General features: G+C 38.6%; 3 protein-coding genes across 8 annotated transcripts; all 3 read right to left on the bottom strand.

Annotated features, from left to right (window-relative positions):
- Positions 1 to 40,067: 40,067 nt before the first annotated feature.
- On the bottom strand, positions 40,068 to 65,940 carry LOC134499789 (phospholipid scramblase 1-like). Of its 2 annotated transcripts, XM_063306626.1 has the most exons (10): positions 65,747 to 65,940; positions 64,620 to 64,672; positions 61,253 to 61,285; positions 57,239 to 57,343; positions 54,739 to 54,827; positions 53,390 to 53,432; positions 52,040 to 52,266; positions 50,211 to 50,372; positions 46,210 to 46,371; positions 40,068 to 40,686 (listed from the first exon to the last, which is right to left on the bottom strand). In XM_063306626.1, the coding sequence occupies exons 3-10, from the start codon at positions 61,263 to 61,265 to the stop codon at positions 40,528 to 40,530; spliced, it is 960 nt and encodes a 319-aa protein (XP_063162696.1). In that variant the 5' UTR covers positions 61,266 to 61,285; positions 64,620 to 64,672; positions 65,747 to 65,940; the 3' UTR covers positions 40,068 to 40,527. The 2 variants fall into 2 exon arrangements, with proteins under 2 accessions (XP_063162696.1, XP_063162697.1); XM_063306627.1 differs by lacking the exon at positions 54,739 to 54,827 and having other exon boundaries at positions 65,747 to 65,938.
- Positions 65,941 to 68,306: 2,366 nt separating this feature from the next.
- LOC134499788 (phospholipid scramblase 1-like) lies at positions 68,307 to 78,561 on the bottom strand. 5 transcript variants are annotated; one of them, XM_063306623.1, is made up of 9 exons: positions 78,528 to 78,561; positions 77,167 to 77,259; positions 77,053 to 77,136; positions 75,333 to 75,463; positions 74,401 to 74,443; positions 71,709 to 71,935; positions 70,714 to 70,875; positions 69,371 to 69,532; positions 68,307 to 68,919 (listed from the first exon to the last, which is right to left on the bottom strand). In XM_063306623.1, exons 1-9 carry the CDS (start codon positions 78,532 to 78,534, stop codon positions 68,869 to 68,871), a joined length of 960 nt encoding a protein of 319 aa, XP_063162693.1. In that variant the 5' UTR covers positions 78,535 to 78,561; the 3' UTR covers positions 68,307 to 68,868. The 5 variants fall into 5 exon arrangements, with proteins under 5 accessions (XP_063162693.1, XP_063162694.1, XP_063162692.1 ...); XM_063306624.1 differs by having other exon boundaries at positions 77,182 to 77,259; XM_063306622.1 differs by having other exon boundaries at positions 77,053 to 77,181; positions 77,212 to 77,259; positions 78,528 to 78,549.
- A 21,970-nt stretch (positions 78,562 to 100,531) lies between these two features.
- PLSCR1 (phospholipid scramblase 1) lies at positions 100,532 to 116,983 on the bottom strand. The gene is made up of 8 exons (XM_063306629.1): positions 116,892 to 116,983; positions 114,491 to 114,607; positions 108,114 to 108,256; positions 106,291 to 106,333; positions 104,133 to 104,353; positions 102,223 to 102,384; positions 101,548 to 101,706; positions 100,532 to 100,990 (listed from the first exon to the last, which is right to left on the bottom strand). Exons 1-8 carry the CDS (start codon positions 116,902 to 116,904, stop codon positions 100,931 to 100,933), a joined length of 918 nt encoding a protein of 305 aa, XP_063162699.1. The 5' UTR covers positions 116,905 to 116,983; the 3' UTR covers positions 100,532 to 100,930.
- Positions 116,984 to 120,381: the final 3,398 nt, after the last annotated feature.

Raw genomic sequence — 120,381 nt, 5'->3', positions numbered from 1 at the left:
ACTGTTATATAGTGCAGAAGATTCAGAAAAAATGTTCAGCACAGAGCTACTGTAATTCTAAATATATAAAGCATTCAGAATTCTAGTACTTAGCCAGTTTATCACTTAAGTAATACTTTACTTAACTACTCCTCCTCCCCAAAAAATACCCCCAAACACAACAAACTGTTTACTTTATTTGGTCTAATATAAAGCCCATTTACAGTATGTATGGATTTACATATTTTAAAGAACATTGGGTTATACTTATGAATCACATGCTAAAATTAGGCATCGATTAGTTAAAGGAGAATGTTTTAACATTGCTAGCCATCTCAAGGAGAGGAATTTGTTTCTCTCTGTCAGTGTGTTTGAACTGAACCCTCAGCTTCTTTCACAATAGTCCATACTGGCTGAAGCTGTTGGAAACTGGAATTCAGCAATATCTGGAGGGTCAAGGATGCCAAATCCTCACTGGTACAAAACATAAGCTAAAATGTGGCTAATTTCACAAAACATGAGAGCAAAGTGCTAAAAGTATGCACTTTCTTGAACTCTAATTTTAGCATGTAATTCGTAAGTATAACCCAATGTTCTTTAAAATATGTAAATCCATACATACTGTAAATGGGCTTTATATTAGTCCAAAGACCAAATAAAGTAAACAGTTTGTTGAAAACCTACAGAAACAGTAAGATTGAACAGGGTTGACAAAGAACATTCTATATCAGCTTTTTCCAACCTGCTGCCCTTCTGTTATGTTGGATTCTAAGTCCCACAATCCTATCTGGAGATGGTAGGAACTGTAGCACAATGAAGGCTAGAAGCTACCAAGGCTAAAAAGGCTGTCCAAATGATTACACTCAGCAGTCAGCATGTCCAGAACATTTTTCCCCAATCAACAAATAGAGGGATGGATTACTCCCATGAGTTTATGTTTACACATCCAGCTCAACTACTTATGCAGTAATTAAGAAAGACCACGTTTTCCATAATGAAAATCAAGTGCTGGCTGTTCTGTATGAGCAAGGGAAATGCCTTCCTGTTAGAAATTAACATTCTTCTGAGAAGAATTTCAAGGTCTCCATCAGATTTATATTGTTTAATCTATGACCATGTATAGAACTTTTTTCCTTTTACCTCCTGAAATGCAGCCCTATAACCCATTTTAAAGATTTCTGTTCAGTCATTGTCTTTTCAATAATTCACTAAGGTTATTTTATTTTCCAAACATGTGGGATTAAATAGAAACTTATTGGATACTTTGAAAGCACATGTTATAGGATGGTATTGCATGCTTTCTTTCTAGAACTTTTTTAAAGGATTATTTTTATACTTAATGCAAGTTGGTTATAAATTATTACATCAACTTCAAGACCCTCTTTGGGCCAAAAGGGGACTTTAAAAAAAAATAACAACAGGCAATAAGACCTCTGCATCCTTTACCTATCTGGTAATTCTTTTCCAAAGTAAAGATTTTTATTTATTTTTATTTATTTATTTATCAAATTTATCACCGCCCATCTCCCCCACAAGGAAGGACTCTGGGCAGTTCACAATAAAAACACTTAACCATAATATAATATAAATAATATACAATAATATAAATAACAGCAAGACACAAATATGTTAAAATATAATAAAATCCAGATAGCTAAGGTATTCTCTCTGTCCAGAAGCAAAATAGGGCAATTCTATGGGGCTAACCATCCCCAAGAGGAACTATTCTCTTTCCCACCCAAGGCATGCTGACAAAGCCAGGTTTTTAATTTTTTTCAGAAGTCCAGGAGCAAGGGGACCTGCCTCAACTCCAGGGGGGGAGAACATTCCAAAGGGCAGGCGCTATTGCAGAGAAGGCACGCTTCTGCGACCCCACTAGATAGAATGTTTTAACAGATAGGATCTGTAGTATGCCCCCTCTGCATGCCCGGGTGGGATGGGTTGATGTAATGGGGATGAGACGATCCCTCAAGTAGCCTGGTCCCATGCCATGTAGGGCTTTAAAGGTCATAATAAACACCTTGAATTGAACCCGGAAGCAAACTGGCACCCAGTGGAGCTCACGCAGTAAAGGTGTTACACATGCCGCCCCTGGGGCACCTAAAATTACCCGCGCAGCTGCATTCTGGACCAGCTGTAGCTTCCAGATACTCTTCAAGGGTAGCCCCATGTAGAGCACATTACAGTAGTCTATATGGGAGATAACCAGTATGAGTGACTGTTTGAAGGGCCTCTCGCTCCAGGAAGGGGCGTAACTGGCTCACAACATGAAGTTGCACAAAGACCCTCCTGGCCATGACTGCCACCTGCTCTTCGAGCAGGAGCCGTGAGTCCAGGAGGACCCCCAAGTTACACACCGGATCTGTCTGGGGCAGCACAACCCCATCCAGAACTAAAGATGACAAATTCCCGGAAGCTGAGGTGCCATTAATCCACAGCCACTCCATCTTACCAGGGTTCAGCTGAAGCTTGTTGTTCCCCATCCAGGCCCGCACAGCCCCCGGACACTCGGAGCGAGTGGTCACGGCATCACTTACTTCACCTGGGATGGAGATGTATAATTGAGTATCATCTGCATATTGATGATGCCTCATCCCATGGTGACGGATGATTTCACCCAGTGGTTTCATGTAAATGTTAAAAAGGAGCAGAGAGAGAACCAAATCCTGCAGAACCCCACAAAGTAGGGGCCGCGGGTTGGATCTCTCGCTCCCTATTAACACAAACTGAGACTGATCCTGGAGGAAGGAGGCAAACCAGCGCAGAACCATGCCATCCGCCCCCAACTGAGTCAGTCCAGAAGGATACCATGGTTGATGGTATCAAAAGCCGCTGAGAGGTCAAGAAGAACGAGAATGGAGGAAGTGCAGATCCCACAGATCATCCGTATGTGCGACCAATGTTGTTTCCGTCCGATAACTGGGTCTGAAACCTGACTGAAAGGGGTCTAGATAATCCTCTGGAGCTGCAACACCACCACTTTCTCAACCACCTTCCCCAAAAAGGGGAGGTGGGAGACTGGGTGAAAATTGTCCAGAATGATAGGGCTTATAAATGTTATAAAGATTTATAAATGTTAGCATCATGTGACCCCACTTTTCATGCATTCTTGGTTTTCACAGGAGGAAATGCATGCCTGTAATAAAAGTGGGTATCAGGTTGAGGGCAACATGACTCCAAATACCAATTGCAGAGAAACAGGGGGTGGGGAAGGGACTCGCCTCCATCTCCTGCTTGTAAGTACCCCAGAGGAATCTCAGTGGCCTCTGAGAGAACCGAAACGCTGGGCTAAGATGGACTTTGACCTGATCCAGCAAAACTGTACTTGTGTTCTAAGGAGTGAAACATTTTTAGCTATATTAAATATGTGGATAGCTGACATTGCAATAGTTTTACATCGAAATTAAAGGCTTTAAAAGAAAATATTTTCTGAAACATACTGTGATAAACAACTTGCCCATTTGAATAGCAGTTACTGGCACACAATGTAAACTGCAAGTTAAATGTATTAATATAATATTTAAATGTCTTCGGTTTTTTAGTGGCTAGCCAGTTCACAAAGAGTAAAGGGATTTATACATTTCCCATTCCTCCCCCTCCCCCCTGGCCACTATACCAAATGACATGTCATCCAGGCACTGAGGTTACACACAAGCAAGCTATTTTGGAAGGAAGGAACATTTTTGTGAGCTGGGCTTAAACAAATCTGAATGAGACAGGCATGTACACAGCACAGCAATTTGTCCAATATGTACAGTGGATTTTCAATTGCAAGGGGTATGGATTTAAATCTGAAAGAGCTGTTATTCTGGGGTGGTTTCCATAACACAATGCATTTATACTGGATAATCAGGATAAAATAACTACTTCTACAGATTTTATTCAATCTGGGGACAATAAAAGATAATGTTATGAGTGTAGAGTTTGAGCCTGTATTATATGGTACAATAGGGATGATTATCAATGTTAAATGCACTTCAACACTAATCCCAATTCTCTCAGCATGCAACCCATGATTCAAAAATTAATCTAAAGTTAAGTAGTTTGTTTTTTCTGCTACTTCTTATCCCAGCCTTTCTGGAAACTTTTTGAAATCCAATTGTTGAAAAATGGATTAATACAATGCATGGATGCCCTTGGGACAAAAGCTACAACATTTGAAAAATGTAGTGGCAAGACTGAGCTAAAACATCTGCACTAACTGCCATCAGTTACAGAACCAGATTCAAGGTATTGATAATAGTGTACACAATCCTAAACAATTTGAGCCAGTTAACCACTTCTTTGCTGCTGCTAATAAAACTGCATGACCATGTCTGTCAGCCCTTCAAGGTGGTCCAGACAGGAAATAATACAGTACTAATACTATATTTATTGTAAGGTTACAGTAACAGAATCTTGCAAATCTGAAAGCACTTCCCCCTCCCTTGCCTTTACTTTCCAAAGAACTAGGGAGGGTCCCTTCTGAGATGCTTTCTCTACCCACATTCCTGCTGTGGGCTAAGAAATCTCTTATCTGACTGTTGCCCTGGATGAAGCTCTTCCTCTGTCTCCCAAAGTTATTCTCAAAGCCCACTACAATGTCCATGAAATCACCAGAAGTCAAGCTTGATCTGAAGAGCCTTAACTTTTAATCTTAAAAATGTATCTGACCCTCCGAGGTCCTGCTCTACTGGCCACAGTTTGGCCAATACAATGAGCGTACCTTCTCCATGGTGACATCCGCTCTGTGGAATAATCCTGGCCATGTCCATGAGACTTGGGCCTACTTTACCTTCACCTCCTGCATACCTTTGCTCGCCCCTCTGCCAGTTCCAAACAATTGCCCAGCTCTTCTATACAGTAATATGCTGTTTATAAAATAAATTTAAAAATCTGCAATAATAAATATATGGTTTATTGCAGATATAGCTTTTAATACTGGCCCACATCCCATACACATACCAGGACTGGTATAAGAGTTCTTTGTGCTGGATCTGGGTAACTGAAAGAAAAAATACCCAAGGTTGTTGGCATTGACCAGTTACTAGTAGGAAAAACTGTGTGGCCAGCCTTTGAGATAAATAGCCGAGCTCAGAAGGTGCAATGTGTCTTCGTCAAAGGAGACAGACCTTTCCCCTCTCAGGCATGCAAATGCAATGGTGTGGAGTTAAAGAAAAATAAATAACCTCCAGTTCTCTGAACTGAACACTGCAATTACTTAGACACTGGCAATTTAGAGTCCACATAATATGCCTGTACATCCTCCCTCTAATTGAACTGAATAAATCCATATGTGCAGGAGGCAAGCATGTGTTTTCATAACCCTTTGTGCTTTCAAAACCCACATTCATAAAATCACAAAAATAACACAGAAATGAAACATCATGTTATACAGAGTCAGACCTGATTCATTCATCAAGCCATTGTCAACCATGAGAGACAGACAAACCTCCACTCTTAACAAGTTTTTTGTGCATTTTTTGGCTGAGTGGCAACACTGTCCCCATGTCAAATATGTAGAAATAAATATGAAGCCTGACATTTCAGTATTATTTACAGCACATTAAAATATTGGGCAGGGAGGACAGATTCAATCCAAACTTACATATCACAGTTTCACAACAAACACAAGAGCTGTGAGGCCAAGAAGAAAAAAACTGTCTCTCGTAACCACAGCAACAAGACTCATTGCAAATGAACAGTCCAAGTTCTTGAATTTATGGCACTGCAAATTCCTTCAGTATTGCAAAGAGTAAACCAGTTAGAAAGAGAAGACAACCAGTGATTTTATCAGTATGATCTCAAAAATGCCACTGGGCCAGAAACGCCTCCATAGATTGGCCCATTTTTCTGCTCCAAATTTTCTCCAATAAATCCACCTAAAGCAGAGGCAGGAGCTGGGAGCACTACCACACCCCACTAACCTCCTTAGTCGTCTTTTCTTTGACTTTAAAATATAAACAAGAAAATTATATGCATCAAAGCAAAATGTAGACTTTAGAATCAACCTTATTTGCAAAAAATGCCAGTTGAGCATACTGTGCATATGCCCTCTTAGAATATGAAAATGGTACATGCCTACAAACACACAAACCAATATATTTTTTCTAATCAGCTGAAACTATCTTTCAAGATTTATAGTTAATTCAGAGCTTGTGATAAATATGAAGGCAGACATTTATTTTAATGAGGTTTCAACCAACTCTTGTTTTATATCATTGAACTAAACAATGAGGTGAAATGTTGGTGTCTAGGTAATAAAAAGCAATCATTTCCCATTTACTATATTGTCTCATTCCACTGCATATAGCTGTATTCCCAAAGTGTGTCTATATATACATTTCATTGTTGTTCAGTCACTCTGCATTGCAGGAAATACTAAGCAACTGGCTTCAGTTATACAAAGTGAGGAAAGTTTAGAGAAAGTTTCTTGCCCTTAAACACCCTTTTTACAAGGCCAGCTGTTTAAACAGCAAGCGGCAAATATGAGACCCAGAGAACATTTTAAATCACTCTTTAGCACCCAATTTGTTGACTTTTTGAGCAGGCAGGGCTACTGCTTTTCCATAAGACTTGACCCCCTTTGCCTCTCATCTCCTCCACTTTACCCCAATAAAATATATATTAACAAAACCAAACTAATTTCTGATACCCTAAACTCCTAGAACTGGTATGACCACTTTATAGAAGAGAATACAAATCTATCATCAACCAGCTTTTAAATTCCACAGAATATTGTTAAACCAAGAAATTGACATTTACAAATAATGACGAAACAAACATAGCGATATGCTTGAATATAGTTATGGCTTTATTATTAACCACACATTTCACACGCCTGAAGTGAATTCATTTATTGCTCTGTTTCTGAATAGTTTCAAGACCAATTATTTTTAAGAAACAGTAGAGGAAAAAACTCTCACAAAACAAAGTTTTCCATATTAATTGTTGCACTCTACACATCCCTTTTTTTATCAAAGTTACAAAGTAATTGCTTCATGCTACACATCTCTTCTTAATGAAAGGCACATTTATTGTATATCTTAATGAGAGAAACATGTGCTATACAAGCTCATTTATTTTGACTCTGAGGATGAGAGGAAGGGATAAAAAAGCATCCAGCAGAATAATTTGTTTTGACAAAAACCTGTACTATAATTATTATGCAAGGACTTGAGAATTTCAAGGGAAGAAATGGCAAACTGAGGACAGTTCTGCTAAAAGTGGAGATGATGACTGTGGTGTATTGAAGATCCGGTGAGTGAATTGGTTCTTCACGATTCCTCTCTGAACAAGGACAGGACGTGGGATTGCCCACAAGTGCTTCAGATGGTTGCTTCTCATGAGGAGACCGCAAATAGTGGTCTCTGGTGGGTTTAGAGCTCTGAGATATGAGGGAACGCCATCTTAGCCCAAACCACAGTTGGCCCCTTCAAAAAGGACACTGGGCTTGCATACTTCCTTTTCGAACCACTTTTGGAAATTGCTTATTAACTGCTTTTCAGCTATTAGGAACCTTTGGAATTACACTTTTTATAGCACCGTGTGAGTTTCCTTCAATCCGTAATAAAAGAAGTTTTAAATACAAGTTTAAGTACTTTAAAAAAATTCTCTTTTGGGGGTAAACAGCAAAAGGGTGATTAGAACATTGATTTTAGAAAGTTACAAATGGACTAAGGGTCCATATAGATTTGCAATAAGATTTTGGAATTAATTATAACAATCCTTCCTGTGGGAAAATGCTGTTGTTTTGATTCTTAAAAAAAAGAAGATAGGATGGGACTCTGAAGGTTGGACACTAGAGGGAACCAGAAAGAACTAAAGATTACAGTTAAAGGAGAACATTTAAATTTGACTTACTACTACAGAATGGAGCTAAATGCTTTAACATTGGATGTATTGAAAGATATTTGTTAACAAATAGAAGTTAATTTTAAGAGTGACTGCCTCTATAGATAGACTGTGTTTAAAAGATGTTATGGAACAGGAACAAGTTTTGCCAGACAACACTGAGACTGATCTGAAAATGGATTTAAAAATGACAGCTTACAAGAATGATATGGAAAAAGATGCTACATAGGATATACAAATGAAACTGGCTGATATCTTAATAATTAAAAGGGATATACAAATAACAAACCGAAAGAGTGATCTGGATAACTTCCTATATTGGATTTACAAAAGAGACTAAAGAATTTTGTGAGAATGGAATTTTGTGAGAAGAAAAAATGAAAAGAAATCAAGTTCTACGACATTGTTTGAATGGGCTAAAGATTAAAATTGTTAGAAGTAAAAGGAAGGAATATAAAGTTGGTTTATTAGATCAAGGTTAAAACAGATTTGTTGTTATTTCTGGTAACCCTTAATGGACTTTTGCTGATCAGGACTGAGGGATGAAATTTTAAGGATTTTTTTATAGATAAGAGATGAGATATGGGAAGAAAAGATCATTTGTTGAATTTTAACAGAAGTGATAAGTTACTAAAATTGTTTATACTTATTGTGATGAAGGGGGAAGTCATTTCTTTATATATTTCTTTTCTTTTTCTTTACTATATTATTTTTCTTTATTTTCTATTTTTCTTTCTATTTTTTTTTCTTTTCTGCACTTTCTATGTTTTCTTTTTCTTTTCTTTTTCTAGTTTGTATTAGTTTTTGTCTTTTTAATTGTAATGTTTAATAAAATTACTATTTAAAAAAATCACTTGAGCAGCCAATAAATTTGGGATATGCTCCAAAGTGCATGTGTCCTCTATAAATTCTACTCCAGGCAGTGAATTTTAGCAAAGGTAGCATTCATAATATTTAAATCTCAGTTACAAGTACAGCAACAATTTAACAGCCATTATTATTTATCCTTATTCAATAGTTAGTCTTATGGGTAAAAGGAGGAATGGCATGAAAGAGCCATTGTTCTATCCATGATCTCTTTAGCTTTTCCCAGTCAAAGCAGAAGTGGCAGTCCTCGCGCCCCCCCCACTTTTTTTTTTTTTCTTCTTTTCCATTCCCCCACTACACAAGCTGGCTTGGGAATTCTGGGAGTTGAAGTCCACACATCTTCAAGTTGCCAAGGTTGAGGAACACTGCACTAGACCAGTTGTGAAGGACTGATGAAGCTGAAGGCCTGAAAGATTTAGTCTCTTGAGGCATTGGTGGACAATTGCTACCCTGGGGCTACATGCCCCTCCCCTTTTTGTGGCTCTAGACTCTTCTCCAAAGTCTAGTCATGCATTGATGAAAATCAACAGAAATGATTTTCGTTGCTTCCCATCATTCTCAGATAGGAAACCCATAAAAACAATAGTGTCACACAAAATTGGTAGGGGACAATAAAAATAGAAGACACCAAAACTCTTTCAAAACTGGGAAAAATGAAAATTCCTATCTTACAATCCTTAACCTAATTGTGCCCATTTTGCATCACTCATATCCTTGCTGTGCCCCAAATCTTAAGTGCCACAAAAGAAGTCTGCCTCTTCTTCAGGGGAGCTGCAGGACTGCCAGTGAAACACCATTTAAACTTTACTTCCTTTACTATACTGATCACTGTTTCCAACCATTTGGGCATAGTAAGGACTTGTACTATGGTGAAGTCTTTCTGTGGCTGGAGGTTGATATGATTCTGCCCAGCAGAACATTCAGTTGTGATCTGCAAACACATCATCCCCCAGGCATGTTTTTAAACCCTGCCCAATGAATGCCCCATGCATTTTAGGAAAGCCGTATGTATGTCTTTACTGGTTGGACTTAATCCAGTCTTGAGGACACCCTCTCCGTTTCTATTTTTTCCTCTCCATATCTAAGATATGCAAGGGGCTTTCTTTATCCTCTTTCCTGCTGCCTCTCATAATTCCTGCATATTTTACTTCATTCCTGGCAACTGTCCATCTCCTTTTTCCTTGTCTGTTCCAGTCCAGACAGAGCCACTGTTACACACTGCCTCATTGTAGTTTCCCATCTTTCCATTCCCAGACAGTTTATGTTAACATTTTATGGCCTTCAAAAACCAACCAACCAACCAACCAAAAAACACCCTGATATCTTGGTTCTGCTTTCCCTGTCCACTATCTAGGAGAAAGAAACTTAACTTGTCCTTTTGGAATTCCTATTATTTTGGGAACATGTGTTACATTATATCAGAACCAACAATGACCTGACAGTCAATCAATCAGATCTTTATCATTGAACAATCCAAAAGAAAAACACTGGTAGAAAAATACATGTCAGTGAGGTCTAGATAAGCTCAAGGCCCAAATTGCTCAACATGAACCCCATTCCTCACTGAACAAGCCCAACAAGCCACAGCATGAAATTTGGCCACACAAAGTATAACATCTATAGCTATGTCAACCAATTAAAAAAGAAACAAAATAGATCTACTTGGTCTATTAGACAAAAAAGGAGTAGGATATCTCAACAAAATGAGCTATGCAATTGAATATGAATCAGAATATTAACTTCCTCTGAGCCACAAAGGCAGAGTTAGTCTCCCTTTCCAGTATTATGAAATATACCCTCCTCAGACTCCTGATGGTAAAATGTTAAGGTGATCCATCATGGTCTTACATTGCCTCAAAGTGGTTATTTGAGTAAGATATCTGGCTGGTTGGAAAAAAATTAAAAACATGCCAAAATAGTATCTTCATGCCAGGCTGCAACCCCAGGATAAAACACACTGTCACATTCTTAGAGTCAAAGCAGCGTGATCTTTCAGTGGTGACAGTCCTGTAGTATCCCAATTGAAATAGGGATATCCCTCAATGCAAGTCATCAATATCTATGGGATTTATGGTCAAGAATTTGTGCCCACTACAGCCTTCAATCTTACGGTAGTTTCCTCCTCCCCACAAGTGCCGTATATGAAATAAAATAAACAACTTATTTATAATTTAGTCAATTATATTCCTTGTGACAAAAAAATTAAAGCACTCTTTTCAATAGCTGTTTGCTATTTTAAAAATGTACATTAAGACTCTGTGTTTCTTGCATTCTTACGATACTCAGAGGAAGAGTGATAGACATTGTGATTGAATTTCAAGGCTAAATACATGTAAGAGTGTGAAAAAAATAATAAATGGTCTAACTCAAGATCCAGGCAAAAAATATGTGGCAAACAATATGCGTATTGTAAACCCATTATTCCATGTGAATGAAATGTCTTAAGTGCTTTTCTTTGAACAGGTTTACTGCATGTTTTTATTCTTCTGCTTTACACATTGGGGATTGAATTTCTTATTGCTTTCCAGCTCTTCAGAACAAGCACTTTATAAGATCCAAGGAACAGAATATGAGCAAGACTGGGAGACAAATTCATCCCATTTTGAGAAAACTGGCTGGGGGAACAGGAGAATATAAAAATAACAGTTACAAAGTCCAATAAATTATTTCCCCCAACCCTACTCTGCAGACCAAGTCTGTTACCAAATGACATGATGCCAAGAAAGCAACATTTCCTTTTTTGCCTAAAAAAAAAGAGAAGGGATTTCTCCCTTAGCCTGGAAGTTGGATTTCTGTTTTGCCACTTACGTTCTGAAATTGGAATCATCAGAGTGAAAATCAGCTCTTCATCCCAGCCATAAAAGTGCATTTGACAAGTTACAATTTCCCCCCATGTTTAAATCACTCTCATATGGAACAATGTATGAGAATCCAAACACACCCCCACAGCTATTCCATTTTAGACTCTGGACTAAATGCCTCCCAGGACCTCCCCTTTTCAAGAACAATGGCTTCTGCTTCACTTAATTTTGATTCTGAGCTACCCTTTTACTGTTTGAGCCTTTAGACATCTACTACAAAGCCTTTCCCTGATAGAACACAGTTAAAATCTGAGGTTCCTGAAATACACTTTATGGGATAAAAGAACATAACATTTGTACATCTCCATTCATTTTTTTTTTATTTGTTCCCAGACACAAAGAGAATTCCATACATTAAATATTTAAGTGAACCACAAATTTTCAGAACACATTTTCCTCTGATAGGGAGGGTGTGAGTTGCAGTTCAATACACTGGAAAGGTGCTTTAATCTATGATCTCTTTTTAATGACCTCCACCTTTATCCTAAATATATGTGTTTAGAAACCAGAATCCTCAACAAGAAACATTTCTGTTTTAAATCTTGTCTAGGTGAGCATTTGCCAGTTATTTAGGTTCTACTTAAATGTGGAAGCAAGAAGAAAGGGAAAAAATGGGAATGATGAAGCTCTGGGCAATCATTATAAAGGAAGAGAATGACCAAAGAAGACTTTTGTCTCCTGAATGGAAAGAGGGGAAATGCTCTGAAACTGCTTCTTTGACAAAACCAAAAATTAAACTAGACACAAAGGGGCTAAACCAGCATCTTTCGAAATCAACTTTTGCAAGACCTGGGATCCCCTTCCTTCCCTCCTTTCAAGGGGGCATCAGCAGCTCATCCATCCATCCATCCATCCATCCATCCACTGCTGTTATTTTAAGTTAGATTTAGTTTAATCTTGCTCAAACACATGCAAGCATTTCTCAGAAAAGTACCAAAGTTCCATTAAAGGTAGAATCTACATCCCAGGACCACCTCCTAGAAATTAACGCTTCTCTTAGAAGAAGTCTGATAAAAGAAAGTACGCGGAAGAGGGCAGGGGCACTCTCGCCTCTCGTAGGCATGGCTTGCATGTAACTGCAATCAGGGGAGGCCTGGCACGCATTAAGCCTAGAATTGGGGAAGCCACCAGAGCGAGGTTAGTTACCTGCAGGAACGGCCGACTGATAGGATTCGGGCTCAGCGAGTCGGACCGCAAGGAAGAGCTGGATGAGTAAACCCAGGACGCGGGCGAAGGCGAGGGGTCCAGCGGTCCTCATCGCCATGTTCAGCATTCCGGTAAGTCAGCCAATAAACTCAGCGGCTGCGTCGCCTCCTTTTACTTCGCCCGTTCGCGCAAAGGGGATCCTTTCGCGAGGGTTCGCCTGCTTTCCCTTTTAATGCCAAGCACGGGGGGCTGCCATCCACACTCCCGAAAGGAATGGTCTCGGGGAAAAAGTTTTCCTGCGGGAGAGGAGGTGGGACTTGAGAAATCCACTATTTCATTTGGAAAGAATCGGGGAAGGAGGACCCTTCCGATAGATTCGGTCAAATGCACGGATGGAGCGGCCGCCGCCACCTCTTGCTCCTCTCTCCGGCCCTCCGTTTTGGGCAGTAGGCAAAGGGCACGCGTGAAGATCGCTGGAGCTTTTATACGCCAGGCGGGAGTGGGCGGGGAGGGGCAGCAGGGAGACCTGAGCGAAGCGAAACCGGAGCTTCTGGAGAAGAAGCTGCAGGATCCAACCACTGGCTCGCGGCGAAGTCGGGCGGGGAGCGTATCTTCCTCCTTGCATCCAGTCTCCTCTCCCCAACTCCCCCCGATTTATTTATTTAGTTATTTGCACTTCACGGAGCCGGTGCGAAGAGAACATCTGGCGTCTTCAAATGAGCATGTGTGAAATATTTGCACATGCTCAGTAGAGACGTGACGCCGTCGCCCAAACTCTAAATGCTCCCTTGATGAACGTCGACCTGCTTGCCGCTTTCCAGAAAAAGCAGCTCTTTTCACTCCCGTGCAATTGCGGCGGAGGGAAGAAGTAGGGCACGACCCAGGGTGGTTGGGGACTCTGGTTTGGTAGCAGTGGGTGGGATGGTATAAAGCATTTTTCTGTTTTTGTTTGTTTTTAGCAGTCTGGTTGTCACTTTGATACAAAAGAGGTACAATATTGCAGAATGACAGCGATTCTCAACCTGAACAACTTTAAGATGTGTGGACTTGTACTCCCAGAATTTCCCAGGCAGCATGGGGAAGTCCATACATGGTAAAGTTGCTGAGATTGAAAAACACTGATCTATGAGATTGGTTTATCCACAAGACCAGATTGCCTTCCCTGGACTAACCATTTCTCCAGGGCAGAAAGGCATGATGTCATCTTCTACTTGCTCCCAACCCAGCAGGAAAGCAACTGTTATGAGTCAAAAATAATATTTTCCACAACACAAGTGTCCAGTTTGCCTGCTGTCTTCATTACATTTCATGCAAATCCCTCTACTCCACTTTTGTGCACTGTGGCAGGAAGACCCCATCCACTTCCCTTACTGGCGAGCTAGGGCCATTCATCCTGAGTTCCTGGACTGGTGAAAGGCTGGAGCTTTTTTAAACAAACAAGTCACCAATGGAACAGTGAAAGGCTGCTTAGACTTTCCTTCAGTTCTCTGAGGCATGGTGAAATAATGAATTCCTCCCCCCCCCCTTTTTTTTTTCTTTGAAAACCAGGTAAAATTGATAAGAGTTGTGCCAATTCCCATTCTGGCCTGAATGGTAGGAAGAATGGTAAAAAGGTGAAAGGTCCCCTGTGCAAGCACCAAGTCATGTCTGACCCTTTGTGGGGATGATGCTTTTGCGACGTTTTCTTGGCAGACTATAGTGGGGTGGTTTGCCATTGCCTTCCCCAGTCGTCACTTTGCCCAGCAAGCTGGGTGCTCATTTTACCAACCTCGGAAGGATGGAAGGCTGAGTTGACCTGAGCCGGCTACCTGAGAGTCCAGCTTCCACTGGGATCAAACTCTGGTTGTGGGGAGAGTTTTGGTTGCAATACTGCTGCCTACCACTCTGCACCACACGAGGTGATGTTATTTTTACTCATCCTCCAGTAGCCACATCAGATGGGAATGTATCAAGTATGGAGGATGGAGGAGGTCAACAGAAGAAAATGGGAACCATAGATCCTCAAAGGCCCACCCATGGAAAAGAAGTGAGTAGTGCTTCATTTCTGGTGTGGGCGGAAGGAGTAAAGAAGCAGGGGACTCCACCATGTGAGACAGAACACCAGACCCAGAAGGGGTTGCAGTCTCTAAAAGATTACTTAAGTAAATGGCTTCATTCAGTTTACTCACAGGACTCCGCACTTTATGGCTGCAGTGCAGAATAGCCACTTGTCTTTCTTCCTGAGTTTCTTCCAAAAGGATGGCATCAAAATGGATGGTATCATGACAGCTTTGTGGGTTCACAAAACATAGTCCAACTCACAAACACAAAACACTTTTTGCTGCTTCCTTGTTTGTTTGCTTTCTTCCTTTATTAGCACAGCAAGCACATTTAAGCACTTTGTTTGATTTCTAGGCTTGGAAAATAACTCAGGCGCTGACATTCCTCTCTGGGGTTTCCTGATAATCCACAGGGAAAGGCAATAAACAGGCCTGATTTATGCAAATCAAGCCACGTGCTTGAAAGTTAACTCTCTCTCTACTGGATATGAAAGAAGGAAGGAAGCTATAGCTATAAATACATTCATATGTTGCTATTTCTACTCTATATATCTTACTTAAGAGTCAAGTAAGGGGTAATTACACTGTCTGCCCTTCTTCTTCTCTCAGGTGGGTATTTTCTCATGCTGGCTGAACAAACATAATCTCTCCCCTTTGCCTTCAGCCTCCTATATACCCATCTGCAATGCACTATTCTTCACTTCAGGAGGCTTACCCGAGCTTTCCTGGAATGAGCCACAAGTCTTCAACAACTCACACTCTCAATTTTGGTTTGTCAGTTTTAACCTCCTCCTCCTCCTTGTTCCCAGAAGCCTTTCCTTTAGGCCTTGGCATTCTTCCCCTTCTTGAAAGCAGCTCCCCTTTCCTATGGGAAAATACATTTTCTGTTCTACTCTCAGGTACTACTCTGTTGTCAAGTAAAAAGAACAATGTGTTTGCCTGGGCATCTGTGTCATAGAATAGCAGAGAGCTACTGTATGAGTGACTCCATTCTGTCACAACTGAAATAAATAATGTACTGGAAAGAGATGGAAGAAATGGGACCTTCAAACAAAAGGGAAACAATGCAGAAGTTTTTTCATCCCACTTCTCAGTTACTTCCCATTGTATTACATCATCATATCCCCCCTCCCCAATTTTCCATCTTTTTTCCCCTTAGCTGTCAGTGCTTTAACTGTCAATGCCTAACATTCTGTGTTGTTTAACCCCAGGCATTTTCGACTATTTTCTGTAGCACCACAATTCAAAGGCATCATTTTTCCTTTGTTCAGCCTTTCTGATAATCCAGCTTTCACAATCATATGTTGAAACTGGGAAAACCATTCCCTTGACTATATATACCTTTGTTGTCAGTGTGGTATCTCTGCATCTCCATATTTTGTTTAAATCACCTATCAATGTCTTCTTACCAAGGAGTAGGTGTTTAGTTATTTCAGGGCTACAGTTATCATCTCTATGAATTTCTGAGCCTAGGAGATAAAGTCTTTTACCACAGGTAGCCCTACTTAATGACCATTCATTCAGCGACCGTTCAAAGTTATGAGTCATCCCTGAAGTTACAGATGTTGCAGCACCCCCGTTTGTACTTTCACGGCACCACGGCAGCCACTTGCGCACCCTCCTGCCCCCTGGCCTGGCTGTGCTCATGTGGTGCCACAGCAGCCACTTACCCGCCCACCAGCCTGCTTGCCCATTGACTTTGCTTGTCGGAAGCTGGCAAGAAATCACAAGGAGGTCCTTGCTTAAAGTCCTGTGGTAATTGTTTAATGATGGCAATGGGAACTGCCATGACTGCTGTCACTAAATGATGTGGTCACGTGACATCATGCTTTATGACCACATCACTTAGCGACAGAAATTCTGGTCATAATTACCATCATTAAGTAAGAACAATCTGTACCACAGCTTCTTCTCTGCCTATTTTCATTGGGTTGGCATTGCCAGTTTTTGAACTATCTTCTTTGATCTTAAGCAAGAGATACTTCTCACTGCCACACATCAATGTAGCATTTATTTATTTATTTATTTGACATGCATGTGACTCTGGGCAATGTACACAGTTAAAATACAAGTAAAATCATAGTCTTCTACCATTAAAAACAATTACAAGTACAGTTTAAAATACAATACAGTAATAAAGTGACAGAGGAGAGTGCAGTCTAACTATATATGCTATAACCATTTAATTGGCTCCATAGTTTCTTGGGATGCCCAAGCCAATGGCACATCCAAGTTTTGAGAGCCTTCCAGTAGGACAGCAGGATTGTGGCCAATCTCACTCCGGTGGAATGATGTTCCAGAGGACAGGTGCCACCTCTGAAAAGGCTCGTTTTCTGGATCCTACCAAATAAAGCTCCTTGGCCACAGGGACCTGCAATGTGCCCCTTCTGCCAGACCTGATGGGATGGATAGCTGTAATTGGGGAGAGGCAGTCCCTCAAAAGCATCACCAACATATGCTCGTTATCGCCTTTAAACCCCAACATGGCACAGGGCCAGGTTATTTGTGAGACTGTCTCTCCCTGGGAGAGCCTAGCCTGTCCCACTAGGTCAGATAAAATGGATGCATTCCAGGGCCCCTCTCTTAAATACTGTCATCTGATGGGACCTAGGAGACATGCCTCCTCTATAGTTGTTCCTACCCTTTGGAATGGTGTCCAACCTGATATTCAAGGGGTCCCTTTTCTTTTAGCCTTCTGGAAGGCCATGAAGATCTAGTTCTTCCATTGGTGCTGGGCTACAATGCGGGTTGAACCAGGAGGTGCGTTAATCTGGTAGGAAGGGTGGTTTTATCTTTATGCTTGTTTTTACTGGTTGCCGCCCAGCAATTTTAATTCTATATCAGGTAGTCCAGTATTGCTCATTATATTTTCTAGGCATAAATACATTAATTAATTAAATTAATCATGTGACAATATATAGCCTTGGAGCACTCCTTTCCCTCTTTTGTATTGTTTAATTGTTCTTTATTCTGTTCTATTGGTTCCTGGTCTGGTATATCCATTTTTTAAGGGCTATTCACAATTTACTATGGCCTACATAGCCAAAGCCTTTTTATATTCAATAAAACAAATGTATTTTTGGAACATCCATGCCTTTTCTATCATCCATTGTATATGAGCAATGTGATCTTAGCTGCAATGGTTCAGTAATTTGGGCATTCTTTAGTCTTCCCATTTTTGGTAAAGGATTATAAATTGATACTTCAGTTTATCAAATAGCCATTGGCATGATTTCCATACCTGTTTACAAACCATAAGTAGCATTTTAATTGCATCATACTTTATGATTTTGAACAGTTCGGCTCATATTTCATCAACTCAATTCATCTTTCTTGTTAGTAATACATTCTAAGGGCCATTTAACTTCACTTTCCAAATGTCTGGCTCTAGTTCAGTGATCACACCTCCCTATGTGTCATCGATGTCCATTGGCTGAATAATTTTCCAAAAGCAAAACAGAAAGGGACCAAATTTGGTGTTGTGTTAACAAAAGAAAGATCTAGTTAAAAAATGCACTGGATCCAGCTGGGTACTACAAAGAAAAATATCTGTCCTAACAGCCAGGAACCATGCTGAGACAAGGAATAGGTCTCTAGTGTTTATTACTGCTACAATAGACAGAAAATCCTAACAAACTGAAGAAGCATGGGAAAAACCCAGACAGATAAACCCCAAAAGTTAAGGCAGGTCTGATCTGTATCTCTTTGAGTGGCTGCTTAACTCCTCAGTACTACGCATGCATTTTCCCCCCTGGATAGGGGCCCCCTCCTGCTCACCATCAGTACTCATGACATCATCATTGAAAATGTGCTGAATCCATCCCTATGGGAGATGCAGTTGGACACGCTCAAACTCCTCCATTCTGCATCTCCTACCTTCCTCCCACCTAGTTATATAACTCAAAGTAGGGAGTTTGCTATTTGTGTATACAAACACACACACACACACACACACACAACCTGCATGCTTTCCCTACCTTGTTGGGGTGGTATCCAAGCATTCACTTGGGCATCCTTTTGTTAATCATTATTGCTATTCCATTTCCACTATGCTTTTCCTTTCTGCAGTTTCAGTTCTGATGCTTCTCTGATGTGAAATGACCCATTTCAGTCAATTTTAATTTGCTGGTTCCCAGAATATCAACGTTGAGCCTTGACATTTCTGTGCCAGCATCATCAAGCTTTCTGTTTCTGACATTCTATGTATTGTGGTATCCTTTTTTTTTTTTTTTTGGATAGAGGGAGTGATAGGAAAATTAAATTACAGAACTCCCATGCTGAGTGTCATTTAGCAAGATGAATTGCAACATGATTTTCTCCCATTCTCTGCCTACAGGTGAATGTTGCTAATGAGGGTCAGGATACAGAAAAGGAATCAAACATGTACTGTCATCATGGAAGTGAATACTACAATATACATTTCAAAGCTCCTCCATTATAAATTGAGGTGTGAAAATATTTTAAATGCTCTCTCACCTGCCCCAAATTTAGTAATATTCACTTAAATAATGCCAGTATGTAAAACTGCTCTTCTATAAAATTCGCAATTCCAGAGAGGTTTTTTATATACTTTTTCCCTTAGTATAATTGCAGTAATAGCCCATAAGCATTCATTGTATCCATGAGATAAATGTTAATGTAATCATTCCTGATGTGGAAAGGCTACCAAAAAGCAGCTTATTTCACAATTTATTTTATTTTATTTTATTTTCATCCCACCTTTATTATTTTTATAAATAACTCAAGGCAGCGAACATACCTAATACCCTTCTTCTTCCTGTTTTCCCCACAACCCAAATATTGATCAAGTATAAAAATGTTTTTGTATGAAAATCCAGCACAAACTAAGATAATGTCAAAGTTTTTCCCCTATATTATAGGCTTTAAATTTAAATACAAATAGTTGTATTTAGTTTCTATTTGCATTTCATGTGACATGAACATAGTATAAATGAGTTTGAGCTTATGGAGTTTATTCTCATATAGATACTAAATTTAAGTGATTTCAGAATGAAGTTTTCTACTCCCCCAACAAGCACTGATGCCATAATATGTGGTGCCCAATTTCCATCTGCTGGAGGGCCACTCTGGGCATATGCCTGGCTGGCTGGACTCTGAAAGTACAGCTTTTGTCCCCCTGGTTTTTGGGGCAGAGCATTCAAGCTGTTACTGTTTCTTTTCTTCATTTTTTTTTAAAATGGAAAAGCTTACTTCCTTTTTCCTTCCATAACATCTTTCCAATGTGACACTTTGTACCTCAAAGGCACTATGGATAAATTAAATACCTTGATGACTCCCAGCATGAGGATCTGCAGTGGGGATCAAGGAGGTCATGGCGACAGCCACAACCATGTGACTGAGATCCCATCTCTTTTATGTGATGCACATTAAAAGGGGCAGCACTTCAATTGCGCCTCTGTGGCCCCCACTTTGACCTATCTGATCCTTCCTGTGGACAGCCCTGGGAGTGGGAGTCTTTCCCTTTTATTCCTATACCAATGAATTGGATGAGTGTGGAAAAAATAGGAAGGTAATGATCTTAAGTTAACCTTATCATCACTGTGTATTCTTTTTCAGGCTTAGTGATCACTCAAATCATTTGCATGCAAAATCCCCTTGATTGAGACAGCTACTGCTAGACAAAATATGGAGGAACAGCTGAACTAGAAGCAACAATTGTCTAACAAATTATAAGGAACTTTCACATTCAGAGGGGCACTGGAGAAATCAATGCCTGCAAAACTGTAGGCAATTTTCAGCAAAACTGTACAATACTAGTTGACATGCATGTACAAGATCCTGTACATAGATATGCATAATGCATTTTTATTTTGCTATTACACATCTAAATCCTCAATACTGAAGTCCATGTAAAAGTTGATAGGTGGGGATCTATTAATGACTGTTCTTTAGCACAATTCTAATTTCTACATGGTGCCAATTACAAGTTTAAAAGTTGCATTGCTGTCAGCTTTCACTTAGGGGATGGTGCATGCCAAGGTACGCATGAAGTAGAAAAGATTAGTTAATAAAATAAAATAAACCCAGGCCTATCTGAAATAGTGAAGCATTCCAGATCAGTTTTGCTCTTCTGGAAGAAAATTTAAAATGGCCTAAGTATTTTGTTCCAATCTTGAAACTCAGATTTGGGAAAATAGCCTGTTTTGAGTCTGAATCTGCCTATATTGGAATTCTTTCTTATGTTCTGAGTACTCAGAAAGACAGTTCCCAAAGCAGCCAAGTTTCTCTTCCTCTCCCAGCCCAGATCAGAACAAAACATCCTGTTTCATTCCTACCTTGAATTAAAACTCTTTAGCAAAACCCTTCAAGTTGAAACATTGTATATGTCCTTGTATACTATTTATCTTAGCACAGAAAAGAGAAGCAATTTTGTATAGCCATCATGAAACAGACTAGAAGGGATTGAGATCAGTTTTCTCATAAAAGGAACTTAAAAATTTATTAAAAAGCTGACAAGTTGCCAAGGAAAGGAAGGGATGGATTTTTTAAGGAAAGGAATAATAGAGATGCTTTGCAACTCTCTCATACACAAATGTGCAGGAAAAAAGAATGGTAATTCCCGCTTGTCCAAATTTACAGACTTGATCACAAAACATAGGTAGTGTTTCTAACACCTTCTCCCACATTTTCTTTCCTCCCTCCCTCCCTTCCATCCTTCATTTATTTTGCAATTTGTGAGATGGGCAGCCATATACATTGATTATAAATAAAGAATGTTCTAGAGGGAACTCAAGCAGTTAAAATGCAAACGCCTTCCTTGAGTATGCTTTATTTGAATAAGTGATTATGAAGCTAATTTTGGTTATGCATCTTAAACATTCTTATCTTAAACACACTTATTCAGAAGTAAGTCCTACAGAACTGAATATGCCCAACTCCCCAGGAAGTATGCTTAGATTTGCAGCACCAGAATAATGAATGGCTAAGTCAGCTCTACTGTTATCTGAACCTATGATTCTGAGGAAGTGTAGGGCTTCTATAATAGAGATCTAGACCACCAAAGTAGCCTACAGGAAACTAGCAGTTTAAGATTAATCCTGGATGATTAAGTGTTGTACAACTGTGTACTGTGCAGTTCAAATATAACAATTCCAAGCATATTCCCTATGCACTTCCATTGGAGAAAAAAATCCTAGTGAAAAATCTGTTTCTATATAGATTTTATTGCTTGCAAATTTCAAGAACTTCCTCTTGTTGGATTGAAGTAAGCATTGCCACATGAAACAAAGTCTTCCTTCTTAAGTTATGTTCCCTTAAGGAAGTTTACAAAGATGATTTTTCCATTCCATCATACCCCTTGTAGCCACTGGAGGATTGATGAATGCTCTTGAATGATGGGGAAAAGGATGCATACGGGGGCCACTGGGGAAGCTATTACACCAAATCAAGTTTCAATCCATTCAATTTTCTCCTGTTTCTATCTCTCAGTAGAGCTTGTTTTCATTAGCCATGTCCATCTCTCTTACCACGGATGAGCAAAATGCAGTATCTTCCTTCCTTTTAGAAAACAGCTTTTGTGCATTGCCCAGTTTCACTGTGGGAAATGGTAAGGTAAAGTGAGACAACATACTCCTTGTCTTTGCTACTGACTTATAAGAGGAGAGAGCAAGAAGTATAGATATAAAGAAAGTTTGTTGGAGTGTAGGCACTGGAAAATAGAAAACCTAGGAGAAGTCCTGAGAATGTATTATCGAGAGTCCCCTTAACTCTGGCAATACCACTGTGTGCACCGTCCAGAATTCTATGTTATTATACTTACTGATAATAAAATAAAAATTGGGCAGGGAAATCCCCATTTGATTAAATAAGAAAATATACTGGAGGCAAAAGAAGTTTATTTGCTTCTGGAGGCATGGAAAACTAATTCAAAATTAAACTATTTTAAGTGAGAAATGACTCATTCTAAATGCAAAACATCTGTCTCAAGTGCAAAATGGGACTGTTTTCCAAAGTGTTTTGGGTTTCCAACACTTCTAAAATGAGTGGACCAGGCTACTTCACATCAGAAACAGCTGTTTCTTACTTGACATGATTCAAACTACAAATAATCTTAATTTGACATGTGCACATCCAAATTTGCTGCTATCGTTTCTGCAGGTTCTGATATAGCATTTTTTGAATCCTTTGCCAATACTTTTTGTTTAACACTATATATGACACAGTGATCCAGTGCCTGTGTGATTCATAGGTCTACTTCAAGATTCTCTAAAAAAAATTTGAATTTTGATAGAGGAAGATTTATATGAGAGGTAAGACCTATGTCACAAATTAAGATGAGAGATTATGCCTGTAGGTATGTAGTATGTAGTTTTTTTGGCAGCAATGTGAAAGTGATTTGTCATTACCTTCTTCAAATAAGTTTTTTTTCCCCAGCTGCTCAATCTAACCTATACCCTGGAATTTCATCATAATCTCCACTTCAAGTATTAGATAGGCGTGACCCTGCTTAGCCTTTGGAATTGGCCAAGGTCATTCTGGATTCTGTCACTAAGCTGTGCAGCAAAAAATAGGACTTTTCCAACTGTTGATGATGTAAAAGCTGCTGGGAATTATCATTTAGGACATACTTAAAGGAGTTACTCACATCTGAACTCATTTGTTCACTTGTACTTACAAGTGTAACCTTAAAATTAGAAGAGATAAGCAACACCCTTGCAGTGAACTGGCAATCAAACTCTTTCCATCACATTTGCTGGCAGTCATTTCCTATCCATGTTCTCTCATCCCAGATATGGAATCTACATCTGTGCAAGGGACAGTTGCATGCCCTGCATCAAGAAACAAGTCAGATTGTGGAGTCCTCTCTGAGCCTTGTTGTTTTCCTGCAGACGTTTCATTGCCAGACTAGGCAACATCTTCAGTGCGAACAGGGAGAGGGCCTTGCTCTCTGTTTATATACAGTGGCTTGCCCAGCTTGTGTTGTTGGGGGTATTGTTCTCTCCATGGGAGTTCTTTGATTGGGCTGTTGCTTGCTGCTTGGTTGATTGACTGAGTTAATAGTTCCTTGATTAGGATTTATTGTGCTGTTTGATTGTTCATCTGGTGTTCATTCTAGTGTTGATTTTTGCATATCTGGGTGTTGATTGCTGGCAAGAGAGTGTATTGGTCTTTTGGCTTTTCTATTGTCTCTTTTGAATGGTATGTAAATGTTATTTACCTCTATGTGTCTGTTGATGGCTGCTTTGTCTGAGTGCCAGGCTTCCAGGAATTCTCTGGCATTTTTGGATTTGGCTTGCTTTAGGATGCTCACAGTTTCCCAGTTGAAACTATGGTTGAGTCTGTCCATGTGGCATGGGATTAAGGCGTTCTCATCATGTCCTCTGATTGCTAGTTGGTGTTCGTGCATGTTCTCTGCTAGTCTTCTGCCTGTCTGTCCTACATAGTGGCTGCTACAGTCCTTGCACTGTATGTTGTAAATAACTCCTGTTTTTTCTTCTTGGGCTATTGGGTCTTTTGGATTACTTAATATGTTTTGAAGAGTTTTAGTTGGTTTATGTGCTAGGGTGATGCCATGCAGTTTTAACAGTCTGTTGGTAGTTTCTGAGATGTTTCTGATGTATGGCAGTGTTATCCTTTTCATAGCTTCTTTTGGTTGGGTTGTAGTGGGTTGGGTAAGTAAAGGTAAAGGTTTCCCTTGACGTAAAGTCCAGTCGAATCCGACTCTAGGGGGCGGTGCTCATCTCCGTTTCAAAGCCTTGGAGCCGGCGTTGTCATAGACACTTCCGGGTCATGTGGCCAGCATGACTCACGGAACGCCGTTACCTTCCCACCGAAGCGGTACCAATTAATCTACTCACATTTGCATGTTTTCGAACTGCTTGGTGTGCAGAAGCTGGGACGAGCAACGGGAGCTCACCCCGCCGCGCGGTTTCGAACCGCCGACCTTCCGATCGACGGCTCAGCGGTTTAACCCGCAGCGCCACCGCGTCCCTTCCAGTGGGTTGGGTGCTGAGGCACTTTTTGATGAAGTTGAGTGGGTATCCATTTTGATGGAAGATGCTGTACAGATGACCTGTTTCCTTTTTCTGGTGTTCTGGGTTGCTGCAGTGCATAAGCACTCATCTGAATAATGTTCTTACACAGCTTCTCTTGTGGGAGGTTGGATTCGCTTTGATTGGTACAAGTCAGATTCCCCTCAGCTCCTGCCCTTCTCTAGAAAAAAAAGTTTTTTCTATGCAAGAAATAGACAGAGATCTCTAGGACAGGATGGAACTGAAGTAGGGCAAAAGGCTCAGAAGAGGAACTGGGGGAGAATCAGTATAGAAGTAATATCTGGCCAAGAGGTTTATTTCTCCTTTAGAGGAATAGGAACAAATAAACTAAAAACTGTGCTAAGTTCTAATTTATTTTGTTTTTTCTGTGTTTAAAGGTTAATTCTTGAGAATGATTGTCTATATAGACACTAAGTCCTTGTATGTTTCATACATATTGCCCCCTCTTTCCATCAGAATTGCTTTTATTATATTAGTGGATCAATGCCATTTTGTGATCTACCCAGCATCTTATATCGAGTCCATGATCCGAGGACATGGGCGGGGACAAATTGAATAATAAATAAATAAATAAATAAAATATCTATTACAAAGTTCTTCTGTGCAAGATTCTTATAAGGCATTGTTTGTGACTATAGTAGCATCATACTTCTATTTTCTCAACTATTGATTTTGTAACAATTTAAATTTACAAATGAAATTTTACATTTTTAAAAATTACTTTTTTAAAAAGTCATGTTTTTTTAAAGTTCTAATTTGCGATCCTGGTCTAACACCCCAAAGGGGGATTGTTTTCTGTCAGCCCCACTAGGTGGACCAGACCAGGAAATCAAATCTACAGGAAGGCTAAAGGTACTTTTATTTAGATCAGCTATAATAACACAGTCTTAAAGTAAGACTGTGCTGTACCTCCTTTCCCTTTTTATACCCGTGAATCAGGAAGACTTCTGCCTGAGCTGCTTCTGAATGTTATCTTGTTTTTTTTAACTTAGCCTCCTTTGCCTATGTAACGGCTCCTGCATTTCTGTTAAGGTCGTCTTATATATGCCGTACACCTATCCTTATCACATACTGTAGCGCAACACCACAAGTGTCAAGAAGTGGTGCAACAGGTTCCCCCTACCCCACTGCTGGCTATTAGGAGACACCTTGTGATCCTTTTTAAAATTCATCAGACATGGCTAGCCAGACCTTACTATATACTGTAGGGTTTGAACCTTATACCAACAAATTTTCACTTTCTTTTTTTTCTCTCTCTTTCTTTATTCTCTATTAGTTTGTGTTTGTTTTTATGTTCTCTTTAAAACTTTTAATAAAATTTATATTAAAAAAATATTGTACCAACAACTGAATTCATAGACCTTTGTATTTTGGATGACTATATACAGTGCATTAGCTGTACAGGTCATGGTGCTCAGTTGTTGCAGGTTCTATCGTGTGTGTGTGTGTATTCCATTCAATTGCGTCTGATTCTTGGAGACTGCCTGGACAAGTCCCTGCACCTTCAATCTTTTACTATTTAGTCTCAGCCTTGCCACTACAACCTATTTTATCCCTATATTTAATGTATCTAAAACAGTGCTATCAGGCTATTACTCAGAAGAGAGAGATCACCCTTATATAATTTCTACATGTTAAAAATCATTTGATGAATGGGTCTCAGTGAAATGCTTTGCAGAAGTATAATCATTTCCCATCACTACAGTTAGAAAGGCTCCTTTCCTCCCATTTCTCCTTAAGTACAGGTATAAAATTTACAAAGGTAGGCAGAATGGGGAAGAGTAAAAATCTCTTGGGGGCTGTCAGTTCACAAATGATTGAAGACATTTATTAAAACAGTAAAATAAGAGATACAAAGAGGAAGCCAGTTGGAGATTTGGAGAGTAGACCGTAAAAATAATAATTCCTTCTAACACTTGAAAACACGTTAGCACAATGTGGGCAGCTGAAGCATTAAAATAAGCAGACTCAGGATGGTGACTCAGATAACTCGGGTGCACATATTTAAACACATCTGATCTGTATCTCCTGGGGTTCTAAAGAACCTCTCTTATGTGCTTTTTCGTACCAGAATGTGGGAAAGTGTTAAAGTGAGATGACTTTGAAAATTGCTGGCCAATTTCTTACATCAGTGGGTTTCCTGCTTGCCATTTGGACATTCAGTGTGTGGCATTTATGTTATCGTGTGGATAACAGCTATCTTAGGCAAAGGAGCCATAGTTTTAAAAGGGCTAAATCTTAAGGAAGTTGCCCAAACAAAAGCACATAATATAAGGGACAAGGTAATCTATATGCTGATAGCCTCAGCCTTATAATTGTTCTTCTTAGCTTGAGTGGCAAAATTTTAAGGGATAAATTTTTACTTCACTTAAATAGGAATCTCCATACCAGGGGTGGGGGAGACAGTCTTATTATTTGTATCACCCTCTCTTTCTCACACACACAGGCTTCCATTAATCCACAAAAGAAAATAATCTTAATAATTAAATTATCAGAATATGAACTGGATCAATAATTTTCAATTCATGCCTAGGGTTTCCAAGCAATTCATCAAGGAGTGATCAATAAGACTAGTAATCATGGTGATGCTTCATAGAGAAAAAGAAATATTGTACAGCAAATTTGGAAAACTTATGACTATCCAGGTATAACTGTACTAGTTTGCTAATTTGTTAACTAAGCCACAATTTGTTGTACTGTATTCACAGAACACTAAGACATAAATCATGGTTTCAGATCTTAATGGTTGGATTAATGAAATACACAAAGCCCAATGAAGCAAATCACCTTTATTGTTTTAGTGTGTTTTGTGAACCCAACAATTCTTTCCATTTAAGTATTGCCAAAAATTAAAGATATTCTTCCACAGTTGGCTCTGATTTTGTATTCTGGATCTTTAACCATTAGTGCAGTAATTCTGAGGTAATACTTATATTACTATCATAATGTACAGTTTAAGGAGAGGGAGCAAAACCACAATATTGAAGTCATTCAAACAGCAGCTGTGTGAAACTCAACGTTCTGGGTGAATACTCATGTTTAATTAGTAGGAATATGAAGAGGAAAAACATAGAACTGCAGGAAAGCATGTCTCATGAAGTTACACTACATCATTTTAGTCCTATGAAAATTATTTGAACAGATGGAGAATCTGGCATATCTGGGAGAAGTCAACAGGATTGTGGTGTCTGCAGTGAATCATTCTTTATGCATCTCTACCGGTGGCTTTTATGAAATGAAAGAAATCATTCTTTTCCTTCTTTGATCCATCCCAAGTTTTCTGCATTTAGTCCTCTTCGTTTACACAATACCATGCATGAGTCCAATGGAGCTTATCCCCAGCAAAGATATGCAGTGATATGTGGCCTTAATGTTCTACAGTTGATTTAATAAACTTTGATGTCGTTTAGTCACATCAAAAATCTACAGTTAAGGAAAAACTGGTTCTAATTGTAGGTTGGGGCAGGCATTGGAGTAGGGAGAAAAATAGCTGGGGAGATGGAAAAGATATATTTTTCATTAAATAAATATGCAAGAGGCTGGATATTTATTTGAATGACTTTTTAAACATATCGTGCTTGTTATCTCAGTTAACAAAACTTCGTTCTGGGGAAACCAAAACTAATGTTCAGATATTTTAAAGGCATAAATTAATTTCTCACATGCAAAAACTCACACTGAACAGTATATAAGTTTCAGCTGAAATTCTAAATTAGAATTCATTGGGATGTGGATTGCAAACTATTATAATAAAAATGTATCATTCTTAATCAGGCAACTAAAAATGCAATCTGATTAGTAGTCAAATTAAAACCAAATGGTCAGAATATTTTCTGTTTCTCCTAGACTCATGGGGACAGGGGGAGAACCTTCTCAGACATTATTCAGAAATATTTAATGATGGTAATTTAAACTTTTTCTCAAATGCCCTGGTAACAAAGTATTAAACGTGTTTGGTACTCATGATTTTCCCCCACCCACTCCAAACTCAAGACTAAAAATCCAAAGGCATATCAGAAAGGACTAGATTTAAGAGGGGAAATAGAGTTTAGTAAAATAAGAGTTTTGTAGAGGGTCCTCAAATGTTAATTAATTATTCTGCCCTTGAAATGTTCAGTCTCAGACATTCCAATCTGAGTTTGTAAATTCCAATGGGACAAAAAGAAGAAATCCAGATGTATGGTAGCCATAGGCATATATGTGCAGTTTAGGAAACTCTAATTACACAGTGTGGAACCTTTAATAAACTTGGGCGTTAAGTATTGAGATTACAGCCTCCATAAGAAATGAAGTGCTAAACTGCTCATTTTAAAAGTCAATTATAAGCTACTAACATAATTGTATCCTCGCATTCTAGAAATAGATTCATGTTTGTTATGTTCTTCTGATTCTAAACTTCAATTAATCTCTTCACTGATGCTTGGGAATGTTGTTATAAAAATTGTGATTTATTGGTGGGATGTCTAATAAAATATAGAGAGTGCATTCAGAATGTTTTATAGTCCACTGCTGACATTAAATTATTATGTTTCTTGCAGAGATTTAATCCCTCAGCACATGATATAATTTAGGAGTTAAGTTGAATTTCACTATTTAGCTATAAACTGAAGCAGAAGGATTATTGTTTTTTTTTTTCCATTTAATATTTGATTGTGTATATTGGCAGCACAGAGCTTCTCCCAAAACCACTTTTAGAAACAGTTGTCTTGCAATCTGATTAGTAGCCAAATTAAGACCAAACTGCTTTAGTTTAAGGACTCTACCAGCAAAGATGACTGCTTTAAAAAAAAATACCTTAACTCATAGAATCCCAATTATAATTGGTGCTCAAGGATCAAAAGTTGAATGATATTCATTAGCAATCATATTAAGGATGCAACCAACTGAAATGGCATAAACATGGCTTCTAAAATTTAATGGGCAGATATTTTTCTCCACCATTTTCTAGAACTAATGTCATACAATCTGAGACTGAGAGAAGGCAGCATGATTTTTCCCCTGGTTTTAAAAATTCATCTTAAACAGTTGAGACTCTTCTCTTGACTAAAACGCACCATATCCAGTAGGGTCTCTAAATTCCAGTGAACTTGATCTATATTCTGATGAGAGAAAAAATAGCATCCAAATTTATGATGGGGGCAGGTATACGTCTTTCTGTGTTGTAGGAACCTTGTTCTTATTCCATTGTTAAATTTTTTTGGGGGGTGGGGGGAGAAACAACATCCACTGGGAATTTAGAAAGTTTCAAAATTGTTGGAACTGCATGGCAAGCACTCTTAGGTGTTATAGCCATAGCAAGAAAGCAACAGAAAACAATAGAGTAGTCTCTCTGGGTTTTGTTTTGTTTTTGCTTTTTTTCCTTATTAAATCAACTTTGATATGTTTATTATCCTGCCAAGAAGAAAAGAAACCCTTCAGTCTGGAATGACGTTTAAAAAAATGCAAATATATAGCAGTCTGTTTCTTGTTTAGCACTGGGGTGTAGATAGCATATTTCTGCTGTTTTGCAAAACCATACTGGGGCCATTTCAGTGTTCCTGACAGGAATGCCAAGGGTTAACCAAAATGCCATGTTGGATAGTCCACACACGCTTTGACTTGGCTGACACTTTAGGAAACATCTTAATGTTAGAGATTTCTGCTCAGTTACGTATCCCTTAACTATTTTTTCTTTACTAATGAAAGTAAAAGCCATTGCAAAACAGGAATAGTTAATCCAAATTAGATTCCCTCTCTTGAACATTCCAGGGAGCATATAACTTTCTCCTATTCCACAGTGCTGACAATGTCATGGTTCATGTTTATAATTACCCTAAATAAGAAAACATTTGCAAGGATATATTTAATTTAATTTCTTTAAAAAAATTAAAAGTATTAGTGAGGTTTTCATTCAGCACAGCCAAATGACATTTTGAAAAATAAATGTAAAAATTAATTTTTCAAAATGTCATTTGGCTGTGCTGAAAAAAAAATCCTAACTTCATCTGGCAAATTACAGTTCGCTTAAATGTCCAAGGGCCTACAGGAGTCATTAGCATCTTCTTGTTATTGGAATTCAGTATAGACTGATGTTTGCAATAGCACAACTAATTATGGTCTTCCTCACAGTACTTACTCTGTGTTCAAGACAGACTACCTGAATAGTTCAAGATAAAGCTGCAGTTCATGATTCACTAACCTCTAAAAGGTCAGTTGGACTTAGTTTAGGAGGTTGTATGAAACCAGCCCCTGTGGTTTATATACCCTGACTACAATTTAATAAAGCCTGTTGAATGAATTCAGCAAAAAGTTTGTTTTCTTTCTTTCTCTTTCTTTTCAATAAACTAACATGGCTTTTCATAATGTGTAAATCCAGTCAGGATATCTGGAAAAGTTGTAACAAAATGGTATGTCAGAGGTATTTACAGAGGTTTTACCTAACTGGCTCAGTTCACACATTGCAATAAGCCATGATATAGTTTGGTTTTGGGCTTAGCATAATATATAAACAAGGTCGGTGTTATTCTGGAACATCTAGCTAATAAAAGTGCATCAAGGTGTGTAGGAAATGCTCCATTGAAAGACTCCAAACAAAAATAAATGTTTTGTTGCTATTTTAATAGGAGAGCACACTTTTAAGGGCACGTTGAGAGGGTTTTAGCCTATCAAAATCAATGTTTTAATAATTGCAGCCAATTTACAGTCAAAATGTCAGTCTTGGGAACTTGAAGAATTATTTTTAAACAAACATTGTGCTCTGTCACTGTCACGTAGGCTATTCAAACATTTTATCCCACGTTGGCTATTTTCCTTTCAGCCAGTTTGGGTTGTGTGTTTGGAGTAGACCCAGACTGAGATTACTTCATAGTTCAGAAGGAAAAATTGCTTTTTATAAATCTGTGATTTTCAGCCAGGCTTCCAGAGGCCTTGGAGGGGATTCATTTATTTCCCCTCCTCCACACAATCGGACATATGACATCTGAACTAGAATAGCCTCTTTCATACCACCAAATTAATGTCTCATTTAGAAGCTTGTGCTGGTGGTAGCCAGGGACAGATGGAAATTTCAGTTATAAATCAGTTAGCTTCCTCATTTGAAAAATAATAATAATAATAACCCAGAAAAACAGCTATTATAAATTATTCAATGCACTATTATGAGATTAGTCAGTCATTACTAAAGGAGTATAAAATGCTTGCCTTAATTTGGAAATGAAACATACAGCAAAAGATACTTTCCCAATTCTTTAAGAAAAACAGATAGCTCTAAGTTGTTGTTTTTTCAATTTTCCAGTATAGCCTACAACCTATACTGGATTTCTTTGTGTTCTCTTTTCAAAAGCTGTCCACGTCTACTCTTGCTTGGCTTTTTAACATCTCCCAGGTGTTGCCATATAGCTGGACAACATTTGGAAAAGATAATGGATAGCATTCAGATTCACCATGGCACACCTTAGTAGATATAATGGAATAGCTATTTTCACTTTCACTTGATATGTAAGAATAGCAAGCAAGCAACTGTCATAAGATTAAAACTTATCACAATTGATTTAGGAAGAAACTATGGTAAACTTCCAGGGCTCTGTTTCATGGCTGAAAACAAAACATTAAAATGGACAAAACCAGGCAGGGATTTTGCTGCCTGAAAAAAGAAAAAATATGGTACTCTCCAAGTCAACTGGTCCAACAGTTGCATGACAAACAGGAAGTAGAAAAAGCTATTTCAGAGGGTCAAAGTATAGGCTGTGGAGCTGTTGATTTTGTCCCCTCTATCTCAGCTATTATTTGCCATCTGAGACAGCCTCCTCTGTCTTTCCACTGGTTGGGATGGTCTGGGTTTTGTTAAACAACAGAGTTCAAGCAGCTTACAAAATATAGCAACACCCTTCTCTGTTCTACCTTTCAATTAAGAGTGTCACCATACCTTTTTCCACTATAACTTGCATGTTATTCCAATGTGTCCCTGGAATTTGCATAATACGTTTTATTAATATATACAACTAAGGTATGAATTTGTATACTACGTTTTTTGTACCTCTTCCAATCTTTGGGACTGCAATCCTCCAACCTGCTTTACCTAGGAATAAAGGTGAGATATAACTGCAGACCTTTCCCAGTTCTGAGGAGCCACGCACACATCAGCCTGAAGATAACTCACTAAGTGGTCTTGAAGGACACATTCTCATGACACAGCCAGTCTTTCATCTCCACCCCACAGCCTAGACTGCCTAGATCCTGTGATAACTGTGCAATTAGTTAGGTCATGGGCAGCAGGATAACTGAAATTGACTAGTTGTTAGCACCTATTCTCTTACTTCATTGAAAAGGGAAAAGTGACTAAAGATGACAAACAGAGGGGGGAAAGCAACAAAATCCCAGGACAACATTCCTCATCACTCTTTGAACACTGCAATGAAGATATGTGGGACTGTCGCATTTTAAGATAAAGGTACACTTGCAAAATAGTGATGAATACTTAATAGTGACGAATATTTCCTCTTCTTCCCAAAATGAAAAATGCAACTCTGTTTTTTCTCTCCTTTACTTTGTTAGAAGGTTGGGGACAAGTGGTTGGAAGGGTATGAGAGGAACTTGGGGAATGAAGTGCTGATAGAAAAGGAAGGTCTGGGAGAAAAAAGACTATGCTGGAAGATAAAGCACGTACCTGCACCTCTCAACTCTCCCCAACACACCTCCAATCACACCCACAAAGGGTCAGCTGGTATAGCTTCCAAGATGGTGAAGCATAGCAGATTTTATACACATTGAGGCTGTAGCTGGATGGTTTGGGCAAAAGGAGTGATGCCTTTATTTTTATATAGGTACAACTAATGATGAGAGCCAGTTTGGTGTAGTGATTAAGGCATCAGGCCATAAACTGGGAGACTGTGAGTTCTAGTCCTGCCTTAGGCACAAAGCCAGCTGGGTGACGTTGGGCCAGTCACTCTGTCTCAGCCCTAGGAATGAGGTAATGGCAAACCACTTCTGAAATCTTGCCAAGAAAACTGCAGGGAAAACTGCAGTTGCCAGGAGTCAATGCTGACTCAAAGGCACGCACACACGCATACACACACAACTAATGACATCTTAAGTCTGTTTCACTCATTCAGTGGAGATGACATAAAGGCAATCTCATAGGGAAAAGAGTAGAATTCTTACTGTCAGTGAATATTTCAGCTGAATTTATGTGCAAGTAGGGAGACAGATTTCAGCAGGATATAAACCTAATAATTAATCCCCCTGAACTCAGGAAAACTTACTTTTGCATGAACTTATACAAGGTGGTGCTGTAAAACTCATAAATTGATCAGAAGGTTATTTTGTGCTGAATGGAAGTTCCCCCAGCCTAACTCTCTTCACTCTATTTTTGAAAATTAGAACAGTTTGCTCACGTATATTGTTTCCAGCCACAATTACTAAGATTGGTAATTCATCAAGTAATTATTTTATTAGTGTTTTTTCACACCATGTAGCCAGATTCCATATGCCAGAGTCCAGACATTATATGGCCAAATATCAATCTCATTCAAAGCAATGGAAGAGTCTCTGAGAATTGTATTTTTCTCCAAAAGCACAATATTTTTACCCAGATGTTATAGGCTGTACTTAGATTGCCAGTCTAACAAGGGTCCTGAAGATCACAGCAGCCAATAAGAAGGTGAGAGGGACAGATCCTAGGTTTAGGCCCAGCCTAAACATCCTTTAATGAATCTTTCCAGAGCCTTGGAAGCTCCTGCCTTTGTCATTCCTGATTGGTCAAGACACTCAATGTACACTGTCCTTTATATTGACACTGGTTTGTGATTGATCAGTTCTGTTGGTTCCACTGCCTGGTCCAGCCTGACAAAATCTTAGCTCTACCTTTACTGCTTGGTTAAGTAAAGGAAGAGTCTAAGACTTTCTTTTGGTCTCTATTGCTCCAGTTATCACTTCCAGTCCCAATGCTAGGGTCTGATAAGTAGCTGTTTAGGACAATGGCTCCTAAATTTTTGTAATTGCAGAGTCCCTTTAGCTAAATAACAAATACCTGAGTTGTTTAACTAAGGCTTACAAGTTTTGATTTCTTACCTGAGGCCTGAACCAATGTCCTCCATGTTTGTTCCTTAAATACAAAAAAATAATCAGTACAAAATTATCAATAGCATCCCTAAGCAGTGTGGTACAAATGTGATAACTATTTCATATGTAACAATGACAATTTATGGACAAATGGAGGAAAAAAGTGGTCCATTTTATTCTGCTTTGCTCCAGTTCCAAGCACCACTTTTTAAGAAGGATTCAGAAAAAATTGGAATAGATTCAGCAAAGGGCAGTGTCATGTTCACCATTGCGGTGTTTATGCATCGTAACGGTTTACTTGCCAAGGTGTTGATACGTGTACTGGCTGGGACGGTGCTGCTGAGTGCCTTGTACTCAAGACGTGCTGGACTGTGCCAGGGAGGAATGTGTTTGGGCTATCTCTTAAATGTCAAGGTCTTTTTACCCGTTGATCAGCAGAGCTCGTTAGGAGCACCTGGGAATGTGGGACTGTACTGTATGCGAGGGAGGGGGTGGGCTGGTGTTTGAAACGATGATATTTAGTTTGAGTTTAGGCGCGCTTTTCTCATTCTCAGCTTTTTACCTGTTTGCACTCTCTTCTAAATAAACCCAGAACCTGAATTGTGATTTTGAGTCTGAGAGTTTTATTTGGATAAAGGCAATCATCACAGGCAGTAAAAGTGATCAGGGGACTAGAAACTAATACCTGGGATAAGAGGGTAAAGGAGATGGGTTTATTTAGCCCTAAGAAAGACAGATGAGGATGATGTGATAGCAGTGAAAGAATGCCACTCAGAAGAAGATTGTGACCTATTCTCTCTCATTTCAGAATGCAGGACATGAAATAATCAATTTAAATTACAGACAATAGATTCTGATTGAATGTTAAACATAACTTCCTAACACAAAGAGCACAGTAACAGTAGAACCAATTATCCAGAGATGTGATAGGCTCCCCTTCATTGAATTTGTTCAAGCACGGTCTCAACAGGTACCTGGGGTGTTTTAATTTGCATTCCTGCATTGAGCAAGGTGTTGGCCTAGGAACCTAAGGTACCCCTTCCAGCTCTGTGGTTCTATGGGAGGTATGTTTTGTAGTAAGGATGGATTTACAAAATAGATCTATTAAGAAAAAATACATTTACAATCCTTTCTTACACAGAAGAAGCCCCATTAAATGCAAAATCATGTTTTTACAATTTGAGCATATATTGGTATTCCCATCTACTCTGTGGGTGAATATTTGTAAGGAATGATCCTATTCCGAATTCTGGTATTTTTATATTCCAAAATCTTTTTCTGCATGCAATTTTAACTATTTTCAAACAACTCTGAATCACAAATAGGAACACATTTATTTCAATTGCTGTTTATTTTAATTACTGTTTAAAACTTTAAACAAGTTTCTGGTTTTTTTTTCATTTCTTTCTGCACATATTAGCTCACAGCTGTCCTTGTTTCCCTAAGTTTGTTCAGTGGAAAAGACACACACAGCACAGTAACTCCTTGTCTACCCTGAACAGCTAGTTACTATTTCTTTCTTCACCTTGGCCAGAAGCAGTAGAGAAATAAAACTGAAGTTTCTAAAACCATGTATGCTGATGCTTTAAGCTGGAAAAGTTATTATTTGGTCAGTTCAAAAAATTACCTCCGAACAACACTGTGTGTGCGTATTTATATGTGTGGAACTGAGAGCTTATTTATTTATGTTAAGGGGTTTCTCTCTCTCTCTTTATGATCCCAATGACCAGTTTTATGCATGGCTGGTGAGAAGTTGAATGGAATTTCTTCCTTTTAGTTTTCTTAAATTTTTCATTGGAGAAAGAAAACTAATGCAACAATAATAGTATAATAAAAAAATACATATTACTGAATAAAATGAATTAAAATTTAAGGGAAAAACAAAGAAAAATATCTATATACTGTTAATGTAAAACTAGCTCAGCTCTTTAACATATTATAGAATTTCTTCAAGACAGGTTTGTATGGACCTGCAGTCTGATATAACCCATACATTATAATGCAAAAAATGGGTCCCCATAGAGCAAATTCATACATTAGCTTCAGTTAAATCCCCAAAGAAGTCATTTCAAGGGAACTCCTAGGAAATGTTTCAGATTGGAAGCAAAGATCAGACAGCCATCTGTCATGGATGCTTTAATCAGAGTTCCTGCCAGGAGCAGGAGATTCGACCCAATGACATAAATTGCTGCTCCTAATTATGATTCTGTTAACCATGAATAAGTTGCATAGAGATGGATGCTCTTCACTGTGTAACAACAATTAAGAAATTCTAAAACAATCTGAAAATGAGGCTTTTTTGCATGGGGGAAAATGGAAAACTGGGGAGAGATTTTGGCAAAGTATTATCTGATATTTTATTTGTACAGACATATGCATTCTTTCTAGGAGACCATAGAATAGTTCTTTTTATTGTATCCATCCAGAAATATACCTAGAATATTAAATAACCTATGTAATTCTGAGACTGAGGAAATGGGACTGGTTATTCTTGGAACTCCAAGAAAACCAGAATGTTCATAAAACTGTAACAGCACTGCCCCCTGCTGACCACATGGTGAATAGAACTTTAAAGCAATATTTGAATGTTTCTCAATAATAAGAAGTAGGATAATAATATTGTGCAGGGCTTCTTCTATGTAATCTATTCCATATCACATGAATTTACAAGAATCCAATTTGTATGACTCCTATGCTTTAGATATAACATGGGAATTCTTTCAGAGAAATCTGAGAAAAATAAACACAGAAATCTACAGAGGAAAGAATTCTAGAGACATTTAAGTATTATTATAACATAGGTACCACTTTGGTGGGAAAATAACAGGGACATGAAAGGAGTCCCCTCAGGTGTCCCCTGGGCAACAGTGATATCACCAGCAAATCCTATCAATACAGAAGCACCTTGGTAGGTGCTTCTGACATGATTGATAAATAAATAAATAAATTAGATAACATAGACTTCCTCAGATGACTAGTACCATCATGTTGCTGAAGAAGTGGCTGCTCCATTTCATGAAAGTTCTGGTACAATAAATCTGTGTCTGAGATCACATACTCCTGTAAGCTATGATTTCCTAATCATGGTCTGTTGAATGATGCAATTGGGTGGGAGAATATATCAGAATAAATTTATTTATATATATACACACACACACACACACACACACAGTGTGTATATGCGTATGTGTGTGTGTGTAATTCACAAATTAATAAATTAAGAATAAAATGAGTGGGTTCATACTGGATATTAGTCCAAAGCCCAAAGAAACTGCTGTATGGTTTAAAAGAAAGGTCATTAACCTTTCTCCTTCAGGGCAGGATGTCTCATGCCCTCGCTCATTCACCATGTCATCTGTCCAATGCTCTTGAAACAATCTTCTGACCTCTTTCTCCATAAACAGGACTGCAGGGCAGTGCTCCACAGGCACAATAAGAGTGGGAAATTAATTGCATTTTTCTGCTCTTATTGCCACAATGTCCTCCTTGATACAGGTTCATATATGTAGCCAGTCAGATTGGCTCCTGGTCTTTTTCCAGCATTGCTCCAGGTATCTCTTCTTCAGAAAATCAACCCCCGCCCCCAATCTGCATACAGGGAGAAGGCACTGAGGAACATATGGAAGGGCAGGCTGTGTGGGTGCATTGCAAGTGCCTTTGCTCCTTCCTTCCTTCCCTTTTCAGACCTTCAAGATGGTTCAGCTGTCCATAAAGCAGCATTGCTTGCACATCTGTCTTTGGAGGGGAAAATCAAGTTGAAGTCCTTGGAACTCTGGAGCCACCTGGTGATGAGCAAACAGAAGCCAAAAGCAAAGGAGGCAAAAGGAAAGGAGGCAGCAGCTGGAAAAACTGGGGGTTGGGGTGGGTGAGCAGCATCCCCATTTCCTCAGATTTGGAGTGAGATAAACACTCTTCTACCCAAGAAGAGAGAAGGTGTTCTGTCTTCCAGAGCAAAACACTGAAAACTCGTGAGGATGCCACCTACTGGCTCTTGAAGGAAAGGTAAAGACTTTGAGGATAAAGGAAATTAGATAAAAGACAGGCTGAACTCCATAAGAAAATATATAATATAGTATAATATTATACTATAATATAGTATAATAGCAACAGGAACATATAGAGACTAGAACGAAAGATCTATCGAGTTTAGTGTCAAAGAAATATAGTGGTTAGCCACAAAGAAATAGATTGTAGATATGTAGAATAGATTAATATAGATGAAATGCGACTTTAAACATAGAGTATAGATATACAGGCTACAGATGATATATAAGGCAAGTTTAACACTACAAACATGGATTTAGAAATACTGCAGGATATTAAGGACTACTAGATAAGAACAGTAGGAATAAGGCATAGATATAAATAATAATATGCTAGCAGTAATATATTTTTTTGTAATACCTGAAGAAATTCACAATTCATAATTCCCTTTTGTAAAATAAAAAAAATTCCTCCAGTCCCAGATTCCAGTGTTTTTGTGTCTGTAGAGTCTTGGTTAATCTGATGCACCGTGATTTCAAAAGATCTTGAAATAGAGCAATTTAATACCGGGCAGTCATCACCTGCTCATTCCATTTCTCCTTGGTAGTTTCTTGATTAGGGTATTGTTTTCTGCTTGTCTGTCTGGTGTTTATCCATGCTCATCTGGGTGTTGGCTGCTGGAGAGAATGTGTTCTGGTCTTTTTTGTTTCTTTCTCAGCTTTTTGTTTTCTCTTTGGAATGGTGTGTAAATATGGTTTATTTCTGTGTTCCTATTGATGACTGATTTGTCTGAATGCCAAGCTTCCAGGAATTCCCTAGCATTTTTAGATTTGGCTTGGTCTAGGATGCTCAGAGTTTCCCAGTTGAGCCTGTGGTTGAGTCTGTCCATGTGTTGCGAGATTAAGGAGTTCTCATCATGTCTTCTGACTGCTAGCTGGGGTTCGTGGATGTGCTCTGCTAGTCTTCTGCCTGTATGTTATAGATGACTCCTGTTTTTTTTTTCCCCCTTGGGCTACTGGGTCTTTTGGTTTACTTAAGATTTTTGGAGGGCTTTAAAAAAATTACTGAACATAAATCTGACTCAAGCAATTAAGATGATCTATTCTTGCTCTCAACAGAGACTTGCACATCATTAATATGGTTGAAGGCTCAGGAAAAAGATTATTCTATGAGCATAGATATTGGATGGGATTGCTAGTAGGAGGGCACAGTAAAGTCACATCTCAGTAGATTACTACTTCTATAGGAAGAAAGTTTGTTAATGATTAAGTAAATAAGTGACTTAAAGGGGAAAAATAGACATTGAATTTGTCTATTAATTGTATGAATATTGAGATGCCCAATGTGGTTCATTTTATTACCATAACACAGAATAGTTACAATAATTACAGAAAATAAAAAATGGAAGACATATAGAAGAAAATTCTTAATATATAACAGCAGAAAAAAAGCCAAATGTAGTATACCTATCTGCTAATGAGAATGGGTGCTTTAAAAATTAGCAGAATTTATATATTATACATCTCTGTTATTATATATGGATAGAAACACTCTTTTCAATATGGATATATATATATATATATATATAGAGAGAGAGAGAGAGAATATTTGACAATATTTTGAGATAGTTATATGGAGCATTACTACATAAATGGTATACTAGTTAAAGATATAATGGTAAATATACAAATAAGGAACTTTATAAATCAATAAAATTCCTCCTGCAAGGTTAATTCAGTGTGAGGTGTGTTACTCTAAATGTCCTGATTATCTGTGGTGTCTATGAGCACCATGTATTCCATGAGCACCATGTATCCCATGAGCACCATGTATCCCATGAGCACCATGAAACCCACGAGCACCATGTACTCCAGTACGAGTGTTTCTTCTGTTCCTGTTTCCAGCTCGTTCAAAAAACATGAAATCCTAAAATGTAAAATAATGGGAAACACATCAACTATAAAAACTTCAGACTAAAATCCAAACATTATTTTATTCACATTTTAGAACTGCTACCCCAAACGTAGCATCCAAAGTAACCTTCAAACTCCTGAATGTACAAGAAGACTGTTGGGGTATCTGAAAACATCTCCAACTTTTGGTCAAAGCAGAAAATGGTAAGCTTCCTCCCGCCCCCCAAATACCAAATCCATTTATATTTACACAGAAACCCGACATCATCCTTGGAAAGAGGCAAAAGGCTATTGCTGTGCACACCAGTGCTCTCTCCTTGCTAGTTCTCTATTAAGCATTGGGTAGAGTTATGAATTCATTAATTCTGGGATAACATGGAACCTGCAAAGTGCAGCCATGAGATCCTGGAAAAAGACATAGCTGCTTTAAAGAGTTGAAGTCAGGTGATACGGTGTCCTTTCATGGTATGAAGCACCTTTTGGGAACTGAATTAAAAATATTTCACTATCCTTATTATTATAGTTGCCCAGCATACCCTGCAATAGAGCAGTCACACTTTCTATTAGTAGTGGTTCCACTTTAAAAAATGTATCAGCCCCAGAGAGCTACAGGGGACACGGTAGATATTCTGAGATATTACCAGAGTGGAGAAGAAACAACATTCTGGCCTTTTATTATTCTGGGATAAAGGGACTGGTGAGAATTTACACATTCAAGTGTAATCCCAGGGTATTCTGGCGGCAGTCTTAAAATATGTCAGCAGTATATTAAGGATAATTCCAACCATTAATTTTTCTGTTCTAGTAGTCCTTGATGCGCAATAGGAATAAATGAAATGAGAAGGAGGACTCGTGGACTTGACTTGCTCTCTACAAGAGCACTACATCCAACCGTGATGGGGCCAACAATAAGATCTTGATTTGCCATCTTGAATTTATATTTCATATTTTGTATTTTTACATTTACAGTTATATTTGTATGTATTTATATTGTATTTATACTGTGTTGTTTTAGTGACATGTTATTTTTATCTTTTGTAAACCGCCCAGAGTCCCACACGAGATGGACGGTGGAGAAATACAAGAAATAAAAATAAATAAATAAATAAAATGAAGCCTTCCGTACTAAATATTGCTGAGTGTGTATGCAATTAATTAATTAATATTTATTACACAGATTTATACGCTGCTTCATTTCTAAACTGATTCCAAATAGCATACAGTCTAATCCAGGAACAAATTAAATATATAACAATACAATATACCACAATCTATAACAGCGTCATCAATAAAAATACATAAATCAATTGTGTCACACTAAGGAAGAGTCATACCAAAATAAGTAATCATAATTTACTACACAAGGGATACCCAACTCTGAATTATACCCCAAAGCCTTCCTAGAAAACCCAGGTTTTAATGGCCTTTCTAAATATCAGCCTTTCTTTCCAGATCTTATTAGCAGAAACTTTTGTGAACAGGTAGTCACAAAGATCCAGGTCCAGAGTCATTTATTTTAAAGTCATTTACTTTAAAAATAACAACTACTCTTTTAACTGCATGCATAAGCTAAATGGTAAGCGCTGCAGATCCCATAGTAAAGCAAAATTGACCACCCTCTCCAGGTGCCTGGGGGCTGTGGGGGCTTGGATGGGGAACAACAGGCTTTGGGTGAACCCTGGTAAAACAGAGTGGCTGTGAATTAATGGCTCCTCAGCATCTGGGAAATTGTCATTTCTGGTTCTGGATGGGGTTGCACTGCCCCAGACAGACCCAGTGCATAATCTGGGGGTCCTCCTGGACTCACAGCTCCTGTTCAAAGAGCAGGTGGCAGTCGTGGCCAGAAGGGCCTTTGCTCAACTTCATGTTGTGCGCCAGTTATGCCCTCTCCTGGATCGAGAGGCCCTTTGAACAGTCACTCATGCCCTGGTCATCTCCCATATAGACTACTGTAATGCGGTCTACATGGGGCTACCCTTGAAGAATATCCGGGAGGTACAACTGGTCCAGAATGCAGCCATGTGGGCAATTTTAACTGCCCCAAGGTTGGCACATGTAACACCTTTGCTGCGCTAGATGCACTGGGTACCAGTTTGCTTTTGGGCCCAATTCAAGGTGTTAGTTATTACCTTTAAAGCCCTACATGGCATGGGGCCAGGTTACCTGAGGGATCGTTTTATCCCCATCACATCGACCTGTCCCACCTGGTCATGCAGAGAGGGCATGTTACGGACCCCATATGCAAAGGAATTCCATCTGACAGGGTCCAGGAAGAGGGCCTTCTCTGCAGTAGCTCCCTCTGTCTGGAACATTCTTCCCCCAGAGGTGAGACAAGCCCCCTTGCTCCTGTTGTTTATTCGTTTAGTCTCTTCCGACTCTTCGTGACTTCATGGACCAGCCCACGCCAGAGCTTCCTGTCGGTCGTCAACACCCTCAGCTCCCCCAGGGACGAATCCATCACCTCTAGAATATCATCCATCCATCTTGCCCTTGGTTGGCCCCTCTTCCTTTTGCCTTCCACTCTCCCTAGCATCAACATCTTCTCCAGGCTGTCCTGTCTTCTCATTATGTGGCCAAAGTATTTCAGTTTTGCCTTTAATATCATTCCCTCAAGTGAGCAGTCTGGCTTTATTTCCTGGAGGATGGACTGGTTTGATCTTCTTGCAGTCCAAGGCACTCTCAGAATTTTCCTCCAACACCACAGTTCAAAAGCATCTATCTTCCTTCGCTCAGCCTTCCTTATGGTCCAGCTCTTGCAGCCATATGTTACTACAGGGAACACCATTGCTTTAACTATGCGGGCCTTTGTTGTCAGTGTGATGTCTCTGCTCTTAACTATTTTATCGAGATTTGTCATTGCTCTTCTCTCAAGGATTGAGCGTCTTCTGATTTCCTGACTGCAGTCAGCATCTGCAGTAATCTTCGCACCTAGAAATACAAAGTCTTTCACTGCTTCTACATTTTCTCCCTCTATTTGCCAGTTATCAAGCAAGCTGGTTGCCATAATCTTGGTTTTTTTCAGGTTTAGCTGCAATCCAGCTTTTGCACTTTCTTCTTTCACATTCATCATAAGGTTCCTCAGTTCCTCTTTGCTTTCAGCCATCAAAGTGGTATCATCTGCTTTTCTGAGATTGTTAATGTTTCTTCCAGCGATTTTAACTCCAGCCTTGGATTCCTCAAGCCCAGCATGTCGCATGATGTGTTCTGCATACAAGTTGAATAGGTAGGGTGAGAGTATACAGCCCTGCCGTACTCCTTTCCCAATCTTAAACCGGTCCGTTGTTCCGTGGTCTGTTCTTACTGTTGCTACTTGGTCGTTATACAGATTCTTCAGGAGGCAGACAAGATGACTTGGTATCCCCATACCGCTAAGAACTTGCCACAATTTGTTATGGTCCACACAGTCAAAGGCTTTAGAATAGTCAATAAAACAGAAATAGATGTTTTTCTGAAACTCCCTGGCTTTTTCCATTATCCAGCGGATATTGGCAATTTGGTCCCGAGTTCCTCTGCCTGTTCTAAACCCAGCTTGTACATCTGGCAATTCTCGCTCCATGAATTGCTGAAGTCTACCTTGCAGGATCTTGAGCATTACCATGTGAAATGAGTGCCACTGTTCGATAGTTTGAACATTCTTTAGTGTTTCCCTTTTTTGGTATGGGGATATAAATTGATTTTTTCCAATCTGACCCCTTGCTCCTGGACTTCCATAAAAAACTAAAAACCTGGTTTTGTCATCATGCCAGGAGCAGGACAGGGAACAGCCATTCATTGAGATGGCTAGCACCCTAGGATGACCTTTTATACTCATGGATGGAAATACAATCTTCAGCCATCTGGATTTTACTATGTTTTATATATTTATTGTCTATTTATATGTTTATTATTTTATTTTATTTGTATTGATGTTGAATTTTAAATTTTGTTTTTGTAAGCCTTCCAGAGTCCCTCCTTTGAGGGAGAGATGGGCGGTGATAAAATTCAATAAATAAATAAATAAATAAATGAAATGTACCCATTACTGCTAGGGCTGCTGCATTCTAGACTAGCTGTAGCTTCCTGATGGTCTTCAAGACCAGCCCCAGGCAGAGTACATTGTAACATTCCAATCCAGAGGGTGACCAAAATATGAGTGACCATGAGCAGGTCATCTTGATCTAGGAATGGACATAATTGGTACACAAGCTGAAGCTGGGCAAAGGCCCTCCTCACAATTGCCATGTGTTCCTTAATTGGGAGCTGTGAATTCAGGCGGATCCCTGTATTACAAACCAATTCAGTATGAGGGACCATGATGCCACCCAGAGTCAAAGATGGATTATCCCTAGCCTCAGTTGGGGGATGCCATTCCATTTTGTTAGGATTAAGCTGAGTCTGTTCCTCCCTATCCAGACTCTCATAACTTCCAGACACTGGGACAGCGGTTGACTACATCTTCTGTTTGACCCAGGGTAGAGATATACAACTGAGTATCATCAGCTTAATGATGATACCTAATTTTGTGCAAAGACATGTCCTCCCACAATGGTATAATGTAGACATTAAATATGTGGAAAGAGAGTCCTATAGAACTCTCCAATAGAAGGTATTAGGCTGTAACCTCTTCCCCATACCACCACTGACTGGAACCATCCCTGGAGGAGGAAGGAAAATGACTGCAAACAGTGCCCCTCATTACCAACCCCTGAAGATATCCAGAAGGATACTGTCTGGTAGTATAGAAGGCCACTGACAGACCAAGTAGAACCAGGAAGGCCTTGTTCCTTATCCCAATCTCACTACAGGTTATCCACAAGAGCAATCAGTGTGGTCTTGGTACCATAGCTCAGCTTGCAACTGGACTGAAAAGGGTCCATATAATCTATTTCATCCATGGTTTTCCATAATGGCAAAGCCACCACCTTCTCTACATTCTTCTCCCAAAAGTGGAGGTTGGAGACTAGTTGATAATTCTCTAAAAAAGTTGAATCAAGTGATGTTTTACTGAGAATAGGATGCACTACTACCTCTTTCAGTAATGGAAGTACCACCATCTTCAAGGATGTATTCACCACCATTCTCATCCAGCTTCCTGTCACCTTCCTGGAAACCTAGAAGTATAGGGATCTAACCCACAGGTGGTGGAGCTGATGCCATGAAGAACACTGTCCCCTTCCTTTAAGACCAACAGGCTCAACTCATCATTACCTCACAAGAGGTTAATCACACTATCGTCCCTGCTATACCACTGCATTCAGTGCATATTAAGGCAGTTACCTACTAGCTGTAATAGCTGCACGGCAAAATCTCAGGTGCAAGTCAAATGATTGATTTGAGCTGGTAGAACTAAGCTTGCAGAGGCAAGATTTCTGTCTAAATTGCAACCTTCCTCATACCATGTTTCAGTCTCCTGTGCATGAGACTGCCACTAAAAAGAGTGGATAGGTTGTCTCTGTGCCACACTAATTTGTCCAAAGTAACTTCTACTAGCTTCATGAACCCATTGCCTCAGCTCCCAGCATTCACTGAATTGTAATGTTTTAAGCTTAGGACTTACCATAAGAAAGCAAGCCCCTGTTATGACTGCTTTCATAGTAATATCAAGGTCCATTGGAAAGTGGATTTGAAAAATGCTTGCATCTGTAGCAGCCTCTCTTGCTAAACCAGTCCATGATTTAATTATGTTTCCAATGGTAGTTTTCCCATCTAGGGTTTTCACCTGATTTTAAAAAGAAGAAGGGGAAAGAAAAAGAACAGCAGTTTTTCTTCTTTATAAAATTTATTAAAATTTTTAATATAAACATATTTAAAGAGTTATTATATCAGTCTTCCCAAAATTCAAATCCTCCACATTGATGTCCCAGCTAGCATGACAATGTCTCAAAGTACCTGGATTAAGTAATATTTATATACCACTATGAATCAATAAATAGAAATTTCAATATAAATAAATACTACATTCATTGAAAAGCATCATATAACTGAAGATTTTAATTACAGTAATAAAAACTAATACAAACTAAACTCAGAGAGAGAAAGATAAGTAAAAAAAGAGTAAGAAGTGCAAAGAAAGAAAAAGGAAAAAAAAAAAAGGAAAAAGGAAAGAGTTAAATAAAGAAAAAGAAAAGTGACTTCCAATCTTCCACAATTGTATAATTGTTGTATAAACAATTGGATTGTTTATACAAGTATAAACAGGCTTGGTAGCTCTTCACCCCCTATAAGGTTACAAACAGGTATCTCTTCTTCCCATAGCCCATTCCTTTTCTACAAGCAAAGCCATAAGACATCAACTTTTCAATCCTGGTGTCAGCAAAAAGTTCGTAAAGGGTTGCCAGAATTTCATAAAAACGTGTCTTATTTTAACATAGATTAAATAAACCAATTTTATATTCCTTGCTTTTACCTCTGAGAATCTTAATCTTGTTTATTCAAATATTGTAGGATTTGATATCTCTTCAATTCTTTATCCTATTGCATAGGCTTCTTCGAGGCTTTAACAAGCCTCCTTTGTAAGTCCAATTAAAAAAAAAAACATTATCCAGGTCATTCTCTTGGTTTATCATTAGCATTTCACCTTTAATTTTTAAAACTTCAGCTTTTAAACTTTTGTATAACCATTAAGAGTCCTTAATCAGGTCATTCTCTTGGCCTGTCACTTGTATTTCCACTTTAAATACCTTCTCTGTCTTGTCCAATATTTCAAAATTTGTTTCACGTATGTAATTCCTTCATTAACATCCTTAAACATAGTCTATCTATAGAAGCAGACATCATTACTGATATTGTAGATATTGTGACTACTAATTTCTGGCCCCATTCTTTGAAGATCTTCTTTAATATTTCACATGTTATAGTGTTTTGTATCATTTTGTAAATCCCAAACCTAATCAGAACCAAAGGCATATTTTTTTTTCCTTTTTGCCTGGAGTAAGTTTCAGCTGATATGACAGCATTCCTACTACCCCGCTTTCTCCCAGGCAAACAACTGGACTGATTCCTTCCTTCCTTCCTTCCTTCCTTCCTCTTTTTAACAGATTATTAAAAAGAAAGACAGAAAAAAGAAAAAAGAAAGGAACAATAAAGAAATAGAAAAAAAGATTTACAAGCTGCATAAAATTAGGTAAGAATTTTCAAAGAAACATTAGATTAATACTATATATAAAGGGGATCTTATATCAATTTAGCACTTCAGAATTATTGTTACAATTAAATCAATAAACCATAATAAGCAAAGACAGCCAATGTGATCAATCAGAATAAACAATTAATAGGAATGTCTGTCTCATTTAAGAAAGTCTGTTCACTCTATATACTTTGTAGGAACGTAAGCCCTAACAATCCTTAATCAAAAACCAGCTAGCTGGCAAGAAAAGTTGACATTTAAGTTTTGTTTTTATTCTCTGGTGAATCACCTTTCAAAATGGTTAAGCTTATGAAACTGCCATCATTTGAAAAAATTATCCAACCTGATTATTGCATTTCCAGCAATTTTTTTTTAAATATGAATTATCTATCTTGGCAATCACCACTGGGGTAATATATCAGTGATAAATAACAATTTTCTAGTATTCACAATAAATTTGAAATTTATTACCCACAGGTATTCCATGGTTGCTGTTTAAATTCTGTTATCTGTGCAATCATATTATCTTTGATTTCTTCAGTTTCTGAACCATATTTCGGTAGCAACTTATAAATAAGCCCCAGCAGGTGTTCCGAATGTTGTATTATAAGCATTTCAAGTTCTGTCAGGTCTCTAAAGTTCTGCCTTGCTTTGTAATTCTTTTTAAACTAGACTTGTTTGAAGATACTGTAACCAATAAGGCATTTCTAACCATTCCAAGGAGACAGTCTCTTTTATCTTTGTTTTATTAGTGGTTAGTCTTATGTGAATTATTATCTGTAGTTCAAGTCAAATAACAGGCTTAATAATAGAGTTTAAGATTTGGTACAGCCAGTCCACCACATTATTTTATGACTTTCAAAATCTTTGGAGGGGGAGGGGCTACATTAAATTAGTTATTTGTCTTCGCCACTCATTTCTTCCATTTTTATTGGAATTATTTGAAGTAGAATGTTGATCCTGGATAAAATAATAATTTTACTATTGATATTCTTCCTATAAAGAAGTTTAACTATTACCATCTTAAGGTACCTGACATTATCTTTTTCCAATTCTGTGACTAACTATTTTTATTCTATATTGTTAAGTAAATTCCCAGGTATTTAATCAGTTTAAGAGCAATATTAACTACCCACCCACCCTTTTTTTTTTTGCTGTAAATTTTGATTTTCCTCTTCTAATACATTCTATGTAACCATCTATGTCTTGTTCTTATTAATCTGATATCCTTACATTGAACCATATTGCTATATATGTTCTATTACTGATTCTAAAAATCTTTTGGATGAGTAACTGCCAAGTACAACATAACTGGTATATAAAATTTAGCTTATGTTCTTGCCAGTGTGATTTCTGAAATTTTATTCTGTTGCCATGTCTGTTCAGTTTCTCCTTGATTATTTGTCATTGCTTTAGAAGAATGAGCAAATAAAATTTGAAAAAAAATGAATAAATATCAAGCATTAAGATTCAAGGTGAGGAACATAAATTAAATGATATGTGGATAATGCATTATTAAACATTATGCAACCTCAAAATGCAATAAGGGCACTGATGAAAACTAACAAAGGGTTTGCTGAATTATCAGGACATAAAATTAACATAAACAAAGCTAATAATGAGACATTTATCCCCCAAACAAGAAAGTTTTGTCAAGAAAGAGTTGGGTTGTCATCAACAAAAGATCCAGTGAAATATTTGGGACTGCATTTGACAGTCGGTAACTAAGTTATCTTTCAAAATAACTGCACCAAATTATGGAAAGAAATGATAAAAGATTGAGAAAGGTAGAAAAAATTAAAACTCTTCTGGTTAGGATCAACTGTGATTGTTAAAATGAATATATCACCTAAGAACTTTTTTTGTTTTGTTTCAAATAGTACAAGAAAAAAAAAGTACAATTGGCAAAGAATAGCTAACAAATTTATTTGGAAAGGAAAAAAAACCTTACAGTAAAATAAAAAGTTTTACAAGATTCAAATGATAGAGGTGGACCTGCTCTCCCAAATTTTTAATTAAATTACCATGCAAGATGTTTGTCATGGATAGTTAAATGGATAAAATTCCCAAATAGCAGAATGTCAATATTAGAAGGTACTATTTAGCCAATGGACTTTATAGATATTTATGGTATAAGGATACAAAAGAAGATAAAAACTTAGAGGGACATATTATAAGACAGAGCTTGATAAGAACATGGAATTCCACAAAAACAATAATCAGTAATCTCACCTTTAACCACCCGAATTGTCTAATTGTTTCCAGAATAACACCTTCTGGAAATAATTATTATAAGGAAAGTCACAAATAAAATCATAAAATCACAATTTAAATGGGCAATCTAGTAAAGATAAAAAACATTAATAATCAGAATTTATATATTTCAAGGCCAAGGTCTTACTAATAAATAAAGAAATGGAGGGCGAGTTTACCTCAAAATTAATATCCTCATAGAATCGGCATGGCACACAGGGTGCAGTAATTCTAAGAACATCTTCTCTGGCCTCATTTTGGATAATAAATTTTGGTAGGCATGGATGCCACTTCTGTTTCACATATCCTATGATGTTGCCTAGTGGTGCCTGTACTTCAAGCTAAAAGAGAGAGACAGAGAGAGAGAGAGAAAAAACACCACAGTTAATATAAAAAGTAGTTATATAATTTTATCTAGCACAAAAGTATACAAACAAGAATTCATTCATTAACAATCAAACTCAGTGTATATTAATGCTGAAGGTTGAAATAAAAAGACTTGAGGATCTTATACGATAAAATTAATAGACAATGTAGAGAGAACAGAAATATATCTGATAAAGCATATCATCTTCTTAGCTCTAGGTATCTTCCCTTCCTTCCCTCCCACCCCAGAAAAGGTTTCTGAGATCTTGCCTTCCTATAATAGGAAGAGCCCTGAAGTATAGAGGAGCAAGAAAGATACTAAAACAAATTCTCAATGTATACATACCAAATGATTGAAATTTAGGTTCCAAAGTACTTGGGAATCATGCTTGGATGTTAATATGGAGCCCACTGACTACTTCAGAATGACTTTCTCTCATTCAGGTATTGCAACTGTCATGCTGGAAGGCCAATTTAATATGATTTCCCATAAGGAACAATGTGTCCATATGATCAGTCATGTCCATACAGAAAAAGTTATAGGTGAAGTTAGTTAATCCCACCTATTTTATAAACATTTCCGGATCACATAGAGGACTTCTGTCTCTTTTCAATTAGCAGATAGATGCTCAAGTATTACCCACATTATAGCCAAATTCTGTTCCAGGGCAGGTAAAGTCCAACCTGAGATAATTGCATACTATTTGTAATTTCTTTAAAAGTCCAAGAGGTTTAGCTCTATTGTGATAGTGAAATAGTTCCTAGGCTATTGTGTAGTATTTCTTTTGTTTTAGTCTGGCTTTTTTTGCTCAAGATCTCAAAAATTCTAAATGCCACATTTCATAAAAGAACACTAACATCTCAAGGAATTTGATTATCTCACAAGATTTATTTTAAAAATAGTTTTCTTTCTGTATAATGTTATTATATGTATGTGTCATGGGTAGTCTGGTGCAATAGGTACCCTTTTGCCTATCAGTTGATAAGAGAGTAATGTTTTAAGTCAAAACGGTTGCTTGGAGAACGGTAAGTCTGTGTTCAGATGGAAATAAACTGAAGAGAGCCTTAACTATCACTTAAAACTGGTAAGTCAACCTCAGGACAAAGAAAGGTCCCTGCCCTTATATAATACAAGGATCTGTTTACCTCACTATGGATTTATGTAGACATTAGTAGCTGAATTTAATACTTCTCCAAATGAAGGGGGCAGTAATTATTGCTTGTTAACAGACTTCTATTTCTTTTCCTGATATTCTGCAATGCCCTTGTCTCACAATTATTCCCACATTCAATGAAAGAGTATAATATCAGCTACATTTTTACCCCCTCTCTTCTGCAATGTCTTTCTTCCTAAAATTTTAATCATCTTCCCTGATGACAAGTTCTAGGAAACTCAAAAGCTTGCAAACGCTTCTGTAAACATTTAGTGTATCTGGATGTTAGAAAGCTTCCTGATTCAAACAAATCTGTAAAATTATTCCTGTGAAATATTCAAACCATATAGGAAAAGACACAACTGATTTGCCAAGTTGTTGGAAGTTGCACTAGAAGGAATTCACAACGGCTGTTCTCTTGATGATAAGGAGAACTGATTTAACAGAAGGAATCAAAAGTTGGGCACCAGAAGGGGGATGCTGTTTACCTCTTGCAGGCAGCAGATACAAGGACAGCAGCAAATGGAGCAATGGAAAGCCCTTGACAATTGTATGACTGGTTGGTTTGTACTGTCAAAGAGTTTTATGGTAAACGGTCTCAAAGGCCCGTAACAGTTCAGAGTGTAGTCATCATTCTCTTCAGCTGCAAAGTATATCCACTGCCCCATGGTATTTTTTACTTCATACCTATTACAAGTTTCAAAGCCGCTTATCACTGCAAAGAAACAAAAGTATGACTAATTTAAGGGGTTCCAAATGTTTATCAGTAATGTAAATGGAGAAAAAAAAAGGAATCAGCTTCAGCCTCTAATATGCAGTTCCATAACACAGGATACAGTATTGCCATGCAGATTGTCATATCCTTACTGCCACCCCAAGCATCTGACAAATAACTTTTGTTGGCTAAGTATAATTGTGGATCAGTATTATGTTGGCTATTACAATTGTATTAAGCCTATGCTGGGATGCATGCAAGTTTTCTTGTATTTTTCAACCTTCAAGTAAAAATTGATAGCACGTAGCTCATCCATTTTCTACACTCTGGGAGGGAGGGGTAACGAGATCAGAGATTGCCCGTTCCTGCATTAACCTGTAACTGGTAACCTAGCACATGATGCCCAGCAAAAAAATCAATCATACTTAAAGTGTTCTGTAGGAATTGGGTTATTATTCCTGCTTATTCCTTTTCGCAGAAACCAACTCTTGTATCTGATTCTTGATTAAGCAGCAAATGCATGCTGTTTTTGCTGGTTTGTTGAATTTGTTTTCTCTTTTATTACCTGTTGCCTTATATGCTAGAAATAAATGGCTTTAAGATGCAAACCTATAAATTGTTAGGTAAAGGTAAAGGTTTCCCTTGACGTAAAGTCCAGTCGTGTCCGACTCTAGGGGGCGGTGCTCATCTCCGTTTCTAAGCCTTAGAGCCGGCGTTGTCCGTAGACACTTCCAGGTCATGTGGCCAGCATGACTCACGGAACGCCGTTACCTTCCCGCCGAAGCGGTACCTATTGATCTACTCACATTGGCATGTTTTCGAACTGCTAGGTGAGCAGGAGCTGGGACGAGCAACGGGAGCTCACCCCGCCGCGCGGTTTCGAACCGCCGACCTTCCGATCGGCAGCTCAGTGGTTTAACCCACAGCACCACCGCGTCCCCTTGTTACCTGGAAGTAAATCCCACTGACCTCAATGGGACTTAATTCTGAGTAGTCATGTATAGACTGCACAGCCAATAAATAATATAAATCAATGAATATTTCAGGTTTTCAAAGCAAAGCTGCAAGCTCTATATTTTCTTAATGCTCAGTAATTATTGAAATAATATAGCAACATACATACTTTCCATGAGTTCAATCTGCTGCTCAACTGATATCTGACCAAGCTGTTACAATCATAAAAATAAATAAAACACAAACAAATGTTAAAACTGAAGTGAAATATTTACATACATTAAATTACTGATTATCCTATGACTAGATACATTTTCAGAAGCATGAGTTAACTCTGCCATTTCATTGGTGTTATTTATTCAGATTACGTAACATATGCTATAGCCAGGAAGAACTATTATCTATTTTGCTTGAGGTTCTTTTTTTCCCCAAAACAAATAATAGAATGACATTTACATGTCAAAACATATTTTTGGATTACCTCCTGCATTAATTACATATGTATCGATTCAGTCTCTAGTTGCCATTCTATGTTTTGTAATCTTTAAACAATTCTTGAAGATATGTGTCAAAAGTACACAAAATGACATGCATTCATGGGAGACAATTAATCACTTACCTTGCATTGGTATCAGCATCTGAAATCCCTGAGCAATGGTAGGATCTCAGTACCCTGATGGACCAACCTCCAGTGCTTGGCCAGAACATAATTCAACTTATCCTCTGAATTTTCCACAATGCCTCAGTCAGATGTCATTCTGTGCAACGTGGGAGATTTAAAGGATAACTACTGTGCCAAGGGGTAATCTACCAATGACCATTGCCAAAATATATGCACTAGAGATTTTTTCCCAGGTCTGCTCTCAGGCCTGGAGATGCTCTTCCACTTGCACATAGGTTTAAGTTGCTAGTTGTTTCTCTTGCAGATGCCTGTACAACTGAGTAGGCAAACCATAGACTGCAAAGTGTTTTGGCTCTTCAGCCTAAGTTGCATGTGTCAAAGAATCATGAATATTTCAACATTCTCCTTCTTCCCCCGCCCCGCCTAGTGTTTTCCAAGGACCATCTGAACATACATAGGGATGTTAATTCCCATGCATATTATTTATTTATGTTGCTCAGTGGTACAAAAATAACTAATAGCAATATAAAATGAATCAATCACTGATATCTTTTAAAGCGAAATGCCATGATCTGCAAAGACCAAATTTGTTGTAGTCTGGACAGAGATGTTATTCACAAAATCCATCAGTATCTATAAAAATATTGCTTGAAACTTAGAGGATTAGGATTGACAGACTTCACGTTTTAAAGGCAGTAGTTTGGCAATTTAATAGGAAAAAAAATTCTTTAAGTGAAATGAGCAGAGCAGCAATGCTTGATGGAGAGAACTCAGAGTGAATATGCTCCCTAGTATAAAAATTAATTGAACATTTGCCATGGTGACTGAGGCAGCCATATTTGTGGGTTCCCATGCTTACCTATAAATGGGATGAACTGAAAATAAGAGGGATATACCTGGCTGAAATATTCTAATCCACGAGGGCACTTGGGGATCTCAGGTGGTGGCGGCATCCAGATGATAGGTGGAGGTGGATTTGCTTGAGCTAAGAAAAATTAAAGAGAATGAAAAAATAAACTCCAGGCAACTATTTTGATTTTCAGAATGTTGAAGGCACTATTCTAGAGACCTGTGGTCTCTACATGTACTTTGGCAGGGCCATTTCATAAATATCAACAATGAAGCACAGTATAATTCTACATTATACATTGTTGATGCCAAGTTAACAATAAAATTAAAGTAGCTGCAGTACTGGGAAAACATGTATATAGAATGAAGCACCCGCATACTATTATTTCAACAAAGGGCTAAATATCCACTAGAGGGTGCAAAGGACTTAGTTGATGCAGTTTGAAAGGAAAATTCAACATAACTCTTCTTATGCAACAAATATTTTCACCAATGAGTGCTACCTCATTGTTGTCATATGCATTGGAGATCTCCAAAAGGTTGGACTCTTTAGGGCTTTAATTTAAAAAAATATAGATGCCATGAAGTTGAGCAAAATTTCTAGTGACTTCATGGACATAACCATGACTTTTACTTGGCAGCAAAATGGAAGTGGTTTGCCAGTGCCTTCTCCCATGACAGTTTTTCTTTTTGTCTTTTTCCTTCTTAGTCTAGCATAGAACTCTGATATTCCCATGTAGTCTCCCATTCAAATACAAACTAGGCATGACTCTGCTTAGCTTCCAAATCCAGATGAAGTCAGCCAGGTAATGGCACCAGCTGGAATATTTGGAAGTCACTCAGAGCTGTGCAATGCTTTGGATTCAATTCCCAAAAGATGTTTTGGAATGCATAGGAGTGTGAACATAGCACCTGTCTATGATGCCTTAAGGCAACTATGTCTTTTCCTAGGATTACAATTCAGCTATTTTACAGAGTTGCAGAGGAGTGTAATCATCGTGCCCCTGTGCATTCCAACACACCATTCTACAACCCAGTCCAAAGCACTGCACAGCCTTACTATGCACCACATTCAAAATGTGCACTTTCTTAAGTGTGTCAGTATGACAGAAGCACCTTCCTTTGAAGTACTAAACCAGCGATGTCTTCTTCCAAGTTTATGCAACTGCATCAAAATCTATTCCTGTCTACTTTGCACAGAAGGAGCTATATACATGGAAGTGCACAACTTCTCTGGTAGTTTCTGCAGAAGTGCTATCTATGCATGCACACAGATGCGCAAACAACCAGCTGCTTGAATTCTTCAAAAGGAGGTGCTTTGTCATACTAATACTCTGCACAGCCCCAATAAGTGTATATTATGATACAATTTCTTTCTGAAAGATATTTAGTAGAGAAAAGGTTCTTTGAAATACAGGTTGACCAACACACAATTCCTTCTGCCACTTCCTTAAAATAGCTGGGGGTTTTCTTGGGCTCACAGAATTGCTGCCTGATCCCAGGAAAAATGCATTTGAGATAAGGAGGCTCTTACCATGGACCCATGCCTGCTCTTGTCATTCCCTCTTAACTCAAACTCTCAATTTCCTAGGATTACATGGCTATTGCATGAGCCCAGGAAAAGACATGGCTTCTTGAAGTAGGGCCCTACAGCTGAACATCTGTGCCTATCCCTGCTCTGAAGATCTGAAAGGCAGTGCACCCCTACTACTTGTGACTGTGTTAAGCAAGAAGGTTTAATAGTTTCTGGGGGTGGAGATCTGTCATTTCTTTAAGTTTAAAGCTGTAGCTTAACATGGATTTATCAGGTAAAAGTGTCTCTTGATTTCTTAACAGATCAAGAGTCTGGCTAGAGTGGCCGGACTTTAGATGTTGGCAGGATGTTTTGGGGTATCTGATAGGTTCACCACCTTGTTGTTCTTTCTTTTTCATCTGTTCTAGTTTGGTTTTGTTGTTTGTTGCTTCTTATTTTACTGTTTTTATATTGTCTGGAGTATTGTGCCCAGAATCAGGCAGGACCAAATTGAATTAAATAAATGTCCCAATGCTACAATTATACCAGGAGACATAACTAAATAACAAAAACAAAAAACAACAACAAAAAAAAAACATCTGTTCAGTTAGGTCTCCTTGAACCAATAATTATCTGTCAGCTTACAGTCTCAAATGATAAAATGGCAATAGGAAAAACCTGGAAGACAGACAGAATATAAATTTATTTTATACAAACTACACTCTGTATGCCCTGATTATATACATCGGTTACAAAAGAGTGAGATAATATACAACCCCAGCGACCTTCGGACCAGTACAATTTCATTTCTTTGAATATTTATTTATTTATTTATCAAATATGACTAAACTCTGTAAAATTAGACAGTATAAGACCAATAAGATCAGGACAATACCCTGATCACCTCAGTGACTTAAGTTACAATTTTATGTTGTTTCTTACTTTATTTGAAATAGAAACTGTTCTCTTATTTTATTTTATTTTTGTTAACTTACCGAATTCTGATCAGTGACCATAATAAACATTACTATTACCTGGAATAGTAGATCCATACTGAGGATATCCATATTGGGCTTGTGGAAGTGGATCAGCGGGGCCTGAATAGTCTGGAGGTGGTGACGTGGGATTAGTTTCCTTTGCTGGAAGAAGAGAAAACCATACATATATACTCTATTACATTTATGCCCTAAATTACATAAATAAATTATGCCCTACCTTCCTACATGTAACCCAGCCATGTACACTTATTCATGCAGGTATACATGCTGGTCCCAAGCCCAGACAAATGGAGAGGGTCAAGGAAAGACCTGGCAACCTACCTTGTACAAATTTTGCCAAGAAAATTCCATGAAAAGGCTCTCAAATGATTTTGATATGGTGCCCAATTGTGAGACCCTCAGGCTAAAGGTACCCAACGAATGACTGGGGAAGAACAAGGAGCTATAGCAAGTAGCGCTGGATTTTATGACATGCCTGGGGCAAAACCAGTAGGACCCTCAGGTGCTGATGCTACCAATAATGAAAGCAAGGGTCTGTGCTGCATGCAAATACAATGAATAGCAACTTGGAAACCAACACACGACCACAGTGTTTATTCCATTGCCAAAAAAGGGGGATTCAAAGGAATGTTCTAACTACCGCACTCTTGCTGTCATATCTCACACTAGCAAGATTCTACTGAAAATCATAAAACAACGCCTGGCTCCAATCATCGAAAGAGACCTGCCAGATGTCCAAGCTGGTTTCCAATGGGGTCGTGGCACCCATGATCACATTGCAAACGTTCAATGGATAATGGAAAAATGTTGCAAATATCAAAAGAACATTTCTATGTGCTTCATTGACTACAGAAAAGCTTTTGATTGTGTTGACCATGGCAAACTATGGAGAGCTCTAGCAGACCTTGGGGTGCCACTACATTTGGTGAAATCACTGTATGTAAATCAGGAAGCCATTGTACAAACTCAATATGGAGACACTGATTGGTTCAAGATTGAGAAAGGTGTGCAACAAGGTTGCATTCTGTCACCTTTCTTATTCAACTTGTACGCCAAAGTGATCATCAGGAAACTGAAGCTAGATGAATAAAAAATTGGGGTAAAAATTGGTGGAAGAACATCAATAACCTTCGATACATGGATGATACAACCCTCTTCTCAGGGTTCTTTAGGTCTTCCAGGGTTGAGACCCAGGAAGACCTAAAGCACCTAATCATGAGACTCAAAGAAGAAAGCAAGAAGTTTGGCCTCTTTCTGAATATCAAAAAGACAAAATTCATGACAACTACAAAGAATGGAAATATCAAAATAGTAATTGATGGAAAGGAGGTGGACTGCATGGAATAATTCACCTTTTTAGGATCACTGGTCAATCCAAACGGCAAATGCAGCCAAGAAATTAAATGCCGAACAATGCTGGGTCGCACAGCAATGATGAGTATGAATCGAATTGGAAAAGCAAGGATGTCAGCTTGATTACTAAATGCAGACTAGTCCGCACTATTGTGTTCCCCATAACTACCTATGGCTGTGAAAGTTGGATGATGAAAAAGTTAGACAGAAGGAAAATTGATTCTTTTGAACCATGGAGTTGGAGGAGGCTCTTGTGCATCCCTTGGACTGCAAAGATAACAAATAAAGAAGTGTTGAAGCTCATAAAACCAGACATGTCACTAGAAGGAAAAATAACACAACTTAGACTTAGTTACTTTGGTCATGACATGAGATCAACATCATTGGAGAAAGACATTATGCTTGGAATGGTCAGTGGCAAAAGACGACGAGGATGCCACAGAATGCGCTGGTTGGATGTAATCAAGGCAGACACAGGCCAAAATATAAAGCAACTGAAAGAAGCTGTACAAGATCGGAAATCATGGAGAGAGCTGGCTTATGGAATCACCAAGGGTTGGATATGACTGAATGGATAATTCAATTCGATTTGATTCCTACACATGCATGTGTAATAGACTGAGTCCTACCTGTGTTTTAAGATTTTTTTTTTAATCAATGTCAATTTAGAGATCCAGGTTGGTCTAGTGGCTAAGGTTCTGGGCTAGAAACCAGGAGTCTGTGAATTCTAGTCCCGCCTTAGGCATGAAAGCCGGATGGGTGACCTTGGGCCAGTCACTTTCTCTCAGCCCCATTTGGTGCAATGTAGACTAGCCTCCTCGTGGTGCACCCCAGGCAATGTAACTTGTCATGGCTAAATAGTCTACACATCTGACTGCTGGACCTCACAAGGATTTCCCAGCAAGAAAAAAAGCAGCATGAACACCAAACTGCTATGCCATACGATAAAAAAAAAGTGTCAATTTAGAAAACTTTATATATCTTATGAAGTCTTCATTCACAACATCTGATGTCATAACAAATTGGATTCTTCATAAGGTGCTATAAGATACTTGTTTCTATCTTTGACACTTTTTAATCTAATACTTCATTTTTTTTTATTTTCAAATGTAATGGATTTAAGAGCATAAGATGAAGTTACCTAGCTGGGTAATGAAACATCTGCAAGAAAACAACCAACCTCCAAGGACTCCACAGTTCAACCCGGAGCTACAGATATTGTCTTCTATTGGAGAGCATAAGAATAGATTATGAGCATAAATATAAAAGAAGCCTGACAAAAGCAGGCCAAGGTCTTCCTTCTGAAATTTAGTTCTCACAGAAGCCAGCCAAATACTTCTCTAAAGTTTGCAAGTGGGAAAGGGAGTCATTCCCATCATTCCTCCTCTTCAACTGGTATTAGGAGGAAACAAGAACTTTTCCTTTGAGAAAGCTAAATAGTAAGCTTGAGCAGGCTTACTATTATTAAATAGTAAGCAATCTGACACTTTATAAAGCTGGCAGAGAACAGATCAAGATCCACAATTTATTAAATAAAGCAAGCCTCATCCTATGAATAACCTCAAAAGCCTTAGTCACGATTCTACATTTTTCACATTCCCAAAAAGAAAAAATAAGAAAAAAGAGCTCAAGAAGTAAGAGAAAAGAAACACATCAGAGAATGTCTTCCCTCTCTTAAGATTTATCTGTAGGACTGAATCTATATGAGAAAGAATTAAGGAATTGTTTTAGTTTTAATGGGACTTTATTAGAATCTTATTGTATATTTATTCCAATCTTATTGTATATTTATTTAGTCCCTCCAGTCAGAGGAGATGGGCGGTGACCAATCTGATAAATAAATAAATAAGGAAGGGTTGGCATTACCATTAGGCAGAATAAACCACAGGTTTTCAGTTGTAATAAAAGTACAGCAATTTCCTTTGTTATTGTATTATTATTACTGAAGATGAACTGAGATGTTTGCGGGATTTCTGCTTCAAGTGCCAAAAAAACCTTGCCTGTCTTTGATCTGTCATATATGAAAAATGGGGTCTGAAAAGGATTTCAGTTGGAGCGGACGATTTGCAAGAGAAAATCAGAATCCAGCAAAACATATATCACCGTGGAACTTTACTTTTTTCATAAACGTTACTTGTTTATAAGAAATGTGTCTTACAAACATAAAACAAAGAAATTATTTCTACAAGTTGTACATGCAAAGGGGGTAGTTATCTTTCCTTTTTCTCTACAAAAAAAGAGAGCTTGCATTGAGACAATCTGATTTAACAATATTTCTTTTAAGAAGATTTAACAAAGAACTTTAAGGAAATTTGTGCTTAAACTATCTCAGGGAATTTACATTAAAATTATATACTGTACATTAGGAAAAGTTATATACAAAAGCTCAATCCAATAACAAAAACTGCACATGAAAATAGATGCTGGTTTGTTTTTCCCTTTATGGACCTTTTCTAAGAAAATCAATTCAAAAATTCAATTTGTTCTCTGAGTGGCACGAGAAGACGCCATATTCTGTTCCATCTCGGGTAATAAAATTACTTTTCCGGTCTGAAATTTGTACAATGCATCTGCAGACATCCGCGGTTTGACTGAAGAAGTAAAACTATTGTTCATGTTCACTTGTAAAGATGAGCACACTTCAACTTCCAATACCATTCTCTCTCACACATGCAGACACACGAGTATGTTACTCACGTTGCATTTCCATGATCTTTTATTCAGTCTTTTCTGAAAAACAAGATATTCCTTTTATAAAGCAAAAATATTGTTTTGGATTCTTCAGTTTGCTTTTTGGGTTCACAGACAAACTAAAGCGAGTTGGTTGACCAAAATTTATGTAGAAATCCATGTAGGCTTTCAAAAGTTCCAAATAAGATGTTAATCCTGTAAATCAAATATGAACTTTGGAAAAACAAACTCAGTTGTGACATATTTTTAGTATATATGGACAAGACTACATTGGAACACAACTAGGTAGATGACAAACATATATATATTTGAAGGCACATTCCATTTCCAGGACTTCTGGGCTTCAAATTTTAGATTTTCATAGAAAATCCAACAGCCTATTCCATGTTTCTTTGAATTTCACCACATTGCTAGTGCTTCAAAATTATCTTTCTTGAGGATTTCTGGTGGGGACATGGCAGACTGAACAGCTATACACATGGGTTCTGTGGGCAGAACTGAAATATGGCAATTTCTTGCGGGCTCAGACAGGTTTTCCTTAAGCCCAGGAGTGTTCTCCGGATGAAGGAAAACACCAGGAATTACCCCATCTGCCTTTTAAATGGCTGCTTGCAGCCAGAAGATTGCAAACAGCATTTGCACTCAACTGGTAAGAGCAGCCGGGAGGCTGGGACATCACCATTTCCAAGCTGCGCTGTAGCCTTAAAGAGACACTAAGACTGGCCACCCCATTTCTAAATTACCCAATTTATATTTCTTTTAAGTATGCATATCCTAAGAGAGGCTTTCTACAGCAAGGAGAAGAGGGTTCTCTTGGTGCTTATCGTTACTTTTGGGATTAATTTTTTAAAATATATATTTTTTAAGTTTTTCTTTTAAAATTCTTTAAATTCTTTTTAAGTTTTGGACTTTGTTTTCCATCCAAATATTAAGAGGGATTGAGAGTAAATAACTGTCTCCTTGTTATTATTTTTGTACTAAATTTGAAGACATTGAATTGGCTGTTTTGAACTTTCAGTTTTCTGCTACTTTCCCTTGGGAACTGTCTGCTTATCACTTTCACTTGTGTAAACATCTTCTGTAACTCCTTCATATCCTCAACTTTTGCTGGTTAAGCTCCTAGGGAGCACCATAATCTACTGCTTGAGACATGGAGGAGTTTAAGCAGGCTTTCTCTGACTTTCACCAAGATTTTAAACAAATTCTTTCTGATTCCTGTCAAGTTTTTATGCAAGTTATTCAGGACACTGTGGAAAATATGAGGTCTAAAATGTGTCATCTGGTTGGGGATGTTGTGGAGGGAACTGAGGAATTTAACAGCGACATAAATGTTTCTTTTAAGAGTGAGATCGGGACTTTGGTTGAAGTGCTGGATGAAGATTGGCTAGATGAGTTGAAGAAATTAAAGGGAGAGATTGAGTTGCAAGCCATAAGTGAAATTCATTTTCTGATGGAACGCCATGAAAAAGAAGGGGTTATTATGTATGGGAGGTCTCTTGAAGATAAGTTGGAGTTTTTGAGGGGGCAGTTGGGCTGTTCGATTTTTTAAAGGAAAATGCTCTGTGCGTATTGTGGGGATATGTAAATGCTCTGGTTTATTTTGAAGTGGGATATGTCATGAGTACGGATGGTGAGTAGGAGGAGGCCCCTATCCAGGGGGGAAAACGCATGCGTAGTTTAGAGACTTTGAGCTGTCATTCAAAGAAACCCAGAACAGACCCGCCTTGAGTTTTGGGGTTTATCTGTCTGGGTTTTCCCATGCTTCTTCACTTTGGAAGGATTTTCTGTCTACAATAGCAGTTAATAAAACACTAGAGACTTTCTCCTTGTCTTGGCGTGGTCCTTGCTTAGTCAGGACAGGATAAGGGTTTAAGAATATTTCTCTGGATTGCTTTTAGGGTTTGGCTGATTTCATTTATCTTCAACTATTTGTATTAAGATGATTAAGGTATAATAAAAATAATGAATGTTTGGTTTTTGGTTTAATATGATTAAGATTATTAAAATTGTATTATTAAGTATAATGGCAGATAATTCATATTTTTTTTTAGTTTGATCTTTATTATAGTAGACAGGAATGTATAGAATAGTAGTAGGAAGGAAGTAATTAAATAAATGTTCTCTTTGTGGGCAGGGAGTTGATCAGGAGGCGTGTGTGTGTGTGTGTATTCTTTTAATATAAGGCGAGGGAGCAACTGTATTTAGTGATTTTTATAATGTACCAATGGAATGATTTATAGAAATAATGTGATTTTGGTTTAATATAGAGTAAGGGATTGATTATGGAAAATTGTTGTATAACCTTGCTGTTAAAAGTCAGAAGTCACCTCTTTTTGTAACTTTAAAAATTTTATCTTGTGTTTCTACACTCTTTTCTTTTCTTTTTTATTTGTAGTTTTTTTGTTTTTCTGTAGCTTCTATCTTTGCTTAAACTTAATAAATTCTTATTTAAAAAAAAGAGTGAGTGACCAGTATGAAGGAAGTACTTTGAGGCATTTTGGTCAGATGGAAATAGAATCCTAAACAAATATACAAGGCAAGATTGAATAAGTCAGGAGAAAGACTGATGGTTGGACAAAGTTAATGTCTCAAAAAGAGAGAGATGAGAAGATTAAAGAATAAAATACAATATATGAAGTAATGAATGGATGTGGTAAAAGCAAGGATGGTGTGCAAGGGTAAAAAGGTCAGCAGATATATAGTGAATGGAGTTGGCATAAACTAGTTTCAGCTCTGGTTATCACCTTCAAAGTTCTTCATAGCATCGGCCTGCACTACAAGCATGTTTTGCATGGTTTGTATTTGCTGTGGCATGGTATTTTTACACTTGATTACAGATTAGATTTAAATATTCTTTTGTCTAAGCATTTTTATGGAATTGCCTTATTTAACCTACTGTCTTAACTGGGCTTAGGGGGGCATGGTGGCTCAGTGGTTAAGACGCTGAGTCAGAGGACCATTAAGGTCGGCAGCTCAGCAGTTCAAAACCCGAGAGCGCAAGCCGCATGACGGAATGAGCTCCCGTTAACTTGTCCCAGCTCCTGCTAACCTAGCAGTTCAAAAGCATGCAAATGCAAGTAGATAAATAGGTACCACTTCAGTGGGAAAATAACAGGGACATGAAAGGAGCCCCCTCGGGTGTCCCCCGGGCAACAATGACTTCACTGGCAAATCCTTTCAACACAGAAGTGCCCTGGTAGGTGCTTCTGACACAAAAAAACAAAAAACTGGGCTTAAAAATCACTCTAGATGAAGCCAACTCTGAACAGCTTACATTTCAACCTTTGTAAAATTACATTAGAACATACAATACACATTACAATGAATAGCAGAGCCACAATTCGTAAATAGGACAATGTACTGTACAGCTTACCTCTTTTGACCTCAGCCAGCAAAATTCCTCCTGCTCTCCTTCCTGGTCTGAAACTGCAGAAGAAAACACAGCTATGCAACAATTAAGGCTGTGATCCTATATTCCTCTACCTGGGAGCATGACTCATTAAACTAAAGAACAGAAATATACAGTAGATTGCTTCCTTACTGCATGAATTAATCTAAGCCTAAGAAAGTTTATGCTGCAATGACTTTTAAGCTTGTACAGGTACTTTATTTTTCCTAGGTTTGTGAATTCAAACTATATAGTAGAGACTTCCCAACTGATTTAGCTCTGAAAACGCTTTTTTTCCCCAAGCCAGTGTAGTAGCTAAATGATTTTATACTTTACATTTAATAGTTTCACTAGGATCTCTATTTAAAATAACTGCATATTAATTAACTTGTAAAAGGCTTAACGTTTATCTTCTCCACTATTCTATGTTTTAAAATTGTGTCTACATGCTTCACTGTCGCAGTATACAAAACCAACCATAGTTTCCTATCCATAATAAATAAATGCTTTTAGCATGTTTAATTTGGAATTTTAACACATTTCAGTCAGGGAACCTCCCAGATTCTACAAACAGCATGGAGGGAGCTTGAATGCTCAACACATTGTCACAGGAATTCTCTGATGAAATGGAACACAAAATAGCAACAGGAACAATAACCACAAAACACCTCTAACTGTCCTCCTCCAAACAAATGCCACCAACAATGCATTACCATTTCTGATTCTACAATAGGTATTAGAAATCGGACTTCATGACTGCCCTCTTGTTATTGATGAAGAAACAGGGCAGAGCGTGGGAAAACTGGGTGGAAGAGAAAAAATCGGCAGGCAACAAGGTCAGCTTTTCCAAGGGTGGAAATTACTATACTACTATAGTCGGACAGCTTCTCCTTTCCGCGTTTAGCTCAGGTTAAATTGTCCCTCGCCCCGCTTAACAGTCGCGAAGAGCCCACTATCTTGAAAAACTCATGGGCGTTTCCTGTTTACCATTCTTCCCGTTTCTTTGCAAGAATTTTGCCATTTTCAGTCAAAGCAAGAAGTGGAGCATTCCCTGCGCCTGGCAAACTCCTCTATCCCCCACCCCTAAGCTCCGAGAGGAGAGGAAGACTTACAATTTTCGTCTTTGCGAGAGTGTTACTTTAGAATAAGCGCGATGGGTTCGCCTTTGCAAAAAGGTAGTCACGTGACTGTCCCCTGATCGTGTTTTCTTTTTTTTTCCCCCACGGGTGAGAAAAACAACTTTCGCGATCGCTCTTTGGCTTCCTCTCCTCCAGCTCCAGGGGCCCTGCTAAGGGAAAGGATAGGGCGGGGAAGGCGACAAAGAGCAAGCGGAGCTAGATGTGGGAGGGGGCAAGAGGCGGACCGCAGGAGGCCGCGCAGCCAAGAGGATTCGGGGGAAGCTGTTCATCGACTGAGGAAGTCGCCGTCGCCTGAAATCGCACGCGGGAGCAGCTCACTGCTTAATTGCCAGCATTTACTGCTTAATTTCCAGCATTAAAATGACGGAGAGATAAGGCAGAGAGTGGTGGGTAGTGGCCGTTTGGGAATGAAATGAAATGAGAGGTCTCTTGCGTACGACACAGGACCAAGCCGGTTCTATTCATCTCTGCAAAATCAACAGGCGTAAGTCCACAGACTTCGAGCCGTTGCCAAGGTTTAATGACAAAACACCTATTATGCATTTACTCCACCCTGTTCGGTCTAGCCTCCCCAAGTACTTTTTTGTTGGTGGTGGATCTTGAAACAAGCACTGCAGTATTGCCTGAAATTCCATCTGAGACAGGTGCTTCCCATTTTTTTTTCTTAATTAAAAATCTATTTGTTTATTTTATTCAATTTATTTTGACTTAAAACATCAGGTGTGCCACGAAGCCTCGTTGGAACTTAGAAAGGTATTGACTGAGGCTCTGACAACTCAGAGGTTAGAAGAATATAAACTACATTTAGTTCCCTAATAAATCATGAAGTGTGCATGAAGTGTGCAGGGTACTTGTGCGGCAATCACTGGCCCCAGTTCTAATTCATTCCATGGTTGTTGTGAAGATGAAATGGGGAAATGGAATAAGAACCTTTGCCACACTGAATTGCTTATTTTGTAGAAAGAGCAAAATAAAAACAAAATGATCAGTGGTTGTTGAACCAGTTGGGCTCGGTTTATCAACTGTGAAATAGAAACATCTTTATTTAAGTTGTAGGAGTGCTGGAGAAATTATAACAGAGGGTAGAATATACAGAAATAGTTGGAAGATTATGCACACAAATATTCTGTTTGATGAATGAGAGCTTTTTTTCACCCCTCAGAATAGGCATTTGTTGCAATGACTTCTCAGCTTTCCCAACATATATGGTTTTGCCACCCCAACACATCTGCATAATACCAAACTGGAGCAGGCCAAGATAGATCGTTTTATTTCTGGAATAGTAATATTCCAAATTTAAATCTGAGTGCAACATAGTTAAATTGTCTACCCTTAACCTGAGCTTTAAGACTATAAACAGAGATGCATGTCAGATCAAGCCAGCCAAATGATACTGGAAATATGTATATGCATTCATTTGAAAATAATTTGTATTTTTCGCCTTAAATACCTTGCTATTAAATATATATATGTTTTCAATTTTTTTATGGTGACCCAAGATCCTGTTTTGGTACATACCTTTGTGAGACTTTGTGGTGTAACTTTTTAACAAGAGGCCTCCAAGCTTTATGTAGCTTAGGGCCTCACCAAGTCTAAATCAGGCATTGTAGCAATTAGCTGGATCAGACGTCACGGTAAAATGGAGGTAACCTGTCCAAAGCCCTTGCCTTTTTAAGCTACAGCTGTTCACCAAACACCTATTAGCTCTCTTTTTCAAAATTAATTTGCCACTTGTTCGTAGCAAAAGGAATCCCTTTTTGCTTTGCCACAACCCAAAGCATTACCATTCAGGAAATCCAGTATTACAGAAGCAGCTGTAAAGACAACTCTGGAGAATACAGGAGTTCACATCAAAAAACTATAACATAAAAACTCATCTTTCCCACAAACATGCCAAATAACTAAAGATTAATGAGGTAGAATTGGTCACAGAAGGATGCAAGTAAAACTGTTGACAGGGTTCATAACTATCTGCTTGGGTGCAAAGGACATGAAAGGTGGTAAGTAAAGCCACCTTGATGTTCCTATTTTTGCCTACTGATCAGCATGTTTGGTCATAAATAGGAAGAGTTGTCTCAAGGACTGCCTCTCATATAATAACCTGTCTGGTATTAAAATGTGAAAGAGAGGCCCTTCTGAAGCTCCCATTGCTTTCAGAGCCCTCTCTATGGGACATATCAGACCCAATTCTTAGAGAGTTACTTTAGAACAGTGTTTCTCAACCTTGGCAACTTTAAGATGTGTGGACTTCAACTCCCAGAATTCCCTAGCCAGCCATGCTGGCTAGGGAATTCTGGGAGTTGACATCCACACATCTTAAAAGTTGCCAAGATTGAGAAATGCTGCTTTAGAAGAACTGCCAATATACATCCACTTTATATGGCCTTTAACTATTATCGTTCACAATTTGTTTTAAGCTTAACATTTATACTTTGTATTTTATTTGTTATTAGATACCTTGAGTATTCAGTGCAAACACAAAAGCAGGATAAATATCTAATAAATTAATGTTCAGTCTATTTTTATTGCAGGCTAGAGAAAAGTGCTGAAAGATTTTGTTAAATCTTACAAACATATATTGAAGCCAATATATATTACAGTGAGAGCACTATTTAGGTTATTACTTGAATTGCCCCAAACAGAAATGATCTTTTATTTTTGCATTATATTTTCTCAGATATAGGATACAGTCTTTTCTCCCTCTCCCTCTTCCTCTCTCTTGAAAATGCTGATATCCATCAAGGCACAGAAGAAAAGGAAGTGATTCCCTCCATGGTTCCTATTCAACCATAAGATCTCTCATCTGGGGATATGATTGGAATCCCTCTAGAAGCACTGTGACCAGTTGTAAAAGAGTTTTGCTGTGATTTAATATATCATATATTCTAGAGTAACACTCCCTGCCTCGTACGAGCCCATGATCTGGTTGCTTGCATATGTGAGAGCACTGTGGGCATAAGCAGAGATTTCAACAATATGTTCTTTTCATGCAAATCTCTCATATAAGCAAGTGATAGACTAACTGCCAGTCAAGCAACAGAAGCGACAGTATAGAATTTTCTCTGAAGCTAGGAGAAAAGGTGGATATCATCTGGTTATGTCCGGTTCTCGCGCCTTGATATACCACGTTCAAAAAACATGAAATCCTATTCAAAACAAAACAAAACATAAATTAGATGAACTCCAGTGCAGACTGTTCTTTATTAGAAAGCAAGGCTTTTTAAAGGGAAAAATCGCATGATGAGCTACACAAAAACTAGTACAATAAAGCAAAGCCAAAGGGCTGCAGTGAGATCTGTTTTAGATTTTTGCTAGGTAATCCTTTGCTTGCCTGTAGTGCTACAAGAAGGCTATTTCCTTCTTTTCTATTTACCATTATGGGATACACTGCAGCATCATAGAAACTTCAACTCATTAACTTCCCATGGCAATCTAGTACTACAAATCAATTCAGCCTACAGTATAGTGCCTAAAAATCTGGAGGTCAGATCTACAGTTCTCACATTGAGAAGCACACAATGGATTCTACAAACAATTGTTTCAACCCAGTGATTCTCATGAGTTTGGTCATTAGTAAAGTATTACCAAAAAACTTACCAATAGGAAGCAAGCTCCAAGCACAAGGGCTTTCATTTTAATCTCAAGATCCATTGGGAATTGGATTAAGAAGCTGCTGGCATCTGTTGCAACTTCCCTTGCTATTCCTGTCCATTTCTTAGAGATTTTTCCAACTGTTGTTTTTTCATCTAAAGACTTCACCTGATTTTAAACAAGTAAGAAACAATTATTCAAAGAAGTCACCATAAACTGTAGAGAGCCAGTTTGGTCTAGTGGTTAAGGCTCTGGGCTAAAAACCAGGAGACTGTGAGTTCTAGTCCCATCTTAGGTGTGAAAGCCGGCTGGGTGACCTTTGGCCAATCACTTTCTCTTAGCCCAACTCGGTGCAATGTAGACTAGCCTCCTTTTGGTACACCCCAGGCAATGTGACTTGTCATGGATAAATAGTCTACACATCTGGTTGCTGGACCTCACAAGGATTGCCCAGCAAGAAAAAAAGCAGCATGAACACCAAACTGCTATGCCATACAATTAAAAAAAACAAAAACAAACATAAACTGTAAGGCCTAGTGCCAAGACTGACCCAATATGCAGCCATGAATTTTATTACACACACACACACACACACATATTTTCCATTTATAAACTGTAAGGATCACAATGCTATCAACACACCATAGTCCTAAATGCAATGTGACATGTCACCTTTAGTGAGAAATTAGAATCTGAATTCTATTAATACGTAAAACATTAGCTATGAAGATCTTAAGATATATATGCATCCACACACAGGGATCTGCAGAATGTATTATGGAGAATATAAATACATATGAAGATTCCAATTATGAATTACTAGCTAATTAATATAATTATCTTACATGTGATGTTATACTAATTCTGCCCTAGCAGAAAAGTTTGAGTGTAGCTTCACTCATTGTGATGGATTTATTCACTGACTTAAATGTGATATTTCTACTAACAGTATGTACTCCTTTTCAAAATACTTTTTTTTCAGATTCAGTACTGGAGTGTGTGATAATTTTGTAACAGTCAGGATATAGTTTAAAAAGTTTACTTTCAAAAGCCCCTGGGCAGAGATGCAAAGCACACAAGTCAATTTAATAAACAATAACAATAAAGCTGTGACCCCCCAGTCCCCCCCAGTATTTCTTCTAAATTATTGTCATCTTTTTCTCCACGACTTCACATAGTGAAGCTCCTTGGCTGCAAAGAAGAAAAAGGGAGCAATGGAGAGAACTGTATGCAGCAATCCCTACCTCTGCTCTTATGAATTGGAAAAGTCATAGGCTTATCAATGCTCAAACTGAATATATCCCAATACTGAAGGGCGGATGGAGGGGGAGTTTTGAGTGTCAGCTTACCTCAAAATGAATATCCTCATAAATACGGCATGGCACACAAGGTCCATGCAGCTTCAAAACGCTTTCTCTGGCCTCATTCTGGATAACAAATTTGGGCAGGCAGGGGTGCCACGTCTGGTTAATATATCCAATGACTGTGCCTAGTGGTGCTTGAACCTCAAGTTTTAAGAAAAAACATGCAGCACAATTAGAATGAGGAGAAGCATTTTGTCCTATGTTGAGACACATGTAAGAGTTACTTTTACTATAGTTAGGATTGAAAGCACATGGAAAACCAAGGCATTGAGGATCAAGCAGGAGTTAACTGCTAGCAGCAGGTACAAAGAATTTTTATAATTTGGTTTTGGATTTTATGCACCTGCATTTTCTTCATAACAGGCAGCAAGAGGTTCACTGGCTTAAAATCACTGAGTGAATTTGTATACTGGAATATCTGGGTTGCAAAAATCTGAATGATCATTACTGAATATGACAGCAAAGAGTTTGAGTTTTCCAAATCTCTTTGCTTCCATCTAATGGTCATAAGGATTTTTTCAGCTCATATCTGATACCCCTATGGCAGATATGAACCTGGGTCTCCCTAAGGTGGTCTAGCATTTAACTGCTATACCACATTGGCTCTTAGAGAGGAATTCTAGAGGGAGACGACAACTTGGGGAAAGTTACCTTATATTAATTGCTATTGTGTCACCTTCTGTTTCTGGTATCATCACCATCACCACCACCACCACCACCCCAATCGCCCCATGTAGATAGAGAAGGTCTATAGGGAAAGTCAAGATACATATATAGAACATAAGTATCTGTAAGAAGAATCCTCACAGTTAAATACTGTAGTAATAAAAACCATTTGAGGAAAGATAGAAAGCTAATTTCTATTTCTATGAAGTTGCATTAGAAGGTATCCTCAGGAGGCTGCCTTCTTGATACTGTGGGAAAAATCTATTGAACAGAAACAGTCTAAGTGGATGGGGGTGGGTGGGTGAGTTGTTTACCTCTTGCAGGCAGCAGATACAGGGACAGCAGCAAATGGAGCAATGGAAAGCCCTTGACAATTGTATGACTGGTTGGTTTTTACTGTCAAAGAGTTTTATGGTAAACGATCTCAAAGGCCCGTAACAGTTCAGAGTGTAGTCATCATTCTCTTCAGCTGCAAAGTATATCCACTCACCCACAGAGTTTTTAATTTCATATCTGTTACAAGTTTCATAGCCACTTATCACTAAAAAAAAGGAACATTGATAAGTTAAACAACTGTATCAAGTTCATGTACACTAATAATGTCATATACTTCATATAACCTAAACAAGCAATTATGATTATGCAATAGTGTCAAGATAACATGACGTAATAATTCTGTTCTGTGTTGTACTGTCAGACTGCACTTAAGAGTACTGTGTCCAGTTCTGGTTGCCACAATACAAGGAGGACACTGAGGAACTACAGTATAAGAATTCAAAGAAAAGCAACAAAGATGGTGAGCAGATTGGAGGCTAAACAGTATGGAGAATGGTTAAAAAACTGGGTATGTTCCTAAAGAAGAGAAGATAAGAGAGTTGGGCAGCATACATGCTGATACTGATGTTGCTGCTGCTGCTGCTGCTGCTGATAGTCTTCTAATACTTAAAGGACTGTTACAGGGAAGAAAGAGGCTGTGAATCCTAACCCATAGCACCTGAGGAGAGGACTTGCCACCAATGGACACAAGCTTTATGGGAAAAAATTCAAACTTGAAATAAGGAGGAATTTCCTGACTATGAAAGCTATTAAGCAGTGGAACAGCCTGCCTTCTAGACTCCTGAGTGCTCCATCGCTGGAGGGTTTCAAGCACAGATTGGATAGCCATTTGTCTGGAATGGTATGAGGATTCCTGTGCTGGGCAAAATACTGTCCTGGAATACCGTCCAACTCTACGATTCTATGAGCTACCAAACTGAAGCTCTAATCTTCAGCGATAAAATCTTATTAGAACACTGGTAAGACCATCAGTGAAAACACGGCTATGCTATGTGAAGAAATAAAGTTGTGCAGATGCTTACACTAGTTTCAGTGAAGTGGCCAATGCAATAATCACTGCAATAAGAGATGCAATAAGAGATGAAAATAACTTCATCACAATCAAGGAAAGAAGTGAAAGAATGTGGAGAAGCATCTAACAACATGCTGCCAGTGGGAGTACCCGCATATCTACAGATACCTCCCCTGATATTCACCAGACTTCCTACTGGATCGTTAAAAACAATCAGTAATTTTAATTAAAACTCAGTAAACAGGAAGCCTGAAGCCCCCAGCATCAACTTTCTTCACAAGGAGACCTCTAGGAAAACACACAGCCTAAAAGCATTCTTAGAAAATAAAAATGCTAGGTGGTGACAGTCCATACTTTCTTTGAAAATGTGCCCTAGCAAAAAAAAAAAAAGACAAAGGTAAGATTGGGCAATAAATGCACCTTGAAGAGTTGGAAGGATTGGTGGACCATAACCTTGCTAGTTTATTTTGTGGTAAATGAGAGTCTTGTGATTGGCTGTCATTTTCACTCTAGATACTGTTTGCACTCAGGGTGAAACTTGCAATATTGTGTCAATTTTCTTCACTAAATTAAATGATTCATTTAAGTGATGTGGTGATGTTTTATTGTCCTCTATTGATTTCTTCCACAGTCATCTTCTATCTATATAAAATAGTAAATTGGAGCCAAACAGACTCATCCTCAAAAAGGAGAGCTATTTTTGTTCATGAAAGACAGTCAAATAAACCAGAGATTTCTGTGAAGAAAAGATTGTTTTCATTTCTTTCCCCTTGGAGTTCTCCAAACAACCCATGGAAATAATATAAGAGCTAAAATCATCTCATGGTTAGTCTTGATTAAATTATATATCTGGAGCACCTGTTGCTCTGAGACCCTCTCTTTCTAAATAACCCTCTGCACCCTCTTATATCTGCTAACATTTATGGCATGAAGTGCTAAATCAGAGGTTGGATTTAGCCAAGATTAAAGAGGAAAGGATTTTAGTTCAACAATATCTGGAAGCCTGGTTTCCTTTATAGCAGGAAACTGGACTTCCAGATATTGTTGGAATACAATCCTACCTTTTTGGTCATGATGTTGTCACTTTAGAATATGCTTCCACTTGAAGCACATTTATCTATCTAACTGAGTGCAGTTTTATAGGTGGCTACTCCAGGCTCTCCCAAATGGCTCTTGGTAGTGGTTGAGATGAGTAGACTTGAATTTTAATTCTTAAAAAAATTAATTTTTAATTTTATTCTTAAGGCTACATTTTACATTTCCCTGCAAGCTTCTATTTTTTTTAATAATTGCTGAAATGTAGTTTATTACATTTCTTTTTTAACCTCTGCCGCAAAACCCATCATGAACACTGCTGGGTGAGAGGAGTTGCATTCAATTCACATTATATTAATCATGTACCAGTAGGAGAAGTTATGTGTAAGAAGTATGTATGGTACATTAATATCTGATGTAAACAACAAATCTTATAGCTCATTTATAAGGCTGAAAATGAGCAATGTATTGTGGAATTTTCTTGCTCTAATTTTGTCAATACTAAACACATATTTAATATTTCAACTTATATAACAGCATCTAAAATTTATAAAGTGGAAATATAACATTTAAAAATCTCCAAACACCCAGTAAAGTTTCCCAAAATCTAACAGAATACGTACTTTCCATAAGCTCAATCTGTTGTTCAACTGACAGCTGATCAATCTGTTGTAACAGTAAAAAAGAATACATATAATATTGAAAATGCAATGGATATAATTACATTTTCAGCAGTCACTGTTTTATCATAGCATATATGAAAAGATGGCTTTCTATTTTTTGTTTTCTGTATTGAATAGATTTCGTATTCAGGTGCAAGTGGCATAATTCAAACTGTAATAGCACTTTTCTTAAGGAAAACCATGGGGTGTTCCCTATATTCTTCAAACCCACACAAAAAAGTCCAACATATAAAATACTAGACTTTTATATACAATTAATAATAATTTTTACATGTTGGATTTTTTTGTGTGGGTTTAAGAATATGGGAACTCACCGTGACTTTTTTAAGAAGAGTGCTATTACAGTTTGCATAAATAAATATGAATAAATAATTTATTATTAATAGAATTAATAAGAAATCTGTTTAATTCACTATTAAACAGACATTCTTCTATTTCATCACTCTTCACTGGAATCATGACAATCTACTAAGACTTCATGGATGCAAAAGAAATAAATATGACATTATGTGGGCTTCTTGGAAATTTCCAGATTTGTCCTGGTTAATGACTGTAATAAAGATTGAAGACAATGAAAGTCTTAGACTAGCCATGGGCATTGCCAAAGAAACATCTTTTAAACCAAAATGTTAGTTGCTTCTTTAGCATATGGCAATTTATAAAACTACTAACAAGCTAAGACTAGAAGCTACTGAATAACTTCCCTGGATATTAGCTAAAGGAGCTTTTCCCAGATAAGACTCTGGCCAGGGACTAGGGAAGGTATAGTCCAGTATAACTGGGAACTATTAAGTAGGGGAAAGCAGAATTAGAATCGCATACAACTTCTATATTGATCAGATAAAAGGTACATGGAAAAAAGAAAGAGATACCTGACTTAAATATTCTAATCCAGGTGGGCATTTGGGAGTTGCTGGTGGGGTTGGCATCCAAACCACAGGTAAAGCTGCAGCAGGCATACTGGGAACTGGCACAGCTCCATAAGCCACTGCATTAGGTTGAACTGCCAAGTTTCAAAAGAACAAAGAGCTCACGAGCACATTCTTTTCTAAAATGCCCAGAACAACCAAACATTAACCAAGATTTCATAGGGTTTGTTGCAAAACTTCAGTTTAAAAAAATCTGTATTGGCCTGTCAGATAATATAATCATATTTCTTATAACACATACGGCATTATGCAAGTGCATGGTTGGGGGGTGATAAAAAATGTCTTGCATAGAAAAGAAATGCCTGCTAATAATAATAGTGTTTTCAAAGCCATTTTGCTTTCAGAACCCCATCTACTGAACATCTCAACCTTCCTGGCCCCCAGTTTGTTAAAAGAAGCCTCCTTCCCCCCAAACCCTAAGAAATAAGTGGATATTAGGGTTCTAATCACATTCCTTTGCCTGCTCCTGTTCTGCCCTGCAAGCTATTTCAATACATTCTTTCCTGGAATGTTTTAAGAAACCAATGGTTTTATGCACCATTAATGGTGGGGGGGATTGGTAATTTACTTGAGTCTGAGATGTCTGAATTCAAAGTTCAGCTCTGCTACATCCACACAAACACTGTAGGCTTTTGTCTTTGGCTGGCAAGCTTCAGGAGGTCATCAATTTTCAGTCTATCTGCTGTTCAGAGATGATGTAATACCATTAAGACTGCCCTTAAAAGAACAACTAGATAAAATGTCATAACATATAACTTCACTGATATGAGAAAATGCAGGACCTCTCTGAGGTTGCATGTGTTCTATTCTTAGAAAGAAGCAGAAACCCTGCCTTTTATCATGGGGTATGTGGGGGTGGGAACAGTGGGAGGGGAAATAGGTAAAGAAGTCTCCCTGTAGTCACTCTTGACTCAGGGTGATTTCATTGACACCTACATTAGTTTTCTTGATAATATTGGAAAGCAGTTTCCCTTTCCTTTCTTCCAGGAAGTGTGTTCAACTTCCCAATCTAATCTACAGCTTTAGTTATCTCCTGAAACACTGAAAACCTGGAGCTAGTGGAAATGCTGAGCTTTCCTGCACTATTAAGAACCTTGTTACTGTAGCCTGGGGGGGTGGGGGTGGCCTGTGAGTCTCACACAGTCCTCCAGACCCTCCCCTTTCTGAAATTTAGCAGCAATATGCCCAAGTTTTGGCTGTGCAATTTTGAAGGTTTCTTTAATTAAAAAAATAAAGAGGGCAATGAGGCAGGAGGCTTCAAAGGGGCAAACTACTCTCATTTCTACTCTCAGAACCTTTAACATAATCCCCAAACCTCCTGCCAAATTTGTGAACTAGGCAGGGCAACTGTAAAACAAAAGCCTAATGGAAAAGTTTTTTGAAACAAGAAGACTGCAGATGCCTCAACAACCTACCTGTCTTAACAAGCAGGAACCACGCCGAGAAGAGGAATAGGTCTCTAGTGTTTTATTACTGCTACAGTAGACAGAAAACCCTACCAAACTGAAGAAGTGTGAGAAAACCCATACAGATAAACCCCAAAAGTCAAGGCAGGTCTGTTCTGTGTCTCTTTGAATGGCTGCTCAACTCCTCACTACTACACATGCGTTTCCCCCCTGGATAGGGGCCCCCTCCTGCTCACCATCAGTGCTCATGACACTACCTGGAAAAGTTGATGGAGCTCCATACTGAGGAAATCCAGAAGCATACTGAGGAATTCCAGCTTGGACCTGGGCAGCTGGATAACCTGGGCCTGGATAACCCGGGCCTGGATAACCGGGACCTGGATAACCTGGGCCTGGATAACCCGGGCCTGGATAACCGGAGCCTTGGTATCCTGGAGGTGGTTCTGTAGGTGGAGGTTGATTTGCTAGAAGAACAGGAAGGTATTTAAGTTAATGGATGGATGGATGGATGGATGGATGGAGGGAGGGAGGGAGGGAGGGAGGGAGGGAGAGATGCTTAATGTCAGTCACTGGCCACCCTAATTTCAACCCTATATTTTATTTTTCTTATTTATTCTCCTATACATGATAAAACAAGTGGGTTTAATTCCAACAAAGCTACCCTTAATAAATATGTATGTTTTCCATTTTTCTACATGAGCAAAAATTTATAAGTAATAAAAATGAAAAACTCCAGTTACTGTAGTACATACACTAAAATTGTATCTAACTAAATTTTCTCTACAGAACCCTCTGATGTAGCGTAGTATCTTCCAAAAAAATTTAAATCACACACAGTGATTCATTGGCCAGACACATTTAGCTAAGAAAATCTAGATGTGCATTTACATTTTCGCCATATTTCTAGTGCCACAACTCACAAATTATGAAGGTTTTTTTTCCCCTACATTTTTTCCTACGTTTTTCTTATATCAGATATTTCTGCTTGATTATCATTTAGGACAAAACAATTTGCCTTCCTCAAGATATTTTTGGTTATAAGAACAAAAGTCCATGATGGATGTCAAAGTCCAAAATGACTGGAGAGAACCAGGTTGCATAACTTAGTTTACATAATTGTATACTATTTCATCAGTTAAATACAACATTTTTGGGACAAGATACTGGGAAAAAATATCCTACATATAGAAAAAGGTTAATAAAATCATATAGGAAAGGATTAAAAGAAGTATTCCACATAAAAGAAGGTTAGTATCTTGGCATAAAGATGGCCTGTAATACACACTAGAATTTATTTTGTGTATATATTAGATTGTATTGCAGTATATTTCAGAAGAAGACAACTTATGTATCAGTATTGTGAAGTTTTTCCAGTTTTCTTGTTACCACTTCAGAGATCATTATATCTTCAAACTGCAATTGCAGGTGAGAAGCAGATGGGTACATATAATCTACTCAGTTCAGCATTATGTCCAAATCATGCATGCTGCATGATTTTGCATGCTGTGACACTGACATAGAAGAGGTTAAAATTCATAGCTTGACTAAGGAGATTCAACTAAGGACATTTCATTGATTTAATGATATCCTAAGCAGTAAATGTTGCACAGATTTTCCAGATATAGCAGCATGTGGTAAGGATAGTAAAAGACAGAAAAATGTGAAGGACAGATACATTGATGATTCACAAAGAAAATATTTCCAAATTTAAAAGTAGATAAATTTTACTCACACTGCATTTTTCTTGATTATGTGTTCAACTCTTTCTGAAAAAAAATAGTAATTTTAGAAGATGACCACATTTTTCCTATTACTTGTTTTACATCATCTGTTTTGTTCCCAAGATCCATTAGCAAAAGCAAGTGTTATAGCTGACAAGTGCTTTTGTCATGAAGGGTGATTCTAATTGGATGGATCCTTACCTTATTTAATAGTACTAAGCTCTCTTTAAAAAATTACTGTGCAAAGAACTTCTGAACTTGCACAAACACAGCATTGCTCTGCCACTCCTTAAAGCAACCACTTTTTTAAAGCTTCTGAAAAAATATGCAGCTGCTTTCATTCTGTGCTTGTGCACGTTCCAACTCACTACTTCCAGAACATTTTCAAGTGTGCACAGCCCTATTATTCAACTGTTGCTTTTACACTGTAAATTACAAACAAAATGTCAATTAATTTTCACATTATAAGAAGCACTGCATTCCCCCCCTTTTTTAAATTTATTGTATTAATTTATTTAAAAGATTTGTATGGTTGCCCATATTAAACACAACTTTGGGCAGCTCACAAGAACAATAAAACCCAATAACTATAAAATCATAACACCAAACTAGTGCAAACAGTTGTAAAATCACAACATACATCTTGGAGCCTCTAAATGAAAAAGCTCATCAAATATAGTAAAATAGACATCTCGACATTGAAATGAATACATTTTTTTTCTTTCAATTTTAAATGTTAAAGGTGTCACAAAGGTCCAAGAAAAAGAACGGTTTGGGTGCTTTTTTAAATTTGGGATTATCTTTCCTTCTGTTCTCTTTCATCTTAAGTCAGACACATCAAAGACTAAATGGCCTGTTCTTTTCAATTCAGAATCAATATCTTTCTTTCACAGCCTGCACCAGAGGGAAGGCAGGTCTCTTCTCTGATAAAGGAGTAATCTAGCTGTGAATTATTTATCTAGTTTTGCCTGAATCCTTCTCAGTCTCAGAACCCATTCCTAAAGAATTGTAGTGTTGGAAAGGACCTCAGAAGCCATCCAATCAAACCCTCTACTCAGGGCAAATCTACTAAAGAAACTTTGCTCACACTCGTGACGTTCTGTCTGGACTACTGTAATGCGCTCTACATGGGGCTGCCCTTGAAGAGCATTCAGAAGCTTCAACTGGTACAGAATGCAGCCACAGGGATAGTAAATGGTGTCGGGTACTCAACACATGTAACACCACTGTTATGGGAGCTGCATTGGTTGCCGGTGTGCTTCTGGGTGAAATTCAAGGTGCTGATTGTCACCTTTAAAGCCCTTCATGGCTTGGGGCTGGGTTACCTAAGGGACCACCTTCTCCCAGTTGTTTCTGCCCGTCCAATTTGATCTAGTAGGTTGGGTATGCTGCGGGTCCCGTCAGCCAGGGAGTGTCGGTTGGCGGGAACTAGAAGGTGTGCCTTCTCTTCCATAGCACCTGCCCTCTGGAACATCCTCCCTCCAGAAATTAGGATGTCACCGACCCTGCTGGCCTTCCGTAAGGCCATGAAGACCTGGCTTTGTGCCCGGGCCTGGGGCCTCAAACGTGTGGATGGTCCCATCTCTTGGCTGAATTAATATCTATGCACTGCTCACTTGGCAGCCATATATATTTATTTTGTATTTATTTTATATTTTAACTGTTTTAATTGTAATTGTTTTAATTGTTTTATGGTTTTATTGTTGTAAGCCGCCCAGAGTCACTCGCTGAGATGGGCGGCTATAAAAATCAAATAAATAAATAAACAAACATGACAAATCAGCTTCTGGTTGAAGATTCCAGTGAAGGAGAAGTCACCACTTTACGTGGCAGCTTGTTCCCCTGGCTGACAACTCAAACAGAAAGTTCCATCTGTTTCTAGCCTGTGTTGTCCCAGGAACTCTGCGTTCTTTAAAACCTGGCATGCTTTGCCAATTAACACAGAAGCCAGGGATCTTTTTTATAGCTTTATTCTGCAGAAGAAAGGGCAAGGCACCCATGTCTTTAGTTCCATAAGCATGCTGAGCTTGCAAATCAACATAACTTTTATATATGTTTAGAACAAAGAGGTGCATGATTATTGGCAAACAATAATTATTCACACCCTTATGTGGACAAAACACTCTCAAAGGGTGGGTACTCTTGCTGTTGCTGGGAAGAAATATATGCTAGCTGTTATCTGTCTATTCCCACTGCATGCACAATGGACCAATTCCTCCTCCCTTCCTTCTCCAGTGTTGTGTGTGCGTGTGGGGCAGGGGGCTTACTGCCTTTCTCTGCTTGCACCTTACTGATAATGGATACAGTCTTACTAGCCTTTGAAATGCTCAGAGCAAATGGGTTAGTGTATTTAGGACAGCTGGTTTCTGCTGCCTTCTTCCAATTAACCCTAAAATTACCATTCCATCACCTGAACCTTCTTCCTTGTAGTTTTGGTCCTGGTCCTGCTGTCTGAGGTAACAGTAACTCCATTCGTACTTCCCTAAACATACCCAGATTCTTTCACCATTCCTTGCAGGCCTTGGTTTCCAAATCCTTCACCAACTTGGTAGCCCTCCTCTGAACTTGCTCTATTTTGTCACTGTTCTTTCTGAAACTGGTGCTCAGAACTGGACACAGGACTCCAAATGGGGTCTAACCAGGGCAAAGTAGAATGAACAATTGTTCCTGATAATGCATCCCAAGGCTGCATTTGCCTTCTTAACAGTTGCCTTACACTGCTGTCTCACGTTTAGCATGTAGCCAAGAAGGATACCCAGATCCCTTTCATTTCTTTTCAATAATTTTATTAAAAGTTTTAACTACAATAATAAAAAATAATACAAACTAAAAAGAAAAATAGAAGGAGAGAATGAAAGGTTCAAGAAAGAAAAAAGATAGAGAAAATAGAAAATAAAAAAAAAGAAATAAGAAATAAGAAAACAACTTCCCACCCATATCACAAGTATAAACAGTTTCACTATCTCTTCACCTCCTCTTAATTAACAGATATAAAACTCTTCATCCCATAATTCAACTGTTAACTATAGGCAGCTCCCATAAGCAACATATTTACCAATCCAGGTGTCAGCAAAAAGTCCAAACAGAGCCCTAAAATAATAACATTATTTAAGAAATATAAAACTCATCATTCCATATCTCAGGTCTTAAGTGTAAGCAAATCCAATACACAACATCTTTTCCAGTCCAGATGTTAGCAAATCCAGAAAGAACCACCCAAAATAACAACATGTCCCATTTTAACTCTGATCAAATAAGCCAACGTTATATTCCTTCCTTTTGCATAAAACAATTGTGCTCTTTAATCCCTTCAAATGATTATTGATCCTTGTCTTGAATTTCTTCAAAACTTTAACAAGTCTCTTTCCTAAGTCCAGCAAGAAGAAATTAATACCGTTGCCCTCTGAGTTTGACATTTTTATATCCTTCTTAATTTTTAAAGCCTCATCTGATTTGTTTTTGTATATCCAATGACAAATTCTTATTCACATTGTTCTCCACAATCATGTCAAAGTTTTGTTCCAAATCTTTTTTTGTAACAGCTTCTTCTGGGAACACACAACACAACTGACATCGTTGATTCAAGGTCCCAGTGCAATTCCTCAAAAGTATCTCTGAACACCTTTATAAGTTGCTTATCTTGTTATGTTTCCAATACCAAAAAATACTTTTTCTTTCCCACAAAATGCATTTATTCTTTAAAATTAATTTCAAAGTCTTAATATACAAAATCAAATATTCCAATATGTTCTGAGCCCTTAATCCATTTAAAACTTTATATGGCCCAAACCTTGTCTTGCTTTTTTTTCTTATGTTCAGGATTGAAGGTATCACCCGTTTCCAGCCTTGTCATTTTGAAGGTGTCTAACTTCCTTAAAGCAGTTAATAGGCAATTTCCAAAAAGTGGTTAACTAAGCACGAACTTAGCATCCTTTGAAGGCTCCGACTGTGGCTGGAACAAGAATGCAAATTCCGTCATCTCCTGGTTCTCCCACCCACTGGAGACTGCTGCCTTGCAGTCTTGTGAGGCGCAACTGTATGGAGCACAACTTGGGCAATCTCTTGTCCTCTCTTTCTCCAGAGAGGATCAAAGGAGCCAATCCACTTGTCAGCTCCTTGTTCTTAGCTGCAATTGTCAGCTCCGCTTTTTGTGGAGCCATCTGCAGTCCACCACATTCCTGAGGAAGTCCTTCTCAGGGAAGCACTGTTATTTCCCCCATGTGTATAGCCCACTAACTTCTATCCACCACAAGAGTGGATCATGCTACATTATGATTTTCCAATTTATAGATCCACACACATTATCTGGATTTGCACATTAACTTTCACCACAGTGGCTAAATTCTCACAAGAACTAAGACAAAGAAACAGCCAAAGAAAAAGTCAAATATCATGACTTAGCAGAATGCTCAAGCTTTGATCACTACTCACTTGGATTACTGTAACTTGCTCTCCATGGGGAAGTCTTTGAAGCCAAACCAACAAATCCAATGTGGGTCTTAAGTAGCCATTTTTTCTCTTCTTGAATTGTCACCTGACCTTACTTTTGAAGAAATTTGAAGAAATTACTTAGTAATTCTTCTTAGTGACTTAGGATTGGTCCTTGTACTTATGATCATCGCAGCATCCCAGCAGTCACATGATTGCCATTTGTAACCTTCCCAGCTGGCTTCCAACAATTAAATTCAATGGAGAAGCTGGATTCACTTAACGACCACTGCAAAAATGGTAATAAAATTGGGTGCAGTCACATGATGCCTCACTTAATGACCACACCTCTTAATGATGGGTTTTCCAGTCCCAATTGTGGTTGTAAGTTGAGGACTACCTGGTATATAAATATGGGAGTAGATGAAGACTGTATTGTGAATCAAATTTTTCTAGGCATCAGATCTCATAGCCACTAAAATGTTACTTAATTATTAATAATCATTCAGCTAAGCTTAGTCTCCATAGTACAATACCAACAATAAAAGACTACTGCTGTAAGATAAGGAAGTGCCACAAGATATATCTTTATGTATGAAAGTTGAGTCAATGCTAATTAATCCTGCATCTTTCTTTAAAAGTTTTTGATGAACTGATCTTAACCCATCTGATATGAATGTTCTGTGGGAACTTAATAACTGTACACAAGGTGGAGTTGTGCTTGAATTTCAATTACCTCATGCTTCTCAAAAACATATTTTCATACTTTCAAATGCATATCTTAACTGGCAGAGATCCAAGACTCACCTATTATTTCAACATGCCTCTAGCAGCAGTGTAAGAAACTACAAAACTACCAACTTTTCAAACAAGTCCAGAAGTTCCTGAGTTTTTCACAGACTAAATGCAAATTCTGTTATATCACCAATGATCATGAGTAAAGCAATGTTGTAGACTACAGAACCAAAAAAAAGGTGTTGATATTAAGAAAATCCAAATTCTATGATCAGACAGTACCTTCATTAAGATTCTTAATTTAAAACCAACAAAAAAAATGCAGTTGGTCCTAATAAATGTATTGCTTAACTAGAAATTGCGGATTATTAGATGATACTAAAAATGGGGTGGGAAACCCTTATTCTTAGTTCACAAATCAGAATTGTATCAATACTAGTAACAGTTTATAAATTCTGGACAACTTTCTAGATAACATATCTATTAGACTGCTTCCTCCCATCTATTAAGATCTGGAAGAGAGGACTCTCACCAGATGTTGACCTTTAAGTTAAGAAATTTATATTGACAATGTTATACACTATTTTAAACTTATTACTGGGGCTGCGGTGGCTCAGTGGTTAAGACGCTAAGTCAGAGGACCATTAAGGTTGGCAGTTCATCAGTTCAAAACCTGAGAGCACGAGCCATATGATGGAGTGAGCTCCTGTCAACTTGTCCCAGCTCCTGCTAACCTAGCAGTTCAAAAGCATGCAAATGCAAGTAGATAAATAGGTACCACTTTGGTGGGAAAATAACAGGGATGTGAAAGGAGCCCCCGCGGGCGTCCCCTGGGTAACAGTGATGTCACCGGCAAATCCTTTCAACTCAGAAGTGCCTTGGTAGGTGCTTCTGACACACACACACACACACACACACAAACTTATTACTGGATGTAAGTCTGTAAGCCACTCAGAGTCAGTTATGACTGAAGCAGCACTTAAGCCTAGTAATAAATAAACATCGAGATATGAAATTAGAGACTGAATTTACATATCATGTTAAGCCATAATGTGGTTTTGGCTTAGGGCACCAGGTGAACTTAATCACTATAGTTTATAAAGCATGGCTTATGGCTCAGCATACTCTGCGAACTCATTGTTGACTTAGTTAACAAGTCATTATTCAGAGTGATATGTGAACTCAGTCAGAAAGGGAGATGCCTGCCTTCAGTTCAGAATCATCAAAGAACAAAATACTTAATAAAACGGGATAAAGAAAGCCTCTGAGAGACACAGAATATTGGTTCAGAAAGATAGGCCTTTGAGTTGACCTAGCAAAGTTCTTATTGATTTTGTTTGCTTAATATATTTTACCTTGTTTTGCTATTGGAATGTATGCAAAGCTTATCTTGTATTCTTGGAGGAAATAAAAACCAAAAAGTGCAATTACTAAATGTTTAATTATATTGTGATGAGGCAGAACAGCCGCTGGGAAAAGCATGAGAGCTAAGGAGGAGCCAAATGACAGTCCTTTGGTGCAATCAGTAGTAATTAAGAAAATAAGCAGTAACCAGAAGCCAAAAGCTCTTCTTAAGAATTCATCTAAATGTGTGAGAGGAGATGGTAAAGTGGAGATGGAGGTGAGAAGCTTGCATGTTCTGTCTAAATCCTTGTGTGCAAGGCCCTAGGGTCCAGCCCCTCACAAAATCTGAAGGAGATGTTTCAAGTGAATGAGTGTTTAATTTTCCACATGAAGACGGAACCTGATAAAGCACAGAACATTGGCCCTTAATACAACAAGGCTGTGGCATACAAAGCCAGGAATACATATGGATAGAGACGGGAGGATACAGAGACAGAGCTAACAAACCCAATTTGGCAATTTGGGTTTTGTTTTTTTTTGCAGAAACACCAAATATATTTTGCCTAAATAAAATCAAGGTTTACCAAAGGCTATGAGATAATTTAATAATGTTATAGCATTCAGTTTTTCCTCAATTCAGTGCAAGGTATCACCTTCATTGGTTGTTCAGAATAGGGTTCAGCAGGTATGGCTCACCTGACTGCCCAAGATTGCTAGGAAGTTCAAGTGCTCTCCATATAATCTTGAGTCCACAGAAAATTATCCTGTGTCTCCACTGCTGATCCCTATCCTGCCTCTACTGGGACTATTTGGACTGAAGTGGGCTATCCTGAGTCTGCATGTGCAAGTAACTGCTTGATTCCCCAAGTTTTGCTACCCTGCCACTTCTTCATGAATTATCCACTTGGAGAAAAAACATCCATCAGTCAAAACGCTGCAGAAAGAATGGTGGGTGTCTGGCTTACAGGATTCAGTCACGTATTTCTACACTCTTTCTTGTGCCCTCTCAGACCTCATTCTGCCATAATTCAAGTTAAGTATTTTTTTAGAGGGGGGTGTCATTATATAGGAATCGGATAGAAAATAAAACAAATAAATAAATAAATGTCCATTCCTTTCTTTATATAAGCAATACACGGTCACTTTCAGACTCCTCCATGCTTCATTAAGAGGCAATTGAAAAAATGAGAGGTTATCCTGTCACGTCACTGTTACTCTATTTCAGTCTGTATTTCTCCTTTATACAATTTCCTTTTCACACCACTCCTCAGTTTCACCATTTAAGCTTTGCACTAAGCTGATAAGAGTTAAGGCACTAATGAAATTTGTTGTCTGATAAGTCTAGCATTAAAGGGGAATTCTGATAAACTTCTGGCACAAAGCTGTTGCCCAAATAGGTCATGAGGCAAGAATGACAGGCAGTAGTAATTCTCCAAAAAGTAGGAGGCATCTGCTATTAGAATTTCTCATAGAGATTCCCTTCCCAGGCTGGGGGCTTCTGGAAGCATTAGAATTATCACTCCCAGCCAAGTTAGAAATGAACCAGATTACCCATAATAACTGTGATAATTGAACTGTAGTATTGGAGGAAAACTGAGAGTGCCTTGGATTGCAAGAAGATCAAACTAGTCCATACTCCAGGAAATAAAGCCAGACTGCTCTCTTGGGGGAATGATATTAAAGGCAAAACTGAAGTACTTTGGCCACATAATGAGAAGACAGGACACCCTGGAGAAGATGCTGATGCTAGGGAGAGTGGAGGACAAAAGGAAGAGGGGCCGACCAAGGGCAAGATGGATGGATGACATTCAGAGGTGACGGACTCGACCTTGGGGGAGCTGGGGGTGATGACGACCAACAGGAAGCTCTGGTGTGGGCTGCTCCATGAAGTCACAAAGAGTCGGAAGTGACTGGATGAATAAACAAACCGGTAATAACTTATACACCATACATAAGCAAATTATGCCGACAAGAGGCATGGTGAGAAATTTAAAAAGGCAATGCTATCCAGCAGCTAGATGCTACTCAAAGCACCAGAGCAGGAACATTCCTTAAAGACCTCCACTTCTGAGTCAACAAAACAACAGGGAAAAGGTTTGCAGTCTACAACAGCTACTCTAATAGTACAAGGTTGAGTAAAGATCTGGTGGATTGTACTTAACATTTTGGGGGGAAAAGAAAGACCTTCTGAATGATCTGCACTACAACTCCAGACAGACAAGCATTGGCCATTTGGTTTGGGGTTTCAGGAACTGTAATCCAAGACATTCAGAAGGCACTAGGTACCTATCCTTTACTCAATATCATAAGTTTAATATTTTATTTTATTTTTTATTTATCATATTTTTATCACTGCCCATATCCCTCACACTGGGGACCCTGGGCGGTTCAATATCCTAGTCAAGAGTTCTAACTCTAAGGGAAATCAATACAGAGACTAATAATCCAGCACCATTTATAAAACAAACAAAACACAAAGTTGCTTATTTGGGTAGCCTATTAGTCTGCACGTGTCAGCACAAAAAATACAAGGGAAAACTTTGTGATGAATTTATGCCATGAATTGCACTAACTTGAGATGCATAAAAGGACACCCCACCCCCACCCCCAAGAAACAGCAACTCCTCCACTAACCCCTTTATGATCCAAACAGTGTGTTTTCTTTTTATGGATTTTAATTCTGTTAAGCTGCCAGGAGTCCCATGTGTGAGTTGGGTGGCCATATCCATTTGTTTAATAAATAAATAAAATTGCAAAGAGTGGAACTGAGGTTGGATAATGCAAATACAGACCAATACTTTTTTTTACCTTTAGAAAGTTCATTATCAGGCAACGTTCAACTTTTCTCTTTTCAAAACAGCACATGCTGCAATAGGACACCCCCCACCCACCCCCGTCCCTTCCCTCAGGGTTATAGAATGAACGATTCTGGAGATGCTGTTGCGATTCTGGAGATGCTGTTGCGTTCAAGTTCTCAACATCCTCATCGAATGATACAATCGCTGAGGCTGACGGATGATGCCACCTTACCCATCTCTGGAGGAACCAGAGATCCATCATCGCTGGAAGTAAAACTGCACGGTTGTTTCGCTTTTGTGGCATGGGGTGGGGAGTGGGGCGAAGTGACTGGATGTGCACTGGTTTCAGGGGCCCTGCCTCCGGAAACGAAAATAAAGTCGGAACTAAAAAAAGTAAACATGATGACCACGAAACACTATCGCCGTCTACTCAATTCTGGAGCCGAAGAAGCGGCTGCGCCTGGAACAGCCCGACCCAAACCCGCATCTTAGAGGAGAAAACCAATTTAATTGAAGCCGGACCTGCGGGCTATGGAAACCGACTTTCCCGTTTCCTTTTGACATGTCAGCGATGAAGTGTGCCAAGGAAGTCAGAAAGAAAGAGGACATCTTATCATTACTCTGAAAATGAGGGAAGATCCAGTTCACACGGTAAGATAGTACCAACCTCTACGCAGGGGAGGGGGATCCCTACCTTGGGGATTCCGCCTTAGCCTTCGCTTCGTTTCTTTACAGGTTAAAATGCTAGACCGAGCGACTGGGTCCGCCTTTGTCTTTCACGAAAGAAGGAAAAGGAGGGGCAGAGGATGGGCGGAGACCAGCAAATGGAGAGGGAGGGAAATAGGACGAGAGGAAACAGCGGGGTCCGGCTGAGGCAGGAATGGGAACCGTCGTGCACGTTGTCCGCGTCTGGATGGTTGGCTTCGTGCTCTGCAGAGGATCCTCCTTTTCTTCTACTTCCAGTGTCCTTGGATAGACCGAAATGCTTCAGTCCTAAAATTAGAGCGTGGGGCATTTTTAAGCCATGGCAGTTGTTATTCAGGGAACGTTACATAAGCTCCCTGTCACACCCTGATTTCTTTATGCATTAGAGTGCATGGCTGCACATAGCTTCCAGAACGGTATTTGTCATCTTTGGCATATTCTCATTTTTTTGTTGCACAATCTGGGAATTTCTCTTAAGATATCGGCAACAATACAAACCAATTTACTTAAGAGTTACTATTTTGGAAATAACAATGAGGTGCATTAAGGTGTATTACAATCATGTCCTTTCAATGCAAAATATTTAATTTTTCAGTGGAAAAGGGGGGAAGTTAGATCCTTGAGATCAAGCAAGTAACATCCTGATTTCACATGATTTTTACCTGTATCCAATGTAAAATCACAATCAAAGTGACTTACCATTTTGGTTTTGCCATAATGAAAAAAAAAAAAAGGTGGGTGGGATTAAGACACAAATGTTCTTGATTTTTATAGAGGGCCCTTATCCAGCCAACTTCAAGTTACAAAGCTCATTTGTCTACATGTGATGGGACACTACAACCACAGATCTGACATTTGCACTGTGGTGCAAAAAATTGAATCCAAGGTTGTGTCCTCTTGAACTCATGCAACTTTTGTGTGGGATCTTTATAATTTTTGATTATGTGCCATCAAGTTGGTGTTGACTCTTAGTAAATACACAGTTAGATTTTCTTCATAATGATCTATCCCTAACCTGGTCTTTCAACATTGTACTCATTGCCACTGTAACTGAGTCCATCCACCTTGCTGCTGGTCTTCTTCTCTTTCCTTCTGCTTTTCCCAACATTAAAGTCTTCTCTAGAGAGATACTGTAGGTCTTCACATAATGCGTAGGATAATTTGAGCCTTGTCACTTGTGCTTCAAACTATTATCAAATCAGAGAACACATTTGCTTGCATGAAATGATCTATTACAGTCATATATTCAACTATTTATGATGCAGAAACATGGCTTTGAGGTCATATCCTCTGCATGTCAAATTATTTTTACAATGGATCTATATGAAACAATGGTTATATCATGGAACACATTTGTCTGCATGCAGTGAGCATTGTTGGGCTAGATTCAAACATTCTGACCCCACAAAAGTATTCAAGGCAAAAATCTTCAGGGATCCACTTGATTTGTACATGAGATGCAGCTGCAACCACTATGAAAATACAGGTTCTAGCCTTTTACACTGAGCCAGCATCAGAATCACAGATATGAGGATTTTTGGCATCACCATAGTATAAAGAACTTGAATTTGGGATATAGATTATCAAGGATGATTTTGATTTTTAGATGCAGTTTACCTGAAACATCATCAAACATAGTCACTTCTCTCAATGGGCAAAGACAAAATTCATAGATTTATTAAATGTAGATGGTTATCTAATGCAAAACCAACAGATAGAATTATGGATCTGTGGCATGAATTCTCACCCACAGATCCAAATGAATTGTACATCCATGGTTACAGATGAAACTAATATTGCATTCTGTACTAGATGGAATAATCACAAGCCAAAAATATAGATGCTTTGCATAGATTCTGAAGCATTCCCACAAGTATTTTTTATTTAACTGTGTATTTCTAGTGCTTATTCATGATTCAGAGCATTACAATATGTATCATTCCCAAATCTAAAATCACTGAACAAACCATAAAATCACAATACCATAGAAAATATGGATCTGGATCCTCTAGATTTATGCAGGGATTAACTCAAATTGATAACAGCTCCATAAATGTAGATGCGGAAAAAATATGAAGTCAGTGATTTACTGTGCCAATGTGGCACAGATGCCATACATATGAGGAAATTACTAATACTTCTTTTATTACTTTATTTTATAACTTCACTATTTTATTTTTTATTTTTATTGTATTTTATTTTATTGTATTTTTATTGTATTGTATTTTATGACATTCCATATAGCCTCGTGTGGCGCAGAGTGGTAGGCGGCAGTATTGCAACCGAAACTCTCCCCATGACCCGAATTTGATCCCAGTGGAAGCTGGATTCTCGGGTAGCCAGCTCAGGTCGACTCAGCCTTATATCCTTCTGAGGTCGGTAAAATGAGCACCCAGCTTGCTGGGGGAGGTGACGACTGGGGAAGGCAATGGCAAACCACCCCACTAGACAGTCTGCCAAGAAAACATCACGAAAGCGGCATCCCCCCAAAGGATCAGACATGACTCAGCGCTTGCACAGGGGACCTTCCACATTTTCACTCACTTGACATTCTATAAGTTATGACCTGTGGTTACAGCAATAAACTTATTTATTTATTACTTACTTACATACAGATGAGGAGATAACTGTCATGGAAAATTCCAAAGAACAGAGCACAACACTGAGGAGAAGTAACCACCTGTTTATTCAGCCATCATTGGGTCCCAACTTTTCAAGAAAGAAGAACCCCAAACAATGGAAAAACAAAGAATTTTTATAGAAGTTGAGGGCTACAGGGTGGGAAATCCTAAGGTTCTGATTTATTGGAAAATTTGGAGGAAGCTAGCTAAGAACTTGACTTTGCGCCTGGGGTTATTTATGTTGTTAAGCCAAACCACACTTTCTGGAGCAGGGACAGCATCAGGACACCCAAAATAACAAACTTAAAACTCATCCCTCCATTTTGACATAAAACATGGTACTGAACTGTAATTTTTAGGTGCTGATTTCTGTGACAAAGGTTGTGTTGCTAAAAAGAATGCATCTCTTGTTTTGTAATATCACCCTTTTCAGAAACATGTAGATAAAGCACAGATACCTAAAGATCTCTTGCTTTCTACTGGGAATATTTCCAAGTTTGCACGTCTGCCTGCAGTAATTTACATATGTAAAAACACACAACTAATTTTAAAATTTCCTTTCTATGAATATCTTCAAGATTATAGACTTTCTTGATTTAAAACAGACATAGATATATGTACACCCAAATTAACACCACCTAATGTATTAGAAATAAGAACAAAGAGTAGCCCCTAGGGATCTTCTCTTCTTTTCCAATGGATCTTAACAGCTTTCCATTTCAGTGGGAATATAAGGGTTGTATTACAATCTTGAAACTGAGAAGGAGCTTTCAAAACTAGCCTGTGCAGCCTGTTTTGGAGCTAAGGATCATTTACTGAGCCCACTGGGACTTTTTGCAGCAGACATTAATAGTATTGGATTTTGAAGTTTGATTACAACCCTAGTATATTTTAGAACTGCCCTGAGTCTATGCATTTAATAAATTATAAATTATTATTAGAACATTTGAATGGCTCAAGTAATACATCACCCACCCCCAATCCCCCCAATCCTTCTGTGCCACTTCATGGTGGTGTTGGTGGTGTTGGTAGGCTGTTCCTGGGAGGGATGAGTGAAGAATGTCAGGAGTGTATGCCAAGAGTATATATTCCCAGCAGGATCACCCAAGGATGAAGGTCATCCCAGTTGCCCAGCTAAAGTAAACTGGCACCTATATTGGACAGCAGGAATACAGGAAGGTGCTGGAGGTGGATGATCACTTTAATGACAGTGGCAAAGGCATCAATTCATACTGCACAGGAGAAGGCAATGGTAAACCACTCCTGTCTTTTTCCAGGAAGAACATATGGATAGAAATGGATATCCCCCTCAGGTTGGGTAGCACTCAACATGCTACTGCATGGAGGTTGTCTCATACTCACAGAGCTCATGGCAGTTGTGGCCAAGAAGGCCTCTGCACAGTTCCATCTGGTGTGCCAGTTGCACCTGTTCCTGGATTGGGAAGCCCTTCAGATGGTCATTTAGGCCCTCATCACCTCATGGCTGGATTACTGTAATTGATAATATACTTGACAATGGGATGATTATTAAAATTAAAATTGAATGGCCCAATACTTATCAAAATTAAAATTAACTTTTATCCTGGCTACAACAAGCACTTTCAGAAGACTGTTCCACCAGCTGGGAAAAGTGGTCTATCCCTTCTTTTCATTGTCCCTTCTTAAATTGTGTGTCTTCTTACAGTGAGAATGAACCATATATTTTTTTCTAAGCAGGGAAGTGATCTTCAACTGCAGAATCAGAAAAATCTAATTTCTTCCCTACAGCTTTGAATGATTAAATTTAATACCACATCCCTTCTGTGAAATTCATTTGAGTTTCATGGTAAATTTTTATTGAAAACTGGCCTGAGATTTTTAAGGGAAAGTGTATATAAATCTTTTAAATAAATAAATAAACTGCTTTCGATTACTTTTTTAATGCTAAAACTAATGCTGTTAGTTTCTCTACATGTGTGCACACACGTCATCATCAGTGTATCATCCTTTGTGTAATCCTTCAGTGGAAGTCTAGCTTGTAACTTCTTGCTACAGCAGGAGGTCTAGAAAAGAATATTGCATTCAAGAGAGAAAGGCATGGTTTGGAGAGAGGCACACTAGATTTCATGTGATAAAAGCAAGGAGTTCAGGGAGAGTGGCAAGGGAAATGGGGAAGTTTAAGGTAGTGATTCACTTTATACATTGTTCAGCCATAGAAGAAGGTGGAAAGAGAGGATAGAGACTTGTGCTACAGCAAAGAAAGCCAGAGTTTTGGAAGCTTCTTGCTACAGCAAAGAGGGACGATAATTTACAAGTTTTGCACAGGTATCACTTTGTTTGGAAATGGAGAGTAAAATAGCAATAATGTTTCTGGATTGAAGAGAAAAAGGGAAAGGGGTGAAGGATCTTGTACAGCTAGCATACAGAGTGCTGGTTCTTGAAAGTCAGTGTTAGATGGATCCTCCAACAGTTTCAAGGAAAGCAAACTAGGGGTCCTATCAGTAACTGATTTGCCTGTGTTCTTCAGCTGAGTTTGCTGTGTGCTCCTTGGCTTCCTGAAGCTGCAGTTCAGCCCAAAGTCTATGAAGACAACATACTGGGGAAGCTTGGGTCACCTTCTGCAAGCCCGGCAACTATCTTGGGGCTGGACTACAAGTGAAGGACTCTCACAGGCTTTGCCTGCTTCATGGTCACACTGGTTGGGGTTAAGTCCAGTGGGGGATGGTCTAACTCAGAGACACATTTCTCTTGGGGTAAGCAAAATATATGGCAAGTGATGGGAAAAACGTAGGGTTGTCTTTCTCTGTCGGCATATCTTCAGCTCTTGATGGAGAGGGAAAAAGGACAGCATTTACAGAAGGTGGGACTTTCCTTCTCCTTTTATAGGAATTTCTACCCTGAAATAAAAATTCTGCTAGTACAGGTAGTCCTGTACTGTGTCATTCAAAATTGGAGCATCCCATAAACCCTGTAAAATAAATAAGTAATAATAAATAAAACATGTGGGAGAAAAGAGGTGGTCAAGACTAACAAAAGAGAGTGAGAAAGAGACAAAGGGGGGAGGGATTTTTGGCTAAGTGACCAGGTTGGGGCTTTCCTCCTAGTCTGAACAAAAGAGTTGGGAAGGGGTTATTTTCTAGATTCCTTTTGATTACCAAAGAGACAGGAAGTACAAGCAGTGAGTCATTTAGAAGCATAATGCTTATTGTTCTGATTTATAATGGAGTGGCCCAGGGAAAGGTCATAGCTCTGATTACCTTAGGCCAGTGTTTCTCAACCTTGGCAATTTTAAGATGTGTGGACTTCAACTCCCAGAATTCCCCAGCCAGCATTGTTGGCTGGCTGGGGAATTCTGTGAGTTGAGGTTCACACGTCTCAAAGTTGTCAAGGTTGAGAAATGCTGCCTTAGGCAGATACCCTTTCCCTACACTGTTTTATCAAGACCTAGTCAAATTGGGGTAGAATTATAGGGAGGGTGCAAGGCCCATAGCAAGATGATCTAGAATGGATTTTAGTACCTTGATCAAGAATATGGGCTTATATCTTTAAAATTTTATCAAGCTTTGGTAGAATGTTCTAATCATTCTAGTAAATGAATGGTAAACATTCATTTACTAGAATGACTAGAACATCAGCACTCCATATTTCCTTCAGCAAAGGATCGTTACCTTGTCATGGTGCTGGAGCTTGAGCACCTCAATGATGCCATGAGCTAAACCGTGAAGGGCCACCCAAGATGGGAAGGCCATGACAGAGAGGTCAGACTAAATGCGATCCCTGGGGAAGGTAATGGCAACCCACCCCAGTATTCTTGCCGTGAAAACTCAATGGATCAGTACAACCAGAGATATGTCGGTATACCATCGGAAGATGAGACCCCCAGGTCGGAAGATGGTCAAAATGCTACTGGGGAGGAACAGAGGAAAAGTCCAACTAGCCCCAGATGTGATGACACAGCTAGCTCAAAGCCAAAAGGACGGCTATCAGCTGACGGTGCTGGTGGTGAACGGCGAATCCGATGTTCTAAGGATCAACACACCATTGGAACCTGGAATGTAAGATCTATGAGACAGGGCAAATGGATCTTACATTTGGATGTGGTTATTGGTGAGATGTCAAGATTAAAGATTGACATTTTGGGCGTCAGCGAACTGAAATGGACTGGAATGGGCCACTTCACATCAAATGACCACCAGATCTACTACTGTGGACAAGAGGACCACAGAAGAAATGGAGTAGCCTTCATAATTAATAGTCAAGTGGCTAAAGCAGTGCTTGGATACAATCCAAAAAACGACAGAATGATCTCAATTCAAATTCAGGGCAACCCATCTAACATCACAGTGATCCAAATATACGCCCCAACCACAAATGCTGAAGAAGCTGAAGTAGAGCAGTTCTATGAGGATCTGCAGCACCTACTGGACAACATGCCTAAAAGAGATGTTATTTTCATCACAGGAGACTGGAATGCTAAGGTGGGCAGTCAAATGACACCTCGAATTACAGGTAAGTATGGCCTGGGAGAACAAAATGAAGCAGGACATAGGCTGATAGAATTTTGCCAAGACAATTCACTCTGCATAACAAACACTCTCTTCCAACAACCTAAGAGACGGCTTTATACATGGACTTCACCAGATGGACAACACCGAAATCAGATTGATTACATCCTTTGCAGCCAAAGGTGGCGGACATCTGTACAGTCGGTAAAAACAAGGCCTGGAGCTGACTGTAGTTCATATCATGAACTACTTCTTGCACAATTTATGTATGGGGATACCAAGTCATCTTGTCTGCCTCCTGAAAAATCTGTATAACGACCAAGTAGCAACAGTAAGAACAGACCACGGAACAACAGACTGGTTTAAGATTGGGAAAGGAGTACAGCAGGGCTGTATACTCTCACCCTACCTATTCAACTTGTACGCAGAACACATCATGCGACATGCTGGGCTTGAAGAATCCAAGGCTGGAGTTAAAATCGCTGGAAGAAACATTAACAATCTCAGATATGCAGATGATACCACTTTGATGGCTGAAAGCGAAGAGGAACTGAGGAGCCTTATGATGAATGTGAAAGAAGAAAGTGCAAAAGCTGGCTTGCAGCTAAACCTCAAAAAAACCAAGATTATGGCAACCAGCTTGATTGAGAACTGGCAAATAGAGGGAGAAAATGTAGAAGCAGTGAAAGACTTTGTATTCCTAGGTGCAAAGATTACTGCAGATGCTGACTGCAGTCAGGAAATCAGAAGACGCTTAATCCTTGGGAGAAGAGCAATGACCAATCTCGATAAAATAGTTAAGAGCAGAGACATCACACTGACAACAAAGGCCCGCATAGTTAAAGCAATGGTGTTCCCTGTAGTAACATATGGCTGCGAGAGCTGGACCATAAGGAAGGCTGAGAGAAGGAAGATCGATGCTTTTGAACTGTGGTGTTGGAGGAAAATTCTGAGAGTGCCTTGGACTGCAAGAAGATCCAACCAGTCCATCCTCCAGGAAATAAAGCCAGACCGCTCACTTGAGGGAATGGTATTAAAGGCAAAACTGAAATACTTTGGCCACATCATGAGAAGACAGGACACCCTGGAGAGTGGAAGGCAAAAGGAAGAGGGGCCGACCAAGGGCAAGGTGGATGGATGATATTCTAGAGGTGACGGACCCGTCCCTGGGGGAGCTTGGGGTGTTGACGACCGACAGGAAGCTCTGGCGTGGGCTGATCCATGAAGTCACGAAGAGTCGGAAGCGACTAAACGAATAAACAACAAACTCCATATTTCACATGGTAGGTATTATTTAATCTGGTGGTCTTTTAAGATCTGTATCAAGTGGCAATCCATCATAACGGAGCTCTTTTGCAAAGATTGCTCTTGGAGCCAGAAACATACCAATGATGCAGTTATTTAACCAACTGAATCCTTTTAGTATGTTCACGTCTTAAGCATGAACACAGATATATACAACCAAACTAGCAATCCAGTGTAGTGTTACAAAATCTGGAAATATATTGTCATAGCATGGAGCTGATGCCACTCCCTCCTCCCTGCTTATAGTGAAAATACTGGTTTTGTAGGAAAGGCAGAAACGTTTCTTTCTGTTGCATTTTGGTGTTTGTTAGTGCCTTCTTTCCTTATCCATGAAGGGAGCTGATAATCTAGGTCAGTGTTTCTTAAACTTTCTGCTCTTAGGGTTCTTAAAAATTATGGAGGAGCTCAAAGGAGCTTTTGTTTGTATGGGTTATAATTATAAATATTTACCATATTAAATATTAAAATGGATTAATTCATATATTTATTGAGTCATGTAAAAATTACAATATTAAACCCATTAGTTATTAAAATAATTAAAAAATCTTCCAGGGGTCCTTGGACCACACTTTAAAAAACACTGATCTAGGTATAAGAAGTCTGATCTTGAAAATTACTTGATTGGTATCCAGTACTCAAAGTAAACTCATCCTTTCCAGAAATCAGATGAAGGAAGCCCATGTTCTATGTAATTTTTAAAAATTCTGTTAGAATGTCTCTTATTCCCATAACAAGAATCAGAGTAGGAAGCACTGAAAAATAATGAAAGCACTCAAAAAGTACAGCAAATTCATACACACTGTATCAGGGCTAACCCGTGCCTACTGTCTGTTCACTTTCTGATTGTATTCTCTGAGTTAATCTGCAAGTTTATGTGTAGAATCTTTTAAAGGCTCATTTCAAAGATATTGGTAGATTTTGAAAGGTTTTCCTCTTGTCGATATATATAAATTCCATTTATAGCTGATGGCAGAAAAGCAATGGTTCTTTGCATTTATTGCCCTCTATTTGTTTTATATATATATAAATAAAGTGTGGATAGTGAAAACTGGGAAGTCCTCTACAATTGCAGATTATTTCCCTAAATGACTCTTACTGTGACCTGTGCCAAGCACTGTATGCTACTCTATTGGTAGCATTCTTGAGAAAAAAATGTGATCTAATATCCATATAGTGTAATCTTCTGTAAGAATCAGAATGATCCATGAAAACTTGTGATTCAGAATCATGTTTTGGCATTACACCCAAGCCAGTAAAGTACTAGATACGTTACATGAACATTCAGTCCACATTCATTATAGTGATCTATGATTTAGATGAAAAGTATTGCCTGGGAAATTTCTGAAGATTTTTGGCATCATGTTAATACTACGAAGCAACATATCTGTGACTTTGTTTTACAATATTATGATCATGAATATGTCCTAAGATTAGACACATTTTGATGGCATACTGTGATGGTTGCCTTATTCCAAAAAACACAGACTCACTAGCCAGGCTAAGGATTTCTGGTTTATTAGGAATAGAATGCAGACACGGAGAAAGACGGGAATGAGCACATGGCGTGCGAGGTAGCCAGTAAATACCCGCGGTGCAGACCCGACCCTTCCCCACCCCCCATTGTCCCAAAGTTCTGCCCGACGGCGAGTCCGGGGTCTCGATGGGCGATCAGGGGGATTAGTGCTGATTACCTCTGTCCTCTTCCTGTGTCCGGAGCAGGTGTGTCCCCCGTGGTAATGCAGAGATGTCAGATAGATAGGATGATGGCTTCCCGGGTCAGGGCAAAGGTGTGGCTCCTTTGTCCCTTATCTGCTTTGTCCCTCAGTACTTAATGGATTATCACTGATTCCTTCCTCCCCTCTTCCCTTCACCGGGAAGGCATGTTCCCCGTTGTGATGTATGTATACATCGCAATGGGGGACATGACAATACATTGTAAAAAATCAAGTTTCTGAATTCTGAAATCGAGGTGGCGGCAGAGGAGGAATACAGAACAGTCACCAGATAAGGATATGATGGGAACTGATGGTTTGAGTTCTATGGCATCTACTGCAGAAATCCTGCTAATCCTGATCAATGCCACAAAACAATGGTTTCTTCAGTGAAACTGCCAGGAAAAAAAAAACCCTGTGATTTTTACATCCCAGCCAGTGGATATATATGCGATCTGTATTTATCTGTGTAAAAACTGTATGTTTTCCTATGAGCGTTTGCTTCATATTTGTAGCAAACAAGTGACTTACAAAGTGCACAGGTTTTATCATGAAAACAGTGGGTGTAGATTTGATCAGAAATTTGAGTCATTTTATAGTCACGTTGTAGTGTCAGAAAAAGGAATCTCCTGTGCTGATCTTGGCAATCCTTCTCACTTGTGTCATGGAATTCATATGAAATTCCATGTCCAAGATGTTTATGAGGTAATCTATGGGCAGATATGAAATCTGGCTGTAGGTAGACCTTGTGCTCAGACAGCACCTCTCCGCTATTCATTAAAATAAGCTGTGAGCCTGAAAAGCACAGGGGGCTTCTGTTTTGAGAATGGCATTAACTTTAATGAGTGAGGTCTTTAAATCATTAGCATATCTTTTCAGACTTGCATGGAAGTACACAGCCCCTAGCTGCTGCACCCATGGTTATCTGGAGCAGGAGGGCAAATGATGAAATGTACACGTATTGCAACACATAATTCTCTCCCTTTTGTATATGTGCTGCAATTTCACTCGTGCACCACAAGACACCCATATCCTTTTCAGATAACCAGGTCTCCCCCATCCTACAGTCATGTATCTCATGTTGCATTTTTTTATGAAATTCTGTCTTATTCATTTTAGTCTGCTGCTCAAACCTGTCTAGATCTTTTTTTAATGTTCTCTCTTTCATCTAAAGTATTAAGCACCACTCCTGGCTTTCTGCCATTTGAGGTTTTTTTTAAGTGTTCCCTCAACTGTGGCATCCAAGTCATTTATAAAAATGTTGAATAATTCATCATCAAGCATAGACAATGTTCAGTTGCATTTAGTTAATGTACCTGAATTTTAATTAACTTTAAATGTCAGTTAAGTAAATATTAGTTTTAATTCTGACCCCACCTTACCTCTTGATCTGGCCAATCCTTCCCCTTTTGGAGTATGGTTCCTGGCCTGGCATTCAAAAGAGTAGAGGTGGCCTTCTCCCCCATCCTAAGTTGTTCATCCATGTATTAGACTGTGGTAAGCATACTTATATTTATATTATTTATACCTTAATTTAAATAATATAATTTAATTTATATTCTTCTTCTTTTGCACTTAAATAAGCTCAGATTACAAGGGTTAGAAGTTTCAATAGGTTAAATGGATATGTCATGTGAGGCAGAGGAGCTGCTTCTTCTTCATACTGTATATATTCCCTCATTCATATTATTACAATGCTGTATTATAATCATACTCCAACATTGTTGCATTCAACTGTTTGCGAAACTGCAAAAATTATATTCTCCCTTATCCTGTACACACAGGATAAAAATGCACACAAGCCTATTTGGTCTTACAAATTCAGTGTGCATTGTAATGGAAAGTGTGATCTATCTTCAAAAAATACTCAAAACAGAGAAACATTATTTTAAAATTTTACTTTATGTATTCTCCATGTACAAAATATAAATCTGATCATTGCTTCAGAGTTACAGTAAAAAGTTTTTCCATTCTTCACAGCAGCTTGAAACATTAACACTATTTGAAAGAATGTTGAGGAAGCCCTGGCAAAGATCTCACCTTACCTCTAATATAAATATATATAATCAATACAAACTTCAGTGTGTCATTATTCGTAAGTATTAATTCTAAAGTAACCTTCATAAAGTGGAATGTTCTGGCCCTACTGATGCAGAAGCCACAGCACAGTATCAAAAAAGAAAAAGAGTTTTTAATGAAAAGGTCTTACAAAAGACACCCACTGAAAATAAAAATGCTGAAACTACTTCACTGGAAGTACCCATAATGAAGATTATACTCTGTTACCAGACCCCAGATCGTTGTTGTCGATTTTGTCCCGACTGTTCAAAAAACATGAAGTCCTACAGAGAGGAAAAGCAAACAAAAAGAGTAATTAAGTAAATTGCTTACTAAGATTCAGACATTCTTCTATTTTATTTAAGAGTTCTCTTTTAATGAGGAAATCCTTAAGGTGGGATTCATAGAATTCAACATACCACAGCACAGCTTCCCAAAACCTCATGTTCCCCAGAACTGTTGGGGCTACAGGTTCCAACTTTCCTAATCTGAAGGGTGCCAGATTGGGAAAGTCTGGAGAAGACTACTGCATGTGCTGCTTCCATCCTCAAAAGTGCTATCTGTTGGCAGTCCATTCCACAGCCTTAAGAATTTTATCTAATCCAGCGTGCTTTGCAAATTTGGAAGTTTCCTTCCAGAAACAGCTAGCAGACCTAACACTTGGGGTAATTAGATGACCTTCTCTGACAGTCAAAAGGATTTAGCAATTCTCATGATGGTTCAAAAAGAAGCTGAGTTCAAGCTGTTATATTAGATTCCACAAGGAGTTTTTTACACTAAAACTCTATTAATGCATTACATGATTAGTAAATGGTACAGGATATGAGAAAATCACACTTACTATAAGGAAGCAAGCTCCAAGCATAACAGCTTTTATTTTAACATCGAGATCCATTGGGAACTGGATTCCAAAGTTGTCAGCATCTGTGAAAGCCTCCCTCACAAATCCAGTCCACTGCTTGGAAATCTTTCCAACTCTGTTCTCATCTAAAGACAACACCTAGTTTGGGGAAAAAAATAGAGAAAATGTTTTATAATATAAAAGTTTTATAATATGAAAGTATTTTTAAGCAGATATCACTATTTCATGTCAGTAGGAAAAATAAATCGTAAGGAAATATCATCTTCAGAAATCAAATCAATATCCAATAGTCCCAGGAAATGTTTACCATTATTAAAAGGTATTGATATGTTATTAAAAATAAGTCAGTATAACATCCAGAAAGCTGTAATAAAAAATTTCCTTGCTCCTCATTCCACTTGAGTACTGCAGAGGTAGGTTACTTAGTGAATGTAACTAAAAAACATTTGTGATGTTTTTCTGGGGTTGAAAATTTCCCTCAAATTGATAATAATTCCAGACAGAAGTACTACAAGATTTATCCTATTGACTTATTAACTCTCTGCCCTTAAGCCATTGTACCAAATAATAAAATGGGCAGGATGGTTTCCTTTATCAGATGAGCAATGATTAATCTGTTAAAAAGTAGAATATGTACTTCTAGTGTTAATTCACCTCAAAATCAATATCTTCACAACAGCTGCAGACGATACAGGGCCCAACAATTTTGAGTACATCCTCCTGGGCTGCATTCTGGATTACAAATTTTGGCAGACAAGGATCCCAGATCTGTTTAACATACCCAACTGTTGTGCCTAAGGGAGCATGAACTTCAAGCTTAAAAAAATACAAAAAGGGAGAATGAGTTAAGTCTACCCAAAATTCATTAAAAAGACAACACACATATAACAATTACGTTTGTCCTTCTCCTTCAACACACTTGCTCATAACTCTTTCCATTACTGGGCAGCCTGAAATCCCAGTGTGACATATGGTCTTGGATGCTGACCCTAGGTCCCTTCAAAAGTTGCTACCAACTTTTTAAAATATGGGAGTTCAAAGAAATCACTAAATATGTAAAGACTACCCATACTAACTTCTTTCAATGAATCCAATTTAATACTATGCTTAAATTTAGCTTTTGTCCTGCATCCACCTATGTTTTAGAGTGCAGACACCTAGCATCCCATTCAAAAGCCAAGAGTGTCCCTCAGCCTGGAAAACAAAACAAAACAAAACAAAACAAAACAAAACAAAACAAAACAAAACAAAACAAAACAAAAAACAAAAAACAACTGTAGGACACAGCTTTACACAGTACGTGAAGGCAGACAAGACCTATGAAGTGAACAGGGTGGACTCCATGAAACTTGTAAACATATAAAGAATGGGGCTGCATCCACTGACCATGCCCTAAATTGTCCTGTCTTGCTGTCTTTGTTCTCCCTGAATTTAACACACTGAGTGACAATCAATTCTTCTTGTGTACAGGTCTCAGCCCAATCTAGGAAGCCTGGTTTATAAAAATCCAAAGGGACTTTTAACAATCCAGGACAATCAAATAAAAAGCAGAAATAATTGTATTGAACGGGGATGGGGGGATAATCCATACTGAAGCAATAGAGAGGCAGTTAAGACAATTTCAGCATCAGTGATATTTAAAGCATGCCCAGTCTTATATGAAATATGGATGAAGCCTGCAGTCATGTAGATTCGATAAGACAGTGTGAAATTGTGCCAATGACTCCTTCCAATCATGGGTTTCTTTTGAGGTTTTCTACCTCAAAGAAGTGTTAGCTACAACTGCTTGCAGAACTTTGTTCCAAAGTGTTCCTTAGTTAAGAGGAGAAGAAGGGCTAAAACAAGGCATATGTACCCTGTGAAAATCTTGGTCAACCAACCAAATGCTAATTAAATGTCTTATTATTGTTCATGTCATTTACAAAACACTAAATTTAATTGTTTATTAAGTGTATGAATTTTGTATTTCTTTTGTTTGTTCCCACTATTATGAAGGGAGATACCTTTGCCTTGATGGGAGAGAAAACACAAGAGAAAGGAAAGGGGAAGGCAATGAAACCAGGCTCAAAAAGAGAAAAAATATATAATTCTTGCTATCATAAGAACTTATACTTAGGGATAGCACATGACTGTACCTTCATACTTCTGCCCCTTCACATGAATTTTCCTTCCCCAAATTACCACTGTGGAGGATTATCCAAGTCCAAAATTTCTCCACAGAAGAGGGGAGATCAAATTTCATATGGCCTCCAAAAGACACTGGAAAGCAGTTCCAGGACAGGAAAAGTGCCCACCAGATAGATCAAGGTATTTAGAATTTGATAGTTGAAAAGTCAGAGGCGATGAGATAACAGAAATAAGAATGAAGAAACATGAAGGGAGCAAGCCAAGATAGCTTTTGACGTAAGGATAAGGAATATAGGGAAGTGGCTTAAAAGTGAACAGAAAGCCTGTGTAAGAACTGGAAGAATACATTTTATAGGCTATATCCCAAATCAATATCCGTTATTTGAGGATCTTAAATTGGCTTTGCAAAAGGAGGGACGGAGCAACAAGTGATTCACCTCCTGCAAACAGCAAGGACAGCAGCAACTAGAGCATCGCAGAGGCCGCGTGAGGTTTATGACTTCCCGGCCCATATTGTCCATGATTTTCATTGTAAATGGTCGTGATGGTCCACAGCAGTTCAAAGTACAACAGTCGTTTTCCTCAGCTGCAAAGTACACCCTCTGCCCCATAGCATTTTTAATTTCATATTTGTTGCAAGTCTCAAAGCCAGTTATAACTGAAAGAAAGGAACATACATACATACAGTTGTTTGGTCAATCCATGTTTTACTGTTAAGCTATTCCTCTTTTCAGTGCCAATGAATGGCAAGAAAATAATCTGCAAAGTTCTACTTGAAGCGATGGGACAGTGGGAAGGGCAAACATAAAAGGAAAACACAAGCACTGCAGTCATATTTGACGACAACTGCATGCTTAACATAATGCCTAATTGGCTTTATGGATGATTTTAGGGTGCTTTAGCTCCTAGTGCAATTCCAAATGTTATGTCCAATCCCTGCATTAGAGATAAACAATCTGAAGAATCAGAGTTGCGTGTGCTCCCAAAACCTGGGTGACTGCCCCCCCCCCCACAACTTCCAAAAACATTTACCAATTTCTAATTTTTAATGTTTGAAAAAACAAAAACTATTAAATACATGACTGGAGAGAAATTGTATCAACTGTAGATAATGTCTTTCCATTTACCTCTAATGAAAATCACATTTAGTTCATGTAATGCTCTGTGGGGTGTGGGCCAGGCAAAAATTTTGAATAGCTTCCCTATGTTGAAAAGGAAGATCTGAAGACAATCCTATTTGCATTCAACAGAATTTGGGTAGAAAAGTTTGCATGACTGTAAAGCCTGATGAAACTGGATTCCCAAGAAGGAGCCAGCAGCTCAACATGGAGAGACTAAGGCTGCTACCTAGGAAGGTATGTGGGGAAGAATACACACACGCTCTTATACTTGTTCATTTAGCTATGTATGTCTGGCTGGCCAGATTAGAAACCCAATTTCTGGCCAACCTTTCTTGATCCAGAAGAGAGAAATGGAACCAATACTCCCAGCCTCTTCCTGGACTCAGAGAACTTGATTAGCTTTCCCCTTCCCCAAGTCAATGCTGAGGCAACTAAAATGGCCTATTTCCAGTCTACAGCACTTTGGGGGAAGAATCATTTTTCTTCTCCAAAGGGAACTTCACCTTTTTTTTTTAAAGCCCCAAGTGACAGAAGAGGAAATATATAGAATGGCTTTATAGAAGTTTGTTTTAGTTTACAAAACTAACAATTTTCAGTGATCATACAAAATGCAATATATGAATGGCATGAAATTATGCCTTTTCCAATTTAATCTTTTTGAGGAGGTGGAAAATTCTCAATTTTGCCCCAGTGGGTGCAGGTGGTATTTGCATTTACACTGACCACCAGTGTGACTGGTTTGGGACTCTTCAGTTATATAAAACCTCATACATGGGGGCATGACATAATGTGATATCTGTATATGTTTCTCTCTGAGAGCTTAAGAGACGGTGAGTTGTATGTAGCATTCTAATATACCTTCCTGCAGCATTACTGAACATCAGGACTTGGATAGCTTCTAAAGCTAATGCACTATATGTAGTCGTTTAAAATGCCAAGATCCATGAGTTCAATTCTTGGTCTAGGGTATGAAGCCCACAGAATAACATCTGGCTACATATATCTGAGAAAAGCCAAATAGGATGAAACCAGTCATGTACCGGCTCCTGGTGGTCAGTGTAAATAAACCTTTTTCAGAAAGTTAGAGGTTACAGTACAAGAAACAGTATTTCTGTCTTCATCAGAGACTCCTTTCAGTTAAACCGCCCAGAGTCCCTCCATTCAGAGGAGATGGGCGGTGACAAATTTGATAAATAAATAAAATAAAAATAAATAAAGTGCTGCTCAAGATAAATAACTAGCAGAACACGTGCAACACTTATAACAAACAATATAATCCTAATCAAAGATAAGTATTACATTGTGCTTAGGCAGCTACTTTTGTTACATTATTAATTGCATTGTAGAAAATATATACAGCAGTGCTAATAAAATACTTTTCAGTTCTCTCAGATATGAATGCTAAAAAAAGAAATAGTACATTCATCTGAAATGTCTTTTAATGCATGAATACCAAGTAGCATAAGATACCTACTTTCCAGAAGTTCAATTTGCTGATGGATTAATATCTGATCAATCTGTTATAAGAGTATGTTAAAAAATAAAATATTAGAACTGAGTTGTAATCAACCAATTCATTCTGCAATTAGTCTGTAAGTTATCAACTTAATCATTTAAGAGAACTACCTTACATGGAAACAAAACTAGGTATTTTCTTCTTGATATTTTTTAAAAATTACAGAGGAGTCTTATTTCAGCATTCACCAAATCTGATGCCCTCCAGACCATAACTCTAAAATGTCCAGCCAGCAGAGACAAAGAATTTGTCAGCTGAGAATCCAAGGTGATGCAGGCCTGATACATCTAAAGTGCACCAGGGTCTTTTTAAGTCAGTTTTGTTCGGCGTCAAATTGACAGTGGTAGTGAAAACACCAACTTTCACAAATCCAAGTACAACAGTATGTTAAGTGAACAGGATTGGGACCCGTGCATGCAGAAGGTCCCTATACCATCTCTCTGAGTGATTCTAACACTGCTGGCAGCAGCTGGCAGACCTCCAAACCAGGCTGTCAATCATCCCTTTGCCTTCTCATGGTCAACCCTCTCAACCTACACACCAGTGTCTGTCATCTTTCTAAATGAATGGAGCATGTTGTAGAAGTTGCAGTGCAATGTAGTGCAATCTAGCACAAAGAGACATTGCTGTTCCAGTCTTTGACTTCTCAGGCCTTGGCACATGTTTTTGTCCTAAGTTTTCTAAGTAAAATGAGCCCCAGCAGAAAAGGGGAGAACAAAAGGGCTTCGTGTGCAGCGTCTCATTGGGAACATCTTGGTGAGTCTGAGTAAACAGACCTTGGGTATCAAACAAACCTGTGACAGATTCAGTCTAAATATAGCTAGGCTGGTATTTAGTGAGTGAGCGCATGCCTTGCATGCAGGATTTCCCAGGTTCAAATCCAAGCATCTTTATGCAGAGCTGGAGAAACTCATACCTGAAAACTTGGACATGGGCTGCATTATTCCAATGCCCACTGGAATGAGGTTCCCCTGAGATGCGAACAGCCCCCAGCCTGCTGGCATTTCAAAGGACCCTGAAGCCCTGGCTCTTCACCCAGGCCTTTGGTGAGCAGGACTGGAGCCCCCTTTCCTTCTTTCTCTTTGCTCCCTTTTGGGCTTGTTATCTCTGCCATCTTTGTTCTTTTTTGGTTTGTGTTGTTTTCTTATTTTAATGTTGAACAATTTATAAACCACCCAGGATTGCTAGGAGTTGGGTGGCATATAAATTTAATAAATCCTCCTCCTCCCCCTCCTCTCCTCCTCCTCCTCAATGAATGAATGGTCTATACCTACAGTGACCCTATTTTCTTGAAAAAATAAAGGACAAACCTGAAAAAGGAGCAAGTCTGAAAGAGGTTCATAAGGATAAAAAAAAGTAATTGGTTATGTTTACAACTTTGCTTTACAAAGGAAAATTCAAGAGCGAAATCAAGAAAAACTGTACAAAAAGCACCCATTTTAATAAAAAATAACTAAAATCAAACAGTATATGTAAATTTATTTTAAAAAGACAATTCAGTTTCCACATTTTTCATATGAATGTGAAAGACTGTGCATTGCATGGTATCATTTGTATGGTAAAAGTTAAATGACCAAAAAAAGAAAAGGACAAAAGTGACTTTTTGAAAAATAAATCTAAAGGACAACTTTCTGAAACACAGGACTGTCCTTTGCAATAAAGGACGCAGCATTGCTGTATCTATACCCCTTTGACAAGATGAGCATAACTGTTTTCACACACTTTGAAGAAATTCACTTTGTATGCTTCATACTTTATCAGGTGGGAGAAAAAGAAGATACCTGACTTAAATATTCCAATCCAGGAGGGCAATTGGGAAGTGGAGGTGGTTCTGGCATCCAAACAGCATGGGGAGCAGGTTGGCCATAACCTGCCGAAGCGCCATAAGCTGTGGGAAATGCATAGGGAGGCTGTGCTGGAGCACCTTGAAGAAAAAGATGAAACACAAAAAATTCATTTATGTTTAAGCAATTAGGTTTACCAGGATGGATAATGCATTATTTCCTCCTCCATCACATGGGAAGAAAAAAAAAAGCATACAGTATATGCATGTGTAGCATTTGAAATGCAATGTCGTCCCCCAACCCTACAATGAGACACACGATGGGGATCTATATGATATATTACTAAGATGAATTACACTAACACAGTATTTTCTTGTAGATTACAGGAAGGAGCAGATAGGATGGACACACTGTACCACATAGGATATGTGTATTTCCTTTTAAATGTCAGATATGTTTGTAGCGATACCTTGTATTTTACAGAGAAAAGAATACTATGCCCATATGTTGACAGTTTTTAAAATATCTTCACTGGCTTCCAACATAAATCAAAGTGTGGTTTTTGACTTTTGATTGCTCCTGCTTTTAGAATTGAGCATGGCGGCTGCTGGAAGGAGGAATTTTTCTGTGGTAGCAGCGCACCCCAGTTCTGAAGTTCTGTTCCTAAGAAAGTCCACGTAGCATTTTATTATTATTCCCACTCTTTAATCTAGTAGCACTGACCTAGAAACCAGGAGACTGTGAGTTCTAGGCCTCCTTTAGGCATGACTACTGGCTGGGTGACTTTGGGCCAGTCATTCTGTCTCAGCCCTAGGAAGAAGGCAATCTCTCAGCCCAATCCACCTCACAGGGTTGTTGCTGTGGGGAAAATAGGCAGGAGTATTAGGTGTGTTCACCACCTATATATAAAAAGGCAGTATAAGATCACCATCATCTTCACCTACATCATCTTTAAATAGTAACTTTTTTCATTATAACTTTACTACTTGTGTATAAACACAGCAAAATATGGATATCAAAAGTCAAAAGAGACATGATTTAACCTTTATCTTTAGATAAAACAAAACAATTTGGGGAATTAAAATTAACATTCCAAAATATCACCCACCAACTGATATGGCTGATGCAGCTAAGGAACCATGTGTACATGTGGAAATGCGTGTATGAACAAACATACAGAATAGTAGTATTTGAGACCCAGGGACCGATTGGTTTCTCCTCTGCTAATCAATAGAAAGAGCCAGTATGGTGTAGTGGTTAAGGCACCAGGCTAGAAACCGGGAGACCGTAAATGCTAGTCCCACCTTAGGCACCAGCTGGGTGATCTTGGGCCAGTCACCTTTCTCAGCCCTAGGAAGGAGGCAATGGCAAACCAACTGGAATGTGATTTGCACCAATCCTTAACTTTACTGTGTTTGAGATTATATTTTATATCGACATTTGAATGTTCAATGAAAAGTTTAACCCAACCTCCTTCAAAGACCTAAAGTACATCATCTCTTTTCTTCCCTCTTCACTTTACCTTTCTTATTCCTACAGCTATTTTATAAAACAGGCTAGGCCAAGAGAGACTGACTGGTCCAAAGCTCCATACTTCAGTTGCTGGCATGACTTGTCTGAATTTGGAAGCAAAACAGGATCAGGTCTGGTTAGGACACAGACAGGAGACTACCAGGAGATTCCAGGTATGGAGGCTAAACTGGGGAGTTGAAAGCATTCTGGAAGGACACAACAGCAAACTGTTTCTATATTGTTGTCAACAGAATGACTTGGTTGTGTCCATGAAGTCACCTGGAATTGTTAATTTTAAGGAAACCGTGCCTTCTTACTAAGGTCAGCTTTGTGCCTATGTCTGTCCAGGCTATATCCAACAAGTGAATTGCCTGAACAGTGTTCAATGTTCAACACAAGAAGCAGCAATGCATTACATCATTATTAATTTAGCTAGCTCGGTATTGGCCCCCACCAAAAAAAACAGAGATCCTTTCCAAGGATCAAACTGAAACCTTATGCATGCCAAGCACACTGAACGATGGCCCTGTATGCATTGCAATTTTTGTCCCATATCATTTCCAAAGCCCAGTCAACTGTCACCATTTTTTAAGGTAGACAAAGCCATGTTTCCACAAGCTAAAAGCTATATGCTTCCTCCCCAAGGGCTTTTTAAATTCAAAAGATTTACTGGCTGCAGTAGCTGGATGCATGCCTCTTCCAAGGGATAAGTGTATTTCTTTGATGATTTGAATTTAAAAAGCCACTTGGATGGGGACTATCATTCATATGAATGTCATCTTGAATTACTTTCCTTGCCAGGAGGATTAATTTGTTTCAGAAGGGCTAACAAAAGTATGCCTTCTGATATTCTTATTGTTGCCCTTATTTACACAGCACCATTATCCTGGCCCTGTGCTATGCCACTTAATCTTGCATGAGAGAGAGCAAAGGATGCACTGTTCCAGGGATAAAACAGCTTTAGATATATTACGGCTGATAAATTGGGAAGAATGTGTCTGCATCACAGGATAATCAGTCCAACAAGGAATTCAAATCAAGGTATCAGATCAAACACATTCTTTATACTTTCTGCCTCTGACTTGTTAAACCCTGCCTGGTATCCTTAGAGGCAGTCAAGGCATCTATCAACATTTTAAGGAAGATTTGAGAAACAACTTTTCACAAGTGATTTGCATTCTCTTTCATGGGTAAACTACTATCTTTATCTCAAAGGAAAATAAGACTGATATTAAGAGATTAACCAATGACTATTCAGGAAAAGAGCCAGTTTGGTTTAGTGGTTAAAGCATCAGGCTAGAGACCAGGAGACTGAGTTCTAATCCCATTTTGGGCACAAAGCCAGCTGGGTGACCTTGGGCCAGTCACTCTCTCTCAGCCCTAGGAAGAAGGCAATGGCAAACCACTTCCAAAAAACCTTGCCAAGAAAACTGTAGGGACTGGTCCAGGCAGTCGCCAAGAATCAGACATGATTGAATGAATGGATTTAGAAAAAAATCAGGAAAAGAGATATAAATCCACATCAAAATCTTTCATACTACCTAACAGGCATTTCCAACACCCAACAAGTGTGTGCACATGACACTTTTTCAAAATGTGTATGCATGTTCATTCATTTGTGTCTGCATGTGTATGAGAGCACCAGTGTAGTGGTCAGGGCAGTGTTTCTCAAACTCAGCAACTTTAAGATGAATGGACTTCAACTCCCAGAATTCCCCAGCCAGCATCATAGGTTGAAAAACACTGGGTTAAGGTGTTGGACTAGGAATGGAGAATTCAGGTTCTAGTTCTGACTTATATTCGGAAGCCAGCTGAGTGACTTTGTGCCAGTCGCACCTTCTCAGCTCTAGACTGGGCACATACCCTAGACAACATGATACGTTACAATCCATAACCTTCAGTGAAGAGTATTGCAGTGGATTGATGGATTGGTAGATAGATAGATATACATTTACACACATGCCAATAAAGGGAAGTGTAAGAACATAAAATTAAGCATGAATTGAATTCATGATACTGATTAAAATTAATGGGCTGTAAAATAAGAAAGTCCATTTGTGAAATTGATTGATCCTCCAAGTACACACACAAACACACACAAACCACAGTCCCACACATAAATGACTTTTTCTCCCATAGACATATAAACACAGATAGACTTTTGGATAAAAGAGGCTGGCTGGGGAATTCTGGGAGTTGAAGTCCACACATCTTAAAGTTGCTAAGGCTGAGAAACACTGGGGTAAAAAGTGAAGCAAACAAAACCTTCGTGGGTTCAGGAAGCATAAGCTTTGCACCGATGAAGCTCCATTCCTCTGAAGCTATTTCCCCAGCTCTAACCTTGCACTCTGCAACTCTTGTTTCTAAAAGCCAAGTGAAACAGATGAAGCAGGCATATTGCTTCATACTTATCAGTTACTGGAAGCCTCTTCTGGCTCCTGGAATGGGCAGGGAAGCCTTGCAGACACATAGAGTCTTGATGAGCAGGGCCAGCTCTGGATATTTTGGCATCCTAGGTAAAGTCATGTTCTGGCACCCCCTATGGTTTGCCTCATCCTGAGGGTTTGTTAGGAATTTCAAAAAATCACCTTCTTGTTCCTTCTTTCTTTGAGTTTTTGAGCTTAACACTTAATGATTTTCAACCTGGACATTTTTTTGGCGGGGGTGGGGTTCTCAGACATTTTCACCCTATTTACTGGGAATCACATATTTAGTTACTGTGAATCACAATCAATCATTTTAATTACATCAGTGTCCATTGTTGTCATATGGCAACAATTCTGTAAGATTATATTTAACCCTTGAGTGGTGCCACTGGTGCACGGGGTGTGCTGTTACTGCTTTTCCAGGTGTAACTTTGATAAGCTGATAGTCATGCAAGTTGCTCACTCAGTACCTCCCTATCAGACCTTTTTCTTGCTTCAGTATTATCAGCTTCCCGAGGTCCACAGCTGTAATAGTAATTTCTTTTTTGTAACTTGCAATGTCTGGTTGGTGTGCTGATCACTACCACTCGACTGACTTTGTGGATAGGAGTTTTTGAAAAGCATATTAAGTTCTAACACAACAAGGAACGATTATCAGATGTTACACACATATTGTGTATTTTGGAAGTCTTTTCAATTTTGGCACCCCTTAAAATTTGGCGCACTAGGTTGCCTAGAGCTAGAACCAGCAAAGAGTCTGGTTCTCTCTTTGAGAGTCTCACTGATGCAAAGTGTGGCTTCCTTACCCACCTGTTAGAACAATCCCACTGGGTTCAGCCACATGTGCTCCAAGATAAAAAGGCTTAGGATTTCTAGCTCCACCCTGCCTTTGTCCCCTCCACATGCAGAGGGTAAATGTACATGGATTTTCCTGGATTGGAAAACCAGGATCCTCAGTGGATGGACCGTGAGCTCTTCATTGCAAAAATTCTAAGATGGAGGGTGACAAAAGGAAGATAGAATGAGTATCTACCTAATAGAGATGACAGTACCCTTTCTTTTCTTTCCCAACCATTTCTCTCATTTTCTTTCATTATTTGCACCATCTGCTCATACCTTCCACTCACTTGTCTTGTTCTGCTACAGTATTCTAAGCAAAGGCAAGCTGACCACTTTCCACCAACTCACATGGAATTATTTTGGGCAGAACCTTGTATTCTCCCCCTGCGCAGTTACAATAAACTTGGCTCAAAGCAGAAAGCCTGGTCTCTGCTCACTAGAAAGGGTCAGGGGCTTGTTTTTCTCCCTTCCCCTCACCTTGTTGACATTTTAAAGAAAGTTAAATCTGTTTTCTTTCAGCATGCCTTGGGCCCCAGGTAACTGACTGAGTGCACCTGTCTTGAACTTCAGATTGGGGTTTTACTTTTGTTTTTGCTTTTAATTATTATATTCTGCCCAGAGCACTTCAAGATTGGTACAGGTAATAAGTACTGTTAAATAAACAAACAAAATAATTTTATTTTTCTATGAGTCTCCCTCTCTTGGTTAGTACATTTATCATCACTTCTGAAATCACTGCAGACCGCTAGTGAGCTGAATGAACTAACCTTTTTGCAATGATCATGTTACTTGGGTTCCCCTTTCTTTCCTTCACAGGGAATCTAACACTCTTTGCAAGCACTTTACATCTTGCTGGCATTTGCCCTGTTGAATGGATCTAACTGAACTTCCCCTTTCATATTATTAAACACAATGACAGAGCTTTTAAAACAGTAAAAAGCCATGCTAGTAATGGCTTTTGAGAGCCGGCCATTTAGTTATTCTATCAGGTAAAGAGATCAGATTCAGATAAAATATTCAAATGTAGTTTAGTGAAACCTTTCTTTTCTAGGGATTACAACTTCAAGAATGCCTAGGCCATGAGACCTTCTTTCAGTATGTGAAAATTTCTGAAACCACCAGTGTCATGTTCACCGTTTCAATGTGCATTGTACATCGTAACGTTTCGCATGTCAAGTTAAGTTGCTGATGTGTGTTCTGTCTAGGAGGGGGCTGTGAACTCCTTCTGCTGGATTTGTTATCTGTCTTCAGGGGAATGGAATGTGTTTGGGTTAGATATTCTTAAGCTCCTGCTTGTGCGTCTGAGTCTGTTAGGATAGGCAATCATTACAACCAGAAGATAATTTATGCCAGTGGAGAACTACTAATTGTGCGTGTTTAAAAAAACGAAGATATAATATTGGGTGTTCAAATCAGCCCTACATAAAGAAAAGGCTCTGCAGGGCTTTGGAATGTGATCCAATGAGATGCTTCAAAGTGCACGGGGTGTGGATGCCATGTGCTGCGCAGCCCTAATAACGAGACTCTAAACTATTACAATCAGTAATAGTTTACAATTATTTGGTTAACCTGGATATATACCTACAAACTATTTACCTGGGAAAGCTTGTGCAGGAGCATAATAATCAGGTCCAGGAGCATATTGAGGATATCCATACTGTGCCTGTGGTCCAGGGAATCCAGGAGCTGGTGGTACCGGTACAGAATTAATTGCTAAAAGAATGGAAAGACAGGTCAAATATTTAGAAAACTTCAGTCCTTTATTTTGCAATAAACCCATACTATCTGAGTCCTCATATTAGATTTGTTTGATAAAGATGAATGCCTATTAATATTAGCATAGGTGATATGGAATCTACTTGTTTTATGTTTAAACAAACTACAGAAAACATCAAGCCAAACCAATATTTTTAGAAGTGGCCTTTCAGTAATGGCAAGATGGATAGCTACAAAGGATGGTATTCTTAATACTATCATCCCAGTTATGAAATGTTTTCTCCAAGGAAGGCTCATCTGTTGAGAGACAAACACTTCTGTTATTTTCTCTAAGCTTCTCGAATCCTTATGTTTGCTACTGTTTATTCTGATTTTTACTGTCTTGTTAAATGTGGATTTATAATTATTTTTAACAATCTTTTACAGAATGATTTTGTTATAAACTGCGTAATAATTTTTTAAAAGGTGAAGCTCATCTGCATTTATAATAAACATGCATTTATTCTATGGGACAAATATTTAAGTTGTTCATATGCATATTGGTCTTATACATACATGAATCCAATAAATATATCTGTTTTTTTAACTTTAAGAAATTCTACCTTATTTGGGAGGTTTCAGAAATAATAAATTTCAACTCTGAAACATATATAACATACTGGACTGAGAAAGATACCAGTCCACATTTCAGTGAGCCACTGCTTAATGGGCAAACAATACTTAATAGGGGAAACAAACAATACTTAGGTGGAGGGAACAACTTATTTAACTTGATATAATGCAGCTCAGGATGACCTTTCACACCATGCTAATCTAGGCTGAAATGGGTTGGGCATTTCAGTGTGTTGTGGGAATCCAGCGATAACCTCAGCAAGTTATGAGAACTTGGCCACCACGTCAAGCTGTTATAGAGTTTATTGGTTTAGGTAAATTATATTATGTGAACACAGCACTTGTGCTTTGTTAACATGAATTTAGTATGTTGCATGAACCCAACTCTTATGTTCACACCATATGTATATATTTTCCATATGTGCTATACTTGCATTGATATTTTTGCTCACCTTGCACCAAGGACATTAGGCAGTTAACAGGTAGAACCTGCCATTCTAATGCTAGGATGGACATGTTTATCTACTGAATATGTACAGCTGCCTTGGCAGCTACTGTAGATATAGAAACTCTAACAGGAAAAGATCCTTCTTATATCACATGATTCCAACTAAACAATCAGCTCAACGCAGGGGTGAAAAACTCTGCAGGACTCTGAGTAGTGCTGAATTACATCTCCAAGCATCACTCACATACTATCACACTATTTCCACCACATTTAGCGTGGCACATTTCCCACACCAGGTTAATAAAAGGATGCTCAGATAACAGTTGCTAAAGGACAGAGTTTGGTATATTCTCTGAGGCCTTGAGTCTCAGCTACATATTCAGTGGAGGAAACCACTTCATCTTGTCAATAAGAAATGGAATTCAAGAACACCAGACTGCAAAATAGCTTAGACTGTCCTTGGTTTTCTACCCTTGTTTCCCACATTTTACAACAATTGTACAGTATATTTCAGGATTTCTGTTCTCGTAACTGTGCTATTTTACTGCTGTTCAACCTCAACCTTAATTTGGAGACTATATGTCCAAACATTCAGACAAAAAACATCAATATGAGTAAGGCTCTTATTACTTTTACAGAAGTGCACCTTCCAAGCCAACATCCCACTCTCTAGACCTTAAAACATGTACTTCTATCCAACCTGGGGTCCCAACATGGAACTCACAGACACCAGGGTGCTTACAGATACCAGTCTTAGAATCCAGAGGCCCCATCCAATGCCTATTTTATTAAATATTATTTTAGATTTTTGCTTGTTTTTATGAAATGGAAAGCTAACATGCTGCAAAGTAAAGCATGAGTCTTTAGCATCATTTTTATTTCTCAGGTTTTCTCTGGATCCTACAGAGATTCCATAGACATTTTTAGAAAATAAAAGAGCATGGCTGTAATGGCTTTTTTGGGGGAAATGTTATCATCTATCTAGAAAAAATTAAAATTGTAAGTTGACTGATAGAGCATCTTATGAAAGTATTGAGAGTGGCAAAAAGAAACCTAACCAGTTTGCCATCTAGTAAAATGGAGGTTTTATAACTGGCCTTAGCAGTTTTTTTATGAGAGTGCCCATGACATACTTCTCACATTTCAATGTTAATTGTTCCACAAACACTGAAAAACCTTGCTCTAAATAATCAATTGAGAGGAAAAAAGAGTAATACTCACATGTCTTTTGCATGGTTATATACACTTGGTTCTGAAAAATAAATAATTTTTAAAAGCTTTTAAACTAGATGATAGTAAATTTCCCACACAGTGCCTGCGAATCACTTGCTAAAGAAGAAATGTTATGCAAGCCTGGTCTCTCCATGTTGTGCTTGAGAAAAATGTCTCTGGAGTCCTTGGTGCTCTCTGAGCTGGGTTGTTTGGTTGCAGATGTTTATTTGACTAGGTAACATTAGCAGCGCTCTGAGGATGAGCACTGATGAGTGATGAGCACTGATGATGTTACCTAGTTGGGTAATGAAATGTCTGCAAGCCAACAACCAAGCTCAGAGAGCACCAAGGACTCCACAGTTTAACCCTGAGCTACAGATATTCTCTTCTATTAAAACATGTCTCTGACCCAGTCTTTCTATAACCTGCAGAAGCTTTAAAGCACAATTATATTTTTGCTTATCTTCCCCCAAACAAAAAGGTTACGCTACAAATTCTTGACCACTCTGATTTCCATTTTCAGCCTTGTTGTTCCCAAGCAATCCAGGATACTAACAGAGTCCTCCTGAGTTACTAGTCTGGAAGTGGGAATTTGGGGATTAGCAGAGAAAGCTTTGTCTGGCCCAGATCCATGAGTACAACTCTGCTCTTCACTTGAGCCATCATTTACATTTGTAGATAACTTTCCTCAGAAGCTTAACTGTAGAATATTTAGTAAATCATTCCTATATCCATACTTGGTTACACTTTTAGAAGCTATTCTAGAAACTCTGTTATTCTTCCTTAATAAGGTGGCTTTTTCAATTGTCTTTAATCATGTTTTCCAGCAACTGGATTGCCAAGGGAAAACTACCGAGGACACAGCTGTGTAAATCTAAATTAAGAGCCAAATATTTACACATGGGGGGAAAGCTAAGGCAAAGTGTAAGTCAAGTGCTAGCATGGATCCTAACCAATAGGAAGTTTTGTTAGATGAGTTGTAAAGCTGTAGAGTGATTTTAATGCTTGTTATTATAAAATTAAAAAAAAACATTTTAAAATTGTTCTTATTTACCTTGTGCCTGTGGGCAGACAACAACAATACTATCATCATCACTACCTCTACCCTTCAGTCCATAGCAGGTAGCAAATCAGGTTGGACTCAGTTTTGAGAGACCACCAAAAATTCAGGATTGTCCATATAATTAAAAGGAATAAGCTTGACTTCAGAAGTCTTTTCTTTTTAAAGACTTTAAATAAAAGAAAACAAACAGCAACAAAGCCCTACTTCTCTTCCTATAAATGTAGGGGGAAATTTAGAAAGGCCATTTGTACTCTGCTTTAGACTATGCAGTATAGACAATATTGTAATACAGAAAAAAATCACCATCTCCTTCCAATGCTGCACCATCTTATTGGGACATAGTACATAGACACATTTATGTTTTATCTGGGGCATTTTGTAATGCAGACACTAATCCCAAACAGATTTTAATCTATTTCCCTACTGTTCTGCTTGTTTTATCCAAACTAAAGCCAAAGGCCATTTTATGACAAACGGTTTCATTTCTGTCTTGTGAACTTAACATGAAATTGTCAAGTGAAAGTTCAAATGAAGTAAAAGGAAGTGAAGTGAAAGGAAATGAAGGCTAGAACAATAGTTTCTCCTAGTTCAGGGAGGAATTTCCCTTTTCAAAGACTCTAAGGCAGCAAAACAAAAAGTCTGGCAGCTATTTGCCTTGGAGGGATAGTACCAGATGAGTAATAGTACATGAGGATCTGGTAACTGAAATCAGCTCAGAATTCTATAATGAGCAAGAAAGGAAAACCACATAGGAGTGTAACAGTGATTTTAAAAGAGAAGCCAAATATGTAATTTATGATTCTGTTGTATTCATATTTATCCCAACAAAGTTCAGAGCAGGGGCTAAAAAATCCAGAAATAGTATGTCAGCATTTGTAATCCCCTAACAAAGGACAATGTGGGAATATGTTGTTTTGGAGTAAGATGATAGCAGTTGCAGCCATGAATATTTTTATTCAGACTTGGCTGTGATATGCCACAAAGTTAGACAGAGACTGGGAACAGAACGCTTAATTAGTGATTTGATTTTGTATTGAATGCAGTATGGAACAAAGCACTGGGACTAAGCAATGAAATTTGGATTGATCAGTGCCCTGCTCAGCCATCTGGAGCAATGTCTACATATTGGCGTCTTTTGCCTACTAGGGGAATTGGAGTCTGGGGCAGTAGAGATCACCAGCAGCATACTGGTAAGAACTCCAGCTACAGAGCCTGAGTATCTGTTTCAGCTGCCCCTGGAAAGGGAAGATAAGGAACAGCTGCCATAGAGCAAAGCTTGTAAGCATTTCACCTTGAATGCCTACAGGTGCAAGTCCACCCGTAACTCATCAAGGGATGAAGAGAGATAGCTTGTGTCTTGGTCCCATGCCCATTATCCCCCCTATGTGAGAGGCACCTATAAAGGGTCCAGGCTGTAGTACTTTTTATTAGGACCTAAATACAGGGAGTCCTCATTTAGTGACTGCCTTGTACAGTGACCATTTGCAGTTATGACGGTGATGTAAAAGCAACTTTGCAACCAATCTTGCATTTACAACCTTTGCTGGTCTGGAAAGCTGAAGTAAGATCATAAGCACAGTTGCAGTTTTACTTAGTGACTGCTTCACTTAATGATAGAGTTGTGGGTCCCAATTGTGGTCACTAAATGAGGACAACCTGTAGATTATTACTGGGAATTATCGATTTGGGTTTGCTCACTCAGTTCAATGAGCAAAGTTAAAATAACAACAGTCTTTTCTTTCCACAGCAGTACCAAAACAGATTGCAGAGATCTAGTTTTAAACACCTTCACATAATTCACTTTCACATATTAAGGAAGTGGTCTCAAGAGCATCTTGAATGAACTACAGGTAATCCTCACTTAATGACCACAATTGGGGACCAGAATTTCAGTCACTAGGCAACTCAGACCTGATTTTATGACCATTTTTGCGGCAGCCGTTAAGCGAATCACATGGCCATTAAGCAAATCACATGGTTGTTAAGCAAATCACATGGTTCCCCATTGATTTGCTTGCCAGAAGCTGGTTGGGAAGGTTGAAAATGGAGATTAAGTGACTGTGGGATGCTGCGATGGTCATAAATGCGAACTAGTTGCCAAGTGCCTGAATTGTGATCTCGTGACTGCGGGGATGCTGCGATGGTTCTAAGTGCAAGGACCAGCCATGAGTCAGTTTTTTCAGCATTATCATAAGTCTGAACCATTGCTAAATGAATGGTTGTTAAGCGAGGACTACCTGTAACATCCTTTATCCAAATTCTTTTAATAAACTATTATAGTATATAGAAAACTTTTAAGAAGCATTCCTCATTTCAGGCATAATCCAAGCAAACAGAAGCTCTTTTTTTACATTCTACAGAATTTCAAAAGTGGTCAAAATGTGTCAATCCCACATTTAAACCTTTTTCACTGAATTTCCCAGAGCTAAGAGTTCA

The sequence above is a fragment of the Candoia aspera genome, chromosome 6 (genome assembly GCF_035149785.1).
Source record: "Candoia aspera isolate rCanAsp1 chromosome 6, rCanAsp1.hap2, whole genome shotgun sequence".
Taxonomy (NCBI): Eukaryota; Metazoa; Chordata; class Lepidosauria; order Squamata; family Boidae; genus Candoia; species Candoia aspera.
The sequence above is the reverse complement of the archived record's forward strand: the minus strand, read 5'-3'. Positions and strand labels throughout refer to the sequence as shown.

Bases quoted from the DNA above. Each gene is read 5' to 3' on its own strand.
- LOC134499789 (XM_063306626.1), bottom strand. The intron at 46,372-50,210 runs GTAAACTCGCCC...TTTTAAAATCAG, and splicing joins ATGAGGATATTAATTTTGAG to GTGAAAACCCTAGATGGGAA. The intron at 40,687-46,209 runs GTAAGTCCTAAG...TTTACATTTTAG, and splicing joins CAGGGGCTTGCTTTCTTATG to GATTTCATGTTTTTTGAACG.
- LOC134499788 (XM_063306621.1), bottom strand. The intron at 71,936-74,400 runs GTACGTATTCTG...CCTTTTTTTTAG, and splicing joins ACAGATTGAGCTTATGGAAA to TGATAAGTGGCTATGAAACT. The intron at 69,533-70,713 runs GTAAGCTGACAC...GTTTAAAATCAG, and splicing joins ATGAGGATATTCATTTTGAG to GTGAAGTCTTTAGATGAAAA.
- PLSCR1 (XM_063306629.1), bottom strand. The intron at 106,334-108,113 runs GTATCTTCTTTT...CTCTTATAACAG, and splicing joins GATTGGAATATTTAAGTCAG to ATTGATCAGATATTAATCCA. The intron at 100,991-101,547 runs GTAAGTGTGATT...TCCTCTCTGTAG, and splicing joins TTGGAGCTTGCTTCCTTATA to GACTTCATGTTTTTTGAACA.